Source organism: Myotis nattereri (genome assembly GCF_964212035.1).
Source record: "Myotis nattereri genome assembly, chromosome: 4".
Classification (NCBI taxonomy): Eukaryota; Metazoa; Chordata; class Mammalia; order Chiroptera; family Vespertilionidae; genus Myotis; species Myotis nattereri.
In genome coordinates, this window is record NC_138079.1 from 109,852,554 (window position 1) to 109,996,290 (window position 143,737).

At 51.6% G+C, this 143,737-nt stretch overlaps 1 protein-coding gene across 1 annotated transcript; it reads right to left on the reverse strand.

Annotated features, from left to right (window-relative positions):
- Positions 1–17,753: 17,753 nt before the first annotated feature.
- HS3ST2 (heparan sulfate-glucosamine 3-sulfotransferase 2) lies at positions 17,754–101,648 on the reverse strand. Its single transcript, XM_081089370.1, has 2 exons — positions 101,127–101,648; positions 17,754–19,110 (listed from the first exon to the last, which is right to left on the reverse strand). The coding sequence occupies exons 1-2, from the start codon at positions 101,576–101,578 to the stop codon at positions 18,492–18,494; spliced, it is 1,071 nt and encodes a 356-aa protein (XP_080945496.1). The 5' UTR covers positions 101,579–101,648; the 3' UTR covers positions 17,754–18,491.
- Positions 101,649–143,737: the final 42,089 nt, after the last annotated feature.

Below are 143,737 nucleotides of genomic sequence, written 5' to 3' on the forward strand. Positions count from 1 at the left end.
ATGACATAGCAAATCAATAAATATGATACATCACAAAACAAATTGAAAGACAAAAATCACCTGGTCCTATCAATAGACACACAAAAAAAGCATTCACCAAAAATCCAACACCCATTTTTTATCAAAACTCTCAGCAAAGTGGGAATAGAGGGAGCATACATCAACATAATAAAGGCCATCTATAATAATAAATACATAATATGCTAATTAGACTGGATGGCTGAACGACCTTCTGGATAAAGCCGAGGCAGCGACAGCCACTGTGGTTGCGAGGGCTGAGCCCCTTGCACAAATTTCATGCATTGGGCCTCTAGTATATTATAAACCTACAACCAACATCATACTGCATGGGTAAAAATAAAATCAGAACAGAAACAAAACAGGGATGTCCACTTTCACCACTGTTATTCAACATATTAGTGGAAGTCTTAATCACAGCGATCAGATAAGAAGAAAACATAAAAGGCATGCAAATTGGAAAGGAGGACGTAAAACTGTCATTCTTTGCAGATAACGTGATATTGTACATGGAAAACCTTAAAGATACCGCCAAAAATTACTAGATTTAATAAATGAATTTGGCAAGTTAACAGGATACAAAATAACACTCAGAAATCAATGGCATTTTCATACACTAATAATGAATTCTCAGAAAGAGAAACTGAAAAAACAATCCTATTTACCATTGCAACAATTAATGAAGATACTTAGGAATAAACTTAACTAGGGAGGTAAAAGACATTGAAAAAGTGATAAAGGAAGATATAAACAAGTGGGAGAATATAACATGTTCATGGATTGGTAGACTCAACATAATTAAAATGTCTATATTACCGAATTCAATGGAATTCCTATTAAAATACCAACAGCATATTTCACAGACCTAGAACAAATACTCCAAAAATTTATATGGAACCAAAAAAACACCCCAAATAGCTGCAGCAATCTTGAGAAAGAGGAACAAAGTTATTCTATATATATTCTAGATATCAAGTTATACTATAAAGCCACTGTACTCAAAACAGCCTGGTACTGGCACAAGAACAGGCATATAGGTCAATGAAGCAGAACAGAGAACCCAGAAATCAACCCAAGCCACTATATTCAATTAATATTTCACAAAGGAGGCAAGAGCATACATCAGAACAGAGACAGTCTCTTCAATAAATGGTGTTGGGAAAATTGGACAGGTCCATGCAAAAAAAAAACAAACAAAAACAACCCACCAAAACACAAAACTGAAACTAGATCACCAACTTACACCATACACAAGAATAAACTCAAAATGGATAAAAGAATTAAATGTAAGATGTGAAACCATAAAAGTCCTAGAAGAAACCATAGGCATCAAAATCTCAGACATCTCTCGTAGCAATATGTTTACCGATACACCTCCTAAGATAATGGAAACTAAGGAGAAAATAAACAAATGGGACTACATCGAAATAACAAGCTTCTGCACAACAAAAGAAACCATCAACAAAATAACAAGAGAGCCCACTGCGTACCAATGATACATCCGATAAGGGGTTAATCTCCAAAATATATAGGGAACTCATACAACTTAACAAAAGGAAGACAAACAATCCAGTAAAAAAATGGGCAAAGGACCATTTAGACACTTCTCCAAAGTGGACATACATATGAAAAAATGCTCAGTTACTAATCATCTGAGAGAGGCAAATCAAAACGACAATGAGGTACCACCTCACACCGGTCAGAATGGCTACCATCAATAAACCAACAAACGACAAGTGCTGGCGAGGATGTGGAGAAAGGGGAGCCCTAGTGCACTGGTGGTGGGAATGCAGACGGGTGCAGCCGTTATGGAAAACAGTATGGAGTTTCCTCAAAAAAATTAAATATGGAACTGCCATTTGACCCAGTGATCCCACTTCTAGGAATATATCCTAAGAAACCCGAAACACTATTCAGAAAGAATGTATGCCCCCCGCCCCCCCATGTTCATAGCAGCATGATTTACAATAGCTAAGATCTGGAAACTGCCCAAGAGCCCATCAGTAGATGAGTGGATAAAAAAGCTGTGCTACATTTATACCATGGGATACTATGCAGCAGTGAAAAAGAAGGATGTCTTACCCTTGGAGATAGCATGGAGGGACCTGGAGAGTGTTATGCTAAGTGAAATAAGCCAGTCAGAGAAAGACAAGTTTCACATGATCTCGGTCATAAATGGAATCTAATGAACAAATAAACTGATGAACAAAATAGATCCATAGACATAGAAGTATGGAACAGATTGATGAATCTTAAAGGGAAGGCGGGGAAGGCTGGGCGGGGATAGATTAACCAAAGAACTTGTATACATATTTGTATAACCCATGGACACAGACAATAGTGTGGTGAAGGCCTGGAGGGCGGGGGATGGTGGATGGTGGAGGGGGTCACTGGGGAAAAAAGGGGGACATCTGTAATACTTTCAACAATAAAGATAACTTTAAAAGATAAAATTGGCTTTATAGTAAAAGAGAAATAACTGAGTGAGAGAGATGGTTGAGGGTGCGATGCCAGGGCTTCTGGTTGACGAGGGGGTGGCAGAGCCTGTCCTTGGTCCCAGGATGCCTTTGCAGAGCTCCAGAGAAGTGGCTTCGCCGTAGTGTCCATGCTTACAGCTCAGGAGTAGCCCATGCCTAATGGCGCCATAAGCACGTCACACCCTCTGTGTAAGCAATGTCTGATGAAAACTAGGTGAGAGCAGGGTGCTGACCTCTCCACGCCATTGACCTTCCCTATTCCAGCCCTTCCAGCAGAGCGTGGCATCGCATCCGCTTCCTGCTGCTGCTGGTCTCCTCAGTTCTGAAGCGAGGCCCCTACGTGCCTGTCCAGGACCACCCCTCTCTACCCCCGCCCCCCCCCCCCCCCCCCCTATGGCACCGGCTTCTGCCTGGCTCAGGAGTCAGCACAGAAAATGCTTCCTTCTTCCTCCCGGGACTTGGCCCAGACACTTCTTTGCCAGCTAAGACCGTACAGTTCCCTGACCTGCGGGGGTAGAAGCCTGCGGGGTGAGGGGCCAATCCCGGGAGAGAGCACTAGAGGATATGGAGTGGGAAGACGCTCCTTGCCTTGAAAAGAGGACGTAGGATGCGGAAATAACTAACATAAAGACCGCAGTGACTTCTAACGGGGCTGGTGACAGACTAATTTGGACACTAGCATTAATACTAATAGTAGGACTGGTTGTTAATCTTTATTGAGTTCCTTGCAATGTATTGCGCACCGTGCTAAGAACTGAAATGCATCATCCATTTAATCTCTCCCCAGCCCCACGAGGTAGGTCTTGAGTCGGCGGTATTGATCAGAGGGGCATTTGCCTAGAGAAGGAGATAGATATTGTGGCTGCTGGAGAGAAGGAAAATGAATTATGGGAGTACATTCAGGAGGAGCCATGAAGGTCAGCTAAGTCTTGTGTGAAGCAAGACAAAGTGCGGAACTAAGGCATGTGGACGGTGGGACGATTTTTGTCCTCTGACCCCAAGAGTGGACTTTAACCAAGTGGAATTTAGATGTCGGTAGGCACTGAACCTGCACAGGCACTGTGTCTGATTGCCTGAGTCATAGGACGCTCCCTTTAGGATAATAACATTATAATGTGAAAATGCAAATGGAATGCACAGTAACTAGAAGACGAGCTGTGTGTGGCTGTTCGAACTGCATTGGGGGAAGGGAGATAGCAGATGAGGGCAGAAGGGGAAACACATGTGTTAGGTACAAGAATTACCTTTTTTTAAAAAAATGCATATGTTTAAAGCAACTTTTTTTAAGTATATTTTATTGATCTTTTTTTTTTTTTTTTTTTTTTTTTTTTTTTTTTTTTTTACAGAGAGGAAGGGAGAAGGTGAGGGATAGAGAGTTAGAAACATCGATGAGAGAGAAACATCGATTCAGCTGCTTCTTGCACACTCCCTACTAGGGATGTGCCCGCAACCAAGGTACATGCCCTTGACTGGAATCAAACCTGGGACCCTTAAGTTCGCAGGTCAACACTCTATCCACTGAGCCAAACCGATCAGGGCACAAGAATGACCTTGAGTGAACTCAGCATGGCATGTACCGTGGGTTTCTCCCACAGACTTTGGTAAGAAATGGGAGGGGGAATGAATCATGCAGTTGCTATCCATATTGACTTCCTTTTCGACCACTGGCAGAGCTGTCAGGAGAAACATTTTCCTGGGAAATGGTGAAAGACCACCCCCGGCGACCCATGGTCTTTACTTGGCTTTGAACGCTGGGGTGCCCCAGGTCATGGCTGATGTGGGATCCGAGGTGGACAGCCCTTGCCTCTGTAGGATAGACTCAGGGCCAATGGCAGTGATTTCGACAATCTGCTGCGCAGATGTTTCTTCCTGTACTGACTCCCAGAGGGCTGGGCGTGTCCCAGGGGAGTAATGGGAATAGATTACTCCTGACAATAGATCCTACTGACCTCCCTGTATAGATAGGAAACTGAGCTCCAGAAGGCTAAGCTATACTAGAGCTGATGTTAGAACCCGTGTTTCTCACTTCAGTCCAAGCATATGGTTCCTTCCAGCCTGTTGTGACACCTTCTCAAAACCAAAGAGACTGAAGGGGGAGGACAAAGAAGGCACAGGAGTTGATTACAGAAAATGGTCACAGTCCTTCTCGGAATCCTTTTCTCTTGCAAGGTGACTCTGAAGTTCTTATCAAGAGGCACTTCATCCTGGAACCTGAGCTGGCCTTGTTCCTCTCTCTCTCGGTGTGTCAGGCCTGAGCCCATACCTCACAGGCTGTTGTAGGTTTCTATTCACCTCTTTAAACCCCGTCACTGCCATGGGAAGTGGCCCAGGTTGGCTGGCTGGAGCATGAAAACCCCCTGGAGCAGAGCTGATGACCCAGCTGACTGCAGATGCACAAGATGGCCCAGCTCAGCAGAACAGCTCAGCCAATGCAGGGCCGATGAGCAACAATCACTGTTTATTGTTGTACAACCTTGGTGCTCTAAGATTGTCTGTCACACAGTTCTGTTGTGGAAATAGATAACTGACATAGAAAGCTCTGCAAAGATGCGCTATAGGATATTGGGCAGTAGGCTGGCCACACGGACTCCAGGAATCTGAAACCCTCTGAGGATTCTGCACTAAGAGATGGTGAGAAAACAGGTATTATCTGATACCATCCTCAGAGATGTTGCTCAGAGAAAGAAAAAGGAAACCAACATTCTGTGCCAGGTAGCTGAGTGTTCCGTTTTCTCCTCACAGCTACCCTGTGGACACCATCCCACGGCTGAGGTGAGGGGAGGGGAGAGATGTGCTCAAGGTCACACAGCTAAGAAGTGGCAGAGTAGGGATCCTCATCCAGGTCTGGTAGACTCCAAAGACCACCTTCTTCTAACTTGACTCATTTCCCGTCTAGTCACGGAGTGAGCACTTATTATGCAGGGACCTGTGTCAACCTTAGCATTTCCTAGTTGAATGGAAGACTGTCTCTTTCCCCAGAGAATGGGAAGTCCATGTTAAATAAGGCATTTGGGGCTGTTATCGGACAAGTCTATTCAGAGTTTAGTTTCCTTCTAGTAGAGAAATACTGGGTCAGATGGTTCTGGATTTAAATAATAAATAATTTTGGTTGATGGTTTCCAATAGCTTGATGCCTCTGACTCCCACCTTATTCCTTATCTTGACATGGGCTCGGGACTTGAGCCCTGATTATGGATTTTAGGCAAGACTGAATTCAGAGCTACTATTCCAGAGTTCTGGATTTGTCCATGTTCTAGAATGGGTTCTGGAGAGGGCTCTAGGGTTATACTTGGATTAGACTTTGGCTTATCTGAATTCCTTGGGAATTGTTGGGTCCTTGCCTAGCTGAGTTCTCCTAAGTGCTCCATTAGGTTCCGCACTTGGCTTTGGACACTAGGGTCTTGGCCGAGCTGAGATCCGAGATGAATGAGGCAGGTGGGCTCAGGACACCACCTCTGAGACATCCCTCTTTAATGGTCCTTTCCTTCTCTTGCTCAGCCAGCTCCTAACACCTCCTCTCCTAGGAGGTCTTCCTCACTTTCATTAGAAGAGGCCATACTTTCTCTTTCACCCGGGAGTGGACATGTAAACGCATGCTTGGCATGTGCCTCAATCTATTTGCCACTTCCCCAAACAACTATATCACTTCCCTGACACTTGCTATTGGTGACTCCGGTATTAATTTGTGCCCAAGAATCTAGAGCAGGAGAACTCCAAGGACAGATTCTGAATGTAAACTGCTAAGATAGTCCTTGCCAAGAGCCTGTAGCCAGCGGGTTGAAGAAGCCAGGTAATCCCGTGGTAACCTTCTGAACAGCCTGGGTTTGTCAGGCCAAATACTATGGGGTTCAGTTTGCAAAGTGAGCTGAGCAAACCTAGGGACCTGGGATGCTTTCGTAGCTGGATTTTTTTGGGGGTGGGGGGTTTCTCAATCATAAAAGTTGGTAGCTGCCTTATTTCTCCTGTGTCCAAGCCAGTGGGTGGCTGTCTACCGATGCTCAATAATAAGTTAGAGACCAGAAATAGGTTTACAGAAGCAAATGCCTAGATTCTGGGCTGGAGAAGATAGTATTGACAGAGATGGGGCCACAGCTGGAAGCCACACTGAGAAGCTAGAGGAGCAAGGAGATGGGAAATTTAATCATCCAATTAAAACATTAAACACCAGGCTCCAGGGGTTGGCGCTTTTCATCTACTGAGATGCACAACACTTGACACCCAATTATAATTGTGGTTTCCTATAAAACAGCCCATTAACTGCAGCTATAAATTGTCATTGCTTATCTGGAGCAGGCTGCTGGCTTAGTAGCTGATACCGAGGGTGACAGAAAGTACTAACAAGCAGCTGTGTCTCCGCGCCCTCTGCTCCGGGGAAGGTGTGTGCACCCTGGAGGAATGAGGGCAGTCCAGAGAGTCCGAACTTCCTGTCCTGCCAGCTGCCTTTGTATTGATGGAGGGAGGGCTCCGTTCTCCAGTGCTCCTCACATGTCCACCTGGCCACCCTCCACAGACAGGAGCGACAAGGCTATTGTGCCCGAGGACCTGGAACACACACACACACACACACACACACACACACACATACACACACACACACACACACTGTAACTCCTGCCAACTGCTCCCACCTTCTGAAGGAAAAACCAACACACACCATGGACCCAAGGAAACATTTGAAAAATTCTTGAAGAACTTATTCCATCCTTGATCAGTCCCTGAGTCAGCAGCTTCCGCTCTCTATTCCTCTGCCAGCAGCATTGCTTCCTGGGAGGGGAGGGCCAGCTGCTAAAGACTCCTCACCCCCCTCCCCCACCCCCACAGAGCCATGTGCTCAGCCTCATGGAGTTTTCTGTAGTCTGTCTGTATCCATTTCCCACCTCCAGGAATTCCCCAGAGTTCCGCATCTATTGGTCATAGCTTTCTCTCTCTTCTGAGTTACAAAGGTTTTTGCTTTTTATCATCTCAGTGGTATTTGGAGAGAACAGAGGTAACCACGCAGGCTAAATTCGCCCTCAGGAAGCCAGAAGCTGTGCATTTCATTTCAAAATTTGGTAAGTTGTTTTCTTTTTTAAACACGCAAAAAGAATATGTCAGATTAGTGACTGCTTTGCCAAACATGTGGCATCTATCATCACAGTCATCCTCTTGAGAAGATTGTGCCCCGGGACCTGTCATTACAGCCCTCCGTACAGATGAGAAGCCGGCAGAGAGGTCCAGCTCACCATGCACAAACGCACAGGCAGATGTGAGCTGGGTGGTCTAAACCCAAGCCTGTCCTGTTAACCCACCCTATAGCCTTTTGGCTAAAGATGGTATTTCTTAATTCCTATTTTGTTTTTTTTGTTTTTTTTTTTAAATAAGAGGTAATGTGTTTTCAAATCTCAAGAAAACATGAAATAGGAGTTATTACCAAACACTTTTTCACTTTTCTCGCCTTAAATCTAAGAAGAACCCTCTCACACAACCTTTCTTTAAATTTCTGAATCTTCTCTCAGTCTCTCCCCCCTCTTCGCCGCCCCCCCCCCCCCTTGGCATCTCTCTCTCCTTGGGCATGTTCACAGAGTGGGGCCTTCTTGTCCGTCCCTGGGTTTAACAAAACAGGTCAGAGACCCTGTGGGTCCCGGTTCAAGCTCTTTGTCTCAGACAAAAGGGACATAGAAAAGCTTACACTTTTGTAGGTTTCTTCGGCGTTGGTTACCTGGTGAGTAGGGAGCGTTTCCAGGGGAGTCAGCCTGGCAGGAGAGGTGTTCCTGCTGGCAAAGCAGTTTTCTCCCAAAGCTGCCAGAGCCCTGCCTCTCCTCTCAGTGCCCTGTCATCAGGCGCTCGTGGCAGAGGGGCCTCTGCGTGGCTTGGCACACGGTCTGGGATGCGCCAGGGTTGGGAGCCTTTACCCTCCTCAGGGGGAACCTTTGCAGCTGAGAGGTCCATCTGGATCCTCGGCCGCCCCATGTGGCTGTGGGGCCCGTCCTGTTCACTCCCTGCCCCTCCTAACAGTTTCTGCGTGGCTTCTCCTGTAAGTCCTTGGTTGTAAAGCTTCTGCTCAGCTCGCCTTCAGCTGGTTATTCGGGTGATTGTTCTGTAAGTCAGTTGCAGGTCCTTTGGGCCTGGGAGGAGGCGAGTGCGACCCCGCCTGCTGCCATCGTGATGCCCCACTGTACTGGGTTTGAAATCCGAATACCATGCTGCTCCTGGAGAAAACATTTGGTCCCCGGAATGCTTTAGATTTTGGTCTTAGTTTTTACTGCTCCAATATCACAAAATATTATCATGAACTCTTTAGATAGAATCCATCAGGGTGAACTCAAAATATAATCTATTCCAGCTAGAAAAAAGATAAATTTCTACAACTTCCCAAATCATTATCCAATATTTCAAGATGGGAGGAATGTCTCACTGTTGGTACTGAGAGGATTTGAGGTAACATATTGAGGATTAAATTTTTTTTTCGTATTTGTTAGGATTTGAAGGACCCAATAAAGTACTATTATTCTTTCCCTCTGAATTCTGAACCAACTGAGAAAAAGACAAAAGTACAGGAAGATGGGAGAGTGCATTGGCCTTCTTATCATGATAAAGTCTAGGGTGAGGCCTGGCTTTGATTGTGTCAAGGGGCCCTACTGATGCCCTCCCCACCTTGTTCCATCCCTGGCATTGTGGGCAGCCCACCTGAGGGAATGTGTGAGTCTGAGGAACAAACCCTTTTACCTACATCACTGCCTGACTCCAGTTTGGGTGGAGAGGGGAAGAGAAAGAGACAAAAACTAGGATTTTTGATAAATTAGCTCCAGCCAATCAGGAGCTAATTTTGATAAATTAGCTCTAGCCAAATGTGGACCAATGACTGCACTCACCAACCAGGTAAATTCTTGCCACACCTAGGAAGAGGAGAGATGGTAGACAAGAATTTTGGATTTTTCTGTGAAAACCCCTTCTCTTGGAAACCAAAGGAATGGGGCAAAGACACCCTCTCATAGGAATAGTTAGGTGTCTGTATTTTAATTAATCAGCGTTAGTGAGACTAGTTTTCCATGTATGATCTATCTATATAAAAGCCTAAATGATGAGTAGACCAGTTGCTATGAGGCACACCGACCACCAGGGGGTAGATGCTCAATGCAGGAGCTTCCCCCTTGTGGTCAGTGTGCTCCCACAGCCAACCTCCCATGGTCTCTCCCCACAGCTGGCTGGCCCAATCAGCCCCAATCGGGACTGGGCAAGATGGCCCCCATCGGCCTCGATGGCTGGCCAGGCCGAGGGACTCCACTCGTGCACGAATCTGTGCACTGGGCCGCTAGTAGAAATATAAGGTTTCCATTCAAAAGAAATAGGAAGGGGTTGATGAAAAGGAAAGGGTAAGGTGATAATAGCACAGGCGGTATGTGGATATGGCCAAAATGATAAAGATGATGCTCAAATGTCTAAAGTTTGGGCAACACGGTCCCTGAAATCTCGACGCCACATCAAATCTTTGCAAACATTAGGGTCTCTCGTTCTCATGTTCTCTGTGAGGGCAGCAACTTTGGTTCACTGATCTGACCACTGATCATGGCCTGACCCTATTTCACTCAATAGAGAGAGGTGGGAGCAAATAACCTAAGGCCCTTGATATGTTACTGGCTTGGATTTCATATATATAAATCATTCATGGCTCCAGTCATATGATCTTAATCATATTGATCTAAGGCTTTTAATTCCCTCTCTCTCCTTCTCCTTTTTCTAGATTCCCTGCAAGAATCAGAGTGGGTAGAAAAGTAATTTTTATTTTTTTTTAAATGGCATACCATGAGACTGTGCCTTTCAACAATTTGATGCTGTTTTAGATGAAGTGGAACGTGTTCTTTCGCCACAGCAGACAGGTAGACCAGTATTCTCTTATCCACTGGATGTCAAGGTTGTAGTCATAGGTTCCAGGAGACAACATGAAGCAGCCAAACCTGCTGGCTAAATGGTGCTGGGTAGAATGAGCTAAATGTGAATTATGCCGGAAAGAAAACCTGCATTTTGGGGAAAAAGCTTACCCTCCAAATGGGAAACATTAAGTTATCCTACTCAAAGGGTTCATGCACTCGGTTACCTGGGGGCCATTTTGCTGCCAAATTTTTCCAAAAGGTTAATGGCTGTGCAATTGGGCTCAAAATTGAAAAGTTGTCTTCAAATATGCATTTATAAGATCTGACAGCTCACCCCCTGCAAGAAAAAGTCCCTCAGAAAAGATAGTATCTTATATTTGAGTCTTTATAAAGGCTCTGTGTTAAAGAACAGTCTCTACAGTACCTTACTTTGAGCCATGGAGGACTGTTGGGAGCAGACTCAGCACTAACTTGGGAAGTTGGTGTAGGCCGCCTGTTGGATTTGGTGACAGAGAAGGGGAAGAAATTGAACACGAATGCAGCCCTTGTTCTGTGTGATGTGAGTTCACCGCGTACGCGTTGGATGCAGACAAGCCACTGGAGGGTCATCTCAGATGAGATGTAAGGTGACTCTGTTGCTGAATGGCGACTCCACCCCTTCCCAACCAACGACCAGAAAGGTCAGCTGCCCTCATGTGCTGGGACCGGGCCAGGGAACTGGGAGTCCAGCATGGCCGAGAGCTGTCAGATTAGTTCACAACAAGACCCCAGGATTTCCTGGGGACATAATGATCAAGGAGACATCATGTTGAGCGTCAGGTCTCAGGAAAGAGCCTCCTGAGAAACGGGCTCTCTCTCTGAGCTCACATCCTCGGGTCACAGGGGCACACCACTCACTCACTTTCCTCCATGCCCTCCTCTTGAGAAACCCAGAGCTGTGTCTGAACTCAGTCACCTGGAAACATTTGTCACAGACATTTCTCCACAACGTCTATCTCCGTCTTGAAGATTTAACCCTGCTCTGGAGTTTCATGTTGATCTGCTCTCCTAATGTCAGTGTAATTTCTGAGACGTGCTAGGGCCAAATCCTCACCCCTCTCTTTGCCACAAACAAAAGAATAGGGTTTATGCTCAATTTCTTATTATCATCTCCATTTCTCAGATATTAATACCTGGGACTAAAAGACATGCATCTCTGTTCTTCATTTCCAGGCCTCACCACCTTCATTGATGTCAAATTCTTCCCAAAATAACTTAAATTTTAGTCTCTTCCTTATGAATACAAGGGATTTGGAGTTAGAAGTTATTGATTTGAGTCCTGGCATTGTTACCGTTGACAAGTGAATTTTTAAAAATAATCTCTGGGTTTCAATTTCTTCCCTCTGCAAAATGGGAATAAAAATTCTAGTTATTACCACGGGAAAGTGATGTAAAGTCATGTAATCATTACTGAGAGTCAGGGGAAAGACGAGTCCTGTGTCAATACTTTTGTCTCCTGAATACTTTGCCTTTGCCAGTTTATCACTGTGGCTGTGTCACCCAGAGACCCCTCACCCTGCCTCTGCCCACGGCTGCCCAGCCGCAGCCCCTGGATGGAGGGTTCTGGACTCTGATGGTGGCATGAGATGCCTTTAAAGCCACTCTGAGGAATCTAGACCTGACCCCATGAAAACTAGGTTCATCGGGGTAGTCAGAACTGCGGAGTCCACACGGGGCTCCAAGGAGCCAAATGCCCAGCATGGAAGGAAGGCCAGAGGCTGAGGAGCAGCTGGGGCTGAGGAGGAGCTGGGGCTGAGGAGCAGCTGGGGCTGAGGAGCAGCTGGGGCTGAGCTACAAATGCACCCTTTGTTCCAGGCCTAGAGAGGAACAGAAGCCCAAGAGCAGGGCTGCAGACCCAGCAGCAGGGGGCAAGATGCCAGCCCCACTGTAAGACGGCCACGTCCCATCAGACTGCTAATCCTCAGACAAGTTCCATACTGAGGGTCTGGGTCTGCCGTTCCCACAAGGCCAGAGTCAGGCAGCCAAGATCCAGGTAGTCACATGTGGTCAATTATGTTCTGGCCAAATGTGGATCAGCCAGACGCGTGTCAGCCACACAGGCTCCACAGGGGAGTAAAAGAAAAGCCAGTCACACACTTGAATTTCCAGAGAGTGCTCTGAGGGAGGGACTTCGACCAGGCGCCCACAGAAGCACGTAGGCCAAGGATGACTCAGGAATTAAGAGGCCGCTGGAAGCCCTTACACCCACCCCTTCCTTTCTCTTGTCACTTTCCACTCGTGGTCTCATCCCTTCTGCTGCATTCTGAGTGGGGTGGGGGGGGGGCAGGCATGCAGATGCCACATGATGGGGGGCAAAGAAAGTGGACTTGCCTCTCACTCAGAGACTGGGCTGTAAAGTCAACAGGCCCCACGAGAAAGGCAGAATCGCCCGAGAAATCACCTGGATCCAACGCGCTCCCTTCACCTGCCGTTGCTACCGATTTGTTTACTTACCCAACGGGGCCCCAAGGAAGAAGTTGGCTTGCATGTAGAGGCCGTGGAGTGTGTACAATAAGTGATAATCAACATTAGGATCACAGGGATGGAGGGGACAAAAGGTCCGTGGTGCCGTGTCATGGGGTATGCGTTCCTGGGGTACATGTCCCTGGGGCAAGGTGTCAGGTAAAACCACTCACATGGTTTGGGCCACCTCTCTCCTCTCTCTAACAGAATATAATTGCCTTTAGGTGAATTAAGTGCTAGAGCACGACCCTCCACATCCGCAGGTGAGATGAGTCTGACGCGCTGTGAGGGTGTGCACAGCTCTGGGTCCCAGGCCCCGAGCGCAGGTCCATTCCAGCCCCAGGCCGCTGACTCAGGCTCTAGGACCCGTGCTGCTCCGGGAGCAGGGAGGTGGGAGGTGACGCAGGGTGTGCGGAGCCGGCTCCCCTGGCTCCTGAGAGCTGGCTGTGCAGCCTCTGGAGAGGGCGTTCAGGACCCGAACGTGCCTGACTCTGTCAGGGCCGTCCACCGGGATAGCTTGGCAGTGCCCACGCCCACAGGTGCACAGGGAGAACCTGACGCTGCGGGCACTGGTTGCGAAGTCAAGTGGAAGGGGCAGGGGACAAGCTGGGGTCTCCCAGGTGGGAGGCATCTGAGCCATTTGGAAGACCGAGTGCGACGTATTGGTCATCTCAGAGACCGCTTTTTCCAACTGTTGGAGCTTCATTGTAACAGAGACTCTCTCCGCTTCCTCAGCATCGAAGTCCTGGGTTGTCAGGGAGACAGTGTGTTCAGCGAAGAGACTATATTTCTGGCCTCTCAGGTAGAGGTGGTCCATGTGATGGAAGTGTAAAGGACTGGGTAGAATTTGTGGAAAATCTCCTCAAATGGGTTGACGTTGTCAAGAGGAATATTTCCCTGTCTTCTTTCTTCCCCTCTTTCTTCTGACTGAAACATAGATGTGGTGGCTGGAGCACCAGCATCCATTCCGGGCAATGAGGACGACAGCCAGGGACTAAGGATGACGTGTCAGAAAGACAAAAGGAGCCCGAGTCCCTGACAGCATGACAATGGCGCTACCGTTGTACAGGCCTGCACTGCCCTGCTCAGCGCTTCTCTAAGCGACCTCTTTCACTTGAGACAATAAATCCCTAATTTGTTTAAGGCACTGATATCAGTAAAAAACTGTTAGGGGTACAGTCCCTAAATAGCACATTCAGATTTCATTTCTCACTAGAAAAATGGAATAAAATTTGATCTAAGCTTGTTTTGGGGGTGGAGGAATATATGCTTTCTTTTTTTAAACAATAAAAGCAATAGGTTCTCCTTATTTATCAGGAGGCCAAGTTCAGCAAGAGCCAGGCTCACTGTCACAGAGTGAGGAGCCCACGGGGCACCTGCTCATCCACCTGACTTGGCGCCTCAGCTCTCCGGTCTGTGAGCTGCGATGTGGGGGGAAGAGAGAGACTCTCAGGCGTCTGCGTTGACTGTGGCTCACCTTACCCTGGAGAGTGAGTCTGCATTTCTGTCTGCAGTACCAGGCAGGCAGGTGTGAGGTACCCTCTGAATTTGGGGTAAAACTGGGTGTGGTGTCAATGGGCCCAGTTACCAGAATTTAGCCCAGTGCCCTTAACCCTTGCTCCCAGTTGACCCCACCTAGAGAAACCATGCCCAGGGCATTTCAGGCTGGCATATGCTAGGCTTCTCCTGAAGAGGAACTCCTACTCATCGTCAGACACGGCCCCCCTGTCACTTCCTCCAGAAAAGTCCCAGCTCCCTTCCTGGTGCCCTCACTGTGGTTTCGGCTTGTCACATTGTAGAGGAAGTGGATGTGGCTCTCCTCCTCGTTGGTCCAGGAGCAGGGACGAGGACTGATGCAGTCATGCATCCCAGCTTCCCTCACAACTAACGCAACCAAGTAACTGAGTTCTACCCAAGGGGAATGTGAGCAAAAGGAACCCCACGCCCTTGCACAAACCTAGGAGGCACGTTCACAACACAAAGAAGCCGTGAGAAGTGAGGATGCGGCCAGGTCAGGTGGAAGAGGCTGGCTCTGCCCGAGCCCACTTGCTCTGAAGAGACTGGATGTTGGATGGACAACAGCGAGACCGGATCTGACCATGGGACTGACCGGCAGCCTCTGCGGCAGCTGGCCCGAATGGTCGGGACGTGGTCAATGACGCCAGCGCTCCTGTTTTTATGTATCTGCCTCCACCTGTTTTTATGTATCTGCCTCCAACTCAGGACCCACCAGAGGGGGTCAAACATGCCCGCCACCCAAGCACATGGGGTGTCCTGCCTCTAATCAGGCCGCCTGCAGCTTGCCCCTGCCACGCCTCCTTCAGGGCACACAGAAGTCTTGGCGCAGAGGCCTCACTGTCGCAGCTCTGAGTGGCAGGTGCTCTGGCTCTCCTCTGGGTGGTCGCCATCATTTCTGCGCTCCCTCCTGCTGAGTGCAAGGCAGAGAGCTGAGCACTGGGATGGAGGGAGCCAGCATCTCTGCTACTGTGGAAGCACCATGCATCCTGGACTGGCAGTGAGAGAGAAACACACTTCTCACTGCACGCACGCACGCACGCACACACACATGCACGCACACACGGACACACGAATAGTTGGACCTTGTGCAAGTTTGCCCTGGGGAGGCCTGGGCGAAAGGGTACATTTGTACTGGAATAAGAATCAGATTTTGCTGAGCAGATTCATGTACACCAGGTATCACTGATTTAAACTAAGATTTCCAAGGTACTTGAGCATCTTTCATTTGCATACAATGATCCCTCTGCTAATTACCATGGACTCTGACCTACTCATTAGTGTAGGAGGCTGCTTAGCCAGGGTGGTCTGAGAATGCTTGTAATGCAAAGGAATGAAGCTGCCTGTGTGCACACAAGCTCGGAATGTCCATCCATTCAGACGGGATTCTCCCCAATCCGGATAAACAAGCAAATCTCACCAGCTCTTCCTGGGGGTTTTCTTGTGCCCCAGTGTCATTCTGTCTTCCTTTGGCTACAGCTTTGGCTGCCATGTGGACCAGGATCAGGGGACACCAATACCTTTGAAGGAGGAATGTGATGGCAACTCATTAATGTCCACGTACAGCCCATCCTTCAGGCCACTGGAGGTCCAGGGCCCCAGCATCGGGAGGCAGTGGCTCGCACCGGCCTCGCTGTCCCTTCGCCGCGCCTGCGGGGATGCACAGAGGGGCCAAGCTCCCAGGACTGGCTTCTGGGCACCCGGTCTCAGTTATTTACCTCCTGTAATATGCGTGGGGCAGGAAGAGGGGCCGAGACACAGAACTGATGTCTTCTGTGTCCTACAGTCTTTGAAGCCAGCCTCCTTCACAGGGACTCCGTGATGCCTGGTGGAGCAGACAAAGCAAAGTGCCCTGGGGGTCCAGCAATTTCCCAGCACCTGTGGGCACAATGGAGCCCTCTGGGAAGTGTCCCAAAGTGCAGTTCCTTGGGGCACCCCATCCATGCCTCCAGGCCCCCAGTATCCATCCGCCCGCTCACACATTCACCCATCAAACCCGCTCACACATTCACCCATCAAACCCGCTCACACATTCACCCATCAAACCCGCTCACACACTCACCCATCAAACCCGCTCACACACTCACCCATCGAACCCGCTCACACACTCACCCATCGAACCCGCTCACACACTCACCCATCGAACCCGCTCACACACTCACCCATCGAACCCGCTCACACACTCACCCATCGAACCCGCTCACACACTCACCCATCGAACCCGCTCACACACTCACCCATCGAACCCGCTCACACATTCACCCATCGAACCCGCTCACACACTCACCCATCGAACCCGCTCACACATTCACCCATCAAACCCGCTCACACATTCACCCATCAAACCCGCTCACACATTCACCCATCAAACCCGCTCACACACTCACCCATCGAACCCGCTCACACATTCACCCATCGAACCCGCTCACACATTCACCCATCGAACCCGCTCACACACTCACCCATCGAACCCGCTCACACATTCACCCATCAAAATTTGCTGTGCCTACTACGTCTCAGCCAGCAACCAGCTGTACCAAGACAGTCATGTGAACAAACAATGATGATCTCACCTGATAGGAGCTGTAACTGAGATGTGTACAAGCTACCCAGTGGACACCAAACAGCGGGCAGAGAACTCAGCTTGGCTGGGGTAGGTCCCACAGATATCCAGCAAGGGACAGGAGTGAAGTCTGATGGGAGCATGGGGTTTCCAGTAGCTGGAGACATGGGGCCAGGGGGACAGTCCAGCCAAAGGCACCACAGAGTCAAGAAAAGGCCCGCAGGTCTGTGCGGTGGAGCAGAGGGTGAGGGAGAAGCAGGAGATGCCCCAGAAACTGTCACCTGGGGTCACCTTGCCACCCCTTGAACTTTATTCTGAGGTCACCCAAAGCTGGGCTGATATTCATGCACCAGGGGCCAGGCAGAGGATTAAATCTGTGGGGAGGGCCGGTGGGGACTGGAAGGCCGGGAGCAGCCCTTTGCTGTGCACTGGAGTGCAGGCTCTGTGTAGCCAAGCTTCCATTACAAATAAATCCGACATCCGTATTTTTATATGAACCCTCCCAACTTTTAAATGTTAGAAATTATTTCAAAATATCATGCTGGCCTAGCAAATGCATATCTGCTGTCCTCTCAGCCCCTGGGCCCCTAGTTTGGCACTTGAGATGCACAGCTTCAGCAGAGCGATACAGCCAGACTTCTGCTTCAGCAAGATGGCCCTGCAGACCTGAGTGACGTTTCTGCCCCAGCTCTGCCAGCAAGGACTTCCTTCCCGTCTCCTCCTGCACCGCCCCCTCCCTCCCAGCCCGCCGGGGACCAGGACCAGCCCGCCCTGCCTGGAGGCCCTGAATGAATGAGTTGTGCTCCTACCCAGAGAAGAGCCAGTGTTCAGGACACGAGGGAGCCGTATTTATTTCACATGGACAAGCATGTTCTGTTGCATGCTGAACATGAAAGCTCGCGTGAGGCAAGTACCCGTAACAGCAGAATTATGTGCTTTTGTCCACAGGGAGCAGGGAGAGTCACCAAGCGTACAAAGACTGCCACCTTCGAGCAGGGCTGAGGCCTCAGCCTTAGAAAGCTCCGGTTTATTCCCTCATCAGAGGGTCCGTCTCCTTGCGGTGGCCAGGGGGCGCGTCCGTTCTGCGTCTCTTGATGAGCTGCTAAGGGCGGGAGGATGAGGACTGTGCCCCATGCCACCAGCCAGGGGGAGGAAAGCTCAGAGGGAAATACACGACACGCGGAATTAGCAAGCTCACTCTGGGGGGGACAGTGACAAGGACAGACCGCTGTGCTCACAGCAACAGAGCCATCACCACGGGTAACAGCGAGCAGAACGGGAAGATCCACTCTTCCTAAAGCAACTTCCCGAGGCAGCCTACGGGCCGGAGGGCAATGATTCAGAATTGGCTGGACGTGCCAGAAGCAGGTCATTGCTGCCTGGGCAGACGGGGGAGAGCTAGCAGCAGGGCCCCCGACCCTTCGCCCGGGCCGGGCTCCCTGGTTCCAGGATGATGGAGTCCCAGCTGGGGAAGGCGCTGGAGCCCGGCTCTGCTGGGGGAGCGGGTCACAGGCCCCCGGAACAAACCCGTGGCACAGACCCACAGAGACCTGGCCTGTCGGAGGCCTATTCCCACCGGAAGTCCTGCCCGACCGTCTCATAGAACTTAATGTTGTGAGGTCTATAAAACTCCCGCAGCTGGTCTATGACCTCGGGGTCGATCTGCACGTGAGCCCTGCCCTTGGACTTGCCCAGACACCGTGGCAGGAGGCTCGCCTCTGTCCTTTTCAGGCAGGGGAAGCCCTTGGTCTTGTTGAAGTAGAAGTGCTTGTCGGTGAGGAACCTGCGGATGCCCAGGAAGTCCTGCACCCGCCCCATCTCGCCCGCAGGGTCCGTGATGAGCCGCTCGCCGCTCACGAAGTGGATCTGCGCGCGGGGGAAGTAGCGCAGCCAGCCCTCCAGGTGCAGCGCGTACAGGCCGATGCGGATGGCGTTCCAGGACACGTCCACCAGGCCCAGCGTGCGGTTCCGGAAGGACAGGCCCTCGAAGGTGGGGATGTCGGGCTTCTTGGACAGCGTCTGGGTGTAGTCGGAGATGGCGCGGGTCACCGGGTTGCGCACCACCACGATCAGCTTGGTGTCCCGCGACATGTTGAAGATCCGCCGAGGGGCCTCCTGGGTGACGAAGTAGCTGGGCGTCTTCTCCAGCGTGATCTGGCTCTCCAGCGTGCGGGGCATGAGGCTCCTGCGGGCAGAGCAGCAGGTCAGACAGGCTGCGGGGCGGGGGTGGGGGTCGGGGTGCGGGTCATTTCCCTGCTCCCAGCTCCCTACTGGGGCATCTCTCTCCCCTGTGGCCTCTGAGGCTCACCTGCTCTCACTTTATCGCTTGCTGATTTTTTTAGCCTTTAACCAGTTTGCTTTAAGACCGGAGGCGTCCGTCAGCATGGGTTAAATAAGTGATGGAACAGCCAGTTAGTAGAGTAGGCAGAGCTATGCGTACTAATACAGAGTGATTTCCAGGATACAGCACTAAATGAAAACAGGCACCTTCATCCAGGGAAACTGACAAATGCAGTGGATTCTGGAGAGAGGCAGGGAGGGGTCAGGGATGAAAGAGAGTGACTTTTATTGTATAACCTTGTACACTGCTTGAAATTGTTAATGTGGTTATTACATATTCAAAAGTTACAGAGGAGCCCTGGCCGGTTTGACTCAGTGGATAGAGCATTGGCCTGCGGCCCAAAGGGTTGTGGGTTCCATTCCAGTCAAGGGCATGTACCTTGGCTGCAGGCTCTGCCCCTGCTGGGCCCTGGTCACCTTGTGCAGGAGGCAACCAATAGATGTGTCTCTCTCACATCGCTGCTTCTCTCTGTATTTCCCTCTCTCTTCCACTCTCCCTAAAAACAAAACAAAACAAAAAAACCCAATGGAAAAATATCCTTGGAAAGGATTACAAAAAAAAAAAAAGATACATAGGAAGGCACCGAATATTGTTCTGGCAAAAGAGACTTCTCTAAATATGTTAGAAAATCTGTTTTGGGGAAAAGGCTGGTTTTGTAAATATAGCAAGTATTTTAGAAACGAGTTCTAACCACTAGGCTGCACACATGAAACTAATCCTATATAATAAAGAGATAATATGCAAATTGACCATCACACCCTCGCACAAGATGGTTGCCCCCATGTGGTCACAAGATGGCCGGCAGGGGAGGGCAGTAGGGGGTGACCAGGCCTGCAGGGGAGGGCAGTTAGGGGTGACCAGGCAGGCAGGGGAGGGCAGTTGGGGGCGATTGGGCCAGCAGGGGAGGGCAGTTGGAGGTGACTGGGCCTGCAGGGGAGGGCAGTTAGGAGTGACCAGGCCGGCAGGGAGGACAGTTGCGGGGGGTGATCAGGCCTGCTAGGGAAGGCAGTTAGGGGTGACCAGGTTGGAGGGAGAGGGAAGTTGGGAGCAACTGGGTTGGCAGGGGGGCAGTTAGGCGTCGATCAGGCTGGCAGGGGAGTGGTTAGGGGGTGATCAGGCTGGCAGGCAGAAGCGGTTAGGAGCAATCAGGCAGGCAGGTGAGCAGTTGGGAGCCAGCAGTCTCAGATTGTGAGAGGGATGTCCGACTGCCGGTTTAGGCCAGAGGGGTCCCAGATTGGAGAGGGTGCAGGCTGGACTGAGGGACAACCCCCCACCCCCCAGTGCATGAATTTCATGCACCGGGCCTCTTGTATAAAATAATATTGAATATCAACTGTAATTGAAATAAGCAAGTAAAATAAAAATGTCCCTCATCACTAAATAAACTGAGAACAAAACAGAAATTCTCAGCACTTTCTGTTTTGAAAAGAGAAGAGAGAAAGCGTTCTGATGCCTTTTCCTGCTGAACTCCCTCCCTGAAGCAGCGCAGAAGCCCTGGCCAGTGGGGCCTCGCAGAAGCTGGGCCGCACCTCTGGCAGCCCCACTTTACTCTCCTGGCCCTGCCTGAGGGTCTCGGAGATGGTGATGGAACTCCTCCCCAGCTGTGACTCTTTCAGACCTTGATCGAGGGGACACCCCTGGCTCCGTGTCGTGACTTCTGTCTGGACGTCATGTGTTACCATGAACTAGCTTTTCTAATGCTGGCTACACATTAGACCACCAAGGGATTAAAAAACATACAGGTGCCTGGGCCCATCTGGGACCCCTGGTTAAAGCTATCCAGGGTTGGATGTTTTTAAAGCTCCTCAGATGGTTCCAACAGAGGGTTCTCACTCCTAACACTATGACTGACCAACCCCCAAAGCATCCATCTTCACATTCCTCTGGAATATAGACTCCTGGTTCCTAGTCCTCTTCGTCCCCGACCCCATCAGCTTCCCTACTCAATGACCTGACTTCAGAGTCCTTTGACTAAATGTCTCCATTTTCTCTTCTCTTTTAACAATTCTTACTCCTGGCCATTCCTTGGGTCTTGTCATTGGAATTGCCCTAACTCTGAAATGGTTCACTCTGACATTGCACTCAAGGACGATGTAGTGGGTTGAATGGTGACCCTCCGAAAGATGTATCCGCTCAGACCTATGAATGGGACCTTATTTGGAGAAAGTCTTTGCAGATGTAAGGTGAGGATCGTGAGAAGAGATCATCCTGGGTTAGGTGGGCCCAATGTCCGATGAGGAATATGCTTATAAGACAGCAGAAGGGGGAGAAGAGACACACAGGGAAGAAGGCAATGTGAAGACAAAGGCAGACCATGGGATGATATAGCTGCTCGCCAAGAAATGCCAAGGAAACGAATGGACTGCAGCCTTATTTCTTTATGCATTTACCACAGTATCAAACTCATTATACCCGATCTTCAAATTCCTCTATGATCTTCTTGATTTCACTTTCTTGCATACCTTCTCTGGACCCAATGAACAATCATTTCAGTTTCTTCTTCCTCTTCTTCTTCCTCCTCCTCCTCCTCCTCCTCCATCATCGTCATCATCTATTTCCTGTACCACTTGCTCTTCCAGCCCCTAATAAGGCATCCTCCCAGCCTTTCATCATCTCTAATTCTGTCTCTGGGTTGCCAAACAGCAGGAGAGAAAGCTGCTGACCCTGGCAACTGGATCCTTCCTATGGTTACTAATTCCATCTTCACTTGAGCCTCAACACTGCTCAGTAATTTGGTAAATTTGTTTTTACAGCCCTCTTGTTATTCTTCAGAGTAGGTGTTCCAAATCCTCACCATAAGCACCCACCCTTAACACACAACCAGTCACCCACTGCACCACCAGGAAACATAAGCCGTCATACCTTCAGCTTTCCTCTCCTCTATCCTGAAGCTATAGCCCACACCGATCCTGCACCCTCCCGCTGGTCTCCGAGGGGGGCAGGCAGGAGCGCCCTGTCCTCAGGCCCTCTCAGGCCCCTTCCTCTGCTGTCTGCCCCACAAGCCTGCCCGCTCGCCCCGGGGACTCTCAGAGTCACTGCACAACAGACAGGCAGATACAACTGGTATTTTGCTCCCAGGCCCAATGTTTATAATGAACCGCGTGAGCTGAAAGTCTTCATAGTATTTATTAACACCGAGAAGGCCACTTCTTAATTGGCTATCGTTACTAGCTAACAGTCACATACACTTGAATAGAATCTTCTGGTCAACTTTTCTTGCACACCTGGCTATGTTACATTATGGCCCTGGAATACACTGTAATTACATGCTGGCCTTTAAGATGAAAGTAGGCAGAATTACCTGAATGTGAGAGTACGTTTAAACTTAAGGACTTTCCAACTCCATGTGGGTTATTGATAGAAAGGCAATCCCCCAAACACAAATAAGTCGACTTGACAAGCCATGGAACAGATTTCCCTTGAAAACACTGAAGAATTCCCGAGAGGAGGTGGGGACACAGCATTTCCCCAGCTTATGTGACTAATGGGCAATGGACTTCGCCACGACCACTGTTGCCCTTGGGAAATTCTGACCCGTCCCAGGGGTCTTCAGAGCATCCCGCCACCTCCTGGTTTTGAACTGAAGCGAAGCTCCGTGTCTCTAGTTCCTAATGGCCTGCCAGCTGCAGTGTCTCTCTCCCTTCCTCACAAACACGAAGGGAACACAGACACAGACTGCAAACAGCACCGCACAGCGTCGTGCCATGGGCTAACCGGCTCCTGTGCGCTTCAAATGTCCCCTCTGCCCCGGAGACACCCTGACATGGTATGTCTGCGTGGCTCTGGCACAGAGCGCCCAGCCCGTGGGAGGGGAGCGCGCAGAGCCTGGGTGTGCGTCTCCCTGCTCGTGCACGTGTGGGCTGGGGAGTACCCTTTCCCTTAAGGCTCATTTTCCCTCTTCATGTCGTTGTTTAAATTTCGCTTACTTGCTTCCAGCTGCTAGCACACAGCTGAATTTTTCTCGCGCGCTGTAACCGTCTTAAGCTTCAGCCGCCTTTATTTTCTATGTAGTTTTGCAAAAATTACTGTGATGGTCTGGCACTCATCCTTTGGGCTTACCTCCTACCTGTTATTTAACCTGCTCAGCAACAATTTCTCTACGTCTGATATGAGCCCCTGATTTTTATTTGAGGAACCACCACTCCTGCTTTGGATAAAATCTTGATGGGCCAAGGGTGGGTGCATGAATGAAGTTGGCCAATCGGTGCCAATTGTGTCATAAAGACTAACAATGGGCCATCAAGACTGAAATGTTCGGACTGAACCTTCCCACCAGGTATAGGGGCCTGGAAAAGCCTCCTCATCAGCTTCTCTTAGCAAATCCCTGCAGCGATCTTGGTTCTGGCCCTGGATCTTCCACTTTCGTCTGCATTCTATGAGTTATGACACCTCCTTCCAAAAAGGTATTTGCTACTTTAAGTTAGTCCCAGTTGTAGCTGTTGCTTGCAACCCAAAAACCTAACTTACCTGGCTTCCTCCCTGTGGGAGCTGTGCTCACCCCACTGGGATGTAAACTCCACGAGGCCAGGGTGCACCTTCCCCACATCTACGTCCCCAGGGTCTACCATAGTCCATGACACAAGTAAGGGCTCCATCAATATTGTTGGGATTATAATGAAACCAACAACCAGTCCAATCCAGTTATGTGCTGAAGCCCTCACTCCCTTTCCCAGTTCCCCACACTCGCAGGCCATTCTGGACCTGCCCCCACGGGGGTTCCCGCTGCTCGCCTTGCATGTGATCTTCCTGGAGGAGCTCATTCCTTCCCAGGCCTCCCACCCCTGCCTGCGAGATGCCGACCCGTGTGTCTGCAGCAGCAGCTCCAGCCTCCCCATGCCCTGGGCTGGGATGCCCAGCTGTCTGTGGACTGGATACTCTGCCTTGGCAATGGAACTTTCCATTTTCCGCCCCAACTCACGTCTCTCCTTTGCCGGTTTCTACAGATGACATCACCATAAATCCACTCGGAGAGCAGAGAACCCTACTCACTCTTGACTCCTCCTCACATCGCTCTCTCATTCTCACAGGCTTTCCCTCCCCAATTTTTTCAGGTCTCCCCTCAGGCTCTTGTCATCTCCTCCTCTGACAAGAACTCTCTCTCTGACCTCCATGCTTTCATCCTCTCCTCCCTTTTTTCCATCCGTTTTCCGTGTCCACCAGAGAAATCTTTCTAAAGCAAATCCAATCTTGTCAGCTGTCAATTCTTCTTTTGGATAAAGTCCGAGTTCTCCGACTTGGTCTCGAGGCCAGTGCCTACCTTCCCAGAATTAATCTCTTGCTATTTCCTGGCAACCAATGCCCACGCCGCGCTGAACACAAAGTCTCGCTCTTTCATGTGGTTTGCACTTGCTGAGGCTTTTGTTTTTACCCTCTAAGCCTCGGGATCATCTTTCTCGTCTCCCTCACTGCGGTGACCTTGACTCACCTTTCCAAGTCTAAACCGGAAGTCACATGCTCTGTGAGCCCTTCTGTGTAGTGTCATGGCCCTCTGTGCCGCCAACTATGAAGACCCGTCCCACTGTATGGAACCTATTAGCTATGAATCCATTTATAGCAACAGATCCTCAGCAACGGGGCGTGTTTCTTACTCACTTTTGCCCTCCTAGCATAATACCGGGCATACCATAGGCGCTCAACCAGTTGAGCAGAGACCCGGTGTCAAAGGCACTGAGAGGTCACCTGAGTCCTCAGAGATTAGCGGCAGCGTTTACGGCGCCCAGCCTCTTCTTGGCATTCTGACTTTGGGCGGAGGAAGGACTCAGCAGACAGTCCCGGGAGGGCGTCAGTGTGCCACTGCTCAGATCTCACCGCGGCCACGGTGCTCAGGCTCACAGAGGGGAGGCCACGCTCCAGATATAAGAAGGCCAAGTAGATGTCAAAGAACAGGCCTTGTGCCATCTCTGCCTTGCTGTCTGCACATGTCCCTTGGCCAGGCTCCCCCTGGTGTTCAGGACAGGGCTGTGGTCGCTCTGCCCTGTGGCTGGGAGGCCGGTGGTGGCGAGTCAAGCTGCACACTGGGACCACCTGGAGGGCTTCGAAGGTATGCAAGTGCCAGTGCCCACACCAGACTCATTAAATCAGAAACTCTGGGCTGGACAGGAGGCCTGGGCACCTGCAGTTTGAAAGCTCCCCAGATGCTCCGAGTGGCCACGGAGCTAAGAGCCGGGGTTGCACACTGAGGGCTCCCTTAGCCACTCAGCCTTTAAAACAGTTGTCTGAGCATCACCCTGGCCTGCCCCAGAGAAATAGTGTCCCAGGCCCCTTCCCTGTACATTCTGGTTCAATGGCTTTGGGGTGCAATCCAGGACCCTCCATTTTTAACCCCTCTCCGCCCCCTCACCCCATGATTCTTAGGATCAGAGAAGCTTGGGAAGCATAGCATGTAAGGTGCGCTCGCAGGAACATGATGGTAGCCTTTACTGTCTATCAAATACCGTTTGTATGTCTCTCTGCCAGCCCGCCCTGGCCGTAGACGAAGAGCTCCAAGAGAATAGGGTTGGTCTGTCTTAGACACGGCTGTGTTCTCAGCACCAAGGAGATGATGGGCACTTAGTAGGGCTGCAGTAAATATCTGTTGAAGGGAAAACACAAAGACGAGAGGCCTTCGTCTGGCACAAAGCAGCAGCAGCACATTGGTGTGTGCCAGGGGAGCGTGTGCCTGTTCCCTTGCCACAGCCCGCAGCCCATCTTCTTCCTGAGGGAGAATCACAGGCTTCCTGCGGCCCCACCAACAAAAGAAAACCCCCTCCTACGTCCTTGTCAGCTTGGAAATGACGGTTCTGACCCACCCAGTGGGGCAGAGACAGCTCCCGTGGCCACCCCTCCGCACAAGGGACGCCCTGTGCACGTGTGAGCCCGGGGCCGGCGCGGGCAGGTCCCCTGGGAGCTTGCGGGGCGGGCTCACCTGAGCGTGACCGCAGGATTCTCGGGAAGATCCTATTTTCTGCTAAATCTGCACGCCCCGCGGATGTGTTCAGGAACCTGGCTGCCTGGGGGCTCTTTAGTGACTCATTAGCTCCTAACTGGGTAAGCAGTCTCCGGGGGGGCAATTAGGAGCAGGAGAGGAGGGAAAGGCTTTATTGCAAGAAACTGGTTCTGAAAACCAGCCCTGCTCACCCCCACATGCTGAGGCGGGTGCAGCCCAGCCGCTCTGTCCTCCTCAGCCCCACATCCTTACACTTCCCTCACCAGGTCCCAGCTTGAGCGGCAGCCATAACCCTTCCTGCTCACAGGAAAGGCCTAACCGGGACTTATGTGGCTCTCCTTACACCGGCCCATGGCCGCCCGCTCTGGCCACACTGGATTATTCAGAATTCCCCAATTCTGCATTTTTCATGCTAAGAGACTTTTGACCTATTGTGTGTTTTGGGTGGAGCCCTTTGTAGCCTGTTAGGCAGAACTTCTCTCAGCTCTTAGCTCATTATCACCTCCACCAGGAAGCCTTTCCTGACTGCATCTTAACGATCGACCCCCTTCCCGGAAGAGTTAGGCATTTGTCACCCCTGTGATTCCATGGTGCCCACTGCCGACTCTCCCCTGGTTCACACACTACCTGCATCTATTGTCACCCTGGAGTGCAAGGTCACAGAGGGCGGGGATGATGACTGTCCCGCCCCCATGCTGACAGGGCCTGTCTGTGCCTGGTGTTCGCTCATTGAACACGCATTTGCTGAGGATGGAAAGAGAAGCCAGTGCAGTCTGTTCTCAGGGAGTCAATGGCATGTGAACCACAGGGGGTGGGCCCCTTTCCGGGTGTGAGCAGCAGCGGCCCTCAGCTCCCACAGGGTGACAGGGTGGGGGCCTGTCCTCTGGCCGTAGGGTGAGCTGCACCCCGTGCGGGCAGGCGCCCAGGCCCCCGCGCTGGGAGCTGGCTTTTCCAGAGAATGCCCGGAAACAGCAGTCACCCGCCCAGCTGCCTGCGTCCTGGTTGTTTGGTCTCCCCGCCTGGCCAGGCTGCTCAGCGCTGTCGTGTGAGGGGAGCTGATAGGGGTATGAGGGCACAGGCCCTTCCCTGCGGTGTCCAGCCAGTTTGTCCAGACCCCGGCACACCCTGGGGGTGATGGTGAGAAGACAGAGTGGCCCCAGGCCTGCCTTTGTGACTGAGGCCGGCGGGCCGGTTCCCTACCGGAGTGCCCACTGCCTCCTCCCCCGTCTGTGCGGTGGACTTTGTCCGGAGCCGGTCCGGTGATAGACGGAGACTAGAAAGGGATCCTCCCTGCATGACGGAGGCACACAGAGACGGCAGGGGCAGCGGGCCACTCAGTGCGGGGGTGAGCAAGGGACGTAGATCCGGAGCCATGCGGGTGGAGCCCTCAGGAATGGGCTTTGTGCCCTTCTAAGCAGAGACACGAGAGCGGTGAGCTCTCCCCTCTGCCATTGAGGGCGCAGCAGGAAGGCAGCCGGCTGCAAACCAGGAAGACAGCCTCGCCAGGGACCCAATCGGCCGGCACTTTGGTCTTGGACTGGCAGCCTCCAGACTGTGAGAAATAAGCTTGTCTTGTTCGAGCCACTCAGTCTGCGGCGTTTTTGTTACAGCAGCCCACGCTGGCTGAGGCACGGCATTGCCGCCCTGGACAGAAACCAGCTACAGCTACATCTGTGCAGTGGCTGTGCTCAGCTCTGCCACGACCCACCCCACTCAGCCTCACGCTGACTCAGTGAAGCCGGCGCCGTCCCCAGGCCCGACGGCAGGCTCTGGGAACTGGGACACGCAGAACGACAGCCAGTCCCAAAGCAACACAGCAAGTCGCAAAATCCGGATTCGAGTGTGACTGTCGCAGCAGAAGGTAACGTGAGAATGTGAAATCCGTCCTGGGACAAGGGCCGCCTTCCAAGCAGGAGACACAGTCACGGAGAAAAAGGCTGAACCGTTAGATTACAGAGCAAACGTGAGTCTCCGGGATGGTCAGGAAAATAAAAGAAAATGGCTAGCTGGAAAAGTGTCTGAGAAACAAAGGATAATTTCAGATATATTTTTTTCAGAGTTCTTGCAAATCAGTAAGAGAAGGAGAAACAGCCGGTGGACTCGGAACATATGCCGAGAAGATTAATAGGAAATGAGCTGTGAGTGGAATACACATATGAAAGGCACTCCATCTCTCTTAAAACCAAAGAAATGCAAATTAAAACTCACCATGAATATTATTCACCTATAATAATGGAAAATATATTTTGAAATATAGGGTGTCCCAAAAATGTATCCACACACATTGAATAATGATAAAGGCTGTGTATACGGAAATACATTTCATTTTCAAAATTGAGCTCTCAGCTGTAAAAGTGTGTATACTTGCTTGGGACACCCTGTATTATAACAGTTTTTGCTGGCAGGAGTGTGTAGAACTCACTCTTCAATATTGGTAGCAGCATAACTCAACGCAGTCTTGAGGAGGGAAATTCGATATTATCTACCCAAATGTAAAATGCACGTACCCTTTAACCCAGCAATTCCACTTCAGGACATTTATTTGTACAGGCACATAAAGACTGAGTGTGAGGCAGCTTTGTGGCAGAGATGGGGCGGTGTAGCCAAGGACTACATTTCCCAGCAACCCCTGCATCCAGGTGAGGTGATGCGGCTGGCTGGTGCCATGGACAGTGGGTAGTACAGTCCTGTTACCTCCAGGCCAAGTTGCTCACAAAGCAGGTGTGCCCTCTTCACTATCTTTTCTGTCCACTAGCTCAGCGATTTTCAACCTTTTCCACCTCATGGCACATACAAACTACTCAAATTCTGTGGCATACACAAAATATATTTTTGGCTGATCTGACAAAAAAAAAAAATAGGTATAATTTTGATCATCCACACCAGACAGCTACTGTTGTGTTGGCTGTTGTCATGTTTTTACTTGACAATCTAAGGGAAAAGAGGTCAGGGCCCCCGACTAGATAGTCAGGTATTGCAGGTTTTAAAGATTCTTGTGGCCACCGGATGAGACCACGGCACTAGCTGAATGCAGGGGACTCTGTGGCCTGGAAGGGGGCAGGTCCAAAAAGCAGAAGGGGCATGGAAGACCACGGACAACCCGGAAACACCCTCTGAACTATGGTGAGCAAGAAATACACTCTACTCTCGGAGTTTGTTATGTTACCGGGAGACCCCGGTGGGCTTGGCTGCCTGTCGCTGTGTCCAATAACGAAGGCGGGGTTGAATCACATAAGGTGTTTATTCAGAAAGCCAGCCAGCCAAGAAGACAGGGCGCTTACAAGCATCAAATCCTGCCTTCCAGCAGGTGCAGGGGACAGGGTTATAGAGGGGAAGGGGCTGGGGTGAGGCTGGGAATGGCGTGCAGCTACGAGCAGCCCTCAGACGTCAGGTCTTGTCCTCTAGTCACCAGGGGAGGAGATGATGGGGAGGAGATGATGTTTTGACACCTGGTGGGTCGGTCTGACCCTGCTTATCCGTTCTGCTTGCTGGAGTCACAGCTGAGTCACCTCCTCCATCGCTTTGCACAGGCCTTGGAAAGGAAACTTAAGAAAAACCCAACCCCCTATTCACATATGAGAAACTTAACCCCCTGTTCACATAAGTATAGGTGTTCTAAGATTTAAAATAAGATGATTATTTTCCAGCTTAGCTCAGGTGCTCTATCTATCAGGTTATAAGTCCTCCCTATGGGTTACAGCGGCTGACTTTAACCTGACTACTGAAACAATGTTTGTAGCAGAAAGAGGCCAGAAATAACCCAGTGTCTGTTCCTTTGGTAAAATAAACTATAGTGCGGCCAGACAGATTATTTTGTTGCTGTTAAAAAGGAGGTGGGCCTACAGACATTGACACAGAAAGGAACCCTAGATGCAGTAATTAGTGAAGAAAGCAAGTTGCACAACAGCGGGCTCCTGTGTGTGCCATTTGCCTACAAAATACATACACACGTGCTAGTCCCAACGTGCACAAGCCCCTCTCACGGGAGGCACAGCGCACCGCGCCTGCGCTCACCACTGGGGGTGGCCTCGGGGGCCTGGTGGCCTGCAGGGCGGACTGGGGCTGGATTCCACCTGCACTCAGTAGATTCCCGCCACCCCCCACCCCCCATGAGCATGCATCCTTTATAGTTTAAAAAAATGAGCTGATGAAAAACCATGTTTAGAAGTCTCCACTGACATCGGGGAGAAGACAGGCAGCATGGGAACGGCTGTGTGGCGTGAGGGGGACGAACCACGTCTCAGGGGCTGCGGTGTGGGTGGGAGGCCACGGTGTGAGAGACGGAACACAGCTCCTTTCTCAGAAAGCTGGGCTCGGGGGGAGGGAGGAGAGGCGGCCGTGGGTGTGGAGCGAGTGGTTTTCGCTGCTGCACGTACAGCTGATAAATTTCCAGGCAACTGGGCCTCCGTTTCTCAGGCTCCCCCTGCAGCCACCCCGGCCTGACGTGGACCTACAGGACATCTTCTGGGGGCAACAGGGTCACTCCCCTTCCTCCCCCACACGTAAGCCTGCCTGCTTTCTCTGGCGCGGCCCGCAGCCTGCCACCCTTCGCACTGGACAGCACTCCAAGGCCTGGGCTGTTTGAAATGCAGGTTCTGCCTACCTCACAGGCTCACCCGGAGGCCGACCTGCTGGTCCACGGGCCACACCTAGAGAAGCAAGGCCTTGGGGCAGTGGAATTGTAGACGATTTGAACTCAGAAAAGCCAGATTTGAGTCCAGCTTCTCCATTCCCTGGCCTGTAGCTTCTGTAGCAGCTTCCTCACTGCACGCGTGGATGATGCTCACGCAGACTCCACTGGCTGCCTGCGGTCCGAGCTGGCAAACCTGTGAGTCCCAGGCGAGCAGTAAGCACCGTACCAGCCACTCATGGGTTCCTCTTTCTCAACGTAATTTAGTTTCTCTTTTCACTTTATTTACCTATTTACTAAGAATTGACATATAACCGTAGTTTCAGGTGTGTAGCGTGATTTGATATTTGGATATATTGCAAAATAATCACCACAATAAGTGGAGGTAACATCCATCACTGCACAGTTACATTTTTTTTCCTTGTGATCAGAACTTTGAAGGTCTCCTCTCCTAGCAACTTTCAAATAGCCTATATAATAAAAGGCTAATATGTAAATCAACCCAACATCGGAATGACAGGTCACCAGGCGGCAGACACTCAACACAGGAGCTGCCCCCTGGTGGTCAGTGCGCTCCCACAGGCAGAGCACCGCTCAGCCAGAAGCCAGGCTCATGGCTGGTGAGTGCAGCAGCGGTGACGGGAGCCTCTCCTGCCTCTGCGGCAGCGCTAACGATGTCCAACTGATGGCTTAGGCCCACTCCCCACAGATATCCCCCAAGGGCTCCTGGACTGCAAGAGGCCACAGGCCAGGCTGAGGGACCCCCCTGAGTGCATGGATTTTGTTCATGAGGCCTCTGGTATAATATAGTGTCATTGATGACAGTTAGCATGCTGTGCAGTTGAGGTCCTTTCACCCTCTCGTGCTACAGCCCTATATGCCTCCTTTTCCTCCCAAAGTTCTTGAAATAAAGCTCAAAGGCTCCACTTCCTCTCCTCACATTCCTCCTCAGTTTGTCGCATCTGCCTGCCACCTGTGCCCTGGGAAGCAGCTCTGAGTAGGTGCCCCCTAGTGGAAGGTGACCCAAGTGCAGCTGTTGCCCCCCTGGGAGAAATTAGCCACAGAGGAGTCCTTTCCTTGTGTCTCCCACAGGTGCAAGTGCATCAGGATATGTTACACTCCATGGGTGCAAAGGGTTAGCAGGGGCAGCTGATCATGCAGGAAGCAAGGAGAGCAGTGGGCAGCGCTGCTGGGCAAAGCACTGGGAAGTCAGCTGCTCACACACCACCCAGGCCGCCAAAGCTACATGCATGGCTGTTGAGTAACAGTATTTCTTCAGGTCCAAGGCCCACTACCCCTGCACACCTGGACTCCCGTCGGGGCGGTGACGTGGGACGGCCCAGCTCTGCGTTTCAGCCTGGAAGGCATCCAGGACTCCCGCAAGATGAGCGGCCACTCTTGAGTCCTCCAGCCCTGTCCTCTCTGTCTTCAGGCCTTTGCCCGTCTCTCTGCCTGAAATCCTTCCCCAGGCTCTTCCCACAGCTCAGTCCCTCTCATCCCCAGTCTCTTCCAATGTCACCACTCGAATGTCACTCTCTAAGCCCCGCGGCTGAGTCCCCCATGGCTCTGAGCACAATCTGTACTTGTCTTGCATATCTGTTCATTCCAGTGGCTCTCCCCTGGTAGTCTCCGCACCCATCAGGAGGAATGGTGTCTTCCTTGCTGACTCTGCCATCTTCAGTCCTCGTCACTGCCATCCCCTCAGGGCGGCCCAAAAGGCATGACTCGGCTCCGGAAGGACTGACGGGGGAGGAGCCGGAGCCTTGCACTGGAGGACCGGCGCTCCTCCGGGAGACGCAGCCGCCCCAGCTCTTCTGAAGGGTCTCCCCAGGTGCGGCCCCGTGGTGCAGGTGCTGTGCAGTGATTTGTGATGAAATTTACACGTTTTCCGGTTATGTGTTTATTTGAATCCATTTTAGAAACTGGAACTAGGACTCACCTTTATTTGCAGGTTTTGTTGCTTAGGATGTGACCTGCTCTAAAGACATGTCTAGTAAATAGTGGTGCCTAGGGCACGCGAATGTGGTAAAAAGGCGATACCTGGGTGATGAAAGTTTGGGAACCTCTGGCTCCAAACAGTGTGGGTGCAGCCGAAGGGAATCCACGCCGGAGGATGTGGACAGGCATGCCTCCAGCAAACACTGACTGAGCACCCACTGTTTGCCAGCCCCCGTGCCAGGGCTGAAGTCGTGTCTCTAAATAGAGTAGATGAGCACTCGCCCTCATAGAGCCTCTCTATGGGAGAGGACACAATGAACAAATAAATAAACAGACACTTACAACTTGGGGTGAAGGAGGAAGAGAGCAGATAAAACAACAGAGAAACAACGGAGGGGCCAGTGAGCAGCAGCTCAGGGGCCGAGCAGACAACAGGGTGCGCAGACAACAGGAGGAGACACAGCGGGTGTGGATGAGGCTGGACGCAGCTGCAGAGAATCTGAAAGTGCGTTAGCAGACTGCCCTGAGAGCAGTGAAGAGACGAGCCCGTGATGTAGAAAATAACAATCAGAAAACCTGAGCCTGATCTTGGGCTTCTCACGTCAAAGTCTACGAGACTGAACTGAGGGCAGAGAAGGTGACGTGGAGGACAGAGTGGCCACAGGCAACGTGCAGTGTGCGGTGTTATTGAAGAAGAAACCCGAGACCAATCGGACAGAGCTATTGGCAAAGATTTCATTAAAAAGACATTTCCAGAGATAAAGAAGCCGGCTTAGTCTGAACAAAATAAAACCCACATCCTCGAACCCATCCACCCACCCATCTGTCCACCCATCATCTATCTCTACCAACATGCATCAGGCAAACATTTTCTGTTATACATGAAATACAGAAGTTCTGTAAAACGTTCTATTATATAGGTACCAGGATGGATAAAGCAAACTAAGTATTATTTTCTGCAAATACACGCCAGATGAGGACTTCGTAGCATAACTAAATGCTAGAAAAAACGCATAGAGTTTTGGAGAGGAGTTTGTGACTTCCGATATTTAGCACTTAGCTGACTTGCTTGTGAAGATAAAAGCAAAGCATTACAGGACATGCCACAGCTCGCAAGCACTCCGCTTCCTCTCCACAGCATCCCTGCAAAGTAAACGCGAGGACGGAGAGAGGGCGGCAGGGCTCAGGGGAGCGCGCTGTGCGTAACAGGGTAGTGATGGATCGGAGGAAGCTCTGAGCCTGATACCTAATACACGTAGTTCTCACATTGAGACTTTCCTGTAAAAAGAAGATAAAAAACTGATAATTTGCAGCTCAATGAAGTTGAAAAAAATCAATAATTTGATCAATTAAATCCAGACTCCCAGACTGACTTGACAAAGACAGGTCGGCAGCCGAGAAACAAGGGAGGGAAGGGGCAGAGTGAAGTCCATGAGATTTTTTGCCAAAAGGGATGCATTTCCTCTTCTTCCGGGCGGAGTCTTGTTGAAGTTCACCCAGACAAAGATGCCTGCGAACACGATTAATATTTAACATTGTTCTATAATTTATAGACAGTTCAATTAAAACTTTAATAAATGGGGGATGGAAAGTGTCATAATATTAGAAAGACATCCATTCTCCTTGAATTAATCTATAAATCAAATGTAATTCCAGTTCAATCCCATGAGGATTTGAAAATTGAATTTGACATTACAATGATAAAGTTTCTTTGGGATGTATAAATTAAAGATAAGATTGTGTTAGAAGGAAGAGTCCTGGGCAAGAAAGTGTGATGTAGTCGTTTAAACAGGAATAGGCAAGTGGATTAATACAACAGAATATGAAACCAAAAAAAGCACTACTATCAACACACACATAATAAAGGTGGCATTTCAGTCAGCTGGGAGGCTACGGGCATGGGGACATTATTGGGCGATCAGCGAGTCAGCTGGGAGGAATGGAGGCGGGCTCCTCAGTCACACCCACGCCAGGATCAGTGCAGCTGAAAAGATGCCTTTCAGTGTTGAGAACACAACGAGGCAGAGATTGAGGTATGAGGACAGGTGTGTGCACTCGTGAGAACGGGGAGGTTTTATGATCATGGTGCCAAAGGAGGGAAGCAAAGACTCACATGTGACCACACAAACATTTGAAAGTTTGGGAAGTAAAATGCTAAAACCCCACAGCTCTGTTCCATATACAATAGTCTATTTAATGTCTTTAATAAGGAGAGATTTATAAATCAATAAGAAAAACACACCAATGGAAAAGACATAATTCCTGAAAGAAGATATAAAATTGTCAACACGTCCACATTAACTACATTTCAAAGCACAAATTAAATCCAATGAGAGCATTCTGGCCTCTCACAAGGCCATCGGTCTTGTTCTCATTGGCACAGGGCACGCGCTCTCCATGGCACAGGGCACGCGCTCTCCATGGCACAGGGCACGCACCCTCCATGGCACAGGGCACGCGCTCCACATGACCCAGGGCACGCGCCCTCCATGCTCCATGGCACAGGGCACGCGCCCTCCATGGCACAGGGCACGCGCTCTCCATGGCACAGGGCACGCGCTCTCCATGGCACAGGGCACGCACCCTCCATGGCACAGGGCACACGCTCCACATGACCCAGGGCACGCGCCCTCCATGCTCCATGGCACAGGGCACGCGCCCTCCATGGCACAGGGCACGCGCTCTCCATGGCACAGGGCACACGCTCTCCATGGCACAGAGCACACGCTCTCCATGGCACAGGACATGCACTCTCATACAATGCATGGGTTGCTAATAAATTTCAGTTATCCTGTCAAAATGTTAGGATATTTGCAGAAAGATGTATATATATTGTAAATGATGCTCCACAGAGTGTTATTCACTTAAAGGTGTGAACAGAAAATTCTCTGCAGGCAGCGAATACTCTGCATGCACGCTGACTGGTCTCCGTGTGGGTGCAAGTGTGCCTGTGCTCGACGGCAAAAAGAAGCTGCCTCTGCTATTCTAGTATCTCCTCACTCTCCCTACAAACAGGGTGGGCAAAAGTGGGTCACAGTTGTTCCTATGGAAAACAACACAATAACTAATAGATACTAATACAAGAATAAACTCTATTGTGTGTACGCACAACTGCAAGCCCACCCTGCCCCCTGCTTGCGTGGTGGCTTTTCCTGAAGGTGTGGAGCAGCCTGGGCTTTCCCGTAGCCCGGCAAAGCCCTTCCCGCTTTGCAGCTAAGGCACTTACGCATCCCAGCAGGAAACCTCAGTACGGAGTCAGGACCCCCTGCAGCCTAACAACCCACCACCGCAGCTTCAGAGAAGAAACGGGGGACACACGGCACCCCACGGACACGCCGAAGGACCCGGTGAGCCTAGCGCAGGAGCCGGGGGCGGCGGGGGAAGCTCGCTCTCCACTGCAGAGCCTTCTAGTGTCCCTGGACTCCTTTTATTTATTTATTTATTTATTTATTTAAAAATTGTCTTTATTTTTTTAATTTTTTTAAATTAAATCTTTATTGTTCAGATTATTACATTTGTTCCTCTCCCTCCCCCCCCCCCCATAACTCCCCTCCTCCCAGTTCCCGCCCCACCCTCCGCCCTCACTCCCCACCCACTGTCCTCATCCATAGGTGCACAATTTTTGTCCAGTCTCTTCCCGCATCTCCCACACTCCTTTCCCCCCCAAGAATAGTCAGTCCATTCCCTTTCTATGCCCCTGATTCTATTATAATCACCAGTTCATTCTGTTCATCAGATTATTTATTCACTTGATTCTTAGATTCACTTGTTGATAGATGCATATTTGTTGTTCATAATTTGTATCTTTACCTTTTTCTTCCTCTTCCTCTTCTTAAAGGATACCTTTCAGCATTTCATATAATCCTGGTTTGGTGGTGATGAACTCCTTTAGCTTTTCCTTATCTGTGAAGCTCTTTATCTGACCTTTAATTCTGAATGATAGCTTTGCTGGATAAAGTAATCTTGGTTGTAGGTTCTTGGTATTCATCACTTTGAATATTTCTTGCCACTCCCTTCTGGCCTGCAAAGTTTCTGTTGAGAAATCAGCTGACAGTCGTATGGGTACTCCCTTGTAGGTAACTGAGTTTCTTTCTCTTGCTGTTTTTAAGATTCTCTCTTTATCTTTTGCTCTTGGCATTTTAATTATGATGTGTCTTGGTGTGGTCCTCTTTGGATTCCTTTTGTTTGGGGTTCTCCGCGCTTCTTGGACCTGTAAGTCCATTTCTTTCACCAGGTGGGGGAAGTTTTCTGTCATTATTTCTTCAAATAGGTTTTCAATATCTTGCTCTCTCTCATCTTCTGGCACCCCTATAATTCTGATGTTGGTACGCTTGAAGCCGTCCCAGAGGCTCCTTACACTATCCTCGCATTTTTGGATTCTTTTTTCATTTTGCTTTTCCGGTTGGGTGTTTTTTGCTTCCTCGAATTTCAAATCATTGACTTGATTCTTGCGGTCCTCTGGTCTGCTGTCGGGAGTCTGTATAATATTTGTTATTTCAGTCCGTGTATGCTTAATTTCTAGTTGGTTCCCCAATATAACATCGAGGGTCTCATTAGTTTTCTTGTAGATCTCATTAAGTTTATCGGCGGCTTCTAAACAGTTCTTGAGAGACCTTAAAAGTGTGGTTCTGAACTCTATATCTTCCATTGACAATTTTGTCCTGTTTCTTTGTCTCCGCATTTTGTTATGCTTCCTTGGTGCACCCCCTAGTGGTCTTTGTGCGCAGTCTTATAGTTAAACCTTGATTGTTGTAGCTAATACCAGGGAGGGTTTGACCTCCAGGCCAAGTGGCTATGAGAATCAGCTGTGTCTGCAGTGAGAGAACTTCTGTCCTCTAGGGAGGTGCTAATCTAGCCTTTGCCTGAGGCTATCCGGCAAATGCCTCTGTGCAGGGCTTGGGCGGGGCGGGTCAAACAGGATCAACAGGGTGGGCCAGAGAGAGCAGTCCTGTCCCCAGGGGCTCTGCCTCTCTGAGTCCCAGCACCCGCTGCAAACCTCGGAGAGAAAGCTGCACTCGCTCTGACCAAAGCCAGACAGTCCCGCTTCTCCCGTTTGAGTCTGGGTCCCTAAAGACTCGCCTGTATCTGGAGCTCAGAGTCTGCGACTCCCTCCCGATTGAAAACGCCAACCGCGCCCTCCGCCGCCAGCCCGCTCCACGCACTCCGCACCTCAGAATTTGACTTCAGCACTGCGCCTCCTCTGAGTGTCTGTATGCGTTTCTCTTTCCTCCTAGTTGTAGGACTTCCACTCAGCCAGCGTTCCTGTGGTTCTGGGTGATGTCCGTTCCGTTTTTTAGTTTCACTTTTGAAGTAGTTGTTCAAGGCAGCAAACTCCGGCGTTAACCTATGCCGCCATCTTGGTTCTCCCTAAAAATTGTCTTTATTGTTGAAAGAATTAGAGGTGTCTCCCCCAGCCCCCGTTTTTCCCCATTGACCCCCTCCTCCCCGCCTGCCCCCTTCTCAGGCCTTTGTAGCACTATTGTCTGTGTCCATGGGTTATGTATACTAGTATAGGTATATAAATTCTTTGGCTAACCTTTTCCCGCCTCTCCCCCTTTTGCCTCTGAGATTCAACAGTCTATTACATGCTTCCATGTCTCTATTTTGTTTGTCAGTTCATTTTGTTCATTAGATTCCACATATGCGTGAGATCATGTGACACCTGTCTCTCTCTGCCTGGCTATTTCACTTAGCATGATGCTCTCCAGGTCCCTCCATGCTATCTCAAGGGGTAAGATATCCTTTTTCACAGCAGCATAGTATTCCATGGTGTAGATGTACCACTGTTTTTCAGTCCATTCATCTACTGATGGGCACCTGGCTGTTTCCAACTCTTAGCTATTGTAAGTAACACTGCTATGAACATAGGAGTGCATATATCTTTTCTGATTGGTGTTTCTGATTTCTTAGGTTATATTCCTAGAAGGGAGATGACTGGGTTGAATGGCAGTTCCCTTTTTAATTTTTTTGAGGAAACTCCCTACTGTCTTCTACAGTGGCTGCACCAGTCTGCATCCCCACCAGCAGTGCACGAGGGTTCCCTTTTCTTCACATCCTTGTTAGCCATTCTGACAGGTGTGTGATGGTACCTCATTGTTGTTTTGATTTGCATCTCTTATATGATTAGTGACTGAGCATGTTTTCGTATGTCTCTTGGCCTTCTGCATGTCCTCTTAGGGTAGCTGAATGGAAAAGAAAAATCGCCCAGATATAGGCTGTCTACAAGACCCACCTCAGAACAAAAGACTCACAGAGGGTGAGAGTGAAGGGTGGGAAAATTTTTTCCAGGCAAATGGAAAAGAAAAAAAGCTGGGGTAGCAATACTCATATCTGACAAAATAGACTTCAAAGCAAAGGCCATCACAAGAGACAATGAAGGTCACTGCATAATACTAAAGGGATCGATCCAACAGGAGGACATAACCCTGGTAAACATATATGCAGCAGTACAGGAGCACCTAAATATACAAAAAAACAAACTTCTGGAGGACTGTAAGGGAGAGATGGCCAGCAATGCAATCATAGCAGGGCACTTTAACACCCACTGACTTCACTGGGTAGATCTTCTGGACAAAAATCAACAAGGCCACAGCGGCCTTAAACAGCACATGAGATCCCTGGACTTCATTTGTCAGGTGCATTTTTCTTCTAAATGAGGGTGCGGGGAGGGAAAAACACAGGCTTTGGGGCCTGACACGTCTAAGTTTGAACCCTGTGTTGTCACCAGTGTAGCTTCGGGGAAGTCGCTACCTTGTCTCTGAGCCTCAGTTTCTGGGTTCAAGGGAGACAACACACGTGCTTTCAGAACGTGGGAAGCATGAGATGAAGCGTGGACCTGGCCAGTGCGGGCTGGCGCACAGTAGGCGCGGCTGAGCCCCGTGATGACGACGGAGCTCGGAGCTGCCTGCCTGGGGCCGGAGCGAACGCAGTGCCCTTGCTGGGACACAGCCAGGAGAGCTGCGTCTTGTACAACACGCCGCTGGTGTTCAGCCAGGATGGAAGCACACAGCTTCCCCCAGGGCGTGGGGAGTAAAAGGCATTACCGCCGCACAGCTGCTCGTTTTAAAAATTCCACAACTAATTACCCAGAATCCTCATCAGCGATCGCCATGCAGATTACCTCCACCGTCAGCAGGCCCGGCCCTCTACGGGCCGTGTCTTCTACCACCCGGGCCCCTGGCAGGATCCTAGGTGCCTGGGGAATTGACCAGCAAAGTCTCACTTTACTCAACCCACTGGGAGGCCTGCCTCAGGCCTCAGGCCAGTTAGACAGCTCTCTAAATGAACAAGGCACAGGACTTAGTGGTTGGACCCACAAGCTCTGGAGTTGGCCGGCCCTCGTTAACTGAGAAGTCAGGGGTAAGTTATCTCACCACCCGAAAGCTCAGTTTTCTCGTCTGTTAGATGGGACCAATTATGGTGCGTATTCACACAACTGTAATAATTAGGGGTGAGGGTAAGGATGAGAGTGAAATGTGCTTTGCACAGGGTCTCATGCTCCCCGAGGCCTCAGAAAACTGGAAGAAGCAAAGGGAAGACGGTGTCTCCGTGAAGGGGTGAGAGGTCACTCGCTGCAGAAGGCTGTGTGCGGCCAACCCTGTAACGACCAGAAGGAAGAGCCGCAAAGGGCGCTCACACCGCCCTCCGTGGTAGGCTTACAAGTTGCTCATTAAATATCCCCAAAGGAAAACGTGTGGAAAACTGTTTAAAGGTATGATCCCATTATGGTCAAAAAGTTTCAATGATGAAAAAAAATGCAGCAATGCTCCTTTAATAAAACTCCTTCAGAAAACCCCAGCCCACTGTTACTGTGCTTATGTAGCGGGATCTCTCGTGTCAATATTTTTTCAGGGGGAGGGAAGTCATTGTTATTTAGCTCTACGCACGCAGAGGCGGCGCAGGGCTTGGAGGGGTGGGGACAGCGGTGTTTCCTGATTCTCCGAGAACGTGGCTGGGAAGGGAGCCGCTATTGCACTGCTCTGTCTTGTAACCAAACCTCAGAACAGCCATTGCTCCAAAGGCGGCTCTGTGGTCTGTTTTATTTATATTTGTGAAGAAATATTCTCGTACCACATCTTCTCCGCCCGGTCACCTGTCCAAGGTCACTTTGGTGGTTCCCATGTCTTAGCTGCTGTGGATAATGCTGCAGTGCACATAGGGGTGCATATGTCTTTTTGAATAAATGTTTTTGAATTTTTCTGGTAAATACAAATGGAATACTACTCAGCCCTAAAAAAAGATGAAATACTACCATTTGAGACAAAATGCATGAGAATAACATGCTAAGCCAAGTAAGTCAGGCAGAAAAAGCTAGGGACGATATGACTTCACTCATATGTGGGATATGAAACTGAAGGCAACAAGTGAACAAACAAGGAAAACAAACAAAAACTCACACTAACAAGTATGGTGGGTGCCAGAGGGGAGGGGCTGGGAGGTAGGAAAAGGTAAAGGAAAGGGGTCAGACATGTGGCGGCGGGAGAAGATTGGGCTTTGGGTGCTGGGCAGTCCATGCAAGAGACAGATTCATTCCAGATCTTAGCTATTGTAACACTGCTATGAACATAGGGGTGCATATATCTTTTCTATATATCATAGAAACAGACACTTGAAACTGATAGAATATTATTAACCAATGCCACCCTAATACATTTAATTAAAGTGTTTTAAAAAGAGAAATCTTTTTGTCAAAAGTTCAATATTTCTCAGAAAGAAGGGTTGTAAGCAATTCCCCGAATCTCAGGGCTTACCCCTTCTCAGCTGTCCCAGGGCAGGGAGCACTCAGGCCGGGGCTCCAGGGGGAGGGGGGCGCACGCTGAGCAGGTCACCCTACTCTCTGAGTCAGTTTCCACATGCACACTTGGAGAAAGTGAACTATTTCTGCAATGGCTAACTTTATCAGAGAGAGAGAGAGAGAGAGAGAGAGAGAGAGAGAGAGAGAGAGAGAGACCTGCAACCCTTTGGTGTATGGGACGGCACTCGACGGAGCCACCGGCCAGGTGCAATGGATAATTTTGTGTTAACCTGGCTGGGCGAGGGATGCAGCCGCAGCTGGTGAAGCGTCACTCCGGGGTGTGTCTGTGAAGGTGCTCCTGGGAGGGAGGAGCAGGTCGGGGGGTTGTCGGAGTAAAGAGGATCCCTCACCCACTTGGGGGCATCATCCCATCCTCTGAGGCCCCCAGGGAGCAAACAGGCAAAGGAAGGGTGAGCTCGCTCTCTTCTTGAGCTGGATGTCCATCTTTTCCGGCCCCGGTGCCAGGACTCGTGGAACTTGCACCATCAGCTCCCCTGGTTCTCAGGCCTCAGACTTGGGCTGAATTCCACCTCCGGCTCCCCCATACCTCCCCTCCCCCTGCCTCCGGCTCCCCCAATACCTCCCCTCCCCCTGCCTCTGGCTCCCCCATACCTCCGGCTCCCCCATACCTCCCCTCCCCCTGCCTCTGGCTCCCCCATACCTCCGGCTCCCCCATACCACCCCTCCCCCTGCCTCTGGCTCCCCCATACCTCCGGCTCCCCCATACCTCCCCTCCCCCTGCCTCTGGCTCCCCCATACCTCCCCTCCCCCCGCGTCTGGCTCCCCCTGCCTCTCCTCTCCCCGGTCTCAGCTTGTGGACCTGGGACTGTGAGACCCTGGGCCTCCGTGACCACACAAGCCAACTGCTCCCGCCAGTCTCCTCTCGCAGGCGCCTCCCCACATGGCCTCCTGGTTCGTTTCTCCGCAGAACCTCGAACACAGCCTCGCATGGGGCTTCTGTGAGGGTGAAATATGCACACCCAGGTGTGAGCCAGCACCCCGCCCAGGAGCCGGGGGGAGCTGAGGGAGCAGCACCTACTCCCAGGGTCGCGGGGCCCCAGGGCGGGTGAGAGGTCTGTGGCCACCGAACGAGAGGGAGGACACAGCCAGGCAGATGTTCACTCAGAGAGGCTGGTGGCTCGGGCGAGGTCTGTGACTCATAATTCGAAGTGGAATCACCTCTGACATGTGCTCTGCGCCCGAGCGGGAGCCAGTGTCTCCTCAGGCCGTGACTTTGTCTTGTGTTTTGAAAGCGGGGACCAACAGGTGGCTCTGAGGGCAGTGCGCACACCGCTCAGGCTGCACTGAAAGCCCTCGTGGGCCCAGCCAGGGGAAACGGTGCAGCCTGTCTCCGCCTGGGCTGCCAGGCCGTCTCCCAAGCAGCGGGTGACTCGGAGCAGCACCGAGTCTCTTTTGCACAAGGCGGGAGGCGGCCCTGGGCCTGGGCGAGGAACCCCTTTATCAGAGTTTGGGCCGAACATGGGCCTCCAACGCTGGGCCATCCGAGCCCTGGGTCCCAGGAGTAATGCAAACGCACTCTTAGCTCCCAGCACCCCTTCCCCAGTGTGCTCCCCGAGAAAGGCTTCCTGCCCATTGGCATCAGAGGGAAAGGGGAAGCGGTGTTTCCGTTTGTTTATGGCTCTAAAGCATCTGGGACTTGGCTGTGTTTTGCTGGGAGACTTGGATCTCTGTTCACAAGCGGCTGCTCTGGGTGTCATCGCGCCGCTAACTCGAGCTGCAGAGCGGAGTCCACGCGTCCTGGGAGGTTTTGAGGGAGAAGCGGATGCACCTCCAGGCTCCTCTGCTCAGCAGACACTGCGCTCCTCTCAGCCAGGCACACGTGGCTCTCGGTCTTGGGGTGTGAGGAGCCCGGCTCCCACACGAGCCAGAGGAGGGAGGGGGTTTCCGGTGACCTGGCCCTCGGAGACAGCCAGGCCGGGCCAGGACGGTCCATCGGAGCCTCTGACTCCCAACCTTTGGCCACCAAGGACCAGAGGGCTGCCCCGGCCACCGTGCTGCCCCCGGTCCTCATTTCTCTGACACGCATGGTGAGTGGGTGCTGCTCCTCTAGGGAAGGCTCCTCCTAAACCCCCGGAAAGGGGGCACCTCCAGGGGGGCTGTCCCGAATTGGAGGCTTAGGAGAACGAGGGTGGGCAGCTTTCCTCTCCCAGGCCACCTCTCACGGGCCCTTAAAGAGACAAATACAGGGGTGGTCACATATAGGAGTGAACACACTGGCTCAGGGCGGGCGGAGGATGGGGCTAAAGGAACCGATGTCTCAGCGGGATCAGACTTTGGCCTGACTTCCACAGGGCAGAGAACTGCCCATTACCCAGGCCATCCAGGCAGCAGAGGTTTAAGGCGGCTCCAGTGCCCGAGCCTGCGTGGGGGAGCGATGCTGTGGGCCCCTTGTTACGATGCCCTGTGTCAGGGCCACAGAGCTCCTGCCAAAGTCCCTGAGTGAGTGAGGCTTCTGTCTGCCTGCCCTCCGTGTGGGGAGCCCCGTGCCCTCCATGTGGGGAGCCCCATGCCCTCCGTGGGGAGCCCCGTGCCCTCCATGGGGAGCCCCGTGCCCTCCGTGTGGGGAGCCCCGTGCCCTCCGTGTGGGGAGCCCCGTGCCCTCCGTGTGGGGAGCCCCGTGCCCTCCGTGGGGAGCCCCGTGCCCTCCATGGGGAGCCCCATGCCCTCCATGTGGGGAGCCCCGTGCCCTCCATGGGGAGCCCCGTGCCCTCTGTGTGGGGAGCCCCGTGCCCTCCGTGTGGGGAGCCCGTGCCCTCCGTGTGGGGAGCCCCGTGCTCTCCGTGTGGGGAGCCCCGTGCCCTCCGTGTGGGGAGCCCCGTGCCCTCCGTGTGGGGAGCCCCGTGCCCTCCATGTGGGGAGCCCCGTGCCCTCCGTGGGGAGCCCCGTGCCCTCCGTGTGGGGAGCCCCGTGCCCTCTGTGTGTGGAGCCCCGTGCCCTCCGTGTGTGGAGCCCCGTGCCCTCCATGTGGGGAGCCCCGTGCCCTCCGTGGGGAGCCCCGTGCCCTCCGTGTGTTGAGCCCCGTGCCCTCCATGGGGAGCCCCGTGCCCTCCGTGTGGGGAGCCCCGTGCCCTCCGTGTGTGGAGCCCCGTGCCCTCCATGGGGAGCCCCGTGCCCTCTGTGGGGAGCCCCGTGCCCGCTGCGTGGGGAGCCCCCATTTGGAGGTAGGTGAGCCTGGGTTTGAAGCTCAGCTCAACCTCTTACCAGTGTGTCCTTAGCCAGGTTTTTATCTATAAACGGAGACAATACTCGTCACACCTCACAGGGTTGGTATGAGGGCTAGATAACACTAACATCAACCGCGCGGGGCCTTTAGCCCAGTCCCCGAGGTGCCCTGCGAGCGGTCGGAGAGGACACTGATGTGGTGACATCTGGGTCAAGCGTGGCTCAGCCGCTTTCTTCGCCCTCATGTCTCCTCCTCCTCTGTCTCCAGTTGCCTAGAAATGGAGCCCCTATCCCACCAGGGCGGGGGCCAGCCCTCCTGGCTTCTGGAGTCAGCTCTGGATGCCACCTCGGGCTTCTGTCCACTAGCCCAAACCACGGCTAAGGCAGGCGCAGGTCCTCTCGGTGGCTGGCTGGCTGGGCACCCCAACCTCCTGCGGGCTGGCCCCAAGGTCAGGTGTCAGATGGTGGTCGGTGGTAGGACGCCTGCTCTTGGTCTGGCCAGAGTGCAGGCAGAAATTACATGTTCATTTCCACTGCATCTCCTCCTTTTAGTTTTTGGAACTAGGAAGTGAGGAGGGTGTGATTAATTGCTAACTTCAAATCACACCAGAAGGCAGTGTGCAGCTCAGCCAGCGCCAATATGTTATTGTCAAGCCAAAAAGCAAAACAAAAATACCCCCCCCCCCCCCACCAGTGCAGTGGTTGCGCCAGCCCCTCTAATGCCGTCCCCAGACAGCTCACGTCACGCTTTGGTCATGCTCACTGTGTCTCCTTGAACTTCCCATCCACCTTCCACAGCATGGGCGGGGGGGAGGGGGGGGCGCGGGGGGGGGGGGGGCGAGGCCGGGGGGTTCTAGGAACTGGCCTCCAGGTAACAGCTTTCCAAATGCTTCTGTTTTAGACTCTGCTGTGCTGGCCAAGTTGCTCGCATTCCTTCCGTTCTCACCAGCGCACCGCTTCTCCGGCCGCTCCATTTCCTGGCTCACGCTCAGAGGTGGGCCCTCGGGCGGCGGGGCTGCTGCTGGGCCAGCACCTGGCCGGCAGCTCAGCTGGAAATGAGCACGCGCTCTCCTGTCTCCTCTCGTCTGGCGACGCAGAGCGGGAAGCACACACGGGCATGGGCTTGGGGGCCGGCATCTGCTCTCCGATGAGAACCCTCTGCCAGTGCTACCCACAGTCCGCACGTGCCCATGCGGGGCCGCTGGCTGGCAGCGGCGGTGCCGTGGTCTGAGGACCTGAGCGCAGTGAAGTTCGCCTCCCCTCGCTGCCCCCCACACGCTCTTTGAAAATCTCACAGATGCTGCTTTTCAAAAGAAGTGAAGTCAGAAATAAAGATTTTCATGGGAGATTTCTCAATTATAAAAGTTTGGCAACTGGTTTTAAACAATGTCAATAGCTACAAAAACATGACGAGGACCCACTCAAACGTGTCCCCCGACGCCTGCCTCCTGGCTGCCGGTGCCCAGCCGTGTGCTCGGCCAGTCACATGCCGAGAACCTGAGGATCTTGCAAACAGTTACATTAAGCAAAGAACTGCGGGCACCACTTCTGAGATGCTCTGAAGCGTCCTCTCCAGCTTCCCACGGTCCCAGGAATCCCAGCATCGTCATTGGTGAGGCGTTAGCCTCTGCCCCGGAAGCCACCATTTTTCTACTCCCATCAGCATCCTGCACGCTCTCCTTCCTCTCAGCTCGGTTTCCCTGGTCCTCGCCATTCCCACACAGCAGGATGTGCGTCCTGCTGCCCTCACTGGAGCATGGGGCAGGGGGGCTGGCCTCAGAGGAGAGGGGGGCAGAGGAATCGGTAGAGACAGGAGAGAGGCAGGACCAAGAGCAACTCCCAGCCTGCATGTTGCAGCCCCCCTGAGTGTGCCTGGGTGATGGCCCCTGGCACAGCCAACTTGAGCTCCCGTAGGAAAAGGGACTGACTTCTAGCCGAGTCCACACAGCATCTCAGGGAAATGCTGATTGGCTCATTTTGAGTCACATGCCATCCCTGAACACATCACAACGGCCAAGGGAAGGAATTCCCTGATTGGCCAGCTTAGGTCCTGTGTCCACCTCAGTGGATGGGCTGCTGCCTTATAACCTCCCAACCAAGACCACATGGCACAAAGGGGGTTCCCCAAAGAAAAATCAAGGGCAGGTGCCAGCCAGAGAGGGCAATGATGGCGGGTAGGCAAAAGCGACAGGTGGTCTGGTCTCTCTGACATTCGAGCTATTCCCCACACCTTCACTGGACAGACAAATGGAGACAGGAGACTCAGCCAATCGGAGCCCCCCCCTCGGTCATTCGATTACTCACTGATCCCCAGGTGGCAGACTGTCGCTAGATAGCCCACAGGCTGGGCCCTAGGCTGCATGGAGCTTGGTGGGGCTGGGTGGCTCCTCGTTCTCTCACCTGGACCTGCCTAGCACAAGGTTGGCAACCACGGTCTCCCTCCCGGGCCAGGGCCCCGAGCCCTGTCCGAGGCGCGTGGCCTGGGAAATCCCATGCTTTGGTGGCAGAAGATGAAAGCGGGGCGGGGGGGGGGGGCGAGGAAGGGACTCCAGGCCCAGGCACCGTGGGAGCGTTCGGAAGGTGCGTCGCTACCTCCAGATTAACATACTCTCCAGCTGGCAGTGAGGGATGGCAAGGCCTGTGTGTAACCGCATTAGCGCTGCTGCGAACTCAGCCCGTCAGCTCTGAGCGCCTCTCCTCCCCTCGCCATGCCTTAGACACGGTCAGTGTCATGTCGGATGGGGCCAGCTCCTAGACACACTGGCTCGGGGCGGAGGGTGTATGGGCTAAAGCACTCGAAGCAGACGTCTTGATGGGAACAGCCTCTGCCTGATTTTCCACAGGGGAGGGATCTGCCGCCACGTGGCCCAGACCATCCGGTTGGCAGAAGTTTAAAGCAGCTCATAGCTCATCCCTGGGGGGCAGTGCTCCGAACTGGGTCACCAACACAGCAGGGAGTGCTCACCCACCCACTCCGCCCACCGTCTGCCTGCATCCTCCCAAGGGCTTGGCCCAGGAACGCAGGCCCTGCAAGAGCCCACTCCACAGAGGAGCGCCACCGCGTTCCCCAGGCAGCACAGGAGCCTGCACAGCCGGACAGCTCCTGGCACCACAGCCACTCTGCGGGGCCGCAGGCTCCTGAACGGTCAGCTCTTGGGGGCTCCTGTGGGAAGCCCAGAAAGTAGCCAGTCCCTGCTTTTTAAAAGACGTGAAGTCAGAAATAAAGAGCTCGTCAGAGCTCAAGGCTGAATTCGTGGCAGCGTTAATGCAGCGACACACAGGCCTTGCCATCCCTCACTGCCAGCTGGAGTGTAAGTTAATCTGGAGGTAGCGATGCAACTTCCGAACGCTCCCACGATGCCTGGGTCTGGAGTGTCTTCCTCGGCTCCCCCCGCTTTCATCTTCTGCCACCAAAGCATGGGGTTTCCCATGGCCACGCGCCTCGGAGCGCAGAGGCTGAGTGAGGGGCTGCCTAGACACAGACGCCAGGTGCTGACGACGCTGCAGTAATGTCGAGTGTGCAGCCAGAGCCCAGACCGTCTGCACAGCCGATCCTGGCACAGGCTCGTGGAGGCCGGTGCTCAGCTCATGAAAATGAAGCACACCATGGCTGACTAAATGTTTCACTTCCCTCCTAACACGCGGGGCAAATGCCGGCAGACCGTCTGCTCCCCCTTCTTCCCCTGACTTCACCTCCAATCATTTTCTCCCTCCCTCCCTCCACCCCAGCCTCACTGGCTATTTGGCAGTGAGCTCGCCCGGCACGTTCCCTCCGCAGGCCCTTGGCACTGCTGCTTGCTCTGGTGGGAGCACAGCTCTTCCCTCACATCTCCCTGCCTCCCATCCCTCTCCAAGTCTGTGCACAGGCACAGCTTCTCAGGGAGACATCCCCGACCAACGTATTTAATCGCAGTCCCTACCCGGCTCTCCTCAGCTTCCCTTCTTGCTTTATTTCTCTGCACCATGTACCAACTATAATGTCTTCTTCCTGTTGTTCGGATTAAGTCATGCTTACTCTCCTTCAGGAATCCACTCGGCTTGTGGGTCCCCCACAGGAGGGGGTGATTGGGTGGTCCTGGGGCTCAGCTTAAACTAACTGACCCGCAGGCCAGAAAGGCCCCCTCCGATTGCTCCTGCTTAGTCAAGGACAAAGTCTCTAACACAGTTTTGCCAAGAGAGAGCAGGTCTCAGGCCCTGAGCCATCGGCGGCAGCAGCGTCCAATCAGAACTGAATCGCTTCATTTGTTTTCGTTGCATTTCTTTGACAAGAGATACCAGTTTTCCATTTACCAAAGTGATAACGTTTTACTCTCTAAATTTTACTTTCCACATGAAATCCAAAAAGTCACGAAGGGGCTACAAGAAGGACAGAAGTTTAAGAAATTGTAACGCGACAAATTCTACAAAACCTTCAGCAACGCACTCAGGAGGGCACTCGCCTTTCTTACTGCCGCTCACCGCCCTGACGGCAGAAACGCCGGATGATCAGGTCCCGCACTCAGCCCTGTCCGGTCCCAGCGCTGTGCCCGAGAACGCCTGCTCCTTTCAGAAGTCAGCGCCAGCGGCCCCTCCTCTGAGAAGCTATTCTTCACGCAAGACAACACTCGGCCTGCTCCTCGCTGCCGCCGGCTGCCTGGTTGGTGGCTCTGAGGGCCCTGACCCGCGGCACCGCCTGCACGTCCACACCGTGCCCAGGCCTGGCCACGGCAGTGCTAAGCCTGCTGCCTGGGACAGCAGCTCCCGGAACTCGCCAGGGCTCTCTGCCTGCCTGGCGCTTTGGGGGTGGGAGTGTCTGGCATGAAATGCAAGCTGACGCTGGCCTGACCCTCCTCAGGGCCCGCCATGGCTCTAGGGTGTTCAGGTCCTCGCCTCTGTCCACGTGAGAAGCTCCCAGCCCCGCGCAAAGGGAAGTGCGCTCCCCGTCACGGAGTCGCCTGGCGTGTGAGAAGGACCTCCATTCCCCTGCCCGCTTGTGACGGGTGGAAAGGCCCCGGCTGGACCAACACCCCTGGCCCCTCCCCGCCCCGCAGTCCCTCCCCGTGTGGACTTAGCGAGCTGGCAAGTTTGGGGGAAGTAGCCAACCACGCTGTGGACAGCCCGCTCCCCGAGCCCTGCTGGAGCCAGCGCCCCCCAAACAAAGGTCTTTCTTCTCCCTCCCTCTGGCCTGACTGCCACGCGGCCCAGCTATGCTGCTACCAGGCGGGCGAGTCTAACTCAGGCCCATTAGGGCTCTTCTGACTACACCCCGAAGCCCTTCCCCAGTGACAGAGCTGACTCTGATTGCCATTTGTCTGATTCCGCTCAATCGGTTCTGAGCTTGGGAAGGGTGTATTATTGTCCCCCCCAACACACACACCGAATGAAGTCCTGGCTGAGCCAGCACAGTGTCCGGTGCCTCAGTCTCCCCTTCTTCAAAGTAGCAATGCCAACAATACCCACCGTGCAGGCACACGCTCAGCAAGTGCCTGGCACATGGTGAGTGCTGTCGCGTTGGCTGCTGTGCTGAGGGCCCCTTGGCATGCTTCTGCAGCCCTGGCCCCCGGGCCTTTCCTGTTCTTGGTACGCTCCCTCCACCGACCCCCCCCCCCCCCGACCATTCCAGCTGCAGTCAGGAGTCCTGCCCCCACATCATCCCAGCCCCGGGGGAAACAGACACGGGGACTAGCCCAGGCTGCCTCCCCACGGGGTTTCGAGAAAGATTAGGCAGGCCCCAGATTGTCCAGATCCTGGCAACGTGCCTGGGGGTGTAAACCCTGCTGAACCTCTCCAGAGGGTCTTGGGCACTCAGAACACTGCCCCCTTTGGTGCTAGTGGCTGAGGGATGTGGGGTCCAGAGAACTGAGGAGAACCAGGTGGGTCCAGCCGGTTCCGCTGCCTGGGCCTGCAGGTACACAGGTCCCTGAGTGGTCCCGACTGTGACAGGTTCCCGCCCCGGCAGCTGCCTCTGTCGGTTCTGAGCAATGATGTTCCCAGTGAACAATGCCTTTTCCCAGACAGCATATGGCCTTGGCAGACTTTGGCATTTGAGAGGCACAGACTCCCAGACACATGGGCCCATTGCCCGAGTGACTCTGGCCATGTCGGGCCATGGGGGAAGCCTGGGCTGGAGGGCTGGGATGGGCATCACCGTGGACCAGGCTGGGGAGGCAGTGTGCGGGCCCCCAGGAGCGCTGGCTGGTGCAGTCGCCAAGGAGCAAATTCCCGGTGAGCCCGAGAACTTGAAGACGGGATGTGGGGCAGAGCACTCACCCTCCGGGTTTTCCACTCAGTTCAAGCCGAGGGAGCAGTTTGCCAGCTGGCCGACTGGTCATGGTGGGGTCGATCCGTGGAAACTGGCTACAGAAACTCCCCTCCGTGCACCAGCCCCCTTTGGTAGAACCCTCCCACCATGACCCAAACTTGGCCACATCACTTGCTTTGGGCAATAGGACGGTAGCAAATGTGACACATGCAGACACTTGAAAAGTCCTCACGCACCAAGGCCTATCCTCCGTCAGGACCGCTGAGCGTGCCCAGGCTCACCTGCTGGAAGATCCCCAGCTACACTAGGGGGCGTGGGGCCCCATCATCTCGTGCATCCTGGGCCAAGCCACCAAAGCCACCAGACACTAGCCTGCACTGGCTGACCACAGATGCACGAGTGAGTCCAGCCAAGTTCAGGTGAGCCCGGCCCAGACCAGGACTGCCCAGCTGAGCTCAGGCCAAACTGCCAACCTGCAGAGCAGTTGGGTTTAGTACATGCTGTTGTTGTAAGACACAAAGGTTTGGAGAGGTTGGTTACACAACAAAAGCCAACGGGAGCACGTGGATGGTGTTGTCAGAGGCTGCCGGAGTAGACGTGTGTGATCCAGCCAGAGGCCAGACACCCCGTCCAGAGTACCCTGATTGGTCATTTACAGAAGCTAAAGAACAAAGGGAATGGTTAGGCTTCAAAGTTCCCTGTACCAGGAACAAAAGCCACCCCCCACACTCCCTCTGCTCGGGCTAGGTTGTCTGTCGCCCAAAGTGTTAGTCAGATGTAAGTAGACGTCGAGGGAAAACAGTCCGAGAAACTTGCCACGAAAGTGAGAGATCTGCTGGGCATTTAAATGTCTACTCTGTGCCGGGCTTTGCGCGTGGCGGTTGGAACACACTCGGTTTCATTTGCCTCCACCAGCTCCACGCAGTAACCCACGCGACGGACTCCGCGTCCGCGGGCGCTGGAAGCCCAGGGCAGAGGAGTGGTGAGTCTCCCTCAGAGGGAGGGCCAGGCCTGGGAATCTGCTCTGAAGACTCCAAGTTCAAGCATCTGCGTGACAGGGCAGGGTCCCTATTCCAGCACACACGGCTGACCACCTCTCACTGCCCGGAGTGCCTTCCACAAACACTGTAATTCTCAACTCCAACCCTGTAGGGTGGGAACTATAGTTGTCACCGGTTGGCAGGTGAGGAAACTGAGGCACGGAGAGCTTAGGAAACGTGCACGGTCGCGTGTGTGCAGAGGGGGAAGGGTTTGACACCAGCCTTCTTCCTCGAGAGCACACCGTGGACGTGGCCACACGTCTGGAAATCATATAAATAGCTCCTTCTCATTTTGCCTCTTATCAGCACAAGAGCTCCAGGCAGGGTGGAGATGGCTTAATACGTCTCTATTTCAAATTCTTGGGATACATTTTGGGAGAATCTTCTGTTCTGGAGTCAAGAGCTGCCTCCTCCTGCACCCTCAGCAGAGCAGCCCAGACCCAGTGGCGGAGGCCAGTGGTGTCAGTTCAGACACTTCCGTGGGTCCGGCAGGAAACGGCGGGAAGAGCTGGGTAGGGGGTGGGGCCCTCAGTTCACCTACACAGTGATCACTTCGCTCCAGCCAGCAGGAATACGGGTCCGCTGCTGCCCAACTTCCCCGCTTTCTAAGACAAGCCAGAAATTCAATTTTGAGGTATGTTTTTAATTTTAAGTTGGTGCCCAATACTTTTTTTCCTCAAATACCATGTGAGCCAAACAAAACTTCTCTGGGCCAAATATTGCCCAAGAGCAGCATTTGCTATATTTGGTGCAGGAGCTAAAAGTCAAGGTAAATGACAATAAAATCAGGATGTGTTTAAGGGGGGACTTATCTTCTGGAGAATAAGTCTGGAGCAATCACCTCTGCGGTCGATGAGAGAAGTGACGGGCGGATTAAACCGCCTTTCCCTCGGCTTATCTCCAGGGCTGCACTTGACATCGTAATGCTCAGGTGACGGAGCAGAGGACGGGCCACGTCTGGGCAGAGATCTACAGGCCACACTGGCAGCGCTCTGCGTGTCTGCTGTGCTCCTCGTCCCTCCAGGCACAGACATCACTGCCATCAACTAAACAGACTGCCGGGAAGCACAGCCACCATCTGGAGTGCCCCGTGCCCCCCCCCCCCCCCCGCACCCAACCCATGCCTGCTCGCCTCTGGCTCCCACAGGGCTGCTCCAGGCCTGTCTGCCCCTCCCAGGAAGCCACCCTGGCCCTGGAAGTGAGTCCCCGTCGCTGCCAACATTGCAGTCTGAGCCACAGAGACTTAAGCCCAGGAAATGTTACTGGCTATGACTGCTCCCAAGGAGTCCACTTGCCAGCTTTCCTGGGACTTTGCCTCCAAATACCAGGGCCCTACGGGTAGAAGGATATTGGACCAGGTTCATTTATTCATCAAATATTTACTACGTGCTAGGCACTGTTCCAGGGCCCAGGGGTGGACTGAAGAAGAGACAAAAATCCTTGCCTTTATGGAAATCATGTTGCTACGGACAGATGGACAATAAACAAGATGAATGAACTATGCAGCATGTTAGACACATGCTAAGGAGAACAACGAAGCAGGGATGGGGAGGCTGGGGGTGAGGGAGGCTAGCATCTTACAAAGGGGGGCCAGGGGAGGCGTTACCCAGAAGGGGTGTTGGAGCAGAGACTTGAAAAAAGCTAGGGAGCGGGTGCAGGGCTCTCAGAGGAGCGAGCATGCCAGGGGACAGCACTGCTGTGCACAGGGACGCGAGGAAGCCGGGCTGCGGAATGGGCAGGAGCTGGGGAGCAGCCGGAGAGGAGGTCAGAGAGACGAAGTAGGAGAGGCAGGGGTGTGGGACGGAGGTCGCAGATGGAGGTCCGCGCTCCCTCTGAGTGAAACAGGAGCAGAGGAGTGACCTGGCCCGTGGGGTCCAGCAGGTCTCAGGGCTGCGGAGGAGGGGAGAGGGCAGGCTGCGGACAGTCACCATGAAAGGGACGGTGGCGGCTTGCCGGCAGCGGGCACAAGTGGTCGGACTGCAGCTACACCCCATCCTCAGTGTTGCTGCCAGCCTCGAGCACTGGGCACCCCGTGGGCTTTGGCAGTGGCCCACAGACCCCCCCCCCAAATCGTCTGAGAAATGCTGTTTTGTGCATGTAAACACCTGGGAGTCTGGGCACAGGACAGGACCCAGGGGTGTAAACTGTGCTCTGCAGTCGAAAGACCTGGATTCAAATTCTACCCGAGCCACGTCCTCTGCCATCCTGGGCAAGCTTTTAAGCTCTCCGAACATCTCAGTCTCCTCACTGTTCGCTCAAGGATGTGAGTAACTGTGCCCACCTTATACACTTCAGGTGAGACTGTGTAAGCACCATCGCAGGTGTCCAATATGCTGGTCGGTTCGCTGTGTTTACCCAGTTCCCTCAAGGGGCCCGCGGCCCGAATGAGGCTGGGACTCCAGGGCTTTCTTCAGCCTCCACTGGCCCACGATGCATGCAAGGCCTCTGGCCGCGCCCTGGCCTAACTGAGGATGAGGCCGAGACTTGGGGTTTCACCTCAGACCTACTCTATGATCTTGAACCAGGAAACTGAGTCTTGGATGGGCCAAATACTTGGCAGTAACATGCCCATGGTTAGAGCTGGAAAGTGGCAGAGCTGGGTTTGAATCCTCAGCTGGAGGGTGTGCGAGCCGCATTTCTGCAACACCGCACGGCCTCCCTGTGAGATGGAAGACCTGGTGCTCAAAGGCTTGTCCACGGGGCCGAGGAGGGCGGCCTCACAGAGGGCAGAGTCAGCCCAGCCCCGAAGGGCTAGTTTCATAGACCCCTCGTCTGGCTTCACTGGGCTTCCTTCTGTCCGTCTGACAACGCAAGTCCCAGCAGCAGGTCTCCCTGCTTAATCCCTGCCAGCCACAGGCCACCCCGAGGCTGCGATGATGTAGCAGGCCCATTGAAATCCTCCAGGGACTCTCCCAGGGAGCTCCTAAAACTGCTGCTTCATTAACGGGCCATCTTCATAGTTGCTAATGTCTAATTACTGACGCTAATGGGCCCGTGTGTTTTAAAAATGAAACGATGGGCTTTATTCAATTAGGAAAAGCACCAGACCGCTGACTAAGTCTGGCAAGGGACAGGGAGGACTGGCATTGGCCGGCACCCCCACCCGGGGGACCTCAGGTGCTCACTCCGAAAAGAAACAGATCAGCGCGGGAACTGTGGGGGGGCACAGTGGGGGAGGGGTTCCCCGTTAGATGAACCACAGCCCTGGGCAGGGACTCGGCTCAGAAATGGATCTGAAGCTTAATTGCGGCGGACTCGGAGATACTTCCCGACACCGCACTCTCTGCCTGACTGCGTGGAAACAACACCCCGGACAAGGAAAGAGGGGAGCCGAGATCCTGTCCAGCCCCGCACACAGATGAGCGCCCTCAGCAGCGTGTGGGCTATCCTCCCAGGCCTTTTATGGTTCTATTCGTAGGATTTTGTGCACACACAGCGGTTTCAAAACAGGAGGTAGACTCCCACTTAAAGAACGTGCTGTTCCGTAACGTTTTAAAGCGCGTTGCTGCACGGTGGGCGGCCTCCCCTGTTAGCAGCCTGGGCCCATGCACTTCCCCTCTTACAGGTGTCTAGTATTCCATGCCAACCTCCTACACTGGCGGTTTGTTGGCCTTTTTAAATATTTAAACAAAAGTCATTGAACATCAAGCATCTCCTCTGCTATTTCCCTGAAACTGTTCTCTAAAAGCGGAATTTCCATGTGTGACGGAGTCAAGGCTTCTCCTTCCAGAACTGACATCCACCACAGCCCCCAGGGGGGACTTCCTGCTCCCACTTCACAGGGGACAAGATGCTGTTATTCTGTCTTTTTTGTGTGACTACAAAGTCGAGCATTTTTCTTTCATTTGTAGATAGACATACACATTGCTTATTTGTGCTCACTGCCCAATTTGCTATTAGGACATTTGTCTCTTTCTTGCTTATATGTTATCAATCTGTACAGGTTAAGGGTAGTTCACTCTTGAATATGGGTTGAGTAAACCACTTCCCATTCTGCTTTATCTTTATAATTTTTTTAGAGTAAAAGTGATTTTATAAAGTTATGGAGCCCAGTTTCTTAGTCCTTCTGTCCTGGGTGTCATTCTTAGAAATTTTTTGCCAGATGTCCTGGCCTTACCATGGTTTTGCTTCCCATGGTTTCAGTTACCTGTGGTCAACCATGGTCTGAAAATATTGCATAGAAAATTCCAGAAATAAGCAATTCGTACGTTTTAAATGGCACAGCATTCTGAGCAGCGTGATGAAATCTCACGTAGTCCTGCTCTGTCCTGGTCAGGACGTGGCTCATCCCTTTGTCCAGTGTTAGTCGCTCAGTAGCCATCTCGGTCATCAGACCCACTGTCCAGGTGTCCCAATGCTTGTGTCCAAGCCATCCTGACTTTACTTCATGAACGACCCACATAACTTCATTGCAGTATTGTTATAACTGTTCTATTTCATTAGTAGTTGTTAATCTCTTACTGAGCCTAATTTTTTAGTTAAACTTTATCATGGGTACAAGTGTATAGGAAAAAGCATAGTGTATATAGGGTGTGGTACTTACTGTCTGTGGTTGCAGGCATTCACTGGGGGTCTTGGAATGTATCACTATGGATAAAGGCACTACTGTATTTTTTCCCCAGCAAAAAGGACTTATTTGGGGGGGGGAAAAAGATTGCAATCTGGTATGTGCAACCAGAGTGAGTCAGGTGCAATTCCCCAGGGACACCAAGGAGAGGAGTTCTAATACAGAGGCGAGCGGAGGAGGGGGGGCTGTTACAACCACAAGAGCTCTTCCTATAGGGCCTCGCACCTGACACAGGGCACAAGCGCTCCTCCTGCAGGCCCTCCCTACCCGGCCTCGGGTATTAATGTTAACATTTCCCCCTTTTGATGGAGATTTTCCTCTGAAAGTATCATGGATCAACAGTCAGGTCCTCACAGCCCTTGGCCCCTCGGTGCCAGGAAGGCCCTCTCCTGGGTCTGACTCGCGTCAAAGAAAAAGTGCACGGGCCAGCCCTCCCCGCTGGCAAGCAGCAGGGCAGGCTGCCCGCCTTCGGCCTGGCTGCGGGAGGCGTTTTTCCAGGGAACAGAGTGTGGTGATTGGGGTTTTCAGCTCCTCGGAGCACATGTTTTCACACTTCAAATGGGAGCCATCTGTGAACCAGGCGCACTCAGGCCTTTCCTGCAGGTCATCCTGAGGGGCCGGGAGGGGAGCTGTCAGTTTAAGCAGCCGTGAGGAGCTGGGGTTTGGAAAACTGCAACTTTTCCTTAGAGAATGCATGTCCCTTTAAGGCCAAAGTTTTAACAGGTGCATGCTGTCTTCCTGTGAGGGCACCTCACCTGCTTGCTGACGAGCCCCAGAGATGGGGGGGGGGGGGCAGATATTCTCTGGAGCCTCTAAATGTGTCGATCATAAACCAAGAAGTCCCCCAGGTATGCCTCAGCAAAAAGGGTTTCCTCCTGACAGCATGATGGCAGCCTGCGACCTGCGACCATGCACGCCACATACAAGTCCTGGCACCACTGTATTTTTAACACTGAAATCTGAAACCACGATGAGATATTTTGATATGTGTGAGAGGAGCGTGTTTTCCAAATAGCGAGCCAGGTGTGCCAACACCATTTTTTAGTAAGTCTGTCCCACAGGTTCAAATCCCACTTTATCATATTAAATCATGTATTCTATCCACCGGTGCTTTTCATAGTAGCACTATAGTTTTAACTATTATAAACTTATCCCCATGTTCAGAATTTTTTCAGTATTTTCACCGATCTCCAGGAATGTGTTTCCCTTTGTTCGAATAAAAGAATAAATTACCCCTGTGGCTCAGTTGGTTGGAAAATCGCCCCTGCACCAAAGGGTTGCGGGTTTGATTCCCAGTCAGGGCACACACCCAGATTTGGGGCTCAGTCCTCGGTCAGGGTGCGTGCAGGAGGCAACCAGCCAATGCTTCTCTCTCTCCCTCTCCCTTCCTCTCTCTCTAAGATCAATGGAAACATATCCTCAGGTGAGGATTAAAAATAATCAATTAATTTGAGAATAACTGACATCCAGATACATGCCATGCCCTCCACTTCTGTTTACAATATCTAGTAAAGTTTTGTAGTTTTCTTCATATATTTTCTGTGCATTTATTTAATATTTTTATTTCCATTGTAAACAACCCTGCTCCCCCAACACACACAATATTGTTGAATTGGTGTGCGTGAGTGTGTGTGTGTGTGTGCGTGAGTGTGTGTGTTTTCCCCTCTGCCAAACTCTTACTAGTTTTAACAGGCTGTTGGTTGATGCACTTGGGTTCTATGGGCAGATAATACCATCATCCGCTAACTGTGAAGAAGGAAAAGGTCCCTTCTTTTCAGGATCTGTGACCATGCTACCTTCTTCCTTGTCTATTCCATTGGCCAGACCTTCCAGAACAATACCACGTAACTGCAGTCACGGCGCTGTTCTAGGCTTTACATTTAAATGCTGCTTAAACACGATACAGGGCGCCAGTCAGGCACATAAAACAGGTAACTTCTAGTCCGAAGTTACTTTGTTTCCATAAATGACCACGACTTCCATTAATGCCTCATGTAACAGCCATCCCATCCACGGTGCACCGTTCCCTCCTTCGAGCCACGCCAGTGCTCCCGGTGCATCATGGGCGTCGGAATAATAAGCCGTTCCTAGCGTTCTGGAAGACACCCCCTTGGATGCACCGCCACCCCCCCCCCAACACACACACACACTCTCTAGCCGTGCATTTCTTTTGCTGATTTAGCTGAACACTACTTGCTCCTGTGTCATTCAGGGTTTATGCATCTGTATTCAAAGTTTGGTATCAGAGCAATCCAATTTGCTCACATTTTTATATGTCTGAACAGCATAAATAACCTAGGTCCTTGAGTATTTGATTAAACTCACACACAAAATCTTTTTGGTCTTGCAGATTCTTTTGGACATTATTTTCAAATGCATGTAAACTTGTTAGCATATTTTCAGTTTTTCTACACCTTTTTGAATCAAGTTTCCCCCCTAAAAAACCCATCTGCTTAAATGAGGTTTTACCTTTTAATAAATGCTACACACACACACACACACACACACACACACACACAATTTTGTTTCTCTAATATTGTACATTTGAGTTTTCGTTTTTCCTTGATTTACCTATCAAGACATCTATTTTGCCTTTTTTAAAAGCAGCACTTGTGTTTATTTATTAATCACAGTGTCTTGAGGGTCATGCTCCCAGAAGTAGCAACATGTGATCTGTACGTGTTCAGTAGCGAGAACAGATACACGGGGGTCTGTCTGCTGGGTCTGCATCTCCTTCCACGAGCAGCCCTTCACCACAGGAGTGGCCCTGCAGCCACGCCTGGACTGGGCTGAACTGGGCCAGCTGTGGACTGGGTTCCAACTACGGCAGTCAGACCATCTCTCCTGGAACCTGGAACCAAGATCAGAACCGCTGCCTTGGTTCTGGCTAGTTCTTCATGTGGCCGTGGGGTCCCCACACTGGGTTCCGGGAAAGAGCCTGTAGCCGTGAATAGGTTCCTGCTATTTGTAACCTGCTGATACTTAGGACAGCCAGCGAGGGTCGGAAGCGCATCGTCACAGCACCAGCTCCACGAGCAGAGGGATTACCTGTGACCGTGATGCGTGCCCTCGGCAGCAGGCGCCGTGTGGACCGGACGACTCTGACAGTCCCTCTATCCTTTCAGTTTTTCTGTTGATATGTTACCTGAGACTTCAATTTTCACCCTGCTTATTACTAAGAGAATGTGTGTCCCATACATTCAGGCTGCCCTGGTGCTGGGCATTTAGCTAAGCTACTCCGTGGGACTGCTGCCTGGCATCCATTTGTGGGGCCAAGTGGCCGGAAGGGGCTTAAATGGACACTAGCCCCTCATGCAAGCACACACCTAGCTAACAGGGGGCAGAGAGCTCTGGCACACACAGAGGAGAGGCCATGTGAAGACAGAGCAGTGAGGGGCTTGCAGAAGCTGGCCTTGAAGACGAGAGTGATGTGGCCAGAAGCCAAGATATGCTGGCAGCCACACAAACTGGAGGCGGCCAGGCAGCTGTCCAGAGGAGCGTGGTCCTGCCACACCGAGTCAGCCAGTGCTGCTGATTTTGAACTTCTGGCCTCCAGACATGCGAGAGAACAAACTCTTACTGTTTCAAGCCGCTGAGTTTGAGGTAATTTGTTAGAGCAGCTTAAGGACATGCGTACACTTGGGCCACCAGCACACGATGCCACTTTGCCCCACTGCGTCTTAAAGGCACACAGTACACAAATCATTACCTGTCTTCTCCACTCTTTTCTCAGGTTGATGGGAAGGTGGTAAACCCTAACTAAGGGGACGCTGCAAATTCAGAAGCGAACAGCCATGTTAGCCCGGGCCACTTAACAAGTCAACTCCAGTGTTTCCTTAGCATCCGGAACTTTCCAAGCAGAGCTGGTGCCCAGCTCCCAGCACTGGACCAAACAGACGTGGCAGCTGCCCTCATGGGCTGCCTCCCACAGCCCCACAGGAGATGTCCCAAATCTTTCCCTTTCACCCATTTTCCCTTCCTCCTGGTTGTCAACCTTGCTCAGCCTCTCTATAAAGACGGAAAACATCAGCCCACCCTGCTCACCTCTGAGCCTGGGGCCCTCACAGCTACGTGAGAAGACTGGCTCTCGGCCAGCTTCCTGGGGCACAACAGCAGAAGCCACAGGTGTCTGTGTTCTGAGTCCAAATGACCCACAGCCCAGGGAAGGTGAGCCGGTGCTGCCGGAGCCGGGCAGGTAACAGAAGCGGGTGATATGGGAAGAGTTTAAGACAACTGGTGCTAACCAGCTGGGATTGCAGGAATAACAGGGGCCTGGTAGTTTGCCTTTAAAACACGCTGGGAGGCCAATTAGATCCCTTCAACAAACCACAGGTTCCACCTCGTCCACAGTCTACCAGTGAGCAACCTCTGCCGCTGATTCCGCCTCAGGCAGGAGACACACACCACAGCAGGCCTTCAGATCCCGAATGCTTCCGCGCCTGCAGGTGCGTCCCTTCATCTGTTCATTCTGCAAATGTTCGCTGGATACCTGGGACGTGCAGGGCGCTCCGCTAGGCGCCAAGGCCACAGCGGTAAATGGGCCTCACGCTCACCAAGCTCACATTTCCCCGGGGGGCGGGGCAGGAAGACAAGCAATACAAATTATACAAGGAGGCAACATATGTCACGGGGAAGTTAAACAGGACGGGGGAATCTGCTGTCAGCAGAAGTCTCTCCAATGGGATACGCTGGGCTCAGGCTTGAAGGGTGGCAGGGAGACAACCGGGCCGGGAGCACCGTAGGGACCACTCCTGAGGTAGGAAGAGAGCTCCCGGGTCAGGAGACAGAGGGGCCCTGGCTGGAGAGCGGTGAGCAGGGGCCGGGGACCAGGCTGCAGAGGGTGCAGTGGCCAGTGGTAGAGGCCACGGTAAGAGGTCTGTATTTTGTGTTTTAAGTTCCATTGGCGCATGGCTCCTGCAGGGCGGCTCCCTCCCAACTCGGGATTAAAAATTAATTAGTATTCAGGTGATGGCAGAGGCTTGTCTACAAGAGACCACGAGGGGCTGGCCTGGGGACTGCAGCTCCTCTAACTCTCAGCGCCCTCCCCCCCCCATCACCTTGCCTCCCCACAGACCTCCCAGGGCACAGCCCACCGCCAGGCCCCATAGGCACAGGGCATCAACACCTGCTGCACCAGCAGCCAGCAGGGCCCAGCTCTTCAGGCCGTGGCTGCGGCAGCCACCCCAGCCCCAAGCAGAGACCAGGGTGAAGCTGAGAGTCCCTGAGGGACCAGAGAGCGCCAGGTTCTGGAGGCAGGAAAGCAGCTTCAGACCTGAAGCCAAAGGAGACGTGGCTGGTTCCCTGGCTCCTCCCACAGACACTGGAACCCGCCATGGGCCAGAATGGTCCTAGGAGCCGGAACTCAGTGAGTCCTGCAGAGATGGGAGAGGCCCTCCCCGGAGTGAGAACTGCTGTGAAGAAAACGCAGCACAGAGTAGGGTGGGAAGTTCCAGAATGGGGGTGGGGGGCAGGGGGGGCGGGGGGCGTTGGGGGGAGTGTCTCACTCACACAGAGGCAGGGATTTGAGTGAAGAAGGGACCAGCCAGGGGGCCTCCTGGGGGCAGAAAGTCCAGCGGGACGAGCCGGTGCAGAGGCTTTGGGCAGGGGGTGCTGGGCGTGCGTGGGGTGGGCACCCAGGCTGGGGGAGCTGGGCGATCCTCGCTCTCCCGCTCCGGCGCCCACTCCCGCCACGTGCCCACATCCTGCCTCCCCGTCAGCCTCGGGTCAACCGCCACCTTCCCCAAGAAAGGCCCCGGGACCCAAGCAGGGGACGGTGACCCTCCTCCTCAGAAATACAGCTCTGGTTCCGCCCGCCATCGGGCAGTGCCCAGCTCCTGCCAGAGGCGGGTGTTTGCGTCCCATCCAGGACGGGTTACAGGTTACAGGTGGCGGGCGTCTGCCTCCAGGCCGGCCGTGGGGGGGCTGCAGGAGAGGGCGGCCTCCTGAGATGGGAGGTCAGAGCCCACCTGGCAGGGAGGACTCTCCGCCCAACCAGGACGCTTTGGGGCGGGGTGGGGTGCGTGGATTCCCGAGGCCGCCCAGGAGATGGAGGGAGGTCTGGCAGCGTAGCACCGAACCTGAGAAGGAGCAGTAAACTGTCGATGCAATTACACTTTCAGCAAATGATGACAGAACTCACTGGATCCGTCATCGGGGCTCCTGCGCATGTGAGTGCCCGGGAGGCTTGCGCTGAGAATGATGAGCAGCAGTCGCCCCGTGTATGTGTGCGAGCAAGAGCCATGACGTGTCCTGTGTCGCAGCCTATGTCACCGAGTGTCTAGTGTGAAGCGCAGGGTCTCTCCAGCGCCCAGGGGGCACGGAGCCGGGAGGAGTGGGTGGGGCAGGAGCAGAAAACAAGGACGGTGGTCCCCTTGTAGCACTGCATGTTCTTTGTTACACTGATGCGGCGCTCGGCCATCCCACGGCGGGTCGGTCGGTATGGCTCTTCCCGAGGAGCCCAGGGGGGCGGGCGTGCCCTCACGCTGTGCTGGCGCGGGCACAGAGGGGTGAAGGGACCCGTCTAGGGCCACACAGAGCAGAGCCGGGGCTTGCAGCCAGGCTGTCTGACTGAGCTCAATGTTCCAACCACCCGTTTGCTCACAGCTGCCTGCTCGCTCCCTCTCAGCCGGAGAAGCTGGTGCAAGGCCTCCTAGGACGGCCTTGGTGGTGACACAGCAGGGCATTGTCTGCACCGGAAACGCAAGAGCAGAAACCACTTGGGTGTCTCGGCAGCTGGGTCTGCCGGTCTGCCTTGTGTTTGTGCCTCCTCCTGGGACGGCCTGAGCGGCCGAGAGGCCAGAGCAGAGCCCCGTGGTGCCCGGACGGCGCCCCCGCGCGGCGGGCGGCAGGACGGCTGGCGGAGTGGATGGCGAGCAGCGGAGGGGCAGCCGGCCTGCCTCGGGTCCCTCCCGTCTCTCCTTCGTCTCCCCTCGGCGCGCCGAGTGGCTTATTAATTATGGATGAAATGGAAGCTCTAAAACAGAAGCTGACGCGGGTATAATCGCACCCTCCCTGCGTCTGCATGTCGTAAGAAGATTATTAAAAATGGATAAGGCAGCCATAATTGGGCTCTAGCCTACCAGAAACCTTAGAGGAAGCAGATGGGGCATTTGGGCATTTTCTGTGCTTTAATCTAAACCAGCAAAAAAAAAAAAAAAAAAAATTGATTAGAAGCTTGTCTCTCACATCCCATTACTGACGTCCGGGCTGTCATCAGGGGCACGGAGACGTCCTCCAGCAACCGGAGAGCCGGGTTTCGCCCGGAGTTCAACCTGTTCTGTTTGTTCCTGGGAGAGTCTGGGCACTCGGCTAAGGTTGTGGCAAATTTTCCTCCGACACATGTCCCCTCCGTCTGACCCGGTGGAAAGGAAATGACCTCAGCACGCCGTCCACGTCCACAGCTTCTGCCTCAGCGCCATCGCGGACCCTCCTGGAGGCGCCCCGAAGCGCCCGCCGGCTTTCTGCGAGGGCCTCGGCGAGGCCTGAGGAAAGACTGTCCTTCCACGAGATAAGTGTCCCGCGTCTTCTCGGTGAGAGTGAATACTGGCGCGGAAAGCAAGGGTAACAAGCAAGGAAGTGACCGGTCGAGGGGAGCATTCGCGGAGCCTGCAGGCCGCTGTCAAGTGGCCGTCGCTCGTTTCGGCCTCCTGACCGTCCTCGGAGGCCAGGACAGTTACTTCGCAGAAGAGCAAATGAAGGCTCCAGCTCCCAGAGGTAGTTTGCCCCCAGGGCCCGACCTGAACCCAGCGGTCTGAACCCGTGTCACACCTCAGCCACATTTGCACGAGTCATTAAAGTTAATATTATTTTTGTCACCACACTTAGCATCAGGAAGTCTCACATCAAGTTATGGGTTTGAGACCTAACTGAATATACTTCTTAAAAAAAATCCTCCTCCAAGGATATTTTTCCATTGAGAGAGTGGGAGGGAGGGAAGGAGGGAGGGGAGAGGAGGAGAAGAGAAAGAGAGAGAGAGAGAGGAACATTATGTGAGAGAGACGCATCAATTGGTTGCCTCTAGCACGAGTCCTGACCTGGGCTGGGAATTGAACCTGTGACCTTTCGGTCTGGGCGCCAAGGCTCTAACCACTGAGCAATGGGCTAGGGCAAATATATCTATTTTTAAACAAACAGGTGTTATTTAGACTCTCTGAGCCTCACTTTCCTTATTTTGGGTGATGTTTATATATGTCTGTGGGGTTGTTGTAGGGATTAAATGACACAGTGCATATAAAAACCCCAGGGCATATGCTGTATTAGATGCTAGCATCGAGTAAAGGGTTGCTACCGAGGTTATGTAGCATCTCTGGAAATGGTTTTATTCTCTTCCAGAGCCTAGCCGACCTGCCCCAGGATGGACTCCCACCGTCTTCCCCGCCACTAAGGCGCGGCCCCCAGGAGGTGGGGGAAGCAGCTTCCGCAGTGCGGGCCTCTGTTTCGGAACCAGACCTGGGGGCCGGGGAGAAGAATAATCCTATATTGGCAGCAAGGTTTCTATTTCTGGAACATGACACAAGATTGAGGCTCTACATACTGAAACATGCACAAATAAGCCAAAGAAACTGCGTCCGGACTGGCAGCGCGGGGGAAGAGCCGCCGGGGGGGCCTCTGTGGAGGCTGCCACCTGACCCAGCCTATCACGCACCTTCACGCAGCAGCAAAAGGCACCCAGCTGGCACCCCATCTGCGGGGGGCTGAGGCGGGCACACAGGCACGGCCATGGCGGGGCTGGCCCTGGACATGAGGCGGCCTGACTGTGAGTGCCCGCCGCAGCCCTGCGAGGCCCGTCCACGCTGGCCACGCCGCGGAGGGCGTGCTCTCACAGGGGGAACTGAGAGCGTCTACAATGCACGTCTGTTGTCTGTGCCCCTGCCGTCCACTCACCCTTAGAGTAACAGCACCCCAATAGTTCTGTTCAGAATGTGCATGGGCAGAGCCCAGGCCCTACTTGAGAAGCGGGAAGGCGGCCCTGCTGAACCCGGGAGAATGCCCCACTCCAGGAGGCGACAAGGGGCTCAAAGGTGAGCATGTGATCTGATCAGACAACGATCTACGCCTGAGCTCTTCCTGGGAGGCCGGCAGAGAAGAAAACATCCCTCATGGTGAACGTGGAATGTGAGGCTATGAGGACCGAGGTGTGAGAGACATCACCCCACCATGAAGAGCCTGAGGATGAGCCAGCACATGGAGCTGAGGGGGCAGGGATTGCATTATGCCCTGAACCCCGCCATTCCGTAGGCAGAATGACCCCTGAACCCCGCCATCCCAAAGGCAGAATGACACCTGAACCCCGCCATCCCGAAGGCAGAATGACCCCTGAACCCCGCCATCCCGAAGGCAGAATGACCCCTGAACCCTGCCATCCCGAAGGCAGAATGACCCCTGAACCCCGCCATCCCGAAGGCAGAATGACCCCTGAACCCCGCCATCCCGAAGGCAGAATGACCCCTGAACCCCGCCATCCCGAAGGCAGAATGACCCCTGAACCCCGCCATCCCGAAGGCAGAATGACCCCTGAACCCCGCCATCCTGAAGGCAGAATGACCCCTGAACCCCAGTGCCCTCTACTCGGGAGGAAATGCAGTCCTGGATTTAGCTCTCAGCAATTAAAAGTAATTTAAAAACGGGAAGCCTATCAGGCTGTCTGTGTCCTAAAATGGGCAGAGGACAAAGGAGTGCTTTGACAATGATTTTCTGCAGGAAATAGAAGTAAATCCCATCGGCATTTGCTTTGTACTTTCAATAAAATTAAAGAAATGCAGACTCCATGAAACAAAAACATAGGTGGGACAAAGGGAAGAGGCTGAAATGAGTGCGGTGTGAGGCCATGAAGCGAGCCATTGAAGAGTGCACTTGGTGCCCTGTGGCTGAATGAACACGCAGAGAGCAGCTAAGTGACGATGAGCACAGGCTAGGGACGGTTCCCCGGGATCAGAGGAAAAGGACAGGCGGAAATGGTGAGAGGTGGCAGGCATTAAAGACAGGAAGTGGGATGTAGAACACAGAAAATTTATATCCGCGAATAGGATGCCAAAACCAATATTCAATATGAGATAAAAAGTTTTCTGAATCAATGACAAACCAGCTCTATGTTTCAAAAGAGAGAAAATTGTAATCAGAAGAACATTGATAAAAAGACACTAAAACCTAGACATGTCTCCCAGTAATGTTCCAACTTTAAAGAACTCGACCTACGAAGGGAAACATTCAGGCTGCCTCTGCCTTCCCCTCTGTGCACCAGAGAGGATCCCCCTCCTCGGAAGATCCCGGAAGCCAGGGGCACAGGCCTCTGTGCAGCAGCAGGAAGGTACTCTCAGCAGCTCAAGGCTCAGAAAGTTCAAGAGTCACATTCCACATCATTGAAGTGATACTCCAGCCAACTATCAGCTGATTAAAAATACAATTGTGAGCCCTGGCCAGCGTAGCTCAGTGGTTAGAGTGTTGGTCAGCACACTGAAGGGCTGTGGGTTGGATTCAAGGGAGCCTACCTGGGTTTCAGGTTTGATCCTTGGCCCGGGTCGGGGGGCAGGAGGCAACCGATGGATGTGTCTCATATGGATCACCTGTGTCCCTGCCTATAAACTGAAACGTTGGATGAAATGGGTGTTTTTCCAGGGAAGAACAGATCATCAAATCAACTACAGAAGAGCCAACCTGCTCAGGCCAATACGTGTGCCAGGCTTCCTGCTCGGCCAGCCAGCCAGCCTTGAGGACGCCCCGTCCCCGGAGATTTGTATTTGCTTTGGCTGCCAGCGCAGGGAGGAGGCACGTTTCTGCTACGGCAGCCTCCCAGTGTGGGCAGCCCAGCCACCACGCTGGCTTCTGCATCAGGGAGCTCTGCCTGCCCCCGGCCCTCTTCCCCGGGGAAGGTGCCGCTGCCCTCCACGGCGCCTTCAGACCGGCCTCATCGGTACCGTCTCGCAGGATTCCTTGAGGTTTCCACAGAACAGGTGAAGCTATTTCCCTCCCATTGTGCTGATCACTGCCCTGGGAGTGTGGGGATAGGGAAAGACTTGGATGCCCATCTTCGCTGGAAGCCCTAACTCCCCCTCATCCACTCCTGGACCCCTGAAAGAGGAGTGGTAGACACTGTACCAAATTCTTCCTCTTCCCTATGGAAAAGCCATTTAAAAGCCTCCAAATTATACACTAGCCGAGACATGGAAGCTACCTAAGTGCCCATTGATAGACAAGTGGGTAAAAAAGATGAGGTGCCTACTAGTATATGCAATGGAATATTACTAGGCCAGGACAAAGAATGAGATCTTACCATTTGCAACAGCATGGATACACATTGAGGTCATTGAGCTAAGTGAAATAAGTCGGACAGAGAAAGACAAGTAACATGCTCTCACTAATACGTGAGAAACATATTAGAAAGAAAAACAAAACAAACTCATAGACACAGAGAACAAGCCGGTGTTGCCGGATGGGAGTGGGGTTGGGGAAATGGGTGAAAAAGATAAAGTGGGCCGTCTGTGCATCAAAGGATTGCTGGTTCTGTTCCCAGTCAGGACACTTACCTGGGTTGCAGATTTGAACCCTGGTTGGGGCACGTAGGAAAGGCAACCGATTGATGTTTCTCTCTCACATTGATGTTTCTCTCTCTCTCTCCCTTCCTCTAAGCATGTTCTTAGATGAGGATTAAAAAAAAGTTGAAGGGGTTAAGAAGTATAAATTGGCAATTACAAAACAGTCACGGGCTGTAAAGTACAGCATAGGGAATACAGTCAATAATATTGTAATAGCCATGTATGGTGCCAGGTGGGTACTAGACTCATAGGGGGAACACTGCCTAAGTTATACAATGTCTAACCACTATGCATACAACTGTAATTGAAAGAAATGTAACATGTTTTTATTCATGTTTTTATCCCTTGAGAAAGGGAGGAAGGTAGAGGGAGAGAAATGTTGATGAGAGAAACGTTTGGCTGCCTCCTACACGCCCCCTACTGGATGTGCCTGACCAGGAGTGGAACCGCCACCTCTTGGTACATGGAATGATGTTCAACCAACAGAGCCACACCAGCCAGGGGGAAAATTTTTTTTAAAAACAAACAAAAAAAATGAATCCTGTAAATGTGCACACCCAGCAATGTAGATGAGTTTCAAAACATTATGTGGATGAAAAGACAGACAAAAATGAGTAAATACTATGATACACTGTGAAGTGCGAGAACAGGCAAAATTAACCTTTGGTGACGGAAGACAGAAGAAGATGACCTCTGTGGGTAGTGACTGCCGGGAAGGGGCACCAGGGGCCTCGCTGAGGTGATGCAATGTTCTTGATCTGGCTGGTGGTTACGCAGGTGTACACAGATGTAAAAATGGATCAGACTTGTCTGCTTCACTATATGCAAATTTATCTCAATTTCCGAACAGTCCCTCAAAGTGAGCGAAACAGCTAAGGGTATAAAATGAGATCGTATGTTCAGTAAGTGAAAACCGTTTCTATAATTTATTTTGTGCAGAACAGTCAGAACCTGATCCTTCTCTCAGTTTGGAAACCAAGACTATGTAAAAATATCTTAAGAGATTTTATAAATCTTATAATTTTATAATTTTATAAAAGGAACACCGTTCATCTTTCCTTAACGAGAAAAGAATGAATTCCTTTCCTTGGGGACATGAGTCACTGTCGAGGACATACAGGCATCAGGGGAGGTCCGCCGGAGGGGACGCGGGAAAAGGCTTCGGGGAGAAACAAAGGTTAGCGACCCGCTGGAGAAATCCCTTAGACCAGCGGTTCTCAACCTGTGGGTCGCGACCCCTTGGGCGGTCGAACGACCCTTTCACAGGGGTCGCCTAAGACCATCCTGCATATCAGATATTTACATGACAATTCATAACAGTAGCAACATTACAGTTATGAAGTAGCAATGAAAATAATTTTATGGTTGGGTCACAACATGAGGAACTGTATTAAAGGGCCAGAAGTTTGAGAACCACTTCCTTAGACAAACAGAATGTGACTGGGGGGTGGTGGGGGGTAGGCCTGGGAGGCAGATGGTCACTGAGGGCTTCAGGAGTCAAGAAAGAGGATGACAGGATGCGTGAAGGAAGAATCTTTGAGGCCGAAGGGGGTGCTCTCCTTCCCCAGGGGGTCGAAGAGATAGGGTCTGAGTTGATCAGCTGGGCCACACATTGCCAGAGGACGTGACTGGGGCCCAGAGCCGGCAAGGAGATGGCAAAGTCCACCTGGGAAGACCACTCATGAGCTTGCCTCACAAACATGGTTCTTGCCTTTGCCATTACCAATAACACTCATTGAAAACCTGCCCCAAACTCAGGTTTCCAATCACAGTCACTTGCTGCTGCTCACGCCTCTATGGGGCTGGATGCTCGTTAGTCCCGCTCAGGGTGCTCGGCCTCAGCCTGCTGACATTGGGGGCCGGGTCATTCTTTGTCATGGGGGCCATTTTGTGCACGTAGGATGCTCAGCAGCACCCCTGAACTCTACCGACCAGATACCCATGGCGCCCTCCTCCTAGTTGTGACAAGAACTACCTCCGGACATTGCCACGTGTTCCCTGGCAAGCAACTCACTTTCGGTGGAGAACCTCTGTCCAGGCTGAGCTTGGGCCAGGCTCATCTGGTTGTGGGTCTGAGCTGCGGGCTGGGTCCCGGGCTCCTCCACGTGAGTCCCATCCTTCCAGGGCCAGCTGGTTCCCTGGGACATGTTCTTATGGTGACTGCAGAGCAAGCCCAACGACACAGCACATTTCCAACCTTTGATCATGTCACAACAGCTAATATCCCTTTGGGGCAAAATATGTCACATGACCACACTGAGCCCTGAGCGGGTAAGGAAGCATACCGCACCACAATGAAAGGGAGAGAGGAGGGGGTATTTCCGGAATTATGATTCAAACTATCCCAGCCATCAGCACCATAACTGCTTTAAAATTACCTTAGACTGAGAAGTTCTTTACCTTTTATCAAAACTAATGCTAGAGGAGACCCAGATGCAACAAGCAGGGGGTGGACACGCCCACGGGACAGGAGAGCACGGATTATATTGGGGAGCTTCCTCTGGCAGGAGGAGGGAGCTGCATCTCTATCCTCAAATCCACGCACAATGGCACTCCCCTCCAAAGAGGGCAGTGGGGCTGCAGTGGAGAGAAAAATACTAGCTTGGAACCAGAAGTCCTGAGTTCTAGTGCTTTTTTGCCTAGCTGTTTGATTTCAAGCAAGTCCCCTGACTTCATTATGACTTTGGTTTCCTAGCTATAAAATGGGGCTACATCAGTTGCTACCCAATAGTGAATGTGAGGGTAAATTACATAATGCACATAAAGTACATGTGGTCGATAACCTCCACGATGACCCCGTCCGTTCCTTCCCTCCTGTACACACATGCTGCTCCTCTCATTCCCCTGCCCTTGGGTCCAGGCCAGCCTCAGTGACTGCTTGACCAACAGAACACAGCGGAAGTGATGTTCTGGGACTTCCGAAATCCTGCAACTTCTGCTGGGACCTTCTAGAACACCTGCTGTTGAGATGCTTCTTCTCAGCACCCAGCTCCTTAAGAAGCCCAAGCTGCGTGGAGAGGCCATGTGTTGTCACTCTGCTTGACAACCCACCTGAGCTCACAGCTGACCGCCAGCCACAGAAACTGTCCTGGACATTCGTCAGTAGACCCCTCGGATGCTTACAGCCCCAGCTGGTATTCGACCTCAACTGCATGAGGGATGCTAGGTAAGCCCGTCACCCCATGGGGCCGTGAGAAGTAATACATTACTGGCTCAAGTGGCTAAGTTTTGGGGCATTTGTTACGCAGCAATGGCTAACTGGTACAGTTTTGTGCTTCTGGGAGGTATTCTTTGAGGTCCAGATCCCACCTATGCACCTCAGGGAGACCACACCATCCAGCCCCTCATAGTCGTTGCCGTGAACAGCTGTGGTTTACACCACCCAGTAGACATTGTCTCCTGATAACACAGCATCTGATTTTGCGTTGGAGGAACCACCTGTCCATGTATGTGGTTTGGGAAGGGGTGCCCATATAATAGCTGCCATTTTTAGCAAAAAAAAACAACAACAACAAAAAAAAACACACACAAAAAAACAGGCTATCCAGTCAAATTTGAATTTCAGATACACAGTGAATATGTTTTAGTGTATGTCCCCTGCAATATTTGGGACTGATTGACACTAAAAATCTGTTATTTATCTGAACTTTAAATTTAACTGGGCATCCTGCATTTTATGTTACAGGAGCAAGGCTACTCCTACACTGAGCCCCAGGAGTGGGGACAAGCTCCATTAAGCTGATGATAACGCACTGTGTCGCCTTAGCCATGGTCAGCGAATCACTCCAGGATGGCAATACAGGGGGCTCCCAGGATGTGTATGGAAACTACTCAAGGGGGCTCTGTTTTGAGGGTTGGGTGCTGACGTGACGCCTGGGCCTGCCAGAGCCAGAGGATCGAGATAGCTCAGAGGAAGCAGACCCAAAAGAGGGAGCATAATGGCCCTGTTCGTGCCTGAAGCTGCTCCCAGGCAGAAACACTAAGAGCCAGAGCACACATGCACCACGTACCCTCCCACTTCTGGGGTGACCTTGAAGCCCATGTTGAGGTGAAGCTTCCATGAGCTGGGTCCCTGCAAGTCCGCCGTGAGCAGAGGACCCACACCTGGAGGACACGTAGCATAAACAATAAACAAACCTCTGCCGTGCAGGCCATTGACGCTGGGGCTATTTGTTACTGCAGCACAACCCAGCCTATTCAGTCTGCCTGAATCAGAGTGAGACTCCCCACATGGAGAAGGTGAGCTGCAATGCTGCCATAAGGCAAGTGTTTTAGTAAAAGTCCCCCCCCCCACTCAATTTATACTCTTAGCCTCTGGGTGGCTATCTTATTTTAAAGAGGCAGCGGACGGATTCTTTTAGAGAAGTATGCGTTTGCTGAAATGACCTGGATCAGCATGGTCACTGCCACAAAGTGGGACTATCTGTCCCATCTGCGAGGCAGGGCACACGGCCTGCTTCGCGTCCTTCTGGCTTTTAAGCTCGCCATCGTTCCTGTTTCCTAGATGAGAAAAACAAGGCGCACAGTGTACAAACACCCCCAAATCACAGAGAGTCAGGGCATTTTCCAAAATGTTCAAAGTCTGAAGGCTTTCGACGTCTCAGGTTAAATGCAAGACGCTGGGAAGCAGCTGGGTGCTTTTACAGCGTGTGTAACCTGCTGAGATGACTGACATCAGTTCCAAGGCCTCACAAGGTCTCCATGGGCCACAGGCCAGTGTCAGGGTCTCCCCGCTGCAGCAGGCGCGGGAAGTCCCCCGCCCATGTGAGGTAGTCTCTCAGCCAGCACACCAAGGAGAAAGGAGTCAGCGCGGACACACAGGGTCGCTCCCAAGACCAGCGGCAGGAAGGAGAGTGAGAAGTCACAGACTCCTCAAGGCTGAACGCAGACACATGGGGCTGGGGAGTGGGATGGTGGAGGCGCGTGTGAACACAGAGAATTCCTCCCTGATGGCACTCAAAGGAAGATATTGCACAACTATACTCAGAGGCAATCCTGGTGCTTAAAAAATATCTGTTTGGAAGCCCTGTTTTAGCCAGACCTAAAGCCAACTTCTTTTGTTCTGGTCTGTGGTGAGCATCAGCTCATTTCTGGAGAGAACTCCTACCATCCGTGGAGAGGTTGAACAGCTCCTGTAGGCACTACACGGGGACAGCAGGTCACAAATACTCAGTCCTTGTAATGGTCCTCAGTGCCGGGAGCCGGTCCATGCTTGCTGTTTCAAGGGATCTGGCATATATGGCATACTGTTCTTAATATGTTTGCTCACCTTCTTGGCACTATGTGTTTTAACCAAGGTCTCTGAGAAAGGTTGTTTCCCCAGGTAGGGATTTTCCCCTGAAGTTAGGGAGGGAATAAAACCCCTCAACTAAGTGCCAGGTGGGTAATTAATCACTTTAACTATGAACAATCATGCTTAAGCTACATAATCTTTACTCCCTGGAATGGAGATAAGAAACGCCCTAACCTTTGTAGTAGAGATTGATAGGATTGAATCAACTGGTATAAATACAGATGTAACAAGACAGCAGGAGACAGAACTAGGAAGACAGAACCAGGAGGCACAGAACCTACACAGAACGTTCTCTAGAGACAGAAGAACTTCGCTGGAGAGAACATGGCAAAAGATCCAGGACAGAAACTGGCCTCAGAACCTAGAGACAGAACCTAGCGAGAGAACATGGCAAAAGATCCTGGACTGAACCTGACTACAGAAATTGGCAAGAGAACCTGACTAGAACCTGGTGACTGAACCTGGCTGGAGAACCTGGACAGAATCTGGCTGGAGAACCTAGCAAGAGAACATGGACACAGAACCTGGCTGGTGATCCTAAGCAGAACTTCGCTGGAGATCCAGACCAGAACTTGGCTGGAGATCCTGGCTAGAGATCCTGGCTAGGCTGCTGATCAACTGAACGCTGTCTCCGTGTCATTCCTTCTTCGCCGACTCCGTCCACACCTTTGGGGACCCCTGGATCCGCTGGGGTTGGACCCCAGCACCTCAGAGGTCTTTCCACCCTTGTTTCCCAAGAGGAAACTGAGGTTCAGAAAGATGACACGACCTTGCCCAAAGTCACAGAGTCAGAACGAGGCTCACCTGAACCCCGAACTCGTCTTTCAACTACATCTTGCTGCAGCCATGTAACAGCAGATAAGATCCAACTCCTGCGATTAAAGAGCTTCTCTGCGAGCAGGAAGGAAGGACAATATTAAAATAACAATGACAGGATTCTACATACCACATGGACTGGCAGGCAGTCACAGAGAAAATGAGACTCCCAACTGAACAAATGGATCTTTCTGATTATTTTTTTAAACATCATGCATTGAGCGTTAATCATACTCCGTGCCCTGTGGTTTATCATCGGTCTGTGCATGGCCCCTTTCTGTGGATTTATTAATTATTGCATCCACTCTCCTCATACCCATCTCCCATAGGCGGTCCATTATCATATGTTTGACATGCCTCTTTTTTCTTGAGTCTGTTCTTGCAAAATATATATTGTTTTGCATGTGGGTGTTTAAAAATTTACATGAATGGTGCTGTGCTGAATGTCTCCTTCCCTTTCTTACCCTTTTACTCACACTGTACTTTTAAGGTCTGTCTGTGTTGCTGTGTTTATCTATGTGCTGATTCTAAGTGCACACAGGACCCCATGCTGTGTCCCCACCTTTCACTTTCTCAGGGACCGGCACCAAGACCGGGCTAACGCCCCGCCAACCCCACAACCACTGGGCATCGCTCTCTGCATGTCTTTTTATGGAGCTCTGTGAGTGTCGTTGGGTCTGAGTGTGACATGTGTGATTGGACAGTAGTGCCAGACTGCTCTTCAGAATTGTGTCCATCTGCCTTCCCAACAGCAGTGCACAGGAATTCTTATATCCTCTCACCCACTCCGACATGGGGCATTTTTCTCAATTCTGCTGGTATAATAGGTGTGAAAAGATATCTCAAATTGTTTTAATATTAATATCTACAAATGAGCTCATAGAAAGCATATGGTTATTTTTTTAACAGCTTACTATGTGCTTGGCACCATAGTGATACTAAACCCATGGATGGGACATGGTCCAGGATCTCACTACACTTACATGAGGGCACAAAATAAGGCCAAGCATATAGCAGGGGAGGTCCTAAAGGGGGAAGACAGAGGGGTTTGAAATGAGATGTGCTGGGGACACGACTGTCTAAAGCCAATAATAATATATGCGCAAGTGCAGACTGGGCTCTGAGCCCAATGCAGACACCAACCTGAAGGGCCAACTCAAATTTGTCCTTGCTGAAATGCCATCAGACAATAGCGTCTTTTGTTAATGAGAAGAAAACTCAATTTGAAGAGACTGGAGCTGTACCAAAAGTTGAATTTGCTCTAAGACTTCCCTTCAGTATCCTGCTAAGTTGTTTATTGTGTTGTTAAGCAAATGGAGCCCTGATTAAAGAGCCACCATGAGGCCCTGAGCAAAGCAGCCTGAGCCAACATAAGTTTTCCTGTCAATAGAAATGCGAGATAAAATATCACAATACATAACACACAGTTCACAAAGAAATAAGTGAAATCCCGACTGCCAGAAATGAAGGCAGCCCTGACAGAGGATGCCCCGGAGCCCACAGGCACTCAGCCCACTGCAGGCTTCCCACAAAGCTGTCCTGCCCCAGAAGGGCTGACGGTGTGGCCTGAGGTCAGGTGAGTGCTGTCGGGAGTCCCTGCACGAACCTGGGACTCTTACAAGGGTTCCCATCTCTGGGGCCGAGGACAAGAGAAACTCTTCCCACTGGCCCAGAATTCTAAGGACCATTGTCTTTACTCAGGGCCTTGGGAGGAGAAACGAAGTCTTGAGAATTTGAGACCCTTGAGAATTTGAGTTTGTGTCTAGCATGGTATAGGAACCTCAAAGCAAGAAACCACACAAATGTGTCTCAGCGCAGCAGAAGCACATGCAAAGCCAGTCAGCAGGAACACTTCCACGTGGCACTTAGATGCAAAAGCAACTGCAGCTAAGATGAGCTCGAAATTTAAAAAATCACGAAGCATGCTGGGACATGATCCATCACCATGGAGAAGAAGAAGACAGGACAGAGGGGAAATGGGATCTTCCCAAGAACTTGAGATAATAAAGCAATTTAACAGAAAGTGTGAAATGAATGTTTACCATAACTAAAGAGATTAAAAGAAAAAGTAGAAATACTAATAAAAGAATAACGCATTATGGGGGGGGGGGCGGGAAATGGGTAAACCCAAGTTGTGGCAAAGTTCTAGTCTTTCAAAATTGAGCCTTTTTCTTGTTAAAAATAAATACTCCCAGAAATATAAAAAATACAAAGGAAACTTTCTATAGTTTAATACAGAGAAATTGAAGGAAGGAAATGGGAGAATGGGAGAAATACATTAGAAGGCACAACATACATCTAACAGGAGCCCTTGGAAGGAAGTAGAGAGAACAGAAAAAAAAATACTCAAAGAAATGATGGCTGATAACTTTCCAGAATTGATAAAAAAGCATTAATCCTCAGGTTTGGGAAGCAAAATGTGTTCCGATCAAAATCAAACTAAAACAAGTCCATACTTTAGACCCATTGGAGTGAGATTACAGAATACCGAGGCTCGAGTCCAAGCCAGCCAGAGATAAGACACGTCCGCCTGTAAGGGAATGAGAGCTGTCCTCAGGTTCTCAGCAGCGGCCCAGAAGTTCAGGAGCCACTGGCAGTGCCCTGTGCAGGATCAGAGGGAGAGCACTGCCCACTATGTAAGTGCCCGCAACCTAGAGTTCCATGCGGAGATAACTAATAATCAAGACTGAAGGCAAAATAGGGACAGTTTCAGAAAAAAAGATACAGCATGTCCCCGTGGAGAAAATACTGAAGGCCATACTTCAGTGGATGGCAATGGGACTCGGAGGAGGGAGGGAGTGTCAGAGGTCATGAGGGAAAAGGAACTCCAGATCGCCCACTGGTGTGGCTCAGTGGTTGAGTGTCAACCTTTGAACCAGGAGGTCACGGTTCATTTCCTGGGCAAGGCACATACCCGGGTTTCCGACTCAATCCCCAATAGGGGGCATGCAGGAGGCAGCCGATTGCTGATTCTCTCTTGTCACTGATGTTTCTATCTCTCTCCCTTCCTCTCTGAAATCAATAAAAATATTTTAAAAAAAGAAACCTCCAGGTAAATCTACAGAGATGTTGACAATTTTCTAAAAAGGAAGCAATAATAATAGGGTATGGGTCGGTAAAAACAAGCTCTAAGTAAAATCCTAGACAAAAACAGAGGAGATGGGAGTTGCTGAAGAGGTTCGTATACCAAGGTTCTTGTGTTTTGTGGGAAGAAGGTAATATATTGATAAATTCTAGACAACAGGGACCTTTCTCCTAGGGCGTGAGGCAGGGCGTGGAGGAAGTGGTGAGTTCGAACTCTAGGCAGCTGGATGACATGGCTGCTTCCTCCCCGTGCACCCTGACACATCGAAGAATTTATTTTGTGAGCTCTTTTGGGCACTTGCAAAAGCAAGTGACGTCTCTGGAATCTACGCAGACTGGGCTGGAGGTGCCCTCCTGAGGGGAGTGCAGAGGAAATGAGGTGGCGTGAAGTCCACGTGAGGAGGAAATCTGGCGCCCTTGGGCAGCAGGCCCCCTCCTGGGGCAGAGCTCCCCCATACCTCTGCTGTCAAAGACCCCGTGTGCACGGCACCACCACCTCAGCTTCCTCTTGGCACCAGTGTTATCACAGAAACGGACTTGCCCTGGCCGGCTTGTGTCAGTGGTTAGAGTGTTGGCCCTCGAATGGAAGGGTCGTGGGTTCAATTCCAATCAATTCCCTGTTCGGGTTGGGGCGTGTGCGAGGGCAACCAATTGATGTGGGTCTCTCACCTCTATGTTTCTCTTTCCTCTTTCCCACTGGCCCTCCCTTCTACTCTCTCTAAAATCAATGGAAACAATATCCTACAATGAGGATGAAGGAGGAGGAGGAGGAGGAGGAGGAGGAGAAACAACTGACTGATTGATTTGGGAGAGAAACATGATTTGTTGTCCCGCTTATTGATGCATTCATTGGTTGATTCCTGTACACGCCCTGACGGAGATCGAACCCATAACCTTGGTGCACTGGGATGATGCTGCAACCAAGTGAACTACCCAGCCAGGGTGGAAACGGACTTTTGAGTAAAGTTAAAGGCTACTCTTTGTCTTATTTGCATAACTTTGAGGGTTGCTGTCCCCTCTCCCCCCCAAAAGTGACCATTCCCTTTGCATTAAGAAGCTGAGGTAAAAGACATAGCTCCTTGTGGAGGCCATACTTAGACGGCAGTAACTGCAGGCAGTCAGTTCCATCACAGGAAGAGGCGCTGCTGAAAAATGTGGCCTGTACTATTTGTCATTTTGGGGGGGATGGGAGCCCAGCTTCCAGCACATTCTCAGGGACGTGTATACGCAGCGTGAAGTAAGAAACACCAACAAGATGCGCTCCAGTCTGGAGGGCGTGTCAGAACCTTTGGGTGAAGGGAGAAAACCGTGTGCCATCTTCCAAAAAGCACAGAACGTGCTGCCCTGAGTCAGAGAACACTGGCGCGGAGAGGAAATGTCACCGAACTCACAGAGGGCCCAGTCCTGCAGCTTTTGTGCCAAGAAAAACACAGCGTGAGGAATGCTGCTGGGAGGTATTAAGTTATCAATGTGACTGGCAGGCGTTCAGAATGGCAGCTACTGCACAGCTGCGGGCAGAGAGGAATATGGTCGCACTCCTCCTCCATGCGGAGACTCCTGTTCCTTCAGCAGCTCCTTCCAGCTGCCCGAGGGAGGCGGGCACTCCCTCCCTCCCTCCCCTGCAGCGGGGAGTGGCCGGCTCACTTCGCTGGCTGCCTGGGGCTGCGCTGAGCCCTGCCCTGTCCAGTAACACAGACATCACTTGTTCACTCAGCAAACAGTGCTCCGTGTCATGGTGCCAGCACGTTCCTAGGCACAGAGGAATGGCCAGAGGCAGGCGCGTGCATCATGTCACAGCAGCGGCAGGTCCTGAGGTCGCTCAGCATCACAACCGGCGCACCAGGGCGGAGCCGGTGGCCGTGCAGGGAACAGTGGGTGCGTGTTCGTGGCAGGGCAGCGCTGGGCCACGTGGGCACATGGGAGGCGGCACCCTTTGCCCGAGACCTGGGGTCAGAAGACCCAGGCAGGCTTTCCCGGGAAGCAGCAGCGTCCCTGGGCTCTCGATGGGACCGGGGCGCCGGGCAGGGCAGACACTCCTCCACCCGCCCTGCCAGCCGACAGGAGGAGAAGAGACTTTCGGAGGCCCCTGCCTCTGTGGCCACTGTCCTCTGAGCAGCCTCCTCTCACCTACATTCTTGCCCTTTCTGTGCCCCCAGCCCTTTCCTAAATGTGGCTTAGGGTGTCAGCCGCTGAGGACACCTAATCGACAGCTCTTCCTACCGACTTCCTCCCCAGCAAGGCGCTGGCCCGTCCTGTTCATTACGACCCACCCGGACTGGACTGAATGAAACAAGGGCGTAGACGCAGCCAAGGAGGCGACGGGGCTTCGTGATTTTTCAGGACTCATTTTGTGGCTGCGGGAGGAGAGAGAAGCCCCCACCAGCTGCCGAAAATGCCTCCTTGAGCCCCTGCATCTGAGGGGGTGCTCGGTGGGTCTGCGGGGACGCGTTCCACAGGCGGGCAGCGCGGGACCCTCCCCTGGACACGGCCAGGGAGCAGGCGCCGCGTCCCAGCAGCTCCATGCACTGTTGCTCAGAGATTCTAGAGGCAGACAGCAGACCTGGAAGCCCACTGTCTCCAAGTTCAGGCCCTCACAGGCAACCCCCCAAATTCTGGCCATATTCTTGCACTCTTACTTTATATTTTTCTCTAAGATCCACTCAGAATACACAAGTCCAGTCGAATGCTCGGATCCTACAAATGGGAACAGCAGGAGACACGTGTCATTTACCCAAGCAAGTGATGCACTTCCTGGACCCGGAACATGGATCCCTGACCCAGAGCTAAGGGCTCTGCACCAGCAGCTCCTTCCTGGAGGGCAGGGCTCTGCCTGTCACTCACCCCCTCAGGGAGCCAGTGTTAGTGGGTGAAGGCCTGGCCCTCCCACCACCCGGATCACGCCGCCTGCGCACAGGGGGCTGGCAGCCTGGGATGCCGCACTGCGCCCGTCCTGGAGGAGGGAGCCTGCTTGGGAGCAGTCAGAGCATCGAAGGCCGGAGAGGCAGGCACCTTTAGCAAGAGACCAAGGTCAGAGGAGAATCGGATCTTCTGTCCATCCCAGGGTCCAACCCCAGCAGGTCCAGGGGTTCCCAAAGGCGTAGACGGAGTCGGCGAAGAAGGAATGACATGGAGACAGCGTTCAGTTGATCAGCAGCCTAGCCAGGATCTCCAGCCAAGTTCTGGTCTCGATCTCCAGAGAGGTTCTGCTTAGGATCTCCAGCGAAGTTCTGGTTCGGATCTCCAGCCAGGTTCTGTGTCCATGTTCTCTGCTAGGTTCTCCAGGTTCTCCAGCCAGGTTCAGTCCAGGTTCTCCAGCCAGGTTCAGTCACCAGGTTCTAGTCAGGTTCTCTTGCCAATTTCTGTAGTCAGGTTCAGTCCAGGATCTTTTGCCATGTTCTCTCGATAGGTTCTGTCTCTAGGTTCTGAGGCCAGTTTCTGTCCAGGATCTTTTGCCATGTTCTCTCCAGCGAAGTTCTTCTGTCTCTAGAGAACGTTCTGTGTAGGTTCTGTGCCTAGGTTCTGTCTCTCTTCTGTCTCTTGCTGTCTTGTTACATCTGTGTTTATACCAGTTGATTCAATCCTATCAATCTCTATTACAAAGGTTAGGGTGTTTCTTATCTCCATTCCAGGGAGTAAAGATTATGTAGCTTAAGCATGATTATTCATAGTTAAAGTGATTAATTACCCGCCTGGTACTTAGTTGAGGGGTTTTATTCCCTCCCTAACTTCAGGGGAAAATCCCTACCTGGGGAAACAACCTTTCTCAGAGAGGAGACCTTGGTTAAAACACATAGTGCCAAGAAGGTGAGCAAACATTTTAAGAACAGTATGCCATATATGCCAGGTCCTTTGAAACAGCAAGCATGGACCGGCTTCCGGCATGTCCAGACCAAGTCCAGCCTGAACACTGGACTTAAAGGTCATTGCTGAGCCGTCAGTACTGAGCGCCAAAGTACGTCCTTGGGGTGCTGAGGTCCTGGGCCGGGGAGCCCTTCTAGTCTGAGAGCCGGGCTTCTTTTCGAGCTCCTGAGAAAGAGGGCGCTGCTGCGTTGTGTCAGATACGCTGTGCACCCTCCCGAACCCCCCCCCCCCCATCCCTCCTTTCGCCTGCCATGGGCTCCAGCCACCCTGGTGGTGGGTCCTGTGGACCCGCAGCACCCTCTCTGAGGCTGTCCAGGGCTTTCCCCAGGCCGAGGTGCGGCCTTTCTCCCACACCGGCAGCCAGAGGCCCCAGGACGAAAGCACCTTTGGAGAAACTCCCAGCCGGCGAGTCTGCTGCCGGGACAACGCTGAGGCACTTCTAAGGGCTCCCTAGCATTCCCGAGACTCCCCGGGGACTGGGCCCCGGCCACCACAGGGCCAGGCAGCTCTCAGACTCGACCTCCCCTCCCCTGTGGCCCTCTGCCACTCCAGCACCCCTGCCTTCAGGGATCACCTCCTGAACAAACTCCTTGAGCTCCATCTCTGGTTTCAGGAAAATCCAAACTCAGACCCATGGCAGGTGAAGAGTGTCCACGCCCCATGCTTCCCGATAAGGAGGATAAGGAGCCGTGTGTGTTGTGCTGGGGAGAGGGCACCTCCAGAACTCTGGGCAGGTGAGGCCACCCTGTCCCCCTCGGCAAGACAGAGGGGCCCTGAAGGCTCAATGGTGTGAGGGCGGAAAGAGGAGAAAGGCTGTTGATAAGCACGAGACCAAGAATTTAGATCCAGCTCCCAGTGGGAAACGCCGCAAATAAACGCAGCAGTTCCAGGACGTAAAAGACGGTTGTAATGCCGGCTTCAGCCTCCCCACCCACCTCCCTGGTCCTGTTAATGACAAAAATAGGAGAAGTTTGTGCTGGCACTGGGAACTGCAGATGCGTTTAACTCACGCCAGCAATTCCAAGACTTTTTACAAGAGGTAATAACCGTGAGACCACAATAGCCATGACACGGTGTGTACAATGGAATATTATTCGGCCCTGAGAATAATGGCTGAAATCATGAGAAATCCTGCCATTTGCGACAACACGGATGGGCCTCGAGGTACTATGCTAAGTAAAATAAGGACAAATACTGTATGATGTCACTTATATGTGGAATATTTTCAACAATGAACAGAAGAGCTCACAGAGGCTGCCAACAGATGGGCGGTTAGCAGAGGGAAGGGGAGGGCCGACAGCTAGCGGTGGTCCGCCATATAGCGCCACGGAAGCTGGGCCTCGGCCGTGGCACGGCGTGGTGGTACCGACGTCAGGTTCTGTGGCGTACCTGAAAGTTTTATAAATGTTCCTTCAATAAAGAAAAAGAAAGAAGAATTCCCCGCTAATTCAATAACAGAGAGTCAGGAGAGGAGGGAATGAACAATGAAAATGAACAAAATAAATGAAAGAAAAATGTCCAAATATCTTGATAATCAGAACACACAAAAAATGTGCTTATCAGACTAGATGAGAAGCTAAAAGCCAGCCAAAGTCTGCTCGCCCACCAGCAACATGTCTGAGATGATGACAGTAAGAGGCAACCCAGCTAAGAGCCTCAAGTATTAAGCATCCCCTTTTTAAAAGAAAAAGAAAACTCTCCAGCAGGAAAAACAGTAACCAACATTTCAGAAATAAATGCAAATGGGCAATAAACATGTTTAAAAGCAGCCAAAAGTTTCCCGATTAAAAGGAGGCCGTTTTCATGCGTCAGACTGTGAGGACCGACTAGCTCGCCACCGCGTGGGAAGGCGGTGTCTGTGGGGTGGGTGGGTGGGTGGGTGGGGGAGGATCTGTGGCAAAGCCAGTGCGTCTGTGTGTAATCAGGCTTCTTCTCAAACCCACAATGCTTCTGCAAGAGATTTCTCCTGAGCCTGGAAACAGACAGAATGCTTGCTGCTGTCATTTTTATTGTTTAATCATAAAATGTGGGGACAATCCTAACTTCCATTGCTGGGAGATTTGGTTAAATAGATACTAGTATGGCTATAGAGCTAAGTGCTATGTAAGCGCTTAAAATGATTCTGTAGATCCACACTTACTGTCACGGCGAGACAGCCATGCCATGCTGTTAAATGTATTGCAGTTATAAGACGGTGTCTAAAACATAATATATATATATGCATGTATCTATATGTAAAGTGGTATATAAGACATACACATGATTTGTCTCAAATGGTACAAAGAAAATTCTAACAGCAGTTCCAACCATAAGTACAATTTTGGGTAACTTTCTAATTCTTTTATCAATTTCCTACTTTCCCACAATGTACAATTCTCATTTTAGTTTTCAAAGAAGATACTGCCATTCCCCAACACCCAGCAGGCGGGAGGAGCCCCCCTTCCCGTGCTGAGCACCCGGCTCCCCGGGAACTGCTGCTGTTAGTCGCCCATGTGTCCTCTCAGAACTAACTTACGCATAAATGTCAACATTGGGATATACACTGAGTGGCCAGATTATTATGACCGCCCCATCAGTACTTTGTTGGGCCACGTTTTGCCTTCAATACTGCTGTGATTCTTCTTGGCATTGACTCCACGAGATGTTGAAAGGTGATGCAAGGAACCTGACCCCATGCCTGATGAATAGCACTGTCCAGTTCTGTGAGATTTGATGGTTGTAGAACCAGCTGCCTGATGGCTCTTTTCTCCTCCCACAAATGCTCCATTGGATTGCGATCTGGTGATTGTGGGGGCCACCTAAGCAAGGTAAAGTCTCCCTCATGTTCTTGAAACCACTCCTGCACAATACCAGCACCGTGGCATGGCGCATTGTCTTGTTGGAAGAAGCCATCTCCATTGGGATACGCCATCAGCATGATAGGATGAACTTGATCAGCAACGACACTTAGGTATGTTGTGCTATTCAGACGTTGTTCCACATGAATTAAAGGGCCCAAATCATGCCAGGAAAACATGCCCCAAACCATAACACTGCCCCCACCAGCTTGAAGGGTTGTACTCATGCATGTGGGGTGCATACTTTGATGCTGTTTCTGCCAAATTCTCACTCTGCCATCTGCATGATGCAACTGGAAACGTGATTCATCGGACCACGTGACTTTTTTCCAATGCTCGACTGTCCAATCCTTGTGTTCCTGTGCGAGTTGGAGACGTTTTATCTTGGTAACTGCAGACAGCAAAGGTGTTCGAACAGGCCTTTGGCTGTTTTGCTGATACTCGCTCCATGGCTCCGAGAGCCAACAATCATGCCACGTTCAAAGGCTGTTAAAATCGCGTTGTTTACCCATATCTTCAGAAAAAAAACACTTCCACTGTCGTGGTAAACAACCTGCTTCCCTATTTATAATGGTCTGGCCCTCTAGCAACTTCAGAGCAAAATTATAGCTAATTTGTCTACAAACGTCAGGTGGTCATAATAATCTGGCCACTAAGTGTATATTGTTCCTTTCCACCTTCTCCACATGAGATAGTATGTGTTCTTCACCTTGCTATTTTTAACTGAGTGGTAGCCTTCAGAACTTTTCAATTCAGTATATATGTATATTTCTTTAGCTGCCAAGCTGCTGGCACCATGTAGATATACCTTTATTTACTTATTTGCTTACTTATTTACTTATAGATAAATTATAATCAGAAAAAGTACAAGTATTTATATGTTGGGGACAATGGTGACCATAACAGGTGCCAAACGTCTTGATAAGTGGCATGATCATCACTTTTGAAATCGGTTATATGAATAACCAAGCAGACCAGTCACCGGGAAGTGGTAGCGCCAGACAACATAACCCAGCTCTCCCGCAGCTGGCACAGAGGAAGGGGCGTCGGAGGGTGGCCCTCGAACCGCCTGTGCACTCCTGCTCTACTGAGCTTTACGACCCGCACCGCCCCCTCCACCTTCCCATCACTGCGTCCCCATCACTGTGTTAAATTACTTCCTGGTCACGCCCTCCCTGTGACCTCCCTCTTCAGCTACACAGGCTCCTGAGTTATTGCAGCCACTTCCGCGAGTTCCATTATCACCAACGGGTGGGTAACACTCATATTTTTGCCTCCAGCCCAGGTGACTTCCACCCAACCGACCAAGTAGTGACATAGTCACCCAAGGAAAAGAAACCCACTCAGCCTAACTCGGTAAAACCCGGGGCCTGTGGGAGGTCGCAGGGCGCCATGGCATCAAGTGCCAGCACCAGGCCAGGCTGCAATGACTGCTGTGCTGTTCACGTGGTCTCTGTGCCCGATGTCAGACGCCACGGGAAGGGGGGCCACGGTTGGAGGCTACCCTTAGCAGTGGCTGGAGTGGAGTCTGTGGTATGGGGGCGGTGGGAGCATGGGGTCCTTACCAAGGGCTGGGAAGAGGAGAGTGTGGGCCTCCCATCTGGGGCGGCTCCTCCCAGCTCTGGCTGGACAGGGTACATTCCAGGAGCTTTTTGTCCCTGCTGAGTTGGCTCAGGGTGGAGGGTGGGTGGACAGGGTGACGCCTCTAGCTCTATCCTTGGGCTGGTTGTAACCAGGACAGACATGCTGTCAGGATTCTGTGAAGTGCCTGCTGGGTGTCTGTGCTGGCCACGGTGGCCCAGACCTAAATGGAATCTTCTGGACCTTTGCTTCAGACCACAGTGTCAGTCCCGAGTGTGGGCGTGTGATAGGGAAGATTTAAAGGCCACTACTATCCTTGATTCTAACTCATCACTGGGATGGAAGGTAGGGAGGTTCGTGAACTAGAAAAATTGGGGAGCTGGGTTTCTTTGACGATTAGGAATCACTATTGAGGGGTGTATGATGCCTTTCAGTAGGTGAGTTGTATAATAATGATGTTTTAATTTTTATTACTATTTTGTAATCCTCACACAAGAACATGTTAAGTGATTTGAGAGAGGAGGAAAAAGAGGAGAGAGAGAGAGAGAGAGAGAGAGAGAGAGAGAGAGAGAGAGATCCTTTGCCTCCCCTATGCACCCCAACCGGGGATCAAACCTGCAACCTAGGTATATGCCCTGACTGGGAATCGAGCCCATGACCTTTCAGTGCACAGGAGGACTCTGCAACCAACTGAGCCACACTGGCCAGGGCACATGGATGTTTTTAATATAAAATTTTACTTTTTATTTTATAAAGTATCTTACAGTAAGATAGACTTTTTACTGGTGCTCAGCTCTATGAATTATAACATGTGTAGAGTCATGTGACTACCACACAGTCAGGGTACAAAATATTCCATGGCCTCCAATTCCCTCACCTGCCTCTTGATGGTCACAGCACCACCACCACCCCCCCGCAAAAAAAACAGGGACCCACGGGTTGTACTCTGTCCTTTAGCCTTCTCTGTTTGCGAGTGTCATGTAAATGGCAGCCTACAGCGCAACCCTTGTTTCACTCAGCACAATGCCTTTGCGATCCAACCTTCACAGTTCTTTAAAGAAACAATCAGTAAAGGTTTGCCTGCGTCACTTCAGTTGGAATTGTAAGGAAACTTTGGCTGAGGCCTCAGGTAATATCTTCAAGAGCACATACTGCAGCTTATCAAACCCAGAGTCCAAAGTTACATGAAACTGGTCCTGGAAAAAGACCTGAAAATACCACATGGCTGGGTCTGCGCCCGCAGCTCCTCCCGAGGCATTCGCTTCCCCCAGGATGTCCTGCCGATTTGCAATTAAATTGCAACCACAGCTCGGCAAACCACCCGGACTTTGGAGTGTCAGCCAGTCCCCCACGCTGCTGCTGGACCATGGCACCCCAGTATGACAAAATAACCCAGTGACATCTGAGCGAGAAGGATCTAGATCAACGGTTCTCAACCTGTGGGTCGCGACCCCTTTGGCGGTCGAACGACCCTTTCACAGGGGTCGCCTAAGACCATCCTGCATATCAGATATTTACATTATGATTCATAACAGTAGCAACATTACAGTTATGAAGTAACAACGAAAATAATTTTATGGTTGGGTCACAACACGAGGAACTGTATTTAAAGGGCCAGAAGGTTGAGAACCACTGCTATACATGGTTGGGTCCGCATTTCCCGAAGTGTGGGGCGTGAAGCGCTAGTGGTTAAAAACCCACTGAGGTGGCACACAGACATGACTCTAAATGCCACATGGCCACATCATTAGGAAATAACTGCCTTCCCTTTCTCAGTCCATCCAAAGCTTTTGATTACATCATGGAGACAGTCTTAGGTGCTGAAATGCTGTTAACACCCTCTCACAGCTTTGATTCTGTCTTTAACAGGAAAAACGGGGCTGCCTCAGGCAGAACATGCCACAGGCAGCAACTGAGGCTGGGACTTCATTGCGCTGTTTGGTTCCTATGACTACTCTATTTCCAACAATGGGGGGTTCTCATTAGGATGGTGATACCAAGTTTCACATTTAAGTAAATAAGTTAAGTCAAAAGGTATGAGTGGTCATCAATACCATGTGAAGGATATGAAGTATTTCCAGATGCAGCCAAAACTGAACCGTGAGGATGGCACCCGAACGGCTGAAGGTTGAGAAACAGCGTGTCAGATTGTAGGTGGAACTGTGATGACAAGGTGACGGGGGAGGAGTCTTAGACGGTGCGAGGCAAGACCAAGGCCATGTGATCACCCAGCTCTCCCACCAAAGCTCCATGCGTCAGGGGCCCCGGTCCCAGGGAGCCACCGTCACACCCACACGTGGCTGGCGTTAAGGAAACCCTGTCACCTCTGACACAATTCGTCCTCCTGAGGGCGGCTGCCTTCTTCTCTCCCTCTAGCCTCCTTGGCCCCGCCATCCCAACGTTCTCCCGTCACCCTGCAGGTGCCAACTGCTGGTCAAGGTGGAACAGAAACTCCTCCAGGCTGATCTTCCCGGCCCAGCCCGTAGCCTCTCCTTGTTAGCAAGACCCCACTGTCCGGGCTGGACTTCTGTCTACACCAAACCACCGACTCAGAGAGGTGCTCACGTCCATGCGGGCAAGTGTGTCTCTAAGCCGCGCACCTCTGAGCACCTCTGCCTTATCAACGACGACGCCAAAAGCAGCCTGCGGGAGGGTGGGCGCCGTGCGCTGCTCTGGGCCGGCTCGGCGAGCTGGGCACAGTGACCAGCTGCAGAGCGGCCGGGGGAGGGCAGCTGGGAGCAGTGATGGCATCACAGACACCACATCCCCAGGGACTCTGTGGGCACGCACATGAGTGACAATGAGGAGCAGCAGGGATTTCGGGCTCCCGCCCTGGGGGCCAGTCCTATAACCAAATGGGTTTCTCCAACCACGGGTCATCCTGGCTCCAGGTTCTTCCCCTCCCTATGGCCTGAGAAGACCCCACTCTCCTCACCTTGACCAAGGTCCACGTCAGGCCTCTCGTTCCAGGCATCCCCAACAGCGTCGTGAGGGTCACACCCCCTCCACGCACAGCCCAGGAATAAGACCTAACATGTACTTATGACGCTGAGTCACCACAACCTTAGGAGGTGAGAGTGCTTAAAATCCTTGTCTCACAAGAATTTTAAGAAAGCCGAGCTTAGAAAGGCGACGTGCTCACGGCGCAGCTCTAAGCGCCGGAGGCTGGTAAGAACGCGGTAAGGCCCGTTTCCAAGGCCCAGCCTCGCAGGGTCATGAAAGAACAGCCGACAGGTGACACCGGCCCACAGACATGTCCTGTTGGGTCCCTGTGTTCTATAAAAGTCGTGAATCAGTCAGACACAATTATAAACTCACAATTCACACTTTTTAAATTGCCATATTTCGAGCTTTTTTCTTAAATAAAACACCCACAGTAAAGCCTAGAAGACCTGGCAACACAGGGATGGCAAAAAGTCTGTTGGGATTGACTGGCTGTTGTCCCCTCCAGTGGGACCAGCACTCTCTCTGAATGGGACACACACACCCCATTATCGTCCCACAGCCAGCGTTCATGTTCGTGCCCAGAGTCCCCGGGGATGTGGCATCTGTGATGCCATCACTGTTCCAAGCTGCCTCTCCCTGGGCCAGCTCTGCAGCTGGTCGCTGTGCCCAGCTTGCAGTACCGTGCCCACAGCAGCTCAGGGCTGCCCGTCCTCCTGCTTGCTCCCCTGGGCATCCGCCACCTGAACGGGCGCGTGGGCTCAGAGCTTCGTGGTGTAGGGACAGCCTTGTTTGCACAGCTGTCATCTGAGTCAGGTCCAGATCCGAGTACCTATAAAAACGGCTCTGACATAAGCACCTCCCGCAGTCACTTATGCCCACTTCCTCCTCTTCGTCCTTGGCAGGGAGAACAATGGAATGAAGTCAGGTTCTTTCCCTCCCGGAGAAATGACTGGCAGAGAGAGAGTGGCCATGCGGCCCAAGAGCGTCTGGCTCGCAGAGACGTTTATGCTGGAGAAAATACAAGAAAGGAGCTTGAAGTACAAGTTTGCCACCACAGAGCTCTGCAATGACTTAACCCATTTTTCACGGAATTAATAATTCAGGTTCCACAGTATTTCAGCCAGAAGTGGCCATAAGCTGGGGAGGGCTTACCCACCACTTCTGAAATGCAATTGATCCTGGGAAAGGCGACCTCCACTTTATGCCACCCCTACATCCCGCTGGAGCAGAATGAGCGCCGGGAGATGGTTCCCTATCTTCAGTACAACCACCGAAGCAGCAGCGCTCCCCCACGCTCGGCAGCTCTGGGGAAGTCGCCAGGCGCGGGCCCCAGTCAGCTCGCAGGAGACCATGGCGGCGCTCAATTCTGTTTGAAGGAAACCACACACACAAATCCCCGACATTGAGCAACGTCATCAAGGCAGCGCCTTGCCGTGCGCGTCGAGGAGGCTGGAACAAGAACGAGACAGAGTGACATGAGCCTTTCTCAACCTCCCAAGGACCTCAAGAGGTGACCTAAGAGCAGTGCCTGACAAAAGGCCTCGGCGAGCCCTGGGAAGAGGGACTGTGCCACCTGCCACCTGTCTGCGGTGGCCCTGCCGCCTCTTAGTCACAGCAGGCCGGGACTCCTCTCTCCGGTTCGCTCAAGGGCACCTTCAGACAGGTGCCTGCCAGTCACGCCAGGGGCCGAATTGGCAAGTATGTCAGATTCAAACGCCAGCCTGTCACCTGTAAGGGCTGGAAAGACATCAAGCCCTTGATAGAGGTCGTCATCACCGCCGCCTTTGCCCCATGCACCCCATCGGCAATCCTGGGGCTGCCTACCTCGCCCCCACCGTCGCCACTGCAAAGGCCTCCTGACCAGTTGCCCTGTCTCCACCCCCTCCAGTGCAGCCGAGAGCCTTGGGACACATGTAAGGTCTTGGCTGCGTAGCCCCTTCTCAGTGAGTCCTTTCGGACCATCCCGTCTAGATCTGCACCCTCCTGCCGCCGCTCCCCTCAGGCTCCCCACAGCACTGCCGGTCCCGTGTGCCATGGATGTGACGTACTTGTCCATCTCCCGACCTCTGCTCCCACCACACAGTAGGTGAGCACCGTGGGGCAGGAGTTTTGTTCCTCACTGCTCTCTCCCCAGGGATCATGACAGTACCCAGCGCAGAGTAGGTGCTCAATAAATACCTGTGGAGACGAGGGCGGGGTCACAGCATCTGAATCCTGCCTTCTCTCCCCCAGTCTCTCGAGACCCACGTGTGAAAAGCCTACAAAAGCGCTGGGGCCAGCGTGCGGCTTGGAATCGGTGAGTTCCTACTTACCCCTAAACCTAACTGTATACATTCAACAGCTGTCGACTGAGCACCCACTGTTTGCCAGGCACTGGTCTGGCTCTGGGGATACAGGCATGAACACAGCAGACAAGATCCCTGCTCTGAAGGACTTTTGAGTCCAGTGGGGGAGAGTCAGAAAAACACACACACAAGATCATCTGAGACTGCAACAAGAAGGACGAAGTAAATAAAACAAGGTGATGCTGGCAGGGGAGCGGCACTGGGCGGCTCAGGAAGGGTCTGAGGTAACATGTGAGCTGGAGCCGCAAGATGAGAAGCGCTAGATCCAGGCGGCAGCAATCAATGCACACCCCTAAAGCTGAAGCTTCAGCTCCCCCACAGCCTCTCCGACCTGCCCCAAGCGGGAGCCCCTCCTCTGTGACCCCACATGCCAGGAGTGTTCTCTCAGCAAGTCTTGCCATTGGACTTCTCTGCCCCTTCAGCTCTTTAAAGAAGATCTCTTCTTTCTCATCTTTATTTTTCCAGGGTTTGGCTCGGTGCCTGGCACACAGCAGGGGGTCAATAAATGCATGCAGAACTCAAGTAATCTGAACCAACTTTATTTTATGATTTGATTGTAAGCAAAGGTGAAATCATGGGATGAATATATTTAGGAAAAACATCCTTACAAGACCACCCGTCCCCTGCAGGTGGATTCTGTCTCCTCTTCATGCGATAGCCTGCTTGTATCTCTATTATGATACCTGCCACCATCTGACTTACGTAAAAACTTCCGTGAACATGTGATGACCCCATCAAACAACGAAGAGCCCAGTGGAGGGTCTGCGTCCTATTCATCGCTAGGTCCTCGGCACTGAGCTCAGTAACAGTCCGATGGCAAACATCAATGTCCAACAACGACAGCTGATGCGCACAGGACACCTTCCACATGCCAGACATTTCTGAGCCCTGTCCTCCCCACAGCAGCCCCACGTGGCAGGGAGTGTGACCGTCCCGTGTGCACGGGGACCGAGGCACAGAGAAGCCACGGGCTGGTGGACACACAGGGCAGGAGGTGGAACTGAGGTCTCCACTCTTCATCTGATTCAAGAGCCCAAGCTTTGAATCGCTGCTGCAGTGGCCGCCCTGTCCGTCCCCACAAGTGCATCTCATCCACGCCTCTGCTCTCCCTCCCTCCACAGGCGGCTCCCAGCCAGCCGGGGGGGCCTGGGGCTCCCGCACCCAGCAGCGAGCCGAGGCCAGGGCACCCCGAGCTCACACGGCCTTCCCTTCCGCGCCAATGGCCACCTGCCCAGCGAGAGGCAAGCTTGGGGAGCTGCGCTCAGACGCCCTGAGTTGCTTCCGTTGAACACAGGGGAAGTCCGGGCAACTTTCTCAAGCGGAGCTCCTTTCTGTGTCCGGAGAAACAGCACTGCCCCCCTCTTCCTTCGCTGAGAGGACACTGTGGAGAGAGCGAAGTGACCACGCTCTGAGACGCTCTGAGCCTCGTGCCAGGTGCGCGGAGCGGAGCCGCACGTGGCAGCCTGGCTTTTAAAGACGCCCGGTCCCCCGTGGGCCTCACGCTTTTGTTATGTTCTGTAGCTTTAAATCCTGATTCAACTACTGTATCTTTCAGTTACAGTTGACATTCAATATTGTTTTATATTAGCTTCAGGTATGTGGCATAGTGGCTAGTTATTTATGTATTTCCAGTAGTCAAGTGGCACATACAGGGTTATTACAACACCATGGACTGCATTCCCTGTGCCGCACTTCACATCCCCGTGACTATTCTGGGACTGCCAGTTGTACTTCTTACTCTCTCTCTGCTTTTCAGCCCCCGCCCCCTTCCCCTCTGGCCACCATCAGTCTGTTCATGCTTCCAGGCCTCTGCTGCTCCTGTGTTCGTCCGTTTATTTTGTTCATTAGATTCCACATATACATGAAATCATACGGTATCTGTCTTTCTCTGTCTGACTTATTTCACTCAGCATCATATCCTCCAGGTCCACCCATGTTGTCTCAAATGGGGAGATGCCATTCTTTTTTTTGAGCCTCATAATTTTTTTAAAAAGGCATGAGCCCCTTTCCCTTGACTTGCTGTCTGACTTTTGCAACACTGACGCCTGTGGGCACGTGACAACCTAGGGCAGTGGTCGGCAAACCGCGGCTCGTGAGCCACATGCGGCTCGTGAGCCACATGCGGCTCTTTGGCCCCTTGAGTGTGGCTCTTCCACAAAATACCACGTGCGGGCGCGCACGTACAGTGCGAAGTTGACTTAAAACTTTAAGTAAAGTTTATTAAGTTAATTTTAGGGGACGTTGTGGAGTGAAAGAAGATGTAGTGTCGAGGATGGAGAAAGGTATGTTGAGATGGTTTGGACATATAGAGAGGATGAATGAAAGGAGATAGACGAAACAAATATACAAGACGAGTGTGGATGGGAGAGTTGGAAGGGGTCAACCTCAGCAAACGTACCTCAATCAGATTGAGGACTTTTTAGCAAAGGCCAGCTTAGGAGTACCCTAATTAAGTTAATAGCAAGGTACCTGCCTATATAGTTTAAGTTTAAAAAATTTGGCTCTCAAAAGAAATTTCAATCGTTGTATTGTTGATATTTGGCTCTGTTCACTAATGAGTTTGCCGACCTCTGACCTGGGGAGGGACAGCCCGGGGACCTGCGGCTTTTCCACCGGAGAGCAGTGAAGAGCCCGCCCGCACCGGCCATGCTGCTTCTGCAGGGAGCCCCGCTCTCCCGAAGGCCGGCTTTCTCGCAATGCTGCAAGTCAAAATACATTTCTAAAAATGTTTCTTCATTTTTTTTTTTGAAAGAGAGAGAGAGGAACATCAATGTCAAAGAGAAACATGGATGGGTTGCCTCTGTAAGCACGACGGGGCCCGAACCCTCAACCTGGGCATGTGCCCTGGCTGGGAACTGAGCCGGCAACCCTTCCGTGCCGGGGTCCACGCTCAACAACCGAGCCTCTCCGGCCAGGGCCTGGGTGCTCTTCTTAATGCTCATATCTGTGCGGAGTTTCCGTTAGGCTGGTCCCTTCCCATCAGTAACACATCAACGCAACTGCAAGCTAGAAGCAGCGATGGGTTCACTGAGCTGGGCTTCTGCAGACTCCAGCAGGCTCCCCGGGGGCTGGTGTGCGCCCCATCCCGGGAATTTTAGGTTCGACAAAGACCTGCTACCCATCGCCGAATCTCATGGGGGAAAATGCCTCATCATTTCCCCTTCACTTTCAAGCCTTCTGATTCCACGGGGGAATGCCTGGCATTAATATTAGTGTTTCTTTAACTGCTCTAACTGGTCTTTCCGAAATATCCTCTTTTAAACAAAGACGGGCAGGCCTGAGGCCTCTCAGCCACCTCAGGCAGCGAAATCCAAGAGCACTGTTTGTTTTCAATCTATTTATTTTTACGATTACTTTCTAATCACGGCAAGTAACGCTGGCTTTCCATTTGGGGTGGTTTTCAAATGAAGTTGCTTTTAAAAATATGCATTTTAACTATATTTGCATGATGTGTGTTGGGCTTACGAATGCACAGCGCACCCCTGGAGGGTACCCAGAAATGGACCCCGGAGGGCCGGGAAAGGGAATGCGTGGCGGACACGGGCGGGAACGAGGGCAGTGTCATTAGCTCTCCTCGGTCACTTCTGAAGTTTGCACTATGAGGACATAGTTTTTATTCTAAAGTATATACACTGACGGGAAAATGATCCAGTTCTTTACGGAAAAATTATAATTTTTAAATGTGTTAACTTACCCAACAATAGTAAGAGAATAATAAGAGGGCGTGCCAGGTGGGCAGGGATCAGGAAGGCGGTGCCAGGACCTCTGAAGCCTGGAAAACCCACCGTCAGGGGCAGGGGAGCGATGCCACGCCCAGAGCCCAGCTGGCCTCTCCCAGAACAGACCCCAGTTCTCTTACTCGGGAGAGTGCCTCTGACTTCAGAGGAGAAGAAACCCCAGGTGGACAGCGCCAGGAACCCCCCCGCCCCTCGCGCCCTGTTCCCTGGGGGAGAATCCAGCCTCCCCTGCCGCCCAGCTGTGGGCTGACAGGCAGCAGTGACCTCTGAAATGCTGTTATTTCCACTCGCTGGTGGCTTTTTCCCACCTCGCCAAGCTGCCCGGGACCACAAAGCACTCAGCCCATCACTGCCGCCGCCCTGAGGAGAACACAGCCGCAGGGCCCTGGCAGCTGCCTGGCGCTGAGCCTGCCATGTGGGCGTTTGACAACTCAATGCATAGCCCGCCCAGGGGAGCGAGCCCTGGAGGGCAGTGAGTCCCAGGGTAGGCTGGCTGGGCGACCTTTCAGACCCCTCCAGCTGACTCAGCTCGCGCTTACCCCCCTGCCCCTCAGGTCCTCAGGGGACCCCCAACAGAGAGCCCTGTGCTCCCCGGCCCCCCACTCGGCCACTGGGGAATGATGTGTGGGCTCTCACCGGGAGGGGTGATCCTGCCGCCCGCATGCCTGTGCAGGGAGCACGCAGTGACCGCACACCGGGACGGCCCGGAGGTGCCTGCAGGCAGCTGGGCGGCCGGCAGCCTTGAGGAACATGCCCGCACGGGTCTCACCTGCTGGTGAGGGTCAGCCCGTCCGCTCCCTCACTTCAGGACGGACGCCTTCGGGGAGATGGCACGGCGACAATCAGCACCAAAAAGGGCCCACTCCTTGGCCAGAAGGGGCCCTGCTGGCTGCAGAGACCAGCAAGGAGGGGGTCCCCGCCCCCCCAGGCATCGCCGGTCTCCAGGGCAGCCGCGCTCTGGGGAGCCGATCCCACCCTCCGGAAGCTGGTACCTCACCGAGGCTGAGACCCCGCCCATCATAGGTAGATCCTAATGCCAGACGTTACATGTGAGAGGCCCTGATTTTAGATCCATGGTAAGTGATATTTTCGCATTTTAACCTAACAGCCTTCACTGAGGGCTGTGGGGAAAGCCATGCTTTTAAAAATTTTTCATTGCAACTTTTCCCACTGTCCCTCTGCGCTCCAGGGAGCAAAGCCAGCTCTTCAAAAGGCCAGTCCTGCTCGCCCCTCTCAACGTCCTCCAGGGCCCGGCCAGAGCTGGGCGGTGGAGGGACTGTTGTATCGTCAGCGTCCTCCGCGACAGGAGCTGCCAGCGAGTGGGGATTTATGGACTCGGCGGTTTCATTTAATCAGTGTGTGCGACCTCCTCCTGGACCGAGGCTGCGCAACTCCTTACGGAGATGAGTCTGCAAGGACATGTAATGGTGTGTGCGGGTGTGCCCTCCCAGGCATCTGTGCACACTCAACAATGTGGATAAGTGTGTGTCATGTGTGTGTGAGTGTGCCCTCCCAGGCATCTGTGCCCACTCAACAGCGTGGATAAGTGTGTGTCATGTGTGTGTGAGTGTGCCCTCCCAGGCATCTGTGCACACTCAACAGCATGGATAAGTGTGTGTCATGTGTGTGCGGGTGTGCCCTCCCAAGCATCTGTGCACACTCAACAGCGTGGATAAGTGTGTGTCATGTGTGTGTGAGTGTGCCCTCCCAGGCATCTGTGCACACTCAACAACATGGATAAGTGTGTGTCATGTGTGTGTGAGTGTGCCCTCCCAGGCATCTGTGCACACTCAACAACGTGGATAAGTGTGTGTCATGTGTGTGTGAGTGTGCCCTTCCAGGCATCTGTGCACACTCAACAGCGTGGATAAGTGTGTGTCATGTGTGTGTGAGTGTGCCCTCCCAGGCATCTGTGCACACTCAACAGCGTGGATAAGTGTGTGTCATGTGTGTGTGAGTGTGCCCTCCCAGGCATCTGTGCACACTCAACAGCGTGGATAAGTGTGTGTCATGTGTGTGTGAGTGTGCCCTCCCAGGCATCTGTGCCCACTCAACAGAATAGATAAGTGTGTGTCCTGTGTGTGTGTGAGTGCGCCCTCCCAGGCATCTATGCACACTCAACAACATGGATAAGTGTGTGTCATGTGTGTGTGAGTGTGCCCGCCCAGGCATCTATGCCCACTCAACAGAATAGATAAGTGTGTGTCCTGTGTGTGTGTGAGTGCGCCCTCCCAGGCATCTGTGCCCACTCAACAACATGGATAAGTGTGTGTCATGTGTGTGCACACTCAAGAAGCGTGGATAAGTGTGTGTTGTGTCTTGATCACTTTGTTGAAGATTTTCTGTATTAACTATTTCCCTGGCTTCTGCCTTTGGTTTTATTCCTTCCTAAATTTTGTCCCTAAAGATTAATCTCTGGACTGCAGTGAGCTGGATAAAGCAATAGACCTTTTCTGTGTTTTCACTCTCCTTCTTATGTAAACATTGTCTCTGGGGCAAATACTGTGTCTTCCTTGTCTCACACGGTCCCAGACCACCATCCACATGAACAAATAAATACGCAGTGGATTGGAGTCTAAAATTTACAGGACGGGCTCATCTATCATGATGCAGACACCGGAGCACAGTCAATGATCACAGATTACCCTGCTCTTGCCGGCATTTCAGTGTGTTAGAGAGGCTCACCTCCTCTTCACAATGCTCCCCACCCATCGCCGAAAACCAACAAAACTCAGCCTCCCCAAGACGCCAACACCTACTGGATGAGGCACAGCTCGTATCTCTTTATAAAAGATGAAGACGCTGGCCTGGCTGGTGTGGCTCAGTGGTTGAGCATCAACCCATGAACCAGAAGGTCATGGTTTGATTCCTGGTCATGGCTCGATCCCCAGCAGGGGGTGTGCAGGAGGCAGCCAATCAATGATTCTCTCTCATCATTGATGTTTCTATCTTTCTCTGCCGCTCCCTTCCTCTCTCTGAAAAGCCTGACTGTGCAGCCTCACTCCCAGCCCTGGCGAATGAGCACCCTGAGCATGACCTTAGACCAGGGAGCGTTACCACATGGGCTGTCTTACGGATTCTCACAAGACCGTGAGGCAGGGCAGGCAGCATTCCCATTTTAAAGGGGAGCAAACTGACAACTAGAAATGTGAGGTGACTTTTTATCGAAGGGAGGGAGCAAAAATGAAAATAAAATTGAAGCAGAACTGAAAGGAAAATTTAAGGCCAGGACTCTTGCTTGTCTCATGGAACTACTTTCCCAGCCATTAGTTAACTCCTCAGCCCATCTGGTGACAGCAGCCCAGCAGAAATCCACCCTTTTGATACTAATAGTACTGAGGTGATCCCAGTGTGGGTAGCGCAAGGGTCAGGTAATCGTGGCAGCAGTGGTGACCTTCTGCCTTATCTCCATGGACCACAGAGTTCCAGGCACTGTCACACAGTGTTTCATTCACTCTTCAAAACAGCCCCTGTGAGAGTTACCAGGTGCCCTTCTCTGCTCAGCGCACGGAGATGTAGAAAGGTCACTGCCTCCAACCCCAGCATCCAGGTGACCACCTCCAGCCTCTGGCAGGTGCTGGCCCGGTCCCTCCTCAGGGCTGTGCCCACCTGGCAGGCAGCTAGCCGACCCTACCCTGCAGGCCCAGCTGCCTCCCTGGGAAGGAAACTGAAAGAAGGGACCAGGCAAGAAGGATAGGGGAGGGGAGAGCTTCCCTGAGGGGACCTCAGGAAATACCTAAAGGGAGGTACACTGCGGAGGGCGGGGCTCTGCCTGGGTGGCCTGACCAGGGCTGGTTCCCAAGAGAGAGCTCGGGCTGGGAGCAAGGAAGGTGCACATTGTCTCCTGGTCTCTGCCGATGGTGTCCCCTCTAGCTGTGTCACCCACCTTCAGGCACTGCATGTCACCTCCTGGTTTACCTCTGTCTGCCCACAGCACAAAGTCTCTCCTTTGGGTTGAGGGTAAAGCTATTAATTTTCCCGTTGTCCATCCAATCTGGGCTCCGGCCCCAGGAACTTATCCCCAGGGGCTTAGCAGGGACAAGTCACACGAGACCCACTGCCAGAGCTCTGCAACTCCTTTTAGAAAACAGTCCACCACAGAGGACACACGGGGCAAGTCTGCCAGTGGAACCTGGCTTCCTGGTGGCCAGCGTGTGGAGCGCGGTTAGAGCATCTGCTGGAATGCACACGTGCTGGTTCTAACTGCATCCGTTTGCTGGGACCCTGTTCCACATGCTCCTCCCGGGGTTCCAGTTCTCACATCTGCGAAACAGTCGGGGCAGCAGGCCGGCAGGAGCATCACGTCCCCTGCCGTTCAACTTGTGGAATTCAGGAATCAAGTGGGACCGTGGGCTTTTAAGGACCTCAGAAATCCCCTTCATTTCCTCCATTAATGCTTATTACTTGAGTGATAATAAAGGGTAAAACACACAGACAGAAATGCTCTGGAAATTATGGAAACAGCATCCAAATGGTATTACCTGAGCATAGATGGCAATTCACAAGCAGACCCCCAGGCTAACTGTTCTTTTAGAAATATGAAGGGAGAAGGGAGGGTAAGTCAGGCCCTGAGACATGGAGCTGTCAGCGTGCTTGATGTTAAATAAAACCTACCAAGACTCAGCTGAGAATTTTAGCAGAATCCAAATGTGCTATATGAAAAAAAAAAAGGCACGGCTCCCATCTCGAAGGTTCACAGCTAAGCTGGCTTAGAATCACACATGCCAAGGTTAAAAATAAAAAGCAGCCATCCCTGAAAGACACGGGCCGGGAAGGAAGCCTGAGGCGCCGCGCTGGGGGGAGCGGGACGAGCGCAGAGACTGCAGGGCACGGTGTTTGTCGGAGGACACAAGATCTAACGGCCAGATGCCCAGAACGTTGTGATTTTTGCACATAAAGCCCGTTGGCAAAGGGCTTCATAATGATCTCCAGCCTCCCCCGAGGAAACCCTGCTGTGCAGCAGAGCGTGGCCGTGACGGACCCACACAGGGCTCTGCGGGTGCAAGCACTGGCGTCCCCCGCCTGGGGCCGGGCCCCGGCTCTGTCCCTGCTCACCTCAGACGCCCAGATGGGCACCTGTGGGTCACGGCTTGGAAAGCACCAGACCAGCCTTTCTGGGCCACCCTATGCCGCCGAGCCAACATAATGGCATTGGGCCACCCCCAGGCCAGCTATCCCTCTGGGCTCTCCAGGGGACAGACAGACTACATGCCTGCCTGTCTCCCGAGCATGGCACGTGTGCCACCCTTGCTCCCACAACCATGGCCATTGAAGGCTAACCGGCAAAGATGGATGTCAGCCCCTTGCCCCGCTTCTTGCAATCCAGGGCCCCTATTATGAGCCTAGTGGGGTCCTTCTAATAAAGTTGTCCTTTGCCCAATATACTTAGGACTTCCTAATTCCTAATGGGTTTATTTTTATACAAATTTTAAAAATTAGCCTCAGCTACTGTGCAGTTACCTTCCCCAGTTCCAATCCTAGGAAGACCTTTCTAGAAAGTCTACAGGGGGTCAGGGGAATGTGGGGGAAGTGTGGGAGCCATGTGTTATGGGGAACCTATACATTATATCTTCCCCAGGATACCCCGATCAGCCAACACATGGGCCAGGCCCACACCTCAGCACCGTACAGGGCTTGGGAGGTACATGGACAGTGGCAGCTGCCACCTTCCAGAAGCTTCAGGCTGCCCCCAGACCCACCAACCTGGGTGACTCTCACCCTCAGCACTGCAGCCGGCGGAGGAGTGGACTGGCTGCTCCTACAACCCTGGCCAATCTTCATCTGAGTGCTCACAGTATCCCAAACTCCCCATCTTGGCGGCTGGTCTAGAAGCGTCACCCAGTTGGCATGATAAAGCAGTAGGAAGGCCTGGAGCCAGCCAGGGCACAGGCTGCTTCTGTGCCGTGTGATGGATGAGAACGCCGAGGCTCCAAGTGTTTTAGGGATTTGCTCAAGCTAAGCGAGAGCCAAGCCTCAGATCCAGGCATCCTTTCCCTGGCTACAACCAGGAACGCGGGGTCAGAGGGACGGGTCTGAGCCCAGCGAACGCAGCAAAACCTGGGGCTGGACTGAGCCTGCAGCAGGGAACCTCCTCCTCCGGCACCTTGGGTGCCCTGGCTCATCCGGTTGGAACTGTGGGGACCTCCCGAAGCACAGAGCCCTGTCGCCAAGGTCCTCCTGTTCTGCTTTCCATCCTTCTCAGGGCGGAGGCCGGGGGAGGCTGTGGAGGCGTCCTCCCTGCCCTTCCCTGGGCACCGTGCTCCATTCCAAAGGCTGGGCAGGGAGTCACCCGCTGCCCGCCCTGAATCGGCTAGAGCCCTCCCTTCCCTGCAGTGACAACGGCCTTTGCCATTCAAGAAACCGCGTGTCCAAAGAATCCGAAGTTCTGGGTAACCCCACGCGTGTCAGCCTGAGCCCACACGACCAGCCGGTGACGGGGAGAGAAAACGCAGGGGTGGCTCCGAGCATGAAGCCGGGTGGGGAGCAGGCGCGCGCGGGGCGGCCCCCTTACCTGTACCAGTCCAGCCCGCGCCCGTAGTTCCTGTCGAAGAAGTGGGGCTCGGTGCCCAAGGCCCGCACGTCCGGGTGCACGCGGATGAACTCCAGCACGGCGCGCGTGCCGCCCTTCTTCACGCCCACAATCAGGGCCTGGGGCAGCCGCTTGGTGCCCGGCTTCGGGGAGCCCGAGAGGTTGGCGGGCTCGGGGCGCGGGGCGGGCGCGCGGGGCGGCGGCCCCGGGGGGTCGCAGGGGCGGGGCTCCGGGACAACTTTCGGGACGTCTGCGCGGGGGCCGCGGGGGCAGCGGGGCGCGCGGAGGAGGCGACTCCGGCCCAGGTCGTCGCAGCAGCACAGGAGGCTGTAGCACAGGTAAGTGCAGGAGAGCGAGAGCGTGAAGGCGAAGAGCAGCCGGCGCGCCCTCCGCGGCTGAGGTGGCCCCGCGCGGCCCGGGACCCTAAAGGCCATGGCTCCCTGGGCGCGCGCCGGGGGGCATGGCTTCCGAGGGGGCGCTGGCGGCGAGCTCCCGGGGTCCCGCGGCCGCCTAGAGGGCTCGGGCGGCGCCGCCTGGGCCACGCGGGTCAGCCGTGGGGCGGCGGTCCTTTCCCGGCGCTGCCGGCGGGGCGCGCCCCGTGCCCGGGGGCCCGGGGGTGGTCGCTCCTGGGGGCGCCGGCAGCGGCGCCTCCCACATCGCCCCGTCCTAGGCGGCGGGGCTCCCGGCGGCGGGGCGACTGCCGGCGCTGCTCGGCCCTTCGACGCGAAGGGTTGGGAGCGCACCCGGCGCCCGCAGCCCCATCCCCGACCCGGCGGCGGCGCGGCCGTGCGGTGGCGGCGGCCGCTCGGGGGCGCTCGCGCGGCCGCGCTCCGGCTCCTCGGAAAGGCGAGCGGCGCTGCCGGCTCTATTTAAGGAGCCGCCTGACGTCAGCCGCGCGGTCCCCCGAGCCCGCGCCCCGCCCGGGGACCCGGCCCGCCCCATCCTGCGTCCCGCCCCGGACACACACCCGGCCCGGCCCACGCAGGCCGCGCCCTAGGGCGCCCTGGCCGGCGAGGCGGGCGGGGGTGGAGGCGTTCGCTCGGTCAGGAGCTGGACACCCCATGCGCTGGCCTCCCGACGCCGGGTGGGAGCCTGGGTCGAGATGGCGCCAGCAGCCGGACCCAGACACGCCGGGCGGACGCAGGCGCTCTGCCCCGCTGAGCGGTCCCACCGCGGGGACACGCGCGCACGTACCGGGACACACCGGGACACACCCCCACACCCACGTGGAGCGGGGAGGGAGAAACCCCCTCACCTGGGCATAGACACACACACAGGGACACGGCCCTCCCTCCCTCCCCCCACCTCACCAGACAGACTCAGAGCCTGCACTCAGACACCGTGCCGTTCGCGGGAACACACGCAGGATGGGGACACGCGCGAGACGGGGACACAGGCTCTAGACGGGATGCGTGGAGGCGCGGCGCGGGAGTGTGATTCCGCGACTATTCAGGGAGCTCCTTCGCCCCCTCCCCCCACGCGCTGACTCACACCCGGCGACTGGCTGTCTCACACCCATGGAGCGTGCGCCCCCACCCCACTGTCACTCCACCTCTCCCTGGGCGTGGGGGTGCGCGAACCCCAAAGGAGCGGACTCCGCGCGGGCGGGTTGGCTCTTAGCGGCCGCCCCCTAGCGGCGGACTGCTCCGGGGCGCTGTCTGGGCTCCCAGAGGTCCCTGAGGTCCAGGGCACTATGGGCTTCCTCCCGCAGGGGCCCAGGGCGGAGGAGAGGGGGGAGGAGCGGGGGAGGACTTCGGAGCAGCTCCACTTGGAATGATTCCTGTGACTGCCCCCAGGCAATCCTCAGTGGCCATGACCAGAGCGAACGTGAGTGGCCCACCCTCTTCAGAGGTCACCAGAACAGGCCTACAGGACCAAGGCCCAGAAAGCAGCTAAGGTGTCAGTCCATGACAAGGCCAAGCCATCAGGCTCTGTGGACCGTAGCCTGTCAGGGTATATTTTGCCCCTAAACCAGGCCCATCCATGGAAGCCTTAGGTCAGTCCCTCTATTGCAGATAATAATTGCTACCAGGTTTGTTTCCAGCACTCGGCATGTGTTAACTCACTTAATATTCACCACAGCCCATTAGGCTGTTACCATTGTCCCCACATCACTGTGCTTCCTTCATCCCCACAGTGGCTAACATTTGTGGAGTCTTGCTTTGTGCCAGCGATGTGCACACCACATGACATGCATTGCCTCCCTTCTCTCCAAAGGGAGAGGGTGCCATCCTCACGTACAGACAGTGAGATCAAGGCTTAATGAACACATCCTCAGTAACTGACAGCGGGGATTAAGCCCAGGCAGCCTGACTCCAAGATTCAAGTTCTATGTTACAGTGCTTTGCAGTTCCCTAACTTCCTTTGACCATTCCTCATGTCATTCCATCCTAGAGCTGAACTAATTTGTCTAGATCAGTGGTTGGCAAACTCATTAGTCAACAGAGCCAAATATCAACAGTACAACGATTGAAATTTCTTTTCAGAGCCAAATTTTTTAAACGGAAACTATATAGGTAGGTTCATTGTTATTCACTTAATGAGGGTACTCCTAAGGCTTAGGAAGAGCCACACTCAAGGGGCCAAAGAGCCGCATGTGGCTCGCGAGCCACAGTTTGCCAACCACGGGTCTAGATCATTCTAAACTCTTGACACCTGGGAGGAATCGAGTATAGATTGAAAGGTTCAACAGGACTCAGACCCATCTTTCTGTAAACTGTTCCTAACGATGCCACCTATGGCTGCTTTATCTCTTTCTTGTCACCCCATCACACTGCTGACACCTCAAGCTTGCAGCTGACTCATGTCTCTAAGTGTTTCTTACAAGTGCTGCTGATTAAGGCACATCGGCTGCACACTGCGCTTGTACAGTGGGCTTTTGTGGACCGAACATGTAGGTCCTTACACATTTGACCTGATTGCATTGTATCTGGTCTCATCAGCTCACTGCTTCCATTAAAAAAAAAAAAGTCTGCTTGAATCTTGAATCATGATATAGCTTTCATTTATTCAAAAAGAGGGAGTAGGAAGATTGAATCCAGACAGCTTCACCATTGATTCCAGGTGTACCTGGAGCAAGTTGGTTGGCCTCTCTGAGCCTCAGTTTCTCACCTGTAAAATGGGGAGTCAAGATTAACTTCAAACACCTCCTTGGGTTCTGATGTGTAATTCTATGGTTCTGTTATTCAAGCCAACCCTTGTATTGGCATCATGTCATATCTGTGTTTGATTACAATTTAATTCCTCACTAACGTTGTTAATAAAAATGTCAACACAGATATGTTGAAAGGGGTTCTAATATGCACTTCCATATTGTGAACCTCCATTCTTAAAGTGACACGGTTAAATGTAGGTTAACCCACTCTGACAAGCGTTTTATCCTTAGTGGGGAAAACACGGGTGCAGTTCCTTCTCATAACTGTGCTTGGCTCCACTTTAAGCTTAGTTTTACCTTTGAATGCACACGTTCTGAAGATCTTGGGTATTCGGATGCACCAGAGCCAGGCAGCTTTGCCTCTTCAAAGTCCACCCAGAGGACCAACCATGACTTAGGTAGTGTTTCAGGGAGTGAGACAGGGGACATGCCTGCTCAGCACTTCTCCCCCTTTCATAGCAGCACCATGAGTTTCCTTTGGAGGGATTGAGGAGGATTATGTTGGGTTATGGTTTGTCAAAGACACTCCTGTTCCTGTTCCTGTCACCTGGAAGAAGGTGAAGGGAGTCAGGGCTGGTGGCTGCACAGTGTTGGGGACCCAGGCTCCACCACGTGTCTCCTCCATCCGACATGGCTGGCTGGTCCAGGGCGCCTTACTCACCTCCACATTCCTTATCCATCATGACCACATTCCGGACAAAGGCAAGGATGAAAAGACAAAGAAGGACATGACAGATCCCTCTGGGGGCATTTCCTGGACGTTGCATCCATTACTGCCACTTACATTCAGTTGGTGAGAGCACTGTCCCAAGGCTTTGTAGCCTCAAGAGGTCCTTTGGAATGTAGTCTTCACTCTGCGTGGCTCGGTGCCTGGCTAGCATTTGGGTGTCTGGTCTTCCGGAAAGAACTGAAGAAAAGTTACGGAGAGCAACCAGTAGCCCTCATGTCCTTGGAGAAAAGGTTTTCTCTCATGCTTTTCCTGTGTGGTTTGTGTGGGTTGATCCTAGTTCAAGGGCAGGCATATGACCAAGCCCGAACAACTATAATTTTCTAATCGTACTTTATTGAAAGCAACTCAGATCTCCAGTGGGCACCAACCACAGGACTTTTGTTGGAAGAGAGAAACTCCTTTTCTTCTGAGATGATGAGCTAGGAGAATACGAGCCTGGAGCATACAGGGCCACCTCCGCCATCAGGAGGGGAAACGGGACTGAACGGTGGCAGCTCAGACAGCACCCTATGAACTCTGAGTCTAGCCACATCAGCAGAATGGTCCCTGGACTTTTTTGCTTCAACTGATTAGTTATCTTTCTGTTACTTGCAATTGAAAGAGTCCTGACCAATACCAACACAGAAGCCACATCAGCAACAAGGCACGGGGACCACTTTCATGGGAGATGCTGTAGGTGGGGGGGCGGGGGGGTGGCGCCTTGTTTTGAAGGGTGCGTTTGGACTAGGACTGGAACCCTTCAAAATGTGAAGCAGTCCTAGGCTCTGGCTGCTTTCTGCATCTTCTCTGCTGCTCTTTGTTCCTTATTCATTTTCTTCTCACTCATAACTGCCTCCCCACCCCTGCCCCCCTGTATTTAGGACTCAGTAAGGGTTACTGAGCTGCAAGCAACAGAAACGGACTCTGGCTAATGTAAGCAAAAGGAAGAGTTGAGAATAGCTCACGCCGAAAAAGCACGTGGGGAGAGGAGAGCTCACAGGTCGGGGAGCTGGGGAGCTGGGTGTCACAGAGGCAGCACAGACAGCTCTCCTCCTCCCTCGCTGAGACGGCTGGGCCTCCTTCGCATCAGCGTTATCACTCACGCATCTCCCCCTCACGCTGATCCCTGCATATCAGAGCTCGAATTTGAAAATTATAAAACAAGGACATTTTTTTTTCCCCTAAAGTCTTTGGACCAATCAAGCCTTATTATTCAGTTTCAGTCCAATATAAGTTTCACATTTTCCTCTCTCGAGCTGAGTTTTGTAAAATGTGAGAAAATGTTCCAAAGAGGGTGGTTCTTCTGAAGCGAAGGACTGCGAATTGGAGCCATGCGGCCTGCAGGTTGTGTGAGGTGCCAAGTTCCCATCGAGCCAGGAGGATGCGAATGCATATTCTACATTTAGGAGGGAGGCTGGGAGTGAGGGTGAGATTTTATATACGAGCACACTCCGTACCCTGGATAGAATCGCAGGGCAAAGGTTCAAGAAACCAGATACTGCTGCAGAAGGGAACCAGATCTACAAGATTAGAAGCCATGGTTGATTTTAAGTACTTTGTAAGATTCCAGATCTTTTGTCCTCTCCATGTTGGCTTACTTCTGCTATTCGTGAACATACTCATAATAATTATAGGCACCATTTATTGCGCACTTTCTCAGCTGCAGGTACTAGGTTAAGGGTTTAGATACATTACCCAGTTAAATCCTCTCCACATGCCAGTAGGATGGGGATTATCCTGATCTGTACTTGAGAAATTAGGAAGCAGTCTGAAGCGGGGTGGGTTTTCCATGTTCTCATATGCGCTGCAGGCTGGAGATTGAGGCGGCTGACGACCAGCTCTTGCCGTGGTCTACCCTGGGGCTAGCCCTGTGGAGCCCACCTCCCTCCTGCATCATTTAACCCACGCTGTCTTCTGCTCGCCCTGCCTTACGCCCTGTCTTCCTAATGAGACGGAAACTCCTTAGAGGCAGGACTAAACAGCTACTTCCGAAGCAGCCTGGTACTTGGGGTTTGGGCTGCATATTCAGTTGGGACCCTCTTGGTTTGTCTTCTCTCCTTCCTGACGCACCACTAAATGCTACCTCGTGAGTACTTCCCAGGAAGGACTAATATTCCATTTCAAAATGGATCCAATGCTTGTAATGTCAGGGAAGATACTGAGCCTGTTCCCATGTTCAATAATATGGCAGAGCCCTAGCCAGTTTGGCTCAGTGGATAGAGCGTCAGTTTGCGGACTCAATTCTGGTCAAGGGCATGTACCTCGGATGCAGGTTCCCGGCCTTGGTCCGGGGCATGCGGGAGGCAACCAATCGATGTGTCTCTCTCTGTTTCTCCCCCTCCCTTCCACTCTCTCTTAAAAATCAATGGAAAAATATCCTCAGGTGAGGACTAATATATATATAGCAGAGCTGGCCTGGGACACTCCTCCTCCTCTTCTTGTCTTTAACCAAATGGAAGCAGATAAGACTGTCACAGATGGTGCTGCCACCCCAATTTATCAATTTCCTGAGACACAGAACTTAGCGGCATAGGATGGGATGAGTGGGAGAGGGCCTGGCTGCAGAGAACAATATAGAGACACATTTGTTTGCTTCCATGGAGTTTTTGTTTACCTTCAATAGTTCTATTATACAGATAATATATTCTTTATGTAAAAACAAATGAAAATACTGAGAAGCAAAAATAAAATATAGACCCCCAAATCATAACACTCAGAAATAACTGTTATTGGTATTTTATTTATATCCTTCCAATTATAAATGTGTTTATTTATGGGTCAGCTCATACCTGTTTTGTAAAGCATGAGGGTTTTTTACTTAACTGTATTGTGGATCTATTTTCTAACATTATAAACAGACTGATGTAGATCTGGTACTTTCAGAAGAGGAAAACGACTTTCTCTGGAAATGCTAAATATAAGGATCATTTAAGCCGGAGCTGTCACGAGTGGAGGGGACCTGCATGCATGGGAATTCATGCAACACAGGGTAAGCAGAGGAAGAGTGGAAGACTGAGTCCTGGGAATAACGTTTGAGTCCCTGGGCCCAGCTTTGCCTGAAGCTACCTCTTCAAGAGCACAGTGGTTAGAAGTACATTTTTTGGCAGCAGATGCCTCCAATTCTGGCTCTGCTCCTGAGATTAAACAAGATAACAAATACAATGCACGTCATCAGAGCCTGGCTAACAGTACGCCTTCAATAAGCATTAGCCATTGTTATGCTGCAAACTTTTAAATGACATCCATCGATAAATTATCTTTTGGATTTAAGCCGTTTTGATTGATACAGATACATACTTTTCAACTAGATTTGTATCTTTCATCCTACTAGAAAATTTTATTGGCAATAAAATAGAATCAACCTCTGTTCTCCATAATCACCTAGGGCCGCTCTGGCGTGGTTTCCAGCGTATCTCCCTGATATTTTAAATGATTCTAGGGAGTAACCAAGTGGCCCTTCTGGGCGTAGCTCATGACAAGTGTCCAACATTTGCTTATTGGATAAATACATAGGGAAGACCCTCAAATGCCCCATTTACCCAGAGGACAACAGTTGTAGTCGTGAGGATATAGTGCAACTTATCTTAAAGGGGCGAATCTCTGTTATTGAGCACTGCCTTCCTGTCCTCTCTTCCCTCTTCACTCGGTCTAAACTCCATGGAGAAACTTGATACTCATTTTTTGTTGTTTATTTCATCAACTCCCTTAACACTCTCTCACAGTGCTGTATTTCTTGCTTAAACTCAATTTTCTGCCCAGCCAGTGCCCAATGCCGACACCCACGCTGCTGAACACAGCAAATGCACAAGCGTGATGACCAGAATCACTCAAAACTCATCATTTCTAATCTCAAGTGGACCCTTAACACTTCCTTGCAATCATCGTCCTCGCCCCTTCATGGTCCCATTCTCTTGGGAAGTATTTAGTTCCTTCTCTCCTCTTCTCAGACTCTAACATCTCCTCTCCTATTCTCATCAGCTGATGACCCTGCTTCCGACTTCACTGGTAAATAGAAGCATATGGAAGAGAACTTTTACCACCACCTCCACCCACCTGCCTATAGCTATGTTCACATGCTTGATTTTCTCTCCTGTTAATGACTTGATTTTAGGCAAGGCCAACCCCTCCACTTGTGTACTAGATCCAGTCCTCTCTTGTCTTCTCAAGGACGTGACTCCAGCAGTCCTTCCCTTTTCCTGCTGCATCCAGCCTCACCGCTCCTCTGGGTCCTTCCCATCAGCACACAAAGTTCAGCTCCTCAAGAGCGTGGATGTCCCACATTTGCTCACCGGATAAATACACAGTTCAGCAGCATGGGGGTAGGCATTGGATCTCTACTCACCAGGGACTTCAAATTCTCCTCTCCACTCAGCTTGGAGCCCATTCCAATCACACTTATGCTCCCACCTCTCCTCTAAAACCATTCTTCGCAAGGTCACCAATTAGTCCATAGTGCTAAACTCAAGTCAATTCATGGTCCTCATGGAACTTGACCTATAAGCAGCATTTGACACAATTGACACTCTTCTTAAAAAGTTTTGTTCTCTGGGGTTTCAAGACGCCACGTTCTTCTATTGTTCTCACCCCTCTGCTTCTTCTAAACCTCCTTTGATGGCTTCTTTTTGCCTCCATGACCTTTATCTTGGAGTATCATGGGGATTCGTCCTTGGACATCATCTCTTATTTATCTACCATAGTGACATCATAAGTCCCATGGCTTTATATACCACTTACATACGACTACATCTCACATTTGTATCTCTCTTTCCCTGAACTGTCTACTCAGCATCTCCACCTGATGTCTCATAGGCATCTCAAACTAAACATGTCCACAACTGAACTTGCTACTTCCTTAAGACCTGCTTTTATCATGGTCTTAGTCATCTAAGTACATAGGAACTTAATCTTTTATTTGCTCAGGCCAAGAACAATCCAGAGTTGGCCTTGCCTCCTCCCTTCCCTTCCCTTCCCTTCCCTTCCCTTCCCTTCCCTTCCCTTCCCTCCCTCTCTTCCTCCATGTCTGATCTGTGAGCAAGTCCTGTTGATTCTCACCTCAAAATATATACAGAATTTGACTGCCTCTCACCACCTCCATTGCTATCATCCTAGTCCAAGCCACCCTCCTTTCTCACCTAATTCTTCCAATAGCCACTCCCAGTCTTTCCCCCCCTCTCATTTCTCTTCCCTCTCTTCCATGCTCCTCTTTGGATTGCAAGGTGCTGGGAACCTGAAAATGACATTCCCAGCACCCCTGGCTAGCCATTTTGGTTTTGCCAGCTGCTTTTTAATTAGTTTTGCCCAATGGGAGGCCCTGGCAGGACACTGGCAAACAATGGAAGGGAGAGACCATGTTCTGCCCCTAGAAGTAGCTCACATGACATTAGCAGCACCTGCAGTGTTAGCTAAGTGTAGGTTTCAAATTACTTGTTCGTGTAGCAAGGAGCTGAAGTGGGCATTTCTGTAGCCTCAGTAGCACAACACGCACAGGGTCAGACAGGATCCTGCAGTGTTAGTGGGAGTGTGACCTTGGGCTTCCTGCAAGGTGGATGTGGCTGTGGTTCCTAAGGCAGCAGTAACAGTAGCAGATGCTCCAGCAGTCACAGTGATATAACAGTCATGGGCTCTGGTATCGTCGTCTCCCCTTTGGTGTCTGCAGCCTCAGGGGTAGTTCCTACAGTACTACTTGCTAAGTAACTGCATCCTTCCTTTTTGGCTCCTCCCACCCTTCCATCACGTTTGGAACTAATCCCCTGTATTAAGTTATTTCTGTTTGAAATACCTAGAGTGGTTCTGATTTCCTGAGTAGACACTGATTGATACAGTCCCAAAAGGGCTTCTTAAAGCAGTGGTTCTCAACCTCCTGGCCCTTTAAATACAGTTCCTCATGTTGTGACCCAACCATAAAATTATTTTCGTTGCTACTTCATAACTGTAATGTTGCCACTGTTATGAATCGTAATGTAAATATCTGATAGGCAGGATGGTCTTAGGCGATCCCTGTGAAAGGGTCGTTCGACAGCCAGAGGGGTCTCGACCCACAGGTTGAGAACCACTGTGACCTAGTCAACCCTTAAAGGGGTCCTTCCATTTAAAGCCCTCTGTGGCTTCTAATCTCACTTAGAGAGATGATCCACCCCTGGGGCTAAAGACTTGTCAACTTCATAAAAATTCTTTTGAGACAGTAAACCCAAAATAAAACTGCCAACTGCCCAAATCTTTGCCCTCCACCCTGTCCCCAAACTATTCTAAGCAACTAGTAGTCGAACTGGCCTCATTCAAATATGAAAAAGAATGAGAAGGCTCTGGAATGGGACCCATGAGCACATCCTTACTATACAGGGGTGGGCAAAAGTTGGTTTACAGTTGCTCATGTGGAAAGTAATATAATAATTAATACATAATAATAGAATAAATGGTGTTTTGTGTACACACATTTGTAAGCCTACTTTTGCCCCACCCTTTATAAGAGGGTGATTTTATGCTTGTTCCCCTTGGTTCACACCAATACGCCTTCCCTTCCCACGGCTGTTTGGGGCCTCCCTGTCGGGAGTGCGTCTTGGTCCATTTGTCTGTAGAATCAGTCTCTAAAGCAGTGGTTCTCAACCTCCTGGCCCTTTAAATACAGTTCCTCATGTTGTGACCCAACCATAAAATTATTTTTGTTGCTACTTCATAACTGTAATGTTGCTACTGTTATGAATCGTAATGTAAATATCTTATATGCAGGATGGTCTTAGGCGACCCCTGTGAAAGGGTCGTTCGACCACCAAAGGGGTCGCGACCCACAGGTTGAGAACGGCTGGAGAGTGTGAAGCACAATTTCCTTGTGTGCTTGGGAAGAAATGCCTAGGAGTCCAGCTGCTCAGCCTTGTACCTCTTCCCTCCTTGAACCTCATCCCAGCACCTGACACTCCAAGTACTGAGCCATTTTAAGATTCTTGGGGGCAGGCGGCATTTCCTATTTCAGGCGTTTCGGCCACTGCTGGGCCAGGTCCTGCTTCCACTTCTTGTTGTAATCTCCCGTTCGCTGCTGTGTCCTCTCACTTTATCTGTCCTTATAGATTAATGCCATTACTCCTTCCTTCAGACACAGTGGTGTCATAGGAAGCAGTCTCTGTGACAGAGGGGCTCTGAAAGAACCTCAAGCTTTCCTGACACAGTGCTAGGTGGCTGCCCCTCCAGGTCCACATCTTTAGCCCTGACAGTTCTCCCAGGCGGACCCTGTGGGCTGCAGCAGTGGGCAGGTAGTTGGGCCCTAGCTGGTTTGGCTCGGTGGATAGAGCGTCAGCCCAAGGACTGAAAGGTCCGGGGTTCGATTCCGGTCAAGGGCAACCAATCAATGTGTCTCTCTCACATTGATGGTTCTCTCTGTGGGTCTCTCCTCCTCCCTTCCACTCTCTCTAAAATATCAATGGAGAATTATTCTCAGGTGAGGATTAGCAGCAACAACAAAAAGGTCAGCTGGTGGGTAGGTGGGAATTTGTACCATCCAAGTCGTCATGAGTCATTCCTTTTATAAAAGTGTGGCATAGTGCAGCCAAAGACAAGGTGCCCTTTGACCAACCTCCCACAATTATGGTCTGATCCCCCAAAGCGACTAACATTACCACAGTCAGGGGAGCATGCTTCCAGTCCTGTTTCTATACCTTTGTGCATAGAAATGTAGAAAAAACCAGCACACTTTATTGCTCTCGGTAGCATGGCACATAAATAGTTACGTTCTAGCACTCGTTTTTTTCATTCAGCATGTTAAGGCCTATAGATTTTTTTCTCTTTTTTCTTTTTCATTACAATTGTAATTAAATATTATATCAGTTTCAGGTGTACATTATAGAGGCTAGACATTTATATAACTTATGAAATGATCCCACCGGTAACTCTAGTACCCATTTGGCACTATACATAGTCATTACAATATTATTGACTATATTCCTATGCTGTACTCTACATCCCATGAATATTTTGTAACCACCAATGTGCACCTCTCAGCTCCTTAGCCTTTTTCATTCAGCAGCCAGGCTCCCTCCCTTCTGGCAACCATCATTCTGTTCTCTTTTGGGGTCTGTATCTGTTTTGTTTGTTTTGTTCTTTAGATTCAACATGTAAGTGAAATCAGATGGTATTTGTCTTTCTTTGTCTGATTTATTTTACTTCATAATACCTTCTAGGTCTATCGATGTTGTCACAAATGGCAAGATTTCACTCTGTTTATGGTGAGTAATATTCCATGGTGCATATGTGCCATATCTTCTTTATCCAATCATCTACTGATGGGCACTTAGGTTGCTCTACATCTTGTAATGCCTGTATATTTAACTCAGTCTGCAGAGTATTTCATCACATATGTATAACATCTCCATTTGTTTCCAATTCATATATGTTTTATGTATCATGGTTGAATTAGCCATTTCCCTGTTAATAGGCATTTAGCTTCGCATCGTTAGGATTAAACTTGGCTGCATCTCACCAAGAGACGCGAAGCTACAGCAGTTTGAATAGGATATCAATCTGCTTCCCATTTAAGAGAAGTCCAGGACAGGCAGCCTGGGTCTGCATGAAGCCTCCAGGAAGCTTTCAGGCACCCAGGCTTCCAGCCCTCAGGGAACTTGGATGTGTTCCCCCTTCTGTTGAAGGTGTGCTGCAGTTCCCACAATCACATCCTCTGTCTGGGAGACTGCTTGAAGACTCTCTTAAGATGATTTCCCAGAAGTCCCACTAAGCTCTGCTCAGCTTTCACTGGCTAGCATATACTCACACAGCCACACCTGGCCACAAGGGAAGCTGGGACACGCACTCACACAGCCACACCTGGCTGCAGGGGGACAGTGATGTTGATAGGTTCTGTTGGTGAAGGAGAAAGTGGACATTGGCAGGCAGTGAGCAGTCTCTGCCTCAAGTTGTCCCCAGTCTGTTGTTCTTACAACAATACTTTGATGAACATCTAACACAGGGATCACAGTCAAATGTCCACAACCAGCTTGAATGGGCTGTGGGCTCAGGGCTGAAGGGGCAGGGGCACCCCAGAGCTCACTCTGTGCCAGTCCTTAACTCATTAACTCTCTATTGCTGGGTCACGGGACAGTATGGGGTTAAAAGGGAAAAGGTTAAAGTGACTGGCAGATGGGGTCCAGGATCATTTGCAGGATCGCGGTTGGGGTTATCTGCCAACCAGAAGAAGAGCATGTCTGACTGAGTGGTGGAAAGAGCCCTGCTGATACTTGTCTTGCTGGGTGTGGGTCCTGGGGTTTCTCTGGATGATTCACAGGCCACAGGTGTGGTGTTTCACATTTTAATAGACCTTCCCCAGTTTCCCTCCAACATGGCTGTGTTAACCCAGGCTTCCCAGCAATTGTCCCAATCTTGTAACCCTACATATTAAGGAGTTATATTTAAAAAATAATTTGCCCATCACATGGCAGGAAAAAATGTTACCTGATTGTTTGTATTTGCTTTGCCCTGATCATCACCGAGAGTAAGAATCTTTTCCTGTTTCTTGGCCATTTAGGGGGCCTTCTCTGTAAATCAACTGTTCAAACTGGACTTTGCCAGTTTTCCAGGAATTTACTTTGTTATATAGTCTGAGGCAGCATTCTAATGTTTTTCCATTGAATAAGAAATTGTCCTCTCCTTTCTCACAGGTTAAAACACTACTTTTCTCATCTTTGTACTCTCTTTGGTTCCATAGATCTATTTGTTAATATTTGCAAACAATATTGTCATAACATGCATTAATTTGGGAATAAATTTATAAAACTTTTCCAAAATATTCAAGTAAGTTTCAGAAAGAATCAACAAAATGCCTTTAAAAATAACAATGAGAATGATGTACTTTTGTGAGATCTTGAAATAAACAATAAGAAAGTTATAGAACTTGAAACAGTGTAGTATCAGCTCAAGACAAAACAGACCCATTAATCAATAGGGCACACGAGAAAGCTCACACACTCTTGTTCAGTGCGTGATGGAGCTGGCATTTGGGTGTTAGAGTTGAGGCAGTTGGTTTGCCAACATGAATTCCAGATGAATGAAAGCATTTAATGTTAGAAATTAGGTATAAGATAATTTAAAGGACATTTTGAGATGAAAAAGAACTTTTAAACATAAAAGCAGTGGAAGATGCATAAAGGATAAACCTGGTACATTTTGGCTACATAAACAGCTTACACTTGTAAATCAAAAACATCTCAAAAAATTAAAAGCAAATGACAGGAATAAAAATATTGGCAATGAATGTATATGACACACAGCATTTAATACCCTTGATATAAAAAGGGTCTTTAAAAATCAATAAGAAAAAATGAACTCTAAATGGAAAAGTGGTGAAAGCATGTGCAGAGCTGTTTCAGAAAAGAGGAAGTACAAATGACTACGATAAAAATGGGAAAATTGATCACTAAAGAAGTGCAAAGTAGAATACGGTTCAATAATGTCAATTGGAAATAATATTCTAAAAGACAATTCGGCAAAAGACAATAGAGTGTATTACAGGCTTTAGAAAGTACTGGTACCTTTTCACTCTGGATAAAAACTTACCTGAGGAGACAGATTTTGGGTGTGCACCAAGGTGTGTGCATGTGGTGACTGGTGTGTTACAGCATTTTTTTAAAATATGAAATCGGAAGCAATCTTAAAACTGTACCAAATGGGTTTTGTTTGACTAGATTATAGCCTCTTGCTCTCTTAATTCCAACCCCCACCCCAAATCAGAGCGTGCTAAGAGGGTCACAGGTTAGAGAAGGAACAATTCGGCACACACATGTGTCCGAACTCGGCCCTTAATGATCTCGCCAGGGGTTCCAGCCCCGGCTGTGCGTTGGAATCACCTGGGTGCTTTTACAGAACTGTTGCTATCCGAGCCTCACCAGTGGGTCCTGGGTGAGCTCTAGGCCCGGGATTATTTTTATAAAGCTCCCTGGTGGTTGTCGTGTGCAGCCAGGGTCAAGAACCGTTGCTCACCAGCACTGCGTTTAAGCTGATCACTTACGTAGGCTATTGACCCAAGCTAGAACGAACAGCCTCCCGCAACCCACTGGACGCCAAACCATTGCTGACGCCCGCTGATCGCAAGTGGCTTGGCGGCGGCCAACCTCATACCCCAAGTGACTGGCCTCCTGGCTGGTGGAGCTGCAACCCAGCCAGCCGAGTGTCTGTTAGACTGAATAGGAGGGAGGTCACAGCTGACCTTGACAATCACACTTACTGGTGAGGGATTCTTGACTGTTCTGTGACAAACTGCCAGGACAAAGCTTCGCACCAGCTCTGGTTTCCATTTTTAGCCTCTTTATTACTCCATCTGTGGATGGAGATGCGGCAGCAGGCACACAGGCGGGCGAGCTGCTGCGTCCTCGGGGCCTGTAAACCAAGGACGGCCAGACTCCTGCACAGTCTCCCACTCGCAGGGGCGCTCGCCCCCCTGGCGGGTCCCTCCTCCTTCCCGCGTGTTCCTCTCCACCTCAGCCTCTGCTCCCGTCTCCTCCACCCCAGTAGCAGGGTTGCAATTTGCACAGCTTCCTAGCACCTCCTCGCTCCCACAGTGTTGCTTCACCGCAGACCTGGGAAGGGCTTCTTCCCTAACCCCTCCCTCCGCCCTCTCAGCCTCCCACCCACCCAGCCCCTGTCGGATGCAAGGACACAGCTCACTCCCGTCAGTACGCTGTGAAGGAGGCGATGTGTAACACCCACCCCCTTCTGAGTATAAGGTGAAAGAATAAAAGGGGAAGGGAAAAGACGGGACAGTACTCCTCACTTCTCTGCACCCTTTCTACCATGCTCGGATTCCTACGAGAAGAATATTCTAGGGCGGTTTCTACAAAATTTCCTTCATTTACGTGGTACCTGCATAATTTCTGCACACCCAGATACCAACAAGATAATTATTTCTATAAAATGTCTTTCTATGATCTCACCTTTTATTCTTAAATAGGTATTTTTAAATCGATATTTTAAGGTGATCTTGATCTTTACTAAAAGTAAAAAAACCAGTATCATTTCCCAAAATTAAAGATAACCTTCAAAGCACACACAAATAAAGAAGAGGCTGCCATGGCATTCTTCAGTCGGGCTGCCTGCTGGAGCGGGTGTGGGACCTGCTCTCCATGCCTGGAGCTGAGTGGGGCGGGGGTGCACAGGACGCGGAGCAAGGCTGGGAGTGTGGGGCCGCCGGGAGGACGGGGCCATGTGGTAGAAGCACAGCGTCCTCCGTGAGTTGTGCTGTGACACCTGACAGGGCCTTGGTGCCTCCCCCCAACCCCTGCCGGGTGACACTGCGCGAGCCCCGTGCCTGCTGTTACCTCACTGCCCCACACCTGCCTCCTCTCCAAAAGTGAGCCCAGACATGGCTTTGGATCTTTCTCCCTTTGAACCAGGCCAACCTTCTGTTGGCCAGTCACCCCCCTGAGAGGCTTGATTCGGTAGGACTGGGTTCCGACTGGAAGGCTGTAATTCCAAAGCGTCCAGGAGACTTGCCCAGGAGCGCCCCTGAAACAGCCAGCTCCCCCAGCACCCAGAGCCCAGGTCTTACCGCTCCCCGCCACTCAGCCCGGAATCTCACCTGCCACAAACACTGCCGCCAAGCAGAGTCCCGTGTCCTCTTACAGCCACCTGCAGAACTGACAGCCTCTTCTTCATATGGTCCCCCAAACCACGCCACCCCAGCCTTTCACCTGGGCGGGGACGGACAGGAGACACAAAAGTCAGCTGCTTCCGCTCCACCACCAGGACAGCACATGCCCCTCCAGTCTGCCCGCTCTTCCTGAGGGTTCATAGTCCTGTCTCCAGAACTTTGACCCCTGGGAATCCTCGGTCCTAAAGAAGGCTGGCCAGAGGAAAGGGCGTCCGAGCCAGAATGCACTTGAACTTAGCCTGAGAGCTGGCCCAGGGGACACTCGTGCAGTAACTCCATCCTAGTGGGTACCCTCATTCAGGATCAGGCGTCCATAGAGGGCGTTATTCGGGGTTTCTGTAATTAAGGCCAATGTTTGCTCACACACATTTTGATTTTTAGGTTCAAAATCACCTCTGCGGTGGACTCTCCAGAGGACATCAGGGCAGTGGGAAGGCTTGTGGGCCCTGCAGCCCAGCACGCTTACCTGCTGCCCAGTGACTGGCCAGGCCATCTTAGCACTTCAGTTTTCCTATCTCTGTTGGAGGTGGCTACAGCCTAGAGTTGTGAGAATCAAACCAAATAACGTACACGAAGATGGCATGGTGCCTGACAGAAGTGAATGCTCAGTGAATACCAGCCTCCGTCATCACCTCCTCACCATCTCCACCATTAGCGGCAGCATCTTCTGTGACCACCACGTTGGCCATGGAGAGCATCCAGGAGCCAAGCATCGTGGTGGACACTTTTTCTTCTCTGAGGCTCCCCAGCTCTGAGCACCTTCCCTGTGGTCATGCTGTGAGCTTGGTGGCAGGCAGAACCTATCTTCCACTCAGAGGCTGACAGTGTCAGATTTCACTGTCCTGCATTCCCGTGCAGCCAGGGAGACCCATGCTCTGGCTGTGTCCCTTCTCGTGGAGTGAGGAGTCCACAGGACCAAAGATATGTGCCTACCTGTGAGCCCTGCAGAGCATCACATTCCAGGCATCCTGGTCCTGAAACACCTGGCAAACAGCCTCACATCCTTTCCAGGCCCACCCAGCTCTCCCCCAGGCCTGTCTCCTGAGAGTCGACTGTGCCACCAGCGCGCACACCCTGAGGCCCAAGGGGTGGCCAGAAATGGATGGTTCCAGCATGGGGGTGGAGCCTGGATGTTCCCATGCTTGTGTGTGAGGCAGCTTGAAGTGGAGGTGAGCCAGGAGTGGAGAGAGAAGGGGGACAAGCTATAGCCCAGGGCTGGCTGCCCCATAATGACACCATTGTGATTCACTTAGTTATTAATAGCCAGCAAGGAGCAAAGGGAAGAAAGGTGCATGCCCAGTAAAGTTGGGGGGAGTAGCGAAGGTGCTTGCTGTCAGTCACACCTGGGAACAAGTCATTGGCCAGAATGGGTGTGGCCACTGCAAGGAGGTGACATTTGGAATACTTAAGCCCCTCAACAAAGGAGTTCGATCTCTTGATTCCTCCGTTGTTCTGGGGACTCTATTGTTGGGGACACACTCCCCTTGCATGGGCCCCGCACACAAGGCACTAAGGGGCTGCAGCCATCCTGATGCTGACCTGGACCCGGCTCCAGCACGGGGAGAAAACTCTGGACACGGGCTTTGCTTGTAGCTCTACTGAAACCCCAGCTGCACGTCTCCTGTGACTGGACCGAGGGAAATGGGACTTGGAAACACGGGGGTGTAAGTTCATAGAAACAAAGCTTCCTACCATACCTCACCGTCCCATGGGTGCCTCCGGGGATGCTTATTCCAGCAGCACCCCAAGAACCGCACTCCCACTCACAGCGGGGAAGACCGCCCATGCTTTTCTCCGACAACAATACCATCATCTTCAAGTGAAGGACTCCAGAGTCAGAGTCTAAATCTGAACTCAGCCTTCCAGGATTCTCTGAAGCTGTATGTCAGGGTTGGATAATAGCATCTATTTTGTTTAATAGTTTGTAGGTCTGGTTGATAGCTTTCCGATGCATAGTATGTGGGCCTCCATTTGTGTCCTTGCTCCAGATCCTTAAAATGACAGCATGTGCCTGTGCACCTGGCCCAGGTGCTGAGTCAGAACCAAAGGACACAGGAACGCACTCTCTCTCCCCCCACCTCCTCCCCTTTACCCCCTCCCCCTTTTGCTCTCTCTTGCGGTAATGGTTGCAGCCACCTTGAACTTCTGGAAGCAAGCGGTAGTAGGGAGACTGGGGACACCCAGAGTCCATTACCCGTGATGCCGATGGGCAGCTATGTCGGCAGCAGCTCTGGGCAGCAGCAGTGGCGCCCAGCGGAGGGACCTGGCAGCCTTGCTGCTGCCACTGGCTGTGCCCCACCTCCTCCTTCTCCAGACACCTCAGCGCTTTTCTGAATGACGCATCAGCTTGTATTCTCTTTTTAAATATATTTGCTTATGTTCACCTCACTAATTCATGTGTTCAGTTAGAAAACGGTGGAACACACACAGAAATAAAAGAGAAATAAAGTTACTCATAGTAATATAAATACACAAAAGGATCAACATAAATTATATCTGTATTCTGTTTTGTAACCTAATTTTCCTATGAAATTCTGTGTTGTGGACATCTTTACATGCCAATGCATATTTCTCTTTTTTTAATTAAACTTTTAATTTTGAGATAATGTGCATTCACATGCAGGTGTAAGAACTAATGAGAGATCCAAATACCCAGTTCCCCCAATGGTAGCCTCTCACAAAACTGTAGCACAACATCACAGTGAGGGGTTGATGTTGATAAAACCCACTGACCTGGTTGCGATTTGCCCAGTTTTACTTGTACTGGTGTGTGTGTGTGTGTGTGTGTGTGTGTGTGCGCGCAAGCGCGCACATGTGTTTAGTGCCACACAAATTATCTCATGTTTGTGTATCCACCAGCACAGTCAACATGTACAGCAAACCCATCCCTACAGAGTCCTTCATGTTGTCCTTTCAAAAGTGTACCCCCCTTCCTCAGCCCCTCACTTCTAAAACTGTGTCTTTTCTCATATGTTATACAAATGGACTCAGACAGTAGGTAATCTTCTGAGATTGACTTTTTCACTCAGCACAATTCCCTAGAGATGCACCCACTTGTTGCTGTATCGTTCATGCCTTTTATTTCTAAGCAGTATTTCATAGTATGTGTGTACCATAGCTTCTTTAGTCATTCGCCCATTGAAGGGCATTTTTGCCTATTACAAACATATCCGCTGTGAAGATTCATGCAGGTTTTATGTGCACATACGTTTTATTTCTCTGGGATAAATGGCCAAGAGCTGAATAGCTGGATCAAATGAAATTGCATGTTTTGTTTATAAGAAATTGCCAAACCATTTTCCAGAGTAGCTGTAGCATGTTCCAGTGTGCCAGGGACCCGGTTTCCCTGCGTGCTCCCCAGCATTTGGTGTTGGCACTATTGTTTATTTTAGCCATTCTGAGAGGAGTGTGCTGATACCTGCTTGTGGTTTTAACGTGTTTCCCTGGTAGCTAATAATGCTGACCATCTTTCAATGTGCTTATTTTCCATCTACATGTTCTTCTGAGGGACAGTCTCTTCATGTCTTTTTTTTTTTTTTTTTTTTTTTGCTGTTGAGTCTTGAGAGTCTTTATATCTTCTAGATACTAGTCCTTTGTTGGACGCGTGGTTTGCAAATATCTCCCCCCAGCCTGCAGCTTGCCTTTCCATTCTTTTAAGAGTTCTTTTGCAAAACAGACGTTTTCATTTGGCCAAGTCACACTCCTCAGTGCCCCCTCTACAGCCTGTGCACACGGCCCACGGCCCCAGCACACAGGCCTGAAGTCCAAGGTCCTAAAGGCTTTCTCTTACGTTGCTTTCTAAAGTTTTATAGTTTTACATTCTGTATTTAAGTTCATGATTTTTCTTAAGTTAATTGAGGTTCTATTTCCCCAAGATATTATAAGTATTAATATAAATATATGCTAGTATAAAAATAAATTGAATCAGACCTTGCAATCCTGCTCTATAACCTAATGTTCTCAGAGCTCTACATTGTGGATATTTTCACATGCCAATACATTTTAACCCATATAATAGTTTCTAATAATAAGTCGTTGCATCAACATATCGTACTTTATTAAGCAGGCCTGTTTCAAAACCTTCTTACTCTGCTGGGACCCACTAAAGGGAATTCTGGTTAGCTCACAGCAGGCAGTTCCAGTGTCTGCTACAAAGCTAAGAACTCGCACACAAGCATCTCAGCTGCTTTCCGAGAGGTTATTTAAGCAAACACCACATGTCAAGTGTGTCAGAGAAAGTGCTAGGACCTAGAAAACAGTTCTTTCCTTGAATGCTGTACGCCTCTGCCTTAGGCTGACTCAGAGAACCTTGCACTTTCAGTCCAACCTCATCCTCGTGTGTGCTCACACACTCCCACCCCCGGTGCCATGCTGCTTGTGTCTCTAGTTCAGCGTGTGTCAGAGGTGCACACAGGTGTGTGAAGGGCCTGAGCGTTCCCCAGGAGCTTTCTCTCGGCACCTGTGCAGCCCTCACCTGACTTGTCCAGGTTCTAATCGCCCAGGACAGAACCTGGGCCGTGTGGTCAGGGAGACTCCAGAGGTCTTCATCTCCCCCTTCCTGTATTTCAAAGTAGGGATTTCTTCTTGAAAATGCTCTTGACCTGTTACCTCAAGAAATATGGAGCTCACTTCTGAAGCAGCCCAGTCGGTTGTTCAAATTCTTTGACTATTAGAAGTTCAGGTGCCGGGAGAACAGCTCAGTTGGTTAGAGCATCTCCCCTATGTGTTAAGGTTGCAGGTTCAATCCCTGGTCAGGGCACATACAGGAATCAACCAGTGACTGCATTAGCAAGTGGGACAGCAAGTTACGTTCTCTCTCTCTCTCTTTCTCTCTCTCCCCCCTCCCTTCCTCTCTCTCTCTCTCCCACTCCCCTCTACCCCCTCTCCCTTTCTCTATCTCTCTCTTCCTCAAATCAATAAATAAAATATTTTTAAAAGTTCTCTCTACTGACCTAGGGGGATGCGTAGGGGCTGGGTGGAGGGGGACAAGGGGGGAACGGAAGACATCTGTAAGACTGTCAACAATAATTAAAAAAGCAAACTGGAGAATAAAAAAAATGAGGTGATTTTATTTTTATACTAAATTCCAATTTAGGAAACAGTTTGCTAAAATGTTTCATTAAAAATTATAAAACAACAAACAACAAACAAACAAAAGCTCTGTCTACTGGCCATGAGTTTCTTTGCCTCAGAACTTCCTCCCGGCCGCCGTTCCAGGAGGAGACTGCAGTTCTTGTCCTTCCTTCACCTTGGAACCGTCCGTGAGCCGGCCGCCCAGAGGCTCTGGGCTATTGGCCGGGGCTTGCCTGAAGTTCCCCAGGTAACCAGAATGCAAAGACAGTTGAGAACCCCTGGACTGAGGGCACAGGGAGTTGCAAATTCACAAGCCTGTGGGGGCCTCGCAGGGAATGGGGGTGACTGTGAGGAGCTCTGGCTGATCCCCAACCCACACCAGCTGCTCAGGCGCAGACGTGGCTGGTGCGGGAAGGCAGCCCGCTTGTGGAACGCAGGGTTTGGAGGCAGGAAGGCTAGGATGCCCGGTCTGTGTGTGGAGTCGCAGGGTTCTTAAATGTGGCACGTGACCTAGAAAGACAAACGCGCGGCCGATCCAGCCGGGGGCGTGGGCCTCTGCGCTGAAACATGGTGGTGGCAATTTCTTCTAAAGCAGGTTCCTCAGACTCAGCACGATGAACACGTGGGCAGGACAGATCTTTGTTCTGGGCGCCCTCCTGTGCCTTCGCTGTAGGACCTTTAGAAGCATCCCTGGTCTTGCCCCCTAGAGGCCAGCAACCTGGTGCCTCCCAGTGGTGGCCACGACCAAGGCCTTTATGCCCCTAAGAACCACTTTTCTGAAACAGCCCGATTAATGGTCTCCAGTGGTGAGGCAGTCACTCCAGAGACCGCCCCTCCCATTTGCTGGTGGCTTCTTTCTCCAGGTAGAACGCAGCCTTCCTTGACTTCCACCCATGACTGACCGTCCCCTTTCCTAATGCCACTCAGAGCCCGCCTTCCAGACTTTCAAGTCGCCTCCTGCGTCCCCTGCAAAGTCTTCTCTCCCACCTGTTCCGTCCCTGGTTGTTTCCTGCTCCTCACACCACGTGTTTCCCAGACTATTTGTCCTCTGCCAACGCCCTGGTTCTGACTCCCTCGTACACTGGGCACCAGCTGAGCTCAGCGTTCCAGGTGCGGCTGCCCAGCAGGGCGGCCACTTCCTGCCTCGCGCGGGCGCTGCTTCTATTAGTGCAGCTCCGATCCCATTAGTTGCTTCTTTGGCAACCACATCCCACTGTTGACTCAGACTGAGCTTGTGGTCAATTAAAACCCACAACTCTTGGCCATGTTGCTCTTAGACCGGTTTTATTCCATCCTCTTCTGCTGCAGGGGGGAGGGGGGAGGGGGGCTTGCTACACACGCAGGCGTGCACTTTAACCTAATTTTAGCACACTACACTTACTGCTCTTAACTCTCATCTCCTCGGTTTCCATATATCTTCCTAGTAGCGTAGAGGGTTTGATTCCATATTTATCATTCAACAGAAGAGCTGCTATGCCCACTTTTGTGTCATTCACACAGCTTGGCAGCCCTCCCGTGTCCTCGCTGAAGTCATTGTTAGAAATGCTGTCCAGGGCAGTCTGGCGAGGCGAGTGTGGGACTTCCCCGGACAGCTCCCCTGCAGGCGGCAGGGACTCAGTGATGCTTCAGTATCGCCCCCTTCCTCATCCACGTTCCTGCCACTTACCCACAAGATATTGGGAGAAAGTTGGTCTTGTTAAAATTCAAGTACACTATTATTCAGCCTTAATAAGGAAAGAATCCTGGCACTGGCTACAACATGGATGAACCTAGAGAACATTAGCAAAATAAGCAAGGCACAAACAGAGAAATGCTGAACGGTCCCTTCAATATGAGGTGCTGGAGTAGTCACACATTCATAGCGAGTGGAAAGGCGGTCACCAGGGGCTGCGGGAGTTACTGCTTACTGGGGAGAGTTTCCATTTGAGAAGGTGAAAAATTCTAGAGATGGAGGGATGGAAATGTTGATTGCATAGCAATATGAGTATACTAAATGCCACTAAGATACACACTTAAATGGTTAAAATTGTAAATGTTCTGTTATACATATTTTACCACAATTCAAAACACTTTAAATACATTATGTAATTTGAAAAGATTTGAGATTCACAAATTCTGTGCGGCACCCCTGACATGAACCCCTCAGAACGGGAAGCCAGGTCAGCTTCATACAAGCTTGGTGACCATGTCTTTCTTTTCCAAGTCCTCACAAAGCAAAACTAAGGATTCATTTAGGGTTTGCATTTAACTCTCTTTGGCATCTTGGAATTTGCCTTTTTTTGGAAATAGAGACTAGAGTCTTTCTAATCTCTGGATTTTCTCCCATAAAATTTATGGCTGCTTGTTGTCCCAGGTTACAAAGATGAATGAGGCCCAGTTTCTGCTCCTCAAGGAGTCAAATTGCTTCTCGTTGGCAGTTGTCTGGGAATCCCTTTTCCATACATTTGAGAACTATTGCATTTTAAGTGAGTCATGAAGGACAGAATTCACAGCAAAATGGAGGAGACCGGTCAAACAGACCAGGCCCTACAGTAGAGTCTCCTTGTAGAAACAGAATGGAAGGGAAAGGGAGGGGCGGACTGCCAGGTTCAATCGCAGGGCCCGGTGCCCAAGGGTGATGACCCTCCATGGTGGTGGTTGGCACGGTGGCTGCTGTGAAGAGTGATGGCCCCAGAGGAGCTGTGCTCAGAGCCCAGGGGGACAGAGGGCAGTGTCTGGGAAGTGTCCTCATGGGTGGCAGGTCCCAGCCCCCCCCCCCCCCCGTTGGAGTGAGAATAAGAGCAAAGAAGGGAAGTCAAAATGGGAGCCCATTCCTATGAACTGGGAAACGGGGTACACATTGGAACAGAGTTGGATCCCAATGGTCAGATGACCACATGGAAACTCAGTGGCCAGCAGAGTACAACAGTCAAGGTCAGCCGATCAGGGAGAAAATAGGTAAAGTTCTTGGAGTATTAGTAGGAAGCTGGAAAACCAAGAGTATGTCTACCTTATACTTATGAGTAGCAGGGGAGCAATAGCCCTTACGCTCCCCAAACTCCCCTGCCTCTGGTGGACAAGATGCCGGTAACAATAAAGCCTAGTTCACTGTCATGGGAGACACACTCCTCGACCCCCTGGTAAGGAAATACACTCGTGCACAAATACACACACAACCAAGCACACGGGTGCTGACCTGCTCAGGGCCCTTCGGGTCTGGTCATGGATAAGAAGAGACTCTTCAACACACATGAGATGGCTCTTTAGTCATCTCTGTTATCAGACCAAGCTGTGAACTAGGTGGGAATACGCCCAGAACCAGATGGGTAACCCGGTTGCCAAACTTGGGGAGAGTAGAAAAAGACCCCTGAAATGAAGTGGGGGATTAGATTGACTATTACATTGGGTCTGGGGGCTCAATGTCAATTAATGAAACAATATTCTTGGCCTCTTTCCCTACCTCAGGGGCTCTTTAGATTTCATTTTTAAGGATTTATTATTTCAAATCTGAAGACCATTTTCGGTGTTGCAAGCAAACTAATATCTGAGTTCTGCTTTTAATCTGTCATCTGTTGGCACAATCCTGTCATTTATCTTCTTGTTTCAAATGTGTCCCCAAATCAGTTTTGCTCATCCTTAGCTTTTTTGCGAACCTTAGCTTTTTTTTTTCTGTCTCAGCCACCATAAGGCCACTCTTGTCCCTGTTCTCCACTCTTTTGTATTCATCTTTGGGTTTGTACTTGTCTTTCCATCTGTTATGGACCAATCACTTTAAGAGCAGAACTCGTCATAGAATTCCCTGTGAGAACACACTAGTTTCTTTAGGGTCCTCACTCTCTTTTCTTCCCCAGAGTGATTACATAAGAAATGACCAGCCTTCCCTTTGTTGAGTTCCATACATTCTGCTATGCATTCTTGGACACAGGGCTATGGTCTGTAAAAATGTCTAGATCCTTCTGTCTAACATCTAAGCCATCTTCACAGCAGCCTCATGCCCTTGGCAGGGCAGATATTACTATCCGCACCTCCCAGCTAAGAAATATTAATCTCAGGGAAGTTACTTGAGGTTATAATTGAGACTAAGCCTCAGATTACTCAATTCCTAGTCACTAGCAACAACATATAGCAACAGTATTGATTGGGCATCTCCCATGGGCTGGGCACTGTGGAGGTACAGCAGTAAACAAAACAAAGATAATGGTCTCATGGGACCTGTATTCTAGTGGAGAAAAACAACAATAAATAAGTAAACAAATAAATATAGAGAGTATGCCAAGTGGTGATAAGAAGGGAAAGGATGCTGCTTTATATCAAACCAGGGCATGCCTCACCAATGAGGGGACATTTGAAGGAGAAGGGAATGAGGGGACCATGTGGCTAAGTGGGGAAGGGGGAAGGGTGTTGCAGACAGAAGGAAGAGCCAGTGCAAAGGCCCTGCGGTGATGTGTTCAGTCTCAGGCAACAGCAAGGAGGCCAATGTGGTTGCCAACAAAGTGAGTGAAAGAGAGAAGAGCAAGAGATAATATCAGAGGGTCCAGATCGTGTAGGCCTTGATGGGATGTTATAAGAACTCTGGTTTCTATTCTGAGTCATATGGAAAGCCACTGGATTTCCCGGAGCGTAGGATGTGGGATGTTGACAAAAAGAGGAGTCGATGATAATGTCAAGGTTTGGACTTCAGCCGCTGGCAGGTCGGAGGTGCTTGCAGAGAAAGCAGGTGTGAGGGGTGTGGTGGTCATGAATTCAGTGTGGACACGCCATTTGCTGGAATGAGAAGACCAAGGGAGGAGCAGGTGGGGTGGGGCAGAGGTGACCGAGGATGTTGGGGGTTCATTGATCATAATATAGGAGCCCCAGGGGGTCAATGGAAAGCTCTGAGAGAATGGTGTAGTGGATAAGAGAGGAATGGGGCTGCGAATATGAATCCGGACATGCATAGCCAAGTGCTTCCTTGGTGACGCCATTTGGAAGTCTCAGTCCTTCAAATGTAACAGGTTCAAAGTCAGTGCACTGATCTTCAATCCCAGATTGGTGCCTCACCAGTGTTTCTCGCTTCGGCAAATTACAGCCATCTCCCTGGTTTCCTGTGGAAATCTGGAATTCTCTGAACCCTCACCTTCTCCACCCCACCTAATGCAATCTCTCAGCAAGTTCTCTTCAGCATCGCCCTAGAACAATCTCAAATCCCCACCGTGACCTGCCGGTCCACGCCTTCACCACTTCCTGCTCAGTGCATCAAGCCTCCTCATTCACATCCCCTAGCTCCGTGTGTGTGTGAACATCCACCAGATCACAGCAGCTCTTTGTTTACAACTCTGAGGAGAAAGCCCTGACCCTCGGGACAGGGTTCACAGGCCCACATGCCAGGGTCTTTTCGCTTGGGGATCTTTGCAACACGGCGCCCTCTGCTGGGCTCCCTGACAGGCTTTCCTGTTGTCTTCACGCCCTCAGCACCACCACGGGTGCGTATCTATCAAGGTCCAGTCTTCTTTTCTCAAGGTCAGACAGGCCCCACCGAGTCTATCTGACACTAATTACCGAAGGGGCAGGCTCTGGGCCACCCGATCTTTTAAAAAAATATATTTTGTGTTTGCCTTTTGTGCTTGTGTTTGAAGATAATTATTTTCCTGCTTGGATGCTTGCTGCATAATTTCTTCATCTTCAAAAGGTAAAATATATTTTTAGAGTGTGTCTAGTGGCAGGTCTCCTTTCATTAATTTTTTTTTCCTGGAAAAATAATTGTTTTTTATTTAAGAACAGGAAAACTTTTGCTTGTTCTGTCTTGTATAATTCTATATGTATTGTCCTGTCATTTCCCACCTCTTCCATATTTCACTTCTGCTGGCATGGTGTGTGCACATTGAGGAACAGCGAGTAAAAGCCGTACCTGGGGGGCAGCGCTGCCTCCCACAGCCTCAGGGGCCCCTTCTGAGCCCCCCGACCCCTCTCCCGGGGTCGCTGTACCAGGAGCAGGGCGTGTCCATTCAGGATGCACACGGCACCTGCCTCAAGGAGCCACGGAGCCGTCTGGAAATAGCCTGTAAGATTAGAGGCAATATTCTGTATTATGGTGTCATCTGGTGCCTTCCTCAGGTGCTGAGTGGAATAGATCAAAGTTCGCCTTTATTTCCACAGCCAGAAAAAACGCCTCGGGCCAAAAAATATCACTGCTAATTCAATTTCGTTGTGATGTGTGCGTCGCTCGCGCCTTCTGGGTCTGCAGCCATCCGCCATGCTGCCTGCTTTAATCCGTTTAAACGGGACCTGTGGGCAGCTCTCCGGCCTGGAGAGGCGCCATGAGGCCCTCTGCTCTGCCCTCCGGGGCACGCAGTCACCAGGTTGGGTTCGACTGCCCTGCAAGCCGAGGAGAGAAACACAGGCATCACTGAAGCCTTTCTCCAAATGCCTCCTTTCCCACCGTTTTCTAAATAAAACAAGGAAGTGTTTCTGAATCACCAGGTTCATTCCCCTGGGCGAAATCAGAGTTCATTCCACCGTGTCCCGCAGGCAGGCAGAGCCGTGGCTGAGACAGGACCAGCGAGCCCTTAGATCAGCGAAAACTCATTAGACACAAAACTTCCAGAACCTGTGATCCCGGTCCACGGTCCGGTTTCATACACCGGCGTCAGGAAGCGGAGTGGCCATTCCTGGCGGCCTGGCTGCCAGAGCCCCACCCCAGGCCTGTGCATTCCCCCCTCAGGAGCCCGAGGGGCAGGCAGACTGGAGCAGTTCCGGCCCCAGAGCCCCACCCCAGGCCTGTGCATTCCCCCCTCAGGAGCCCGAGGGGCAGGCAGACTGGAGCAGTTCCCGCCCCAGAGCCCCACCCCAGGCCTGTGCATTCCCCCCTCAGGAGCCCGAGGGACAGGCGGACTGGAGCAGCTCCGGCCCCAGAGCCCCACCCCAGGCCTGTGCATTCCCCCTCAGGAGCCCGAGGGGCAGGCGGACTGGAGCAGTTCTGGCCCCAGAGCCCCTGCTCTGTGCGTAACCTCTATAGGCCTGGGTGCTCGTGTGCTCACCCGTGGACTGGAGCGGGAACTTACCTCTGTGGGTTTGTGGGAATGTGTGATACACACTCACGTTCTGTCCCCCGCCCGCTAACTGCCAGCAAGCTCCCTGCAGACAGACGGACAGCCGAGCCGCTGGCTGGGGCCTCCGCCTGGAGCGCTGCTCAAAGGCGCGCCTCATGTTGAGGTCACTTCCATTGGGAAATTGCTCCTGAGCCCTGTCAGCCAGATAGTGGACCCCGCAGACGCTGCGAACTGCTGGAGGGTGCTCCTCACGGACACCCCACAGCTGGCAGCTCCAGTTTCCACTGTCACACCCGGCGCCACAGTGAACTCGCTCACCTCGGCCTCCTTGGGGGGTGTCTGTTACATCCTTTTTTTGTTTTTAACCAAAGATTACGTTTACTCGGCCACCAACACGGACGCAATGTTCACAAATACCGACACCTAACTCACTGTGTGTACTTCACGCTGATGTTTTCCTTTCCTCCCGTCACTTCGGAGGCTGTTTGGACCCTTGGTGACCGCACGGCTCTCCTGCTGGGGCCCCACCGTGTAGCCGTGTAGCCGGGAGGTGGCCGAGGGCGCACTGCGCTTGTCCAGATGCCCAGGAGCCCGGGAGCTGCGGGCAGCAGCGTGGGGCCCTCCAGCCCGGCCAGTGCTGTGCGGGGAGACTGCACAGTGTTTGCCCGCCGCTGGCCGGGCAGAGCTCACTGCCGCTTCCCTGTGCGTTGCCCGTGTCTGCTCAGCTGGACCGTTTACCTTCCGTGTGAGTTTTTAATATTAGCACCCACGTATTTTAATATTGCTCATTTTAATTATTGCTCATTGTCTCAATAGTTTCTAGTAGCCATCAGATTTCTTCTTTGACACACGAATTGTTCAAAAGTGTGATAGTTTTTGAGTGGAGAGAGGGTCAGACTGCCTCTTCGCCCTTCTTGTCCAATTTTACTGTGTTGTCAAGGAAGTGGTCTCCATGAATTGATTCTTTGGTGCCTTTTGAGACTTGCTTTACAACCTTGGGAATCTTTAATAAATATTCCGCGAGTGCAGTGCTTAACAAGAACATATTCTAGTATTTGGGTTCTATGTCCTAGACATGTTCCTTAGCCACGCTCATTCATGTGATATTCAAAACCTCAATCCCCTTGCTGATTTTTCATTTCTTTTGTGCATCACTCTCTGAAAATGTTTATTAAGATCTCGCTGCTCCATGACTGTGGACTTGTCCAGTCCTTCTGGGAATTCTGTCCTGTTTGCTTTACGTGTTTCGAAGCTGTGTTGCTAGATGGACATAGGTTCAGGTGTTTATATTTTACTAGTGAATTTTTCCTTTAATAACTATAGGATGGTAATTTTTATCCCTAATTATGCTTTGATGTTGTAAACAATATTTTATCTGATATTATTGATACACCAGCCTCCTTTGGGTTAGTATTTACCTGGGATATCTTCTTTGATCCCATTACTTTCAAAAATTGCCTTTTAGGTATATCTCTAATAAATAGCATATAGATACATTTTTTTTACCCAGTCCAAAAATCCCTATGTGTTCATTGGTAACAATAATCCATTTACACTGATTGCGATTGTACATTTGGATTTATTTTGACCATCTTATTTTGAGATAATTTTAATTTTTCAATTACAGTTGACAGTATTAGTGAGTTTATTTTATACTATAAATGTTTTATAGTTCATATGTCCTACTTTCGTACTGATTTAATCAGGCATTCCTTTCTTTCTGCTGTTTCAGAGGTTACGCATTTTATTTCTATTCTCTTAGCCATTTCCCTTAAGATTTTAATATGCGTCCTGGATTCTGCAGTTGATCGCCGTTTCTATTCTGCCGCAGAGCAACACAAAGGCCTTGGGAAGCTTTAACTCTCATCATCCCCCTTTCATTTGATTCATTTTGTTACCTGGTTATTCTATTTCCACCGGGCTTTTACCCTCTTCCCCAATACTAATTACTACTTTTTAAAGAGAGATGCTTTCTTAGTTACTCCCAGATGTCACCAGTTTGTTTGCTCACGGATGCTCTGGCATCCTACTCCATTCCATGTCGCTATCCTTTTACTGAAACGCATTCCTGGGGCATTACACTCCCTCCATCTTTTCTGTCTGGAGATGTCTTTCACTGTCGATATTTGCATTAAGTATAGAACTACAGATTGGCAGGGTTCTCTTCAGGAGTTTGAAGGGACTATTCCATGGTTCTGGGTTTCTGTTGTGGTTATCAATCTGTTTTTTCTTTGCAGATAATTTTATTGTTTTTAATATTTTCTTTGTTCTTTTTCAGTTTTAACTTGTTGGATTTATACGTAGATATATGTTTATGTTCAGAACTCACTATGCTTCCTAAATCCTGAAAATTATCATTGAATATTGCCTGTTTCCCATTACCTCTATTCTTTCCTTCTAGAACTCTCTGCACATACTGTCCTCCATATCATTTATTCATCTTGCCCATATCCTCTTCTCTGTGACCTTTATTTTGGGTAATATTTTCAGTTTTATCTTATACTTCAATAATTCTCTTTTTAGCAGTGTATAATCTGCTAACACGTTTATTGAGGTTTTATTTTCTGTTCCCACATAGTTTTCGGCAGACATTCTGTTTGATTTTTTTTCAAATCTCCTTGTTATCATTTTTATATTAACTTGTTCTTTTAGGATGATTGCTATTTTTTTCTTTTATCTTAATAAAAATTTTAAATGAACTTACAGTGTCTTTTAGATTGCCATTCTGCTACTTAAAGTTCTTGAGGTAGTTAATTTTACTTTGTGTGTTGTCTGCTGATTCTTCCTCATGGTTGACAATTCTTGCTATGGTTTATCGTTCTTTAATGATAAATCCTGGTGGGTGCTGTTTATATCAGGGGAGTCCCATGGAACCTAGAGATATGGTAATGGTATTACAGAGTGGTTTTGTATTTATGTCTTCAGAGAGCCCTGGGGCTCTTATCACTCTAGAATAAATTTTAATGTGACTTTATCACTTTAGAAATCCAGCACTTACCAGTAGTATAATCTGATTTTCACATATGTTGTTGTTGTTATTATTATTATTATTATTATTATTATATATAATAAAAGGCTAATATGCAAATCAACCAAATGGCAGAAGGATCGGTCGCTATGACACACACTGACCACCAGGGGGCAGATGCTAATGCAGGAGCTGCCCCCTGGTGGTCAGTGCGCTCCCACAGGGAGAGCACTGCTCAGCCAGAAGCCAGGCTCACGGCTGGTGAACACAGAGGTGGTGGCAGGAGCCTCTTCCACCTCCGCCTCCGTGACAGTGCTAAGGACTGGGGAGCAGGCCTAAGTTAGCAGGCGGACATCTCCCAAAGGGTCCCAGACAGCGAGAGGGCGCAGGCAGGGCTGAGGGACACCCCCCCACACACACACACACACACATACAGTGCACGAATGTTGTGCACTGGGGCTCTAGTTATTATTATATTTATTTCAGAGAGAGGAAGAGAGAGGGAGAGGAAGAGAGAATCATCAATGATGAGAGAGAATCATTGATCAGCTGCTTCTTGCATGTCCCACAATGGGGATGGAGCCTACAATCTGGGCATGTACCCTGACTAGGAATCGAACTGTGACCTCCTGGTTTGTAGGTCGACGCTCAACCATTGAGCCACAATGGCTGGGCTATAATTTGATTTTCACCATCAACATGAGTTGCACATTTAGCACTCATATTTTCCATGAGTGAGTCTGCTTTGTAATTTTCTAACCCAGAGCCTTGGTTACTGACAAATTCCTCAATTTACTTCCCTGGGAGGATGATGAGCACAATTTTCTCAATCCCCTTCCACTAAGGCAATACTCTTATCAGGGTTCTAGCTTAGTTTACTTAGACTTCAATATTCGATCCCTCCCACTATCATAATAGGGACAGTGGGTAGAGTAACACAAGCAGAGAGGTAAGCGCTTGCCTTTCAATGACCAGCGATGCTGACTTCAGTGCCGGAAAGTTCTCTCCACTCACCATAACACAGGCCACTGCCTCCATGTCTCCTAAGGCCAATTTTTTTCCCATTGGTCATAGGTACACATTTCAAACTTCAGACAGGTATGCAATAACTGTTCCTTTTGTTTTCCAGCTCAGCTTGATTATCTGACCATGCATGCTCTCTGTCCCTCTGATCTCCAGAAAGTTAGCTTGGTCCTTCCTAGGGTCACCACATCCATGTCTTTGCATCAGAGAGTGGCCGTGTTTGAGTCTCAGTGATCTGTCTACACATCCCTGGGTGCATTCCCTGTCGCTGTCTGCATGACTTTTCGCCTGCTCCCTCTGTGGTCTTTGTAATGCTTGCAGAGTGAGAGGCTTAGTGAGGCGTCCTGTGGTCCATCTCCTGAGAAACACCACACAGTTTTCTCCTCTGTGCTGCTGAGAAGTGGGTTCCTCCCCGCTGCTCAGGGATCCAAAGGATGCTCCCCCCACCCCCGCTCCCTCTCCCTCTCACCCCCTCTCTTTTCCTCTCCCTACCCGCTTCTTCCCCAGTCCAGCAGGCCCTAATTCTACTAGAACAAATCCTCCCATTTCTTCCAGCCATTGCACTCTGTGTTCTTAGATCCCCTTTCCCTAACACTTGCACTTTGGTGAGGGGGGAGGGGAGAAACCCCAAAAGGACACCCTCTTCTCTGATTTCCGTTTCACTGCAGAGTCCTGTGACGAAGAGGGCAGAGACTTCTCCCTGCTCCAATACGGGGAGGGAGATGGGATCAGGCGAAAGGAATTTGTGGAGACATAAAAACCACATTAACTTAATGCCCTCCAGGTCCATCCATGCTGCTGCAAATGGTAAGAGTTCCTTCCTTTTCACAGCAGCGTAGTATTCCACTGTGTAGATGTACCACAGTTTTCTAATCCACTCATCTGCTGGTGGGCACTTAGGCTGTTTTCAAATCTTAGCTATTGTAAATTGTGTTGCTATGAACATATGAGAAACATTAAGGAGGAAACTTGCTGGGGGCCACAGAAGAGCCAGCCAAGTTCAAATAAGATGACCCAAACTTCTGGGCATATTCTGGTCTCCAAAAAGATGTGTGTCCAGGTATTTCTGCAGAAGCTCAGGGTGAGTTGGGACCTGGAGGCGGGCTCTGGGGATGTGCGTGGCTGGTGTGTCACGTTGAGAGAGCCTGCAGAGCTGTGAGGCACTACATGCTCTTCCGGGAGGTCAGACCAGATGCCATGTGACATGAGCTTCTGTGAGATCATTTTCCAGCCGCTTGTCACTGAGAGTCGCTCACATCACAAGGCCACAGCTTTGTGTTTCTTCTCCCTGGCACTTCTCCTGGTCATTGGTGTTGGGGCCAGGGGTAGACACCTAACCCAAGCCAGGCCATTGGACTCTCTCTCCTGGCAAGTCCAACTGACAGCTGCAGTCGGGCAGTGGGAAGCTGTGTGGAGCCCTGGAGAGCCGTGAAGGGAACGTTGATAAAGTCCTGTCACTGAGGGAGAACCTCAGGGTCGTTCTGGGTAACACAGGCCCTTGATTTCTTTCCCTGGGATTCCAAGAACTACTCTATTCCCCCAATAGATTTCCTTTTTCACTTAAACTAGCAAGAGTAGGTTTCTAGTGCCTGCGGTCAACTAAAAACACTGCGCTGAAGGTGGGAGAGACCAGTGCAGCCGCCTTTCGTCTGTCTGTACCCTTCCTCCGTCCCCTCCAATTCTTAGAGAGAAAGAGGCTTCTGACACTGACAGTAGTGGAAGCTTCAGAGGCACACAGCTTATTTGCATAGGAGCGGTTACTGCTGTAACAGAGGTACCGGCGCCGAGTGTTGTGGGGGCGGGGGCGTCTCGGGATGGATGGGGTCCTGACACACTGTTGTATCATCAGGAGCATTAGAAGAGGGTTAACAGTTTTTATGTTTCTTAAAAGGATAAGAGATGAGGGAGGAAAGAGTAAGGTGAAATTTGCTTCTGCCTTTATGAGCTGTTTGAGTCGAGAGAGTCGAGCTTCTGCTGTGGTGACATGTTCACTCTGGAACGCCAGTGGCTCTGCACAAGCTCCAGTTCCTTGTACGTGTGCAAGGCAAGCGGGGGCTCTGCTCTGCGAGTCACGGCGGGGCCTGGTGACGGAGGCCTGACACCTGTGGCTGCACCCTCTGGAGCACAGGCCGCCTTCGTCACCGGGCGGGGGAAGCCGGAGGGACAGGGACAGTTAAAGGCTTTGGCCCAGAAGTGAAGTCACTGCCATTCCAGCTCATTGTTCAGATCGAATCACATGGCCCTGCCCAGCCTCATGGGGACAGGGCTGTGTCGCCTCTGGCGTGCTGAGGGCCAGCGGAGGGCGAGCACTAGAAGTGCCCCCAAGAGAAGGCCACCATTTCCGTACCGGGATCTGAGTCGTAGTTCCTGGGCTTGCGACTCTGTCTTCGTCATTTGTCCCAAATCTCACTCAGTCTACACTTGCTCTGTCAGTGACATCCTGGCTTGGCAGCAAGGCGTCCCTCCGGCTCCGTGCAGAGAGGACAGACACCGTGTGGCTTTAAGGCTCTCGGGAGACCTGGAGGACTCTTGAGGCCCCGCAGCATCAGTGCAGGGTGCTGTGGACCCTTCGCGGCTTCCTCCTGGGGACTTTCAGAAAAGAGCCCTGTGGCTGCAGCCCACCACCTGCTCTGCATTTTCCCGGTTCCCTCCGCGATGCCTAAGCTCCCGTCACCTCAAGCCACACTCCGTGACTGAGTGGTGAGTATTACAAGAGGCATGATAAGCCTTCAAGTGTCCGAAACTGACCTCTTTGTCTTCCCCCTCCGCACCCCCCACAGCCTTCCTCTCCTGGTTAAAGGCAGCCCATGCCAACTTGGACTGCTCTCCTTTTACATCCCACATCTGCTATGTCAGGAAATCCCATCAGCTCTGCTTCAGAATACACTCCCAGCCCGACTTTCATTCCTGTCTCCCTGGCCTCCACCACCATCATCTCACAGCTTTCCACCAGATTCCCACTAACCTCACTGCCTCGACTTCTGTTTACCTGCAATCTGTCCTCAGCACAGCAGCCATCAGATCCCACTGAAATGTGCCAGGGCATGTCCGCCGCGCAAGCCCTACAACGGCTCTCTTGTCATTCCAAGGAAAGGCCAGATGGTCCTGCACGCTCTTCCCACCCCATTATCTCTGTGACCACCTGCTCTTCCTCCCCCACTGCCCTGCTAGGACGTCAGCTCTTTGAGGGCAAGTTCTTTCTCAGTTTGGGTCATCTGATATGTTAGACGCATCTATTCACTTGATGCTTAACCAAAACATTACTAATACAGAGAAAGTCCATATGTCAGCTGCGGAACTTAGTAACAAGTCTGATGTAGAGCAACCACTTCCCCACAGAAAAGATTGGAATCTACACTAATAAAAGAGAAAAATGGTAATTGGCGTACGGCGCTACCCTTTTCATTGGCTAATCAGGGCTATATGCAAATTAACTGCCAACTAAGATTGGTAGTTAACTGCCAACAAGATGGCGGTTAATTTGCATATGTAGGCACAATGCAGGGAGGCGAAAGGGAAAGCAGGAAGAAGCCCCCTGCCACTGACAGTGATCGGAAACCCAGGGGGGAGCTAAGAGCTGGGGGGCAGGGCAAAGGCGGCCCTGGGGCCGCCTTTGCCCTGCCCCCCAGGCATGATTGGAGAATCAGGTGCCTTTTCCGCCCTGGCCAATGATAGCAGGAAGTAGGGGTGGAGCCAGCGATGGGAGCTGGGCACGGTCGAAGCTGGCAGTCCCAGGAGCTAGGGGTCCCTTGCCTGGGCCTAAAGCGAAGCCCATGATTGCGGGGCCGCTGCAGCTGCGGGTCCCCGCTGCCCGGGCCAGACGCCTCAGCCAGAGGCGTCCTGCAGGGGCAGGGGCGGAGCCTGCAACCGCGGGGAGCTGGGGGTCCCCTGCCCAGGCCTGACACCTCTGCCGGAGGCCTCAGGCCTGGTCAAGGGGCCGATCCGGTGATTGGTGATCGGAGGGTGATGAGGGTCAACTCCTCTGGCCGAGGCATCAGGCCTGGGTGGGGGGCGGAGCCAGGGATTGGGGGGATATTATGGTCCCCTTGCCCAGGCCTGAAGCCTGGGTCAGAGGCATCAGGCTTGGGTGGGGGGTGGAGCAAGCGATCAGAGGGAGATGGGGGTCCCCTGCCCAGGCATGATTCCTGGGCCAGAGGCCTCAGGCCTGGGCGGGGGCCAGAGCCAGTGATCGGGGGGAGATGGGGGTCCCCTGTCCAAGCCTGACACCTCTGGCGGAGGCGTCAGGCCTGGGCAAGGGGCCGATCAGGCGATCGGAGGGTGATGGGGGTCTACGCCTCTGGCCGAGGCATCAGGCCTGGGCAAGGGGCAGAGCCAGCAATTGGAGGGGTCTGGGTGTCCCCTGCCCAGGCCTGACGCCTGGGCCAGAGGCATCAGGCCTGGGCTGGGGGCAGAACCAGTGATGGGGGGAAATGAGGGTCCCCTGCCCAGGCCTGACACCTCTGTCAGAGGCGTCAGGCCTGGGCAAGGGGCCGATCCTGCGATTGGAGGGTGATGGGGGTCAACGCCTGAGGGCTCCCAGTATGTGAGAGGGGGCAGGCTGGGCTGAGGGACACTCCCCCCCCCACCCAGTGCACGAATTTCGTGCACCGGGCCCCTAGTATGAATATAAAGTATTGAAGGTCAAAAATAATTTTCTATGTGTAATAGACAGAAAGTATAAATGAAGAACTGGTAAATTTCACCAAATAGAAACTTCGTAATGTGCTCCAAACAAAATTTTAAAAACTGGTGTAAATCATTTACACCGAATATGTAAAGAGCTCTTACAAATCAGTAAGATAAAAATCAACTGTTCCAATAGAAACACAGTTAATGGACATGAAATGTAGATTTGTAAAAGAAATAGAAACAGTTAATAAAAATACTCTACCTCATTCATAAGCAAATAAATGCAAATAAAAACAAGATACCATTCCCAGCTATTAAATTGGCAAGGAAAAATACTATCTAGCTTTAGCGGGTGCTCAGGAAAGTGAGTATCTTAGGAAGGTGAATATATTCCTAGTAACTAGTAACTATTAAAAATCACAATACTGTGCATATAATTTGACCCAGCAATAATCATAAATGGGCACATTTATTTGGCTATTAAAATGCTTAATTGCTGCATTGGTTAGATTAGCAAAAAATTGGGGAATGAGATGAATTCCAAAAGGAATCTAATTCTCTAAACTCTGACACCTTTGAAGGCCAGAAGATGATCTAGTCGTGAAGAATAAACCTGGAGGGAAAAAGTGCCTGTTGGATAATTCAGCCACTCAGCTATGCCCTCTCATTCAATAGCCATTGACTGAACACAATTCAGTGTATCCAGCACCACTGGCGTCAAGATGAACAAGACAGAGTCCCTCCCATCAAGAAACATACCTTTCATTGTGCAGTGCATTTGGTGAGTGACACAAAAGAGGTAGTCACACTCTCCCCCTCCTCCCCAAACAAGTCAGTCCTGGCAAATGACCCAGATGTGGAAGAACCTATACCATTTAACAGTTTTACACCATGAGTAATATTACTAGAGGTAGCGATCAGATCCAATTGAGAAGGGATGTAGTTGTTGGAACTCCAAGCCAAGAGGAGTGTACATTAGTCGATACATAACATTATCAGAAACTTAGCAGTTTAAAACAACTCATGTTTACTATCTCGGAGTTACTGTGGCTCAGGAGTCTGGGCACAGCTTAGCTGAGTCTTATGCTTCATGGTCTTTCAAGCTGTAATCAAGGCGTTGGCCAGGTCTTGGTTTCATCAGAAGGCTCAACTGGGGGCAGAGTCACCTTCCAAACTCAGGAGGGTGTCAGCAGGATCCAGGTCCTGGTGGGCTGTCAGGCTGAGGGCCTCGGTTTCCTGCTGGCTGTTGGCTGGAAGGATGATAGGGAAAGGCAGAGACTGTGGCAAATGCGCGCACACAGCCCCTCACAAAGGCACAGCCACCAGGCCGCTCAGGAGACGGTCACTGCTGCAGGAATACAGGCCCGCTCCTGCTAGAGCTTCATAGTTTACAAAGAAGCCTCACATGACATTTACACAAGAAATTTCTGAAAATTTAGAATTATTTTGTGAACTAAAGAAAACACATCTGCAAGTCAGAGCCAGCCCCCACAACCCCAAGTTCAGACTCGACCTGGCACCCCTGTGCCTCTTGCAGGGACACAGAGCAAGGCCGTTTGCTGAATTTCAGCCGATACTTCCCACTCTGCTGGCATAGGCTGCTTCCGAGCTGCTCCCCTTTCCTTTGAACTTCCGATTGTGTGAAGTCCTCGCATTCTGAGCAGACCAGCTTGCTGATTAGTTTTAAATTTCAGGAGCTTTAAAGTCTCCAAAATTGGAGGTAAGTGAACTCTCATTAAGAAGTTCTTGGATAAGAGTTAATCCCTCCAGGATTACCTTGGACTCAGAAGAAAGCCCCAGCTTTCTCATTAGCTGGTGGAAGTCCTCATCCACCTTGGAGGCCCCGTCCTCCCTGGGTCCGACGCCCCTGCGCCAGACAGCTGCCATCGTGTCTGGGGACTGGAGACCAGGGTTCTCAAATCACAGGACATGGTGCAAAGGAACTTTGAGCTCAGAGGCTGCAGCCAGCCCCCTGCCGAGCCAGACCCTCCAAATTAATCATTCCACTTAAGCCTGGAAAGGGACAGATTTTCATCTTACTGAGTAGATTGCAGAGCGTACTGGCCTAAGCTGTACAGATCTGGGTCAGGGACCCAGCAAAGAGAACAGCCCCCACGGAGGGGCTCCTGGGAGGGCAGCCATCGGGAGAAAACCTCCCTCTGGGCTCCTCCAGGGTCAGCCCAGCGAGGGCTGTGGGCCGGTGCTGGCTGCCCTCCCCCTTGGGGCAGCAGCACGGTGTCCCTGGGGTCTGTGAACCCTCCAGGACAGGCCTCAACCTTCATCGCTAGCTGCCCAGGCGGAGAGCTTTCAGCTAGGCCGGTGTTGTTTGGAAGCAAGTGGCCATTTTCTTTTCTTTTTCTAAATGTCTCTATTTTCAGGCCTTGAAAAGACAATACAGATACATGGGTTTAAAACATCCAAACAGAGCCAAAGGGACTCACTCCCATGAGAAGCCAGTCCCCCAGCCCAACGCCTGTGTCCCTTTCCCAGCGCCAGGCAATCGCCGGTATAAGTTTCATGAGTAAGCAAAATGGCTGCTTTTACATTTCCTAGTTTGGTCTTAAAAATAGCCAAAGGCCAAATAGAGCCCACAGCAATGTGATTAAAATGAGTGACGGAGTTATACACCTAACATGTCACAGGGAGACAAAGATCAGAGATGCAAACTCACACCACAGGAAAAGTCAGAGTGTGTGTGCATGCACACGCATGGGGTGGGGGGGCACAGTGTGTCTCTGTGGGTGGAGGGTGGGTATTTGTGCGTGGAGGATGTGTAACCAGTGTGTGGACACTTGTGTGTGGACATGTGTGTGTGTTTGCCCCCCCTAGTTCTGAAAAGCCAGTGGACTCCTTAGCCTTTATGGTGTGCTGTGTGCCAGGCCTGTGCATTACACTGAGATACATCCTGCAAGGCCCCCGGCTTAGAGGAGCTTACAGTAGGAATTACTCACATTTGATTGGCCCCTTTCCCTTTGCTGGGGAGTTTTCAAGGGAGTTATGTCACCACTCAGGCGGGCTGCACTGGGCATGCTGGGAGTGGAGCGGCCGGGCAAGCCCAGGTGGGGGGTGGGCTGGGACCAGGACCAGCAGCAGAGGCTGGGCTGCAGCAGGGGCTCCGCCCCAGGAGGACTCGTGGGCTCCAGCGCCAGAGGCCCTGGCCTGCGGCTTTGGCCTGTAGTTCTCCCATCACACAGTCTGGTTCTGCCCCAGTGACAAGTATGATCCTGGCAAACTGCTGCCCCTCCGTGTGCCTCCTCTCAACAGAGAGTGGTAGCTGGCGCCCGCGGAGCTGGTCTGAGGATTGGCCAGCAGCGCAGCGCAGCGCAGAGCAGAGCGCGGCCCAGCAGGTGGCCAGTCCCTGCCTGGCCTGGCTACTCCAGGGCGTCGCCCTCTGGGTCTGTGATTTATCACAAGGAGGATCCCCCGGGAAGGAGGTCTGATCAAGGGCCCTTGACTGTATCTCCTAAATTTCGCTCTCATCCGAGGCCCTTCACTCTGCTTCCGGCTCTTGCTGCTGCTCCTTTTTACATAAAGTAAACGGCACGATTTTCAAAAGCCTGCGCTAGACTGAGAGGGAAATCAGGTCTCCGCCTAGAAAGACTCTGGCTCGGCCCATGCAGCCAGCGCAGGCGGCCGTCAGACCCTCTCTCTCCACATGGAGCCCCCGGAAAGAGGCAGTGAGCGCCTCGCTTCCTGGCGGAGCCCGAGCGGTCAGAGTATAGACAGGCGGCCTGACCCAGGAGAAGGGTCCGAGCGTCCCGAGAAAGCACCTGAGCAGGGGCCTGGGAATGAGCTAAGTGCCGGGCCAGGTCGGAGGAGAGGCCAGGAATGCAGAGAGAGCACTGGAGGCCGAGCAGAGTCCACGCAAAGGCCCAGAGAAAGGAGGCGGGGCTTAGTGGCCAAGGCTGACCAGGGCTACTAATTCCAAGGGCGCGTTAGCATGACCCGAGGAGCCTTTAAAGCCCACGTCTGGACTGAATCCCCCAGACAACTGCACGGAGCACCCCATGGCCCCAGGGGAGCACCTGCACCTGGAGGCAGGCTGGAGGGAGGGAAGGGGAGAGCGCTGCTTAGCGATGAATTGCCACACGCATTCTGTAGAAAGGTTTTACTGTATCTGTACACAGCGCTTTCCGCTCCTTTGGAGTGGGAGCAGTGGCTCTTACTCTGAGGGCAAAGGGGGCTCATTGCCACCAGAGAGCCCTTTACAGACAATACGTGTTGGCACGTGTATGCACATGTGTGACTTCACTCTCTGTGTTTTAAGGGTGCCCAGACCCCACGCCAGGCTCACTGATGTCAGAATCTCCTGTGGGCGGCCCTGGGGAGGATTACACTGAAAAACCTCAGTTTGGCTTCACGCTCACCTGGGGAGGAATCAACCCTTCATTTAGAGAAACAAAAGCATAAGAATAGCCAGCAATTTTACCAAGTGGGGACACATTAGAGTAGATAGGAGCTATATTTTAAAGACAGAATAAACTTTCTAGAAATTAATATCCTATATAATAAAAGGGTAATATGCAAATTGACCAAACGGCAGACCAACCAGTTGCTATGACACACACTGATCACCAGAGGGCAGCTGCTCAATGCAGGAGCTGCCCCCTGGTAATCAGTGCACTCCCACAGGGGGAGCACCACTCAGCCAGAAGCCCTGAGCCGAGCTCACAGATGGCCAGCTCAGAGGTGGTGGCGGGAGCCTCTCCTGCCTCCACAGCAATGCTAAGGATGTCTGACTACCGGCAGTTGGACATCCTCCAAGGGCTCCCGAACTGCGAGAGGGGGCAGGCCAGGCTGAGGGACCCCACACCAAGTGCACAAATTTCATGCACTGGGCCTCTAGTAAATATATACAAGGCAATGTAGTATGTACCAAAATTGGCATTTTTCATTAGAGAGATTTATTCAATAAATGATGATAGGATGCATGATGATCATTTAGATAAAAATCATAATATCTCTACCTCACATCATATACAAAAATTAATTACAGGTGGTTTTAAAAGTTTTATGTAAAATAAAACCATAAAGGCACTTGAAAATATTTTGGGTAAATAATTTTAGAATTTTGGTTGGGGAAGGATTCTCTAAGCAGAAAATATAAAGGAAAAAGCTGATGAATTTTATTATAAAAAAATAAGTAAAAACTTACATATGTCCCAAATCACCATAAATTCAATTGAAAGGCAAATGGTGCACAGCAGAATATATTTGCTGTATATGAAAGTATCCTTAGTGAAACAGAAAAAATAAATACTCAAACAGAGTAAGAACACAGGACTCGAGCATGCCATTCACATAGAAAAATCGCAAATTGACCAGAACACATAAAAAGCATATTCCACTTCAGCAGGAGTCAAAGACATCCGAGCTAAGACAATAACCAATGTCACCTTCCTCCAATG

What these genes read in the sequence shown, in the direction of transcription:
- HS3ST2 (XM_081089370.1), bottom strand. Translation starts at nt 101,578, where the DNA reads ATGGCCTTTAGGGTCCCGGGCCGCGCGGGGCCACCTCAGCCGCGGAGG. An exon ending in CGCGGGCTGGACTGGTACAG is followed by an intron (nt 19,111 to 101,126) that starts GTAAGGGGGCCG and finishes CTCTGCCCGCAG; the next exon opens with GAGCCTCATGCCCCGCACGC.